The sequence below is a fragment of the Anopheles ziemanni genome, chromosome 3 (assembly GCF_943734765.1).
Source record: "Anopheles ziemanni chromosome 3, idAnoZiCoDA_A2_x.2, whole genome shotgun sequence".
Taxonomy (NCBI): domain Eukaryota; kingdom Metazoa; phylum Arthropoda; class Insecta; order Diptera; family Culicidae; genus Anopheles; species Anopheles ziemanni.
In genome coordinates this window covers 50,017,586-50,129,063 of record NC_080706.1, presented here as the reverse complement: position 1 = coordinate 50,129,063, position 111,478 = coordinate 50,017,586, and the positions used below count along the sequence as shown (strand labels likewise).

The 111,478-nt window shown below is 45.2% G+C and overlaps 8 protein-coding genes across 8 annotated transcripts; 4 read left to right on the top strand and 4 right to left on the bottom strand.

Moving 5' to 3' along the window:
• The first annotated feature begins 790 nt into the window (after positions 1 to 790).
• Positions 791 to 1,830, top strand: LOC131287303 (thioredoxin domain-containing protein 9). Its single transcript, XM_058316337.1, has 2 exons — positions 791 to 1,338; positions 1,409 to 1,830. The coding sequence occupies exons 1-2, from the start codon at positions 802 to 804 to the stop codon at positions 1,517 to 1,519; spliced, it is 648 nt and encodes a 215-aa protein (XP_058172320.1). The 5' UTR covers positions 791 to 801; the 3' UTR covers positions 1,520 to 1,830.
• Positions 1,831 to 5,068: 3,238 nt separating this feature from the next.
• On the top strand, positions 5,069 to 34,572 carry LOC131286019 (oxysterol-binding protein-related protein 8). The gene is made up of 9 exons (XM_058314877.1): positions 5,069 to 5,225; positions 10,298 to 10,405; positions 25,468 to 25,523; positions 30,476 to 30,616; positions 30,740 to 31,199; positions 31,844 to 32,320; positions 32,438 to 32,583; positions 32,674 to 34,022; positions 34,091 to 34,572. Exons 1-9 carry the CDS (start codon positions 5,069 to 5,071, stop codon positions 34,377 to 34,379), a joined length of 3,183 nt encoding a protein of 1,060 aa, XP_058170860.1. The 3' UTR covers positions 34,380 to 34,572.
• A 25,668-nt stretch (positions 34,573 to 60,240) lies between these two features.
• Positions 60,241 to 61,955, bottom strand: LOC131284937 (uncharacterized). The gene is made up of 2 exons (XM_058313796.1): positions 61,628 to 61,955; positions 60,241 to 61,520 (listed from the first exon to the last, which is right to left on the bottom strand). Exons 1-2 carry the CDS (start codon positions 61,953 to 61,955, stop codon positions 60,241 to 60,243), a joined length of 1,608 nt encoding a protein of 535 aa, XP_058169779.1.
• Positions 61,956 to 63,776: 1,821 nt separating this feature from the next.
• On the bottom strand, positions 63,777 to 65,539 carry LOC131287694 (uncharacterized). The gene is made up of 2 exons (XM_058316771.1): positions 65,405 to 65,539; positions 63,777 to 65,279 (listed from the first exon to the last, which is right to left on the bottom strand). Exons 1-2 carry the CDS (start codon positions 65,537 to 65,539, stop codon positions 63,777 to 63,779), a joined length of 1,638 nt encoding a protein of 545 aa, XP_058172754.1.
• Positions 65,540 to 65,896: 357 nt separating this feature from the next.
• Positions 65,897 to 67,582, bottom strand: LOC131289977 (uncharacterized). The gene is made up of 2 exons (XM_058319345.1): positions 67,457 to 67,582; positions 65,897 to 67,387 (listed from the first exon to the last, which is right to left on the bottom strand). Exons 1-2 carry the CDS (start codon positions 67,580 to 67,582, stop codon positions 65,897 to 65,899), a joined length of 1,617 nt encoding a protein of 538 aa, XP_058175328.1.
• A 6,046-nt stretch (positions 67,583 to 73,628) lies between these two features.
• On the bottom strand, positions 73,629 to 82,867 carry LOC131284936 (uncharacterized). Its single transcript, XM_058313795.1, has 2 exons — positions 80,534 to 82,867; positions 73,629 to 73,649 (listed from the first exon to the last, which is right to left on the bottom strand). Exons 1-2 carry the CDS (start codon positions 82,865 to 82,867, stop codon positions 73,629 to 73,631), a joined length of 2,355 nt encoding a protein of 784 aa, XP_058169778.1.
• Positions 82,868 to 89,972: 7,105 nt separating this feature from the next.
• On the top strand, positions 89,973 to 92,137 carry LOC131284935 (uncharacterized). Its single transcript, XM_058313794.1, has 2 exons — positions 89,973 to 91,484; positions 92,081 to 92,137. The coding sequence occupies exons 1-2, from the start codon at positions 89,973 to 89,975 to the stop codon at positions 92,135 to 92,137; spliced, it is 1,569 nt and encodes a 522-aa protein (XP_058169777.1).
• A 505-nt stretch (positions 92,138 to 92,642) lies between these two features.
• On the top strand, positions 92,643 to 94,460 carry LOC131286592 (luciferin 4-monooxygenase-like). Its single transcript, XM_058315570.1, has 3 exons — positions 92,643 to 92,771; positions 92,846 to 93,053; positions 93,166 to 94,460. The coding sequence occupies exons 1-3, from the start codon at positions 92,643 to 92,645 to the stop codon at positions 94,458 to 94,460; spliced, it is 1,632 nt and encodes a 543-aa protein (XP_058171553.1).
• Positions 94,461 to 111,478: the final 17,018 nt, after the last annotated feature.

The window sequence follows — 111,478 nt, the reverse complement described above, 5'->3', positions numbered from 1 at the left end:
ACGAACAGAACACGGAAGAACGAGATGTTACCTCAACGACGCCGGCTATCCAACTGCTGCTGGTAACGGAAGAATTCGGATTCGGCAAACTTGAAGATTCGAAAGGATTGGAATCAGATCGAATTCGTTTGACTGACTAGATTTGAATGAGACTTGATCCGAGTCAATTTGATGGCGATCCCAATCCGTAAGATGAAATTTGTAAAACAAACTTGTTTCGACTAAAATATACTCAAATATTTAATGTTATACAAAAGTGCAACACGGGTTTGATGCTATCGGTTTTGAATCCACGAATAATCCACTGCGTAGTTAAGTTTAAAAAACAATATGTTGCAAAATGTTGTTGCTAACCGATTGTCAAACCGCTGTGTCAAAATACAAGCAATTGCAACGCCTAGTTATTGCAGGTATTCTTAATCATCGTCGTGGTAGGAAAGACCGAAACTAACGGGACGGAAAGAATATTGAATTATTTCTTTGAAAGACTAAAAATTGTAAGTATCAACGTGTATGGCAAGGTATTTTTACGTTGTTGCTTGTAATCCTCGTGTTTTCTGGGGATATGCACTGGTGCTTTGGTTGTATTTCTCGTGAATGAAGATCAGATGCCTTCGTGACGAATGCAGGGGGTCCATGCAGTGACCGATCGACCGACACCGGTCTTCGCAGTGATGTTTGGAGTGTTTTCTTTGCGCGGGGGCGGTTGAACAATTGCCAAAAGACGTTTGCCTGTATGGCATCCAGTAACTAACCGGCAGTCGTTGGTTTCATTAAATTGCAGTGAGAAAAGAGGCCAACATGGAGCATCTGATACAGAACCAAGTTATTTCGGCCGCGATGCAGCTGGAGAAGCATTTGGACAACGAGCTAGACCGCCTGGAGAACCTCAACACCGACGATTTGGAAAAGCTACGTGAACAGCGCATTCAGCAGCTCAAAAAACAGGCCCAACAGAAACAGGAGTGGAAGAACATTGGGCACGGCGAGTACACCGAGCTGGCGGACGAGAAGGAGTTCTTTGCGATATCGAAAAAATCGGCCAACATTGTGTGCCACTTTTATCGCGACTCCACACCACGCTGCCGCATCGTTGACATGCATCTGAAGATTCTTGCCACCAAGCACCTCGAGGCCCGTTTCTGCAAGGTGAATGCCGAGCGGTGTCCGTTCCTAACAGAGCGCCTCCGTATCAAGGTGATACCAAGCATTGCGTTGATAAAGGACAGCAAAACCAAGGATTACATCGTGGGTTTCACCGATCTTGGGAACTGTGATGATTTTAGCACCGAAATGCTGGAATGGCGCATCGCACAGTCCGGAGCCATCGAATATAATGTAAGTACTTTAGCTAGTTATACCTTGGTTTGTTGATAATTATACATTGTTTGATTTTTAATCCCAACAGGGCGATCTTCTCTCTCCTCCGGATACGAAAAAGCAAAAGAAACCGTCAAATCAGAAAACAATCCGAGGTGGCTACGATTCGGATGATTCCGACATTGATTTTGATGACTAGAAAACCTTCCCTCTGTGACCTGAAGCCTGCCGTTAGATGGCCGTCCGAAACGGCAAAAGACATAGCGCAATCGTGTAGCGATAGAGTTCCCGCATCGTCCAACGTTAGATGTCTCTAAGGAAAACAAATCATCCCGTTAATTCCCGGCGTTCCAAACGGAGTAACGCCCGTATCGTCTTTAACTATTGCTACTGATAATATTATTACATATTTTAGGATAAAACGGCTTATCGAAAGACCCAACCCCCTTGCCGCTCTTATCGGCTAAACCTTCTGCGTATCGAATTTCCCTGCATTATCCGAGGACTTAAAAACCCATTGTGTAAACTGCAGAATGTGTCTTTTACGTTTTTCGTTTGAAATTAACAAAATTGCACAGTATTTTACTCATCATCCGTACGGCACATATTTATACCCTTCTGTGTTTCAGGTTTTACACAACTAACATACATAGCCTTATCGTAACGGAATCATTTAAGGCGACTAATTTAAGCATTTCGCTATGGCTTGTGGCTGAAAAGTCGGTAGAAAATGTAATAAAAACTGTCGATAGTTTTTTTCTCTCTACCTTTCTCTTCGCACAAGAGAAAACTAAGAAATCAAAAGTGGAACAAACTGTTTCGAATCAGCACAGAATGATAGCAAGGATACAATTCTTTTGCTTACCCCAATGTAACGATGTACTCATTATAAGTTTAATAAATCCCTCGAGAACAGATGTTCTTAGTAGAAACATACGATTTACATAAAGTTCGATTGTTTCATTTTGGTATGCTAAAATGAGGCAACGCACCTCTCAACCGAAGAACATGTTTCTCGCAGTTTATTCAAGGCAAGACTTTTATTACCAGAAAATCCAAAACAACATTAAAGCTTACTTGATGTAAAACCTAGTTTGCTTCATCATTTCGCCATATTTATGTTAGCCTTTTGATATTTCCAAGTGTTGAATGAAGGCTATTCCATTCCAGAGAACCCAAACCTCCAGCAAGCAAATACAATCCGGTCAAACCTGCGCCAGCGTAAAATATTGCAATATTTGGATCTTTGAGTCGTTGATTCACCTAGAAACATGCCAGTGCATTTTATTTCACCAAGTGGTGCATTTTACTCTACTTTCCCGTACCTTGACCATTTTTTACAATGTTATTGTTTTTTTTTAAACTGCGTTGTAATATTTTTGTCCATTTGACCATCTTCAATCCCTCTATAAGCTCTGCTGTATCAATAAGTATTGATTTTTAAAAAATAGTTTTAACAATCCAATCGTACACCAATCAAATGAGCTCAACAGAACAATGCGCGTTCGCTACAAACTTGAAGAAGGTAGTGTAAACGCAAGCCGCTTGTTGTCAAATATTATCCCACCCCACAGTCCACCACCCATTGTACTTTTCTCCTCCTGTTGTCCGATTGTTGGTCGTTGTTTCGTCAACGAAGGCAGTTTGCGTAGACTTTGCCGCGGTGACGGAAGACTGGCACCGAATTTACACTCAAAATTAGCGTCCACATGATACTCCGGCACGGTAAAGGTACGTTTTCTGCTCGCTTTTCGGTGGACAGTTCAGGGTAATTGGTATCATCATACGTTTCATTCATTAGCAATTGGTAATTTCCGTCACTTGCGCGACTGTTACGAGGGAGTTCGGTGATGCAAAACACGGACAACCGGACGGAACTAGTAAAAGAAATCCCATCTCGGGGGGTAGTGTATCGTATTGCAGCCTTCGTGAATGGATAAAGTATCAAGTTTGTTGATTCGTTCCTATTCAGGGTATACCGCAAAGTGTCTGCGAAATTAAATGATCAGTTTATAGTTTTGTGTGCAAGTGTGTCTAGAGCCCGTACATTGTGCTGGCCGTTTCACAGTATCCGAACGAGAGCAGAGTTAATTTTAAGCGCCTGTGTGGCTACTGGCAGTTCGGATCGTCGGATTCGCGAATAATATCCCGAGCGCCCTGCAATTTCTGAGTTGAGAGAAGGTTCTCACAACATGCCATTTTCCCGAAATGTGAATTTTCACATGCATAATTTTGAAACCAAAGGCAATCTGCCAGCGACAGCAGTACGCTTCGGAGGATCCTCGTGCTAGGAAGTGTTTCCCATCCTGCTACCGAGTGTTTCAAGAACATCTAATTTTTATTAGGTGCGATATTTTTTATTCCCAGTTTTTCTTTCTTTCAAACTCGGTATCTTTCTCAGGCCCAAGGGAACGAAGGCAAAGCCGGGAGAAATGAAGAAGCCAAAAAAACAAACAGTAATCCAATTACGTCCAACCTGCCACGCTTACTACGTTCAACGAGGAGTGTTTGACGTAGACAGTAATTTATAAAAGAAACAAGGGGAAAACTTTGCAACAGAACTGAAACGCAAGACAGTTTTGGAACCAGAGAACGGATGAGCAGTGTGATATCATTCCATTTCCTTGACGTATTACACCATCTCCGTGATAGTTTGCCACCGTCACAATTAGTAATGTGCTTTGTACACTTTTTCGTTTTACTTCCAGCGAAACCGATGTCTCCCAATCTCGCATCAGGTACCGCAATGAAGTAATCTCACCGGAAGCGGTCCGTCGCCCTAGTAGTGTATAGATCTGCACCGCGCTAGTTCGCGATTTTCTCACTCTACCGTAGTATCCTTTCCGTGGCTGGAAATACCGAGAGGCGGAAATTGTACGCGTTTGTTTGATGGTTGCTGCCGACGACGACGACGACGTGGACGACAGCGGAATCGCAAAACCGGAACTCGTACACGTTCGTGATTTGTGCGCTCTCCTTCACGGACGCCGTGGTGTCGCGTGAGCAGTTGCGCGATAAGCGATCGGAAGGCAGCACGGGAAAATAATCATAAATCGGCAACGACGAATCGGCCACGGAGACCAGCGCAACGCAGGTTCCGGTCAGGGATGAAACGGCAGCAGTAAACACAAACGGGTGGCCGCGGGGGTTGCTCGGCGACGCATATGCCACGGCGATTACATCATTTCTCTCTCGCGTGCCAGCGGGGAGTCTGTGTCTCTGTTGTGTCGAAGTAAGCGCAACTTCGGCTTCGCGAGCCCGCGAGACTTGCCAAGAGAATTTAACTCCATTGTGCAAACATTGCCCGACGCCGGCGGAGTGCTCTTGTGTTGTGTTGTCCGTCGTCTAGGACCGGTGTCGCAGTCGCAGCTTCAAGTCCAAGGCAAGATAAATGAAATGATCTAGTCAGCGGTAGATCTGCAAGTGTAAAAGTGTGCGTTTTTATCGCGAATTGTGTACATCTGTGCCCTGTGTGTGCGTTGAAAAATAAAATAGTCGTAATTACTTAACCGGCCTCGGTAGTGCTTCTTGTGTGACACGCGGCACGTCCCGTCGAGCAGCTTTATCTGCTATCAGTGAAGCCAACGCACCTCCTCACGCAGCTACTCCATCTCCCCTGGGGGGAGTCTGCGTTTTGTCTTTTTCTATTACTACCCACGTTGCAGGCAATTTTTGTTCGCTTTAAATTTTAAATACTTCATCAAAGTTCGACCCGGTGCCTCGAAACAAAAAAGGAAAAAAGCGTATAATGAGCGCCAGCAGCAGCCATGGGCCGTCGGCGTCCGTCAGTGCCGTTTCGACGCCAATAAATGCCGGCAACCGGCCGGAGTCGGCCCCAGCGTTTGGCAGCTCCCAGCCAGCCTCCACACCACCCAACTCGTCCTCATCGGGTGGAAAGTTTCTCGGTAAGTTTGACCTTTTCTTTCCCCCTCCCGCGTTCGCGGCTAGTTTTCCCCGTTCGCAGTCAGTGTGGCCGTTGTTCTCTTTTCTTTTCTTCCCCCGGGAAGTTTTATTGTTTCGTTTATTGCTTATCTTTAAACATCCCCCACCCCTTTCCCTCCCACCCCGGTGCTCCAGCGATGCTCTAGCTCCACAAGAAAACTCTTTTGGTTTGCCTCGGAAAGAAAGGGTAATTCTTTTCAGCCCTTTGGAATGTTCTGTGGATTTAAAAGATTTGTTTCTCGGTCGTCTCTCTAAAGCCATCCTACCATACGGGGGCAAAATTCGCATTTTAGTTGACCTTGGTAGTTTATAAACGTAGTTTGTGGCCATTTTCGATGGAAAACACAAGAACCCTTTATCTGCGAATGAAGAGCGTATGAATCGCAAATGGTTTGTTTTACTTGGAGTTAAATGGATCTCTGTTATAAAAGACTAGAATTGTGTCTTGGTCATTATTTGCCTCGAGTGACTAAGAACGAGATGTTGAAGAAACAGTTGGTATAAAACATGAATTATATTCTCCGGAATAATTTAAATTTAAAAATTGTTTCAGTTGAACTACCCTTGTATGGGAGCATCATTGTTATTTGATGTACAGTCAACAGCATGTCAAATGTGGCATAACAAGAAAAATATGGTTTACTGCAGTTTAACTACCTTCTTACAAAACATTTATGAGCATTTCAAGCAGAGCTTTGTCTTGTTTCTAGAAGAAATTTGTAGTGTACATTTTTTTGAATATACATTGATATTTTTAACCCGCATAATCAACCATTTAAGAAGGCAATTGAACTTTATCAAACCACCAAGCAGTAGAAACGTGTTTTTTTTGTTGATTGATGGAAGTGAAGTCAATCGGATTGCTATTTTTGCCCCAATTGGCTTTCCCAGTGCAATTGATTACGAAACGGTTCCGTTTGGTGTTGCGGCTCTTTTCCTTGTACTTCCGTTTCTCGACGGCGTTTTCTTCATCTAATCTATCCCCCCTTCTCATGCTCTGTGCAACAAGTTCCACGGGCTAGTTAATAATAGCCCATACCGACGGTTTTCCAAATTCGGACCACGGATGGATAAAAATAGTTCTTCCATTGAACGGATTTTTTTATTTTCTACTATAGTTTCATGGTGGGTCTTTTAATCGACTCCACTGATTGCCTTGGGAAAGTTCAACTCAGCTTGAAAATGATTCATGAGTTGCAATTGTTCAAACTTGTGCAATCCATCGTAGAAAAGTCTCATCATTCTTGGAAACTTCGAAGTAATTTACCTGGTGTTTCCGAGCTACTGATTTATGAATGACTTGTCCACTGGAATGCCCACGCCGGGGCAATCGGAAGCCAGCAAGTCACCAACCGTGACATGAGATGGCGTGAAACTAGTCCATTTGCTCACGTCCTGCCATAGTGCTGTCGAGAGGGCGCAGGGTGGCTTCCGAATAGTTTTCGCATATTTTAATGACTTCACTGCGCCCCGATCGGCGACTTATGGTTTTGGTCCCGATGCAGTTGAAACTCGGTGCCAAGCTATTTCCACGGACCCCCACGGAGGTGGATCGCGTGCCGAGCGACAATTTAGCACTGCCCACGGTCGTGACACTCGACCGTGTCCTCGCACCCTGGCCATCGCGGCATGTCGTGGCGCCGGCTGGTCCCAGCCTTCTACCCAGGGTTTCCTCTTTTTTCCACCGTTTGTGAGTCAATCCAGTGTTACTTCCGTCCAATAGTTGAACAACAAACAGACACACACGCACACACCAAGTCCATGAGGATGGTGTGTGAAAATCAGTCCACTTCCTTCCATGGACCAGGAACGAAACTTACTTCAGACTTTTGCCGGTTACCGACGGCTAAGTTTGATCGATTTCGATTCGCAAACCGGCGCGAAGTAGTGTCGGGAAAATTGCAAATTGCACGCGACACCGACGATGGTGGCCGGAAAAAAGGGAAAAGAAAACCTTTTTCATCCTTTTTATCGCGTGCTCAAACATTCCGTTCTCGTTCTACCAGAAGTCGAAGTAATAGCGAGCGGTGCAGGGATGTATCGTTAAAAGTTTGGTGAGTTAAACAAACCAAACACGTGATTCTTTTTCATTCCACGTTTGACGGTAGGGAAAAGTTTCTGCTTTGATCGAAAACGGTGTGCGGGGACTTTACAGAAATGTTATTTCGAAACAAGAACCCTCGAAAGTTAAGATTTTAAACCAAGTTTGTGCTACCTTTGCGGGGAATCAAGTCTGGTTCCCCGGGATGGCAGCTAAATATCCACTAACTTGCACCGTTTCGCGACGGAATCGCACACGTGCCCAATCCGCTTTTGCAACCACCCCGCGTTGCGGTCGGGGTGGCGTGCTTTTGTTTCGAAGATTTATTATTCATGAATTCAAATTGTTTTTCGTCGCCAATTGCTTTCGCAGCCTGCCGGTTCCATCGTTGCGTTCCTTGCATGCTGGGAGGGCGCCGGGGGGGTGATCATCCCAAGGGCGTGAAAAATGTCACTCCCAGCCCACGAGGGAACAGGGGCGAAATCTGTCCCTCTCGAGAAAAACAAACCATATACCATAGGAGCAAACGAAACAGGAGTGGGTGCCTCATCTGCGAGGCGAGGAGTTCGTTAGTGGCCTAAAGTGCTGGCACTGTGGATGGTCGCCATTGTTAGACGCTTTTGACAGAACAATCCCTCCGATTGCTGCCGGGCATGGAGCGGGGACGGGGGGTGCCCACTAGAAAGTGAACCACTGGCAACTCCACTGTAGCGCCCGAGCTGCCCTCTGCAACTTTTGCGAAACAATGTGAGGTCCTGCAAGCGATCCTGACACGGCAAAACCTGTGGATGGATGGATGACTGGGTGGTTTACTGGCAACTACCGCACGCTAATTAGAGCCCGCGGTGTTTGCCGAGCTGAACAACCACCGGAGGATGACGATGATGATGATGATGATGGTGATGCCGGGCTGTCGGAACGTTTGCATTGGGTTGGCCCCGAGGGGTGGAGATACGCGGTATCGTTCGGATGCATGAAGTTGTGCCATGCTCTAAGGGCGACCTTTTTCATCCCTCGTACTCAGTGTATCACGCAAACAACATGCCATATTCACAGCGTCAAATAGGTCAGGGATCAAATGGGAGGACTCGTCGAATCGATTTTTGTTCCAGCCAACCGAATGTTTCTCAATATTGGTTGTGGGTTGAATGAAATGAATAATTGAAAAGAAAACAATTTATTAGAAATTTTTTTCCATGACTTGTGTGCTTTACATGAAAATCATTTCATTTCGCATCAATTCTGTACGATTTTTGTTGGTCTATTTTTTGCCACATGAGCGGCCTATTACTGTCTCGCCATTTCAACTTTTGATATCTTTGCATAATAGTTTATAGATTACTTGCCAATTTTTTTTCTTTTGAATAAACCATTGAAGATAGACGTTAAAGTAAAAAGGACGTATGGAAAACAGAAAACCCAAATAAAACACATAACGTTTGCATTAAAAAAATAGACAAATTTTCATCGGTGATAAGAAAAAAGTTGACCAAGCTAATTGAATGAAGGAAACTTTATTGTAAAGTTACATCTTTTAAGTATCTTCAAAAAATATTCCGACGGCCAGTAAGAAGGCCTTACGGTCCTTGGCCGAAACTTTAGCCATAGCCGGCAAAACCAGTCGTGTAAGGATGTTTTCCAGTTGTTGTGAGGCATTCATGACCAAATGCTACACCGGTTGGACTTTAAAGTGTTGGAATAGGCCCTACCTTTAAGTGTTGTAAATGTTTTTTTTCGATTGGTTGTAGTTTAGAGCCATAAGGAGGGTTAGCAGTGTGGAGTATATCTTTTATATTTGACCCGTTCAATTTCTCTGATGCTCTTTGCGCATGATTTACTGTGGCCAGGTATGTCCAAACCACTGAATCGTACTCTTTTTTATGGTTTTCTGATAAAGTTGCATAATTAGAGAATGTACTGGACACTGTACACTGCTCCATACACCGGAAGTCTTGACAGGAAGAACAACGACTTTGTGCAAATCTTTCTCGTTGGTTTTCAGCCACGATATGGCGTTCTATGGGAGTTATGGGTCCCCAAAACATTTTAAATATATGGTAACAAGCTTCAAAAGCAACGTAAAGTGCCAGTTTTTTCCACTTGTCGCTGTCTGGCTTTAAATAATCTTTGGTCACGTGGCCCGCGATAAAGCTGGATGTTTTCACACACAATCAAACGTAGTTGGTTTAATGCTTTGGCCACGGCGGATTCAATTTAAATGATACAGTTGTCAAACTTGTTCTAAATTTAAAAGGAATGCTACTCTTTATTTTGCTTTTAACAGAAAGTTGCTAGCATTTTCCGTTTTGGCTTGAAAATACGTTTAAATTTGTCTTCTTTTTTTTCAAATGCAACGTTAATGAAGCGCATCTGTACAAACAGTGCTTTTTGTAAGGGTAACAACTCTTCTACAAACGAATTATCAATTTGTAAACATTTGCTGTGGAGACCATATTTGGCAAATGATGAAAATATGCAGCGGGGACAAGTTTGTAAAGAATTTGTAAAAAATGATGAAGAAAAATTGCACTAACGGCATAGTCTGAATATAGCTTCTTGATATTTAGTTTTCAATTAATCTTGTGTTGAAATCATTCAGCGATGTTCTTGGTTGGAAAATATAAATTGTGTTAAGTACATTAGATTGTATCGTTTTTGGACATTCACCAAAATGAACTAAATTTATTAGTACATCGATTTTATTTTCCTATTAGTGAACGCGTCACTGTACTTATTTTTCTCATCTCACCACCTTCATTTACCACCTGACCATCTGTACATGTATATATATTTTGCCATAACCACTGTTCTATATTGTTTCCTCATGTCTTTTACTTTCTTTTCATTCCGTGTATCTGCACGCGCTCCACCATCCGGCAACCGAACCAAACAAAAAAAAAAACCCCGACCTTCCCTGTGCCACAATCTCCCTTTTCCCTCCTCGTTGCTGCTCCGAACCCCATTTTCCGTCACCCAACCCCCCGCCCACCACAGACGTCAAAGCCGAGGAGAAGAAAAGCCGCCGTACATCGCTGCAGATGCTTCTGCCCAAGCTTCCTTCGAGCGACAGTGCCGGCCCCAGTCCCGGGCCGTCGTCTCCAGGTGATATGAACATTTTAACCCTAAAAGCCTCACAGCCTCCTCCCTCGACCCCTCTCGCTTCGATGCCGATGCGTGGCGTCTAGTTGCTCTTGATGTTGTCGTGTTACTTGTGTACTCCAATGAACTAAATAGGTGTACCTTTCCTTTCCGTTCGTACTTTCCTTTCCTCTGTGTGTCGATGTGCAGCTCGTTCTGTGATAATGTTTGCTAACATATTTATATTCGTTTTACATTGCATTGCAGCGTGCTAACAATTATTTGTAGTAGTTTTTACCTTTTTATTAATTTTGGTACCAAATTAGCTGGTCCACATTTACTGATAAACACACCCAAATGTACCATGATTACGTGTAACTTAATATGTCGTTTAACAAGAGAATTTCAGATATTTTATTTCAAATACACATTTGATAACTCAATCGACGAGGTGAAAAAAACAAAACCCCAACATACGTTTTATCATTAAAGTTTATTTCCCAGTAGCACTTTTCCACCCAGGGAAATCCGTTGACCTTTCGAACGGATTATTGGAGATATAGTTTTTTACGAACGAGGAGTGTGTTTATGATGGTGGTAAAAATATTTACGAACCCTATACACTTTACCGGTCCCGGAATGGCCACGCGTTCGGATTGTCCAGGGAGTGGATTGTCCGGATTGTGTTTTCCTTTTTAATGAAAATGCTCACCCCCGGGACATTAAAGGGGGAATACGGGGTAAGTCTGATGTCATCATGGCTGGCCCATTTTATGTCTTCACTGGCGCACTGGCGTTTGGTGTTGCGAAACAATGGGAAAAAGCGGGCGGAAAGTGTGTAATCTTTCTCTGCTGACTGTTGAGGCACATGTATTTATGTGGCTTGATTTTTCTTTCCCTTTTGTAGGAGGACTTCACGCGGACGTATGCATGTTACTGTCAACAACTCGAAGTGGTTGTACCGTATGCCTTTTGGGATTTTACCACAAGCACATTCCGTGCGAAGTGTCGTAGTGTACGCTGGCTATAAACAACCTTAAAAATCCAATTCCCCCTTGGGAAGAGACCTCTCACCCCCACACGACAGGAACCGGTCGTGCAATCGGTTTCAATCGCTCGAAACTATCAATTACGACACGTGCGCCGACTTCAGCCTCTGAACACCGAAGGCTACGCTCAGTTAAACTTTTCCGGTTTCCTACGGCAATTTCTTCACCAGCACCTTCGACTGTTGGCAATAGAGGTGTTTTGCCGGTTGCGAGTAACGTTCCCTTCCGGTAGCTCACGGGGTAGCTTTCGTCCCTTCCCGTTGCGAGACGAAACATTTCCTTCACGGTACGGTGAAAGTGTAAATTGTTCCCTCTCCTTGCCGCGACGGGAATGGGATGGGAAAAACAGGAAAAAACGCACACTTTAAGGAGCTAACGAGCGCGAACACGAGCGATTATGCTAAACGGATGCCTCGGACCTGGCTGCTGCTGCTCCGTCCCCCCATCGCGCTGCCCCCCGATCGATGATTATCGCATTTCATGGTTGCCCCCGCAAGGCGCAAAACAACACTGGCGCTTTGGAGGTGGGTGGCTTAATTAGGTGCTGCGAGGTCCTTAAACCGTTCATCCAGCTGTGGAAGTGAACAATTTAGCAGTTTTAATTTTCATTTCTTCTTCGCACCAAGACCATAAAATCATCCTCTGATTTTATGCTTTCCACCAGCCTTCACGACTCTTTGCCAACGAACGAATTTTGTTGCCAACCTGATCCTGGCACACACACACACATGTGGGGGTGTTTCCGTCATAAATAAAAGGGAAAATAAACATCACAACTAAACATATTGATCAAACACCATGCCGGGGACTGGCGGTGCGTTTTTGGCACCAGTTCCAAAACCATTGTCGTCCGTCGTTGCAAACGAGCAGTTTTAAACCACGTTCAATTTATCACCCGCCACCGTTCGTTGGACATTTGTCGTGAGTCTAGGTTGTTGGTTAAATTGAATAAAAAAAGCAAAAATACTACAAATATACATCACCGGCACAACAAAAAAGATACAAAGTGTATTTACAATGCGCGGCTCCCCATTACTCCCGCAGTACAAAAGTGGTCGTAAATATTTTCCGAAATGCTCCAAATCGCTCCCAACCCGCCCGAAGGAGGAGTGACGGCAATTGGGTAGGCTGGCGTTCTTTATCGTCTTAAACGTATGCCACTTGCCGAGGGGGGGAAAGCGGTAAAAAAGGTGACAGACTTTGCGTCATGTTGCCCGGCTTGTGCCGAAACAGGGTTTACTGTGGAGAGAAGAAAATAATAATAATCGTAATAATGCAGCAGCGAACGGGCAAAAGATGGAGAAAAGGAGCGTCTTAGTGACAACGACACCCATTTCGATCTCAACCAAGGTTACGTAAGCAGCTCGGGGGGAGCGCATAAGGAATCGCAGCACGTCAACATGAAAAAAAACAAATCCGGCATTATTTTTGTCGCAACGAAAGTAACGGGGAGGAACTCCGTGTGGCGTTTGCGGTAGGAAATAAAGGAAAGGCAGGGCAAAAAATAAAAAAAAGGCTTTTACCACCGGAGGTGGTATTAGAGGGAGGCTTTAGTTTTCCTTGCCAAAAGCAGCCACGGTGCCGCACATGTGTCGCCATTTACCCAGCATGAAGTACTCCGTTCGCCATTGCCACCCCAAGGACGAAGTGATGCTAGTATGTGGTGGGGGGGACCCCATGGGCGACGGTTTTTAGTCACCACGGGCAATTGCCTAGAAGCCTCGAAGTCGGTCGGACCACAAACTAACCGCTCCGTCACGTTATTTAATACTGTCCGCCTCACCGCCTGTGCTCGTCCCATTTCATTGCGATGTGAAATGTTTTCCATTTCATTTGTCCACTGGGAAGGAAAATATGGACCACTGTGTGTGCGCCGGCTTGGTTTGTGGTTTTCTTTTTGTTCGAGCGTGGAAAATGCGCCAAGGGAGGCTACAAAATTGAGACGTTTTTCATCGCTGGACACACGGTGCTCGAATTTTTTGGGGCCCGGTTTTCGGCTTTGGTCGGTATACGCAATGCGCAATGTGCTGGTGAATGTGGGTCCCCGGGTGTGGTGGACATTCCGTGGGCACTTGCGATGGCCCTATTTAAACCGTGTGTTTTTTTTCTCTTCCTTCATTCCGGCATTGTTAGCTACAGGTCCGCGGGGAAATCAGATAAAATAATATTTAACGCTGCCATGTCTCTTCGTTCGTTGCTGTTATTTTTTCGCTCGTCCGAAAAATCTCGGTTGCGTTTGTGCATGCAGTCGGTTTTTATGTTTGCCACTCTGCTTATGTTTTCCTTTTGAGCTTTGTTTGGTTTGCAAAGAGGTTCTTGCAAGTTTCACTAAAATGACGGTACTCTAACTACTATCGCTAGCAGCTTCTACTGTGGTGGAATCCAGATTTAAATCAAAAGCACACTAAACACATGTTGTTTTTTTTTACAAATGGACAAACTTTTCATCTTAGTTTTGCAAAATATTCATTTTAAGCAATTAATCGTTCGGTAATACTTGATGTAACGATTAAATAACCATTTTGTTATGCAAAAATGTAAGCAAGTCCAAAATAACGTCAATTGCATTAATATACTCGATTACTTTAATAATTTTCTTCAATCATTAGAATGCAAAAAAAAATTAAATTGTATTGAATGCAAAAAACTTCAGCATTCTGTTCACAAATAATTCGTTTTTCGTGTAAATGGGCATTGGAATATGTTCGTAACTCTCCCTAAGTTAACTATCCCTAGTTTTTATTTCCTCTGGAAATGGGACAAATCCGATTAAAATAAATAGCGCATTGAAGAAAAGTTTTTCTTTAAAGTTTTCAACTGCCGGACTTTTTTTTAAAGAGTACTCGTTCTAAACAGATAACTACGGTAATTGTCTTTAATTTGTGACCTTTTTTAAACATTAGACTTATCGAACTGAATTCAAATAAATCGGTTTCCATGCCATATCTAGGAAAATGTTCGTAACTCTCCCTAAGTTAACTATCTCTAGTTTTTTCCTCTGAGGCAAATCAAATTAAAATGAATATCGCATTGAAGAAAAGTTTTTCTTTAAAGTTTTTAACAGTTGGACTTTGTTTTAAAGAATTCTCATCCTAAACAGCTCAGTACGGTAAATTTCTTTAGTTTGTGACTAAGCATTAGACGTATCGAACTAAATTCAAATAAATCGGTTTCCATGCTCTATCTAGTTTGCCAAATACAATGAGCCTCGTGGCCTGCAAAACCAATTTGCTTCGGGGCAAGATAAGCGACTTATCGTACGGATTGCGAGCGACTGATAACGTTAAGTGGACGACTTCAGTAGACGTCATCTGGAGAAAGCCCATAATCGCCCGGTTCGCATCGAGTCAGCGTTTATTTTAATCACTCTCGCCGTCGTCGCCCGGTTCGCGTTCATCAAAGCGATCGTCCGAGTGGTAGATTGTTTGGCGCCACCCTGCGACGACGCCAATCACCGGCGTCTGCTGGCCTTCGACATTCGCTCGATTCGACTCGAACGGCCGAGGAGGGTGCCTTGGGTGCTAAATTGATTTATGGAAGGGCTGTCTTCTGTACACTCAAACCCTGTGTTTCTTCTCCTTTTCGCGCCCTCCAGTGGTGCGATAATGTCATTAAGGTGTCCAATCAAGCTACTGATAAGGTTTGTGGACGGCTACCCTACGGTCCCCTCCTCGCCCGTTTCTAACCTAAATTTTCGGTTAACCCAGTGAGTCATTTATTTACCACTTTTTTTCCACGCGTTTGGCTTTCTTCCACGAGCCTCGAAACACATCGCTCCAAACAGATATGATCAACACCATCATTGTTCGTTCACGATTCGGGCGCATTAGCTTTTCGGCAATAAAAATCAGCGTCAACTTATCACAATCCATCACAAGCCGACAGGGAAGGTGATAGGCGGGTCGGAGGGGGCAAAAAAGTACAACATCGTATCGCGAACATCATCGGATCACCTAATACCGGGAAATGTTGTTGCGCTGTGAATCCGTTACGCTTTCACACCACTTCAAGATAGCGGGTCACTATTGGATTAACGTTTATTGTGGTTGTGAAAATCGCAGCTTTTCTTCTGAGAAGGTTTCCTTCGAGGGGTTTCTCAACGGCACGAAAAGTCAGTTTTCCACGAATTTAAAAACATCCCTTTTACACAGCCTGCCAAGATGATGCGGTACATTGTTCAATCTGTTCAGTCAAGAATGTGCACAATTTTCGCCTTCCCATGTCTCGAAGAATCCCCCTCTTTTGGTTTGATGGTTTGAATAGGACGAGATTAAAATCAACCCGAATAGTTTGTTGAATAGTTGCGCCTGAGATTTTGCGCAGAAGCAAACACTTTGACCGGCTTTTTTCTGGATAGAAAGGATCTAGACCATGGAGAGTCGGGTTTGCGGATGACGCAAATGCGTCCTACCGAGCGGAAGTTATTATGAATTCTCAAGACGTGACTAAAGTGGCGGATGATGATTCAGATTTCCCCCTTCCAGGCGGATAAACAGTGGGCTTGGTGCAATTGAAATCATCAACAAGAAAACTTTTGCCAAAGTGCATCGCTTTGGGAAGCGATTCTTCCGACCGCGTTGAAAACTGCCGTTGTGCCGTTCTCCGTGTCGGACAGAGGAAAAGTTTCTCGTCGTGCGCCAAGACAAACAAAAACAGTTGCCTTCTGCAAACGAAAGTTTACGTTTTCCATCACCGCACGCCTCCCCCCCCCCCCCCCCCTCCTGCTTGCTCCACCCAAGCGCACTGTAGAATAGTCATAGAAAACCGCTCCGGAGGCGATTCAAATCACGAATGCAAATAAAAACATGTCTTCGTCGTGGCGACTGCAGGTGAATCAGGTGCATACGCTTGCCCCCTCCGCCGTAGGTCCGGTGTGTCCGGAGGCCAACCTGGTTAGCATATCTGAACGTGGATTGTGCTCGAAGCCACATTGCATTGGGAATTGGATTTTCGTTCTGTCCCTTGCTTTGACCAGTGTCGCGGCTCTAACGAGCAAACCCAATAGAGGGCTGCTTTTGCCTTTCTGCGCGTATACAAATGGTCAGCTGTGGTCCTTGAGACACCAATTCAAACACACAAACACACACAAACAGACCATTGCAGGCAGACACAACAGAATGTGGAGCAATCGTGTTGCGATTGAATAATTTACATGTGTTCAAATATTTAAAAAAAGTACCCCCGGCCGCGCGCCGTGTGAGGCTTGTTAACGGAGGAAATCCGCCAGGACGTCCGCTTGGAAGTGTCCCACGTGGTCGGACTTGATTGAATCCAGTGCGAACCGAGCCGGACGGGTGTTGGACCGGTGCCCATTAGGGAAATTAGTTTCCCACTCCGCCTGACATCGGCGCGTTGTCCCCCCGAAAAGGCACGGGGGCTTTATTTTTCCACATGAAATGTTTCGTAAGTGGTTTGTGTTGGGAAAAGAGAAACATTTTGTACACAATCAGAGCTCCGTTTCTTATAATATGTAGAAAGTTTTATTTTTTGATTCAATTAAGAAAATGTAAAACTTTTTAAAAAGGTATACAACAAGAACGGAAAAGTTTTAAATTAGGAAACTATAATTAAGTTGTCAAATGTATCTCTTCCATACCTTGGACACAAGCAAGAGCACATGCACAATAAGACAGTTTTCTTTCGAAGTCTCTCAAGCACTTTTATGTAGCCTTCAAACGGCAAACTCGTTACGATAGTTGCAGCCGCTTTCAAAGACCCAAGATGATTCAAGTCCAACTTGGCACTTTGAGGCGAGTGTGTGAGTCCGCTTATCCACGGCTTAGCATCGATCGACATCTATTCATCCGTACTTTCCGGCTGGTTTTCGCTGGTTTACCACTTCTACGGCCGGTCTACGTCAGCTCGAGTGTCCCGAGGCTGGGATGCACAGCACTGAATCATTTTCTTAGCTCGTCACCTGAAGCGTTATGAAAGGTTTGTGAAAGGATGAGTTGCGGTGACTGTTATTTATAAATAGCGCAAGGTGCAAAGAAAGCCGCAAACCCATCCTCACCGTTCGTGGCATTGCAGTTGCAGTGTTCTTTTTGCCGTAGGATACTCAAGTAATCTGTGGGTTTCTTCTAAGACCGTTGAGCGTTTTGTGTGAAGATAATCATCTCGGCACACGGCGGAATCTGCCGACATGGATTCTAAGCATTAGCAGATTCTGACGTCACTTGATGAAAGGAGCGATTTGAAACTAGGACAAGACATGCGTCTATGTACTTCTCGAAAGGAGTTCTTTCTACCTTCTTTTGGAAAGTGTCAACATTTTATCTGACTCTAAAAATAAATTGTAAACTCCATGTTATCCAGACGACTACCTTAGTCCCCGCTGGCGTGCCCGATAAGAGCTATATCGTACGTGTCAATGTGCCCGATATATTAAGACCTTCATATATGAATCAGCTGAGCCAAGGGCAGGGTTCACCGGTTGCCAGACGTCGTCGTCTTATCTTCAACTTATTATTCTCTTCGATTTCTCCCGTCGAGAACACGGTTGTCAAAATGAATTAGCAACTTTCGTGATTTTATTTGCAAGGCAAACGCATCAGCCTGGGATTTGAGTGTGGCGGTGATAACGTTTCTTCATAAGCTAGGAGTCTTATCGATTGATTTCTTGGAGATTATATCGATTATGTATTAATGTTTGTGGTTTCTTTCGGTGTGGTAGTGGTCATTAGTAGAGTATGAGAGACTGCACAAAAAGATGTGGGAGTAGAAGTCTGAACTGAGTATCTCGTAGGCCAAATGTAGGAAACTCCATCTCGAGGGTTCAATGCGTCTAATATTTTATATGTCCTACGCACAAACTTTTGAACCCTTAAGTTTCCCCTTAATTTTGTTCTATATACAGCTAGCTGGCTCGGGTAAAGATGTTTTGAACGACAAAAAACTGTTGAAAATATTTGGCTTTTAACAACACTACAACTATAGGTGCCATGCACTGTAAAAATCAAAGAATTGAAAAACTCGGTCGGATAACTTACAGCTTCGTGGGAGTTGGAAACTGGATCGATGAAAATATATTATATCAAATCAATCTCAAGTTTCGTATCTTAAAGTTTAACTCTTCAACATTTGCATGTTTTTGCTTCATTGTTTGCATTCATTAACTGTACGTCAAAAATACCAAAACTTAACAAAATTTGTAATTTTTACCGACAATTTATTTTTCTTGTTACTGAAAAACCGATCTGTTCGAAATCAACTTTTGCTCTTTGAAAAGACAAGCTGCTGTGACTGTTTATACTTACGAGTTGAGATTATACTTCATATGTCAGTCCCGAATGTAAACAAACAAACCAATATATGGCGATAGAAAATCGTAATTTATTAAAAAACTATGTTATTGTTGGACATGAGATTTAGTAAAAAACCTATTCTCATGCCTATGAAACATAAGTGCAAAGTTTGATTAAAAATGATTCAGACTTTTAGAAGGAGTTTAATCACCAACACCGTGACACAAGAGTTTTATATCTTGTTCCAATTTTTAGAATTTTGTATATATAGATAAATGTTCTTCGCTTTATATCGAGGACTCATATAAATAGTCATTCAATATCTCAAATCAGATAAAGATTACCCGATGCGCCTAATATCGTCTCCGTTGTATAGACTTTGTTTTAAAAGAGTCTATCGACTCATGGTCCAAGCCATCAATGTACAGTGAGGAGAGGAGTTTTTATAGCCCTTAGGAAAGCAACTAAAAAGCAATGCAGCACAAGAGAATCATTGATTGGATAAAGGATGGTACATCGTTCCTAATTCCGAGGTTGTTGTGTATCAATGTTTCCGGCCTCTTGCACGTTGCATCGGAAGCAGGTCGGTGCTTTCAAGCACTTCATATTGCACCGTTTTACCCAATGACAGCTGCAACGCGAGGCTCGCACGTCGTTTATCGCGAATCGCGGGAAATCACTGGCACACATCAGCTGCCTCTGCCTTATGCCACTGCGGTGGCTTTGGTTGGTAGGTCATCGTGAGAGGGCCAGCTCGGATGGGATATGCCTCCCTACCTCCTGGTGATGGTGTTCGATAGCGAAATCGTTCTTGGCATGATACTTCCAGATGTGTACGAGGCCCAGTTTTGTTTCGTCCCTTGCGTTTCATTTGCTACCGTTTTACCTTCCCTTCCTTCCTTGTTGCCGCCTGCTTAGGTCTAATCCATCGGTACTACAATTGGCGCTGCTTGAGTTCAACCCGTACTGCCTACGGTACGTTGATATTTTTTCCCAGTTTGATTTTTTCGCATTTCTCCTCGTACTCCTTCGCCGTGTTAGACGGCTTTTCACGTCGCACGTTTAGTGAAACCGGCACTGGCACCGCACGCCCTCCTTAGCCCGCTAGCATGTCTGTCCATCACCCTGTGGCCACCACGTAGCATCACCTTTTGCAGCAGCTGTTGCCAATTCCCATTGCCAGCGGTAGTTCACGGTGCAATTTACACCTACTCTGTCATTAGCAACCGGTGTTGCACTGCGATGCGTAGTTCTGTGACGATAATGACGACCTTGTGCGATAAGATCTGGGTGTAAGGGTAGGTACAGTGTCACCTTTCGAGGTGAGTGGGAGGATGGCAACGGCATCCGATTCCCACCCACATCGGTTCGAATAGGCCACAGATGGCGATAGAACAAAGTAATACCCTTGAACTCCGGGCATCCGTCGATGTAAACGGGGCGATTGCTTGCACCGTACGTGGTTATCATTTTCCACCCCGCACGCTCACGGGGGAAACCGTCGTGGAAAGTGCAGCAGCAAGATTGCTTTACAACGTGGCCACCGCAGAAACGCTGATCATGACCGTGACTGTGACCGGCTTATTACATTTGGTGTTTTTTTTCGTTCCATGAGGCGACACGTACGTCACACACACATTCATCGGCCCCCACGCCCTCACCCTTCGGTGGGGTGAGTGTTGGGAGAGTCAGTTTAAAAAACCGAATTTATAAACAGCCGGCCCATTTTCCACGCATTCGACGTTTCCTCGACCGTGGCGACGTTTTATCCGCTCTCTTCGACGACATGACCATGGACTACGATGACGCTGATGATGATGATGATGATGATAAATAATCATAATGATGATACGAGCGGACGGAGTGGGAGTTTTGTTTACACGTTTATTAATACACTTCATGTGCGCAATTTACGCCCACCAGTGCGGCCCTCCGTAGGTTGAGAAGTTTGTAGAAGAAAGCGCGATCGTCGTGGAACGATCACATCGGTCGAACACAGTTGGATCACTTTCGTGATGAGAAAATTTATTTCACATTTATTTTCCCTTCCTTCTGCACGAAATCGCATCCATTTTTGTTGTTTCGTTTTTGTGGCATGATAATATAACCCTGTTATCATACTTTCATTAAAAGAATGCCCTTTGTTTTCTTCAATGTACACTAATTGAAATCGAAGTGCCTTTCAGCAGCCAATTTTAATCGATCGGAATATATTGATTTATGAACGAATGAATAAATAAACGAATAAATTGTTGATTGCATTTCATTTGTTTCGCAATTGGACGATCGATTTGTGGTCAGTAGCTGATGAACTGCATTCTAATAGAGCTGTGTAATTCAGATTCAGATTCATGAATTAAAATGATAGTTTGCGTTTTAGAGATGCATGGATCTTTTAATGAGAGATTCATGAATCTCACAGATCCATCAACTGAAGAAAAGTGGTGAGCAAAAAATGGGTAGAAGGACCCTTTTTTTTTTTGGTCGCCTATGAAAGAATCATGGAGATACGTCAAACATCCATGAACGATTCATGAAGGGTCATTAAGGGTTGGAAAGATTCGTAAACGTTTGAAGATAAGAATCTCAATAGATTCATGAATCCATCTGAATCAATCTCCGGTGAAAGATTCATATGAATGAGTCTCACCAAAAGATTCATAAGGCACAACACTACATGCTAATTCTTGTAGACCGCGTCCACACGGCATCGTAGCGTAGCGATTTTGACACTCCGTCGTAGTGTCAACTATTTTTTATGGCCGTGGCTAAGGCCTCTCGACCAACATTTACACTACGACGGAGTGTCAAAATCGCTACGCTACTATGCCGTATGGACGCGGGGTAAGAAAATGAATAATATGCAGCCCGAAGCAGAGTAGACTCCTTACTCGTATTTTACTTGAAAATTTTTGTTAGCTAAATGATACATCGGGTTGTCAAAAATTCAATATTTTTGCCATGTAATTGAAAGCATCTGTTACTTATAAAGGATCTACTACGGTATAGATCTTTAAAAGCGAAGATGAAAATATACTAATTTATGAACATTTATTCATATTTTAACACGTTGATTGTCAAGGCTATCATTTTTGATAGCTAGCTGTCATTAGTTCTAAATAGTTTTTGACTCATATATAATTGAAAATGTAATATAAAAATAATTGTAATATTTAATATCAATACTTTGGAAAGCCTTAACAATCCGTCGGTTTAATAAATGTTATAAACAAATTTTATTAAAAAAGATTGTACTATAAAAGTGTGCTAAAAACGCTTGGCAGTCAACGAGTTAAACAGCAACAACTGCGAATCAAATAATTGGTGGTAACCGAACCGTTTTGTTACAGTTGTCTACTCTTTTGTTAAAATCGGTGTGTTCTTAGCTGGTGGCCGAGTTAACATCATTCGGCACTAAGAGACAAAGCGTGTTGCGGTGGGCTGTAAATGTTGCTGTTTGCCTCATTTCATTGCATTTAACTCGAATCAATTGAGGAATTATCGGATGGTAGGAAGTGATCGACAAAGTTTAGTAGCTTGTTTACCTTTTAGCCTATATTTAGGCGCGCTCCTTATAATTTGCCTATCGACTGAAGTTTTTAGTAGCACGCCGGCCTTCGGGCTAGGGGCAACATCTTGTAAATCGCTTCATGTAGAAATAAATTCACGTCCCTTTCTCTTCCGCCGCATCGCAACTCCACCCCTTTGCTTCGCTGTGTGTGTTTGTGTGCTGCTGGCGGGTGGTGTTTTGGAGGCTTGAAGGGGTAAAAAAGAACTTGGTAACCGCCCCGCGACCCCTCACCACGCGGGTGTATAATTTACTCCACTTACGCGTTGCCTCCGACCACGATCACGGGGTGCACTGCAATATTCATGACCGCCGGGTGCCACTTTAGGCACCAAGAAAGTTGGACGAAGCCGCTGGTGTGGCGGTCATATGGTAATTAACCGTCGATTAGTGGTGCGGCCAAAACTGTCGCATTCCCTGCCGCCGGAGGCCCTTATGGCAATGGGTGTTGGGCTCCACGATGTGTTGGGTTTCGAAACGGAATCCGCCGGTTTGTTGTAAGACGGGCGCCGTGTGTTTTTTTTTATCGTGTTTGCGTTGGCGCACTTCAACATTGCGTTGCAGCGTCGAGGTTGGCTGGCGCTTTCGATTTCATCGCTTTCATCGGGGGAAGGGTTGTGTGGCTCACTCTGTCCCAGCCATATCGAAACGCATCGATATCGCACCACCAATAGCCGCGCTTCCGCTCGGCGGGCCAATCGTCGGTGTTGTCGTCGTCGTCGTGCACGTCGTCGTTGTGGTCGGGTCTAGGCGTCGGTGTGTGGTGGTAGTGTGTGCGCCATATCGTGCGCCGTTCTTGCGTGCACCATCCGCTCCTTTCCGGCCGCCTTCACGTGAGTGGCCGAACTGACCGGCGGTCCGCGGACGGCTTTCTAACGGACCGTTGTTCTAGTCCACTGGCGACCGTTCGAGGGGTAGTTCAGGAATCCGCGCTCGCTCGCCTTTCGGGTGTGCCAAAGTGGGTGCATATTTGTTTGGGTGCTTTTCCGGTTCGGAGCCCTTGAATTTCGGGTGCAACGGGATCCACCGGCGTTCGTCGTGCACCGTGATCATGTGTCAAAGTGTGTTTCCCTCTCACCGGCCCCCTCCGGAGAAAGTGTGCATCGGATCATGCACTTGATGATGAAAAAGTGGTGTTCGAGTGACGGTCAACCACCCGAGAGCGGTTCCGGTGGTTGGCTCAACGTTGGAGAAAATTTTTTAATACTTTTTAATAACTTATCTTTCTCAAGTGGTTTCATGTCGGACAAAAATGTCTGCGTTGTGTGCCGGGTTGGGGCAATATAGAAGAAGAAAAAAAAATTAATAAAATAACACCCGTGCGTCATCTGCGCCACCATGTGTGTTTGTGGCATGAGAGAGTGTAGTTTAGTGTTTATTTTTTTTGTTCCCGGCCTCTCCGAAACGTTTGTCATCGAATGGCGATGGGGGCAGATGGGCTCGCCATGGTTAATTTTAAAACTTGCGATCGTTGACGAAACCACCCTCCCAGCGACTCCCCCAACCATGGGGTGGTTGTTTTGTTTTGTTGCTCGGCACGCCAGGAGGAATGTTAACGCTCGGCTCGCCGTGAAACGAATGTGACACAAAGTGTTGACGCCACCCCTGGGGGTAGCGGCTTTATATTGCGCGTTCCGCCAGCGGGGGGAGGATCGTACAAGATCCGTCGAATCGAGTCAGTGTGACAAGGGCCTCTGCCCATTAGACAGTGTGTTTGGGAGGCAAACTTTGGCAGAATTCGTTTGGAGGGAAAAACAGCAACACAGTCGTTGCCTTGTGGTTCTGTGTAGGAGGTTTATCTTTCGGTAGATGCTGTGCGTGGTGTCGAACGCCTACCCGCTCGTACGTCCGGGAGTTTTACTAATTGATCATAACCGAGAAAAAGGGGGACGAAATGCAAAGAAAGAGAGAGAAAGGGAGACGACAGACGCGAAAGAACCGGAAACCAGCTGCGTAGGTTTGAAATGACGGTTGATAGTGGATGCTGTACGTTGAACTGGCGTTGATCGTAGGTCACGATCATGCGGGCACAACAACGCAAAAGGCCAGAACCGAAGACCAAACACAGGTCCGTGTGTGTGTGCGTGCGCCGGCTTACGCGGTGAACAACAAATTAACCATCGGATGAAAATACGCCGGGTGTTACGTGATTTAAATTGGCCGAAATTCTGGTTCCGTGAAATTCTTATCTCTCGCTAACCAAAATATATGCTACTTGTTCACTCTCCCTCTCTTTCTCTCTCCCTTGGTGTTTACGTTGAAGCATTATGGAAAAATCCCACGAAGGTTGCAATAACGATAACGACGGTATACCGAATCAGAAGTGATAAGTTGTGGCGTTGGACTAGAACGTAGACTCCGCTTTGGAATTGTGATGAATGTTTGTTTAGAATTGTAGAAGAAAATAAAAAAAAATAGCTGTATGCGTTTGTGTGTACGTGTGTGATAATGGATGGATGATTAGAGTTGGCTTATGATTTGATCTCTCACTCTTTTTCCCTTTTGAAACCTCGTAGAGCTAGTGCCTTCTAATAAGTGTAGTTCCTGCTAACAACCTGTGTTTGCAAACGTTAGATGCCGTAGCAATGATACTAGATTGTTTGTTTTGTTGAACTTTTGTGATTGCTCAATGCGAGTGGTGGAATACAAGCAACATCAAACCGGATCCTCCAGTTTGCGCGGCTGTGGATAAATTTGAATGTTTCTATGTTAATTGCTGTAGGCCAACACTTGGTTGGTTGGTTATAATTGTTCCGCCCGGCAAGAGAACGTGACGCGGGAAGACAGCGCTAAAAACCCCGCGATGTCAGATAACGGCCTCTGATCCTAGTGGTCCGCGGGATGAACGTAATGAGAGATTTTTGCCGCCGATGCCGTCGTTTTAATGTCTAGTCGTGTGTGTGTACTTGTGTGCTTGTGTGTACGGGCGCCACCCGTGTAGCATGTTTGTAGAGAGATGAAAGCCACCAAACCACTACCGCTTCCTATATATATATATTTATCGCTGACAACAACACGACAGCTCAGAGTTGCGCACCGAGGTTGGCAAAAGTGGCCAAAGTGGCACAACGCCGAATAGAAAGCAAAAACGTGTCTTAGAGAAGGAGGGAGGAAAACAATAATTGTAGATACCAAACACGTCAACCGTGTGGCGTACGACGCGCCACCACCCCGAACTCAACCCAACCACGAAGCAGACTGTATGAATTATGAAATTCTTTCTAGGAATCTCGGGATGGAACGACAACAGCCCAAAGATCGAGTCCGGCTTCCCCGACAAGGTGAGTAGAACTAATTTATTGGCGGAAAGAAAGGATAACAGGGGTTTTGGGGTTTTGGATCGTTCGTTCATGCGACGAGAAAATGTAGATGGCGTCCGATCAGAGATTTAGACCACATCCGTTCCAACTGCATCGGGGCACGAATTCCTAAATCTGAATGCACGATCATTACCGTCGCAACCGGGCCTAATATGGAGGTGTCTTTTTGCAACGACTTACCCAGAGGAATAATTAATTATGGTGGGACCCATCATCCTCGTGAAGCTATCACAATGTTTGGTGGACGGAAACACAATCACGTCCTGAAATTCGCTTAGTTTATAGCCTGCAACACGCCACCGCGCTAGCGAACCGATCCGCTGGTTGTGCATTTGATTGACATGGGAGAATGTGAATAAAACAGTAGAAAATCGTTTGTGAAGGGCAAAGTGAACGATCCACCACGTGTATGGTATATTCTGTTTTATTGCGTTTTAATTGACGTAGATTCTATGGGCACGAAAAGTTGGCAGATGGTTCGGGTTTTACAAAATGTGCATGCACGTCGGAATGCACACAGTATTCATGTCCACCAGATGCAAAACAGAAACAAATATTTCAGTGGATAGTTTACTGCTTTGTTCAAGTATGACCACAGGACATTTTGCATACTAAATAATAAATGGTCTAAGTTGACGTCGCAATGTACACCGTTGCTTTTTTACCCGCTTGAGAATTGTGTTTTTCCACAAAAAGAATGAGCAGGTTTCGTTTCAATTATACAAAATAATAATAAACAAATTCTTGTGATTTCGTTTCGTTATTCATCGTGTTCGTGTTTCATGTTATTTAGTTTTATTTGTCTGTTTTATAGAGTTTTTTGCATCTATTTGATTTCTGGGAAAACGCCTGGACTTTCCTGTGCATCTATCAGTTACGTCAGGGATCGGCAAATCCGTCCAAAAAACCTATCTAAATTTTTATCGGATTTGTGTACGGTGTCAGGTTTGTTTTCTTCCCAAAAATGAATATTAAAATTGTTGAACTAAGGTGTTGCTGATATATGTTGAAAAAATAAACAAAATTAGTTAGAACAGTTTAACGATAAAATTTCAAATATTTTATCTTTTATCACTTTTTTATGTAACTTTATTACTAAGAAAGTTGATACTTCATTCAAAAAGATACTAATTTGACAATATTAAATCATCGTTTGTGGTATCCGGCACGCGTTTTCGGTTTCCTTTTAATCATCTGGCCCTTTTAAGGAAATGTATGCCGACCCCTGAGTTACGTCATTGTGACGGGTTTATGGCATCAGCTAAATTTTCAAATTCAACTAAAAGTATACACTTGATGGATTCTACGAAATATTATTAATTCATCATTTTGTTAATATGAAAAATTCATTTTCCGTAGCAACGCTTCAGGAACTTTCTGTATTTGTGGAAATACATTTTTTTTTCCATTTATATTTACCGAACCAAAAACCTCAATTCCAGCCATATATTTGTTGTCTAACCATTCTTTGAGTTTTGGTCGATAATGCACCGGCTGTTGGCATCCTAAATAAAGCTCCTTTATGGGAAAATAGTTGTAGTCTTCGTTAAAAACTTTCTATTTATTAGTAGCAAAAAACCCCGTACGCCGTGGGTGACCCAAAGGCCTGGCCATTTCGTTTACTTACCATATGAAATGGGAAATTTTATTGCTGCATAATAAAAACACAACAGTGATAGTTGGTCCCAGCTGGTCCTTCCCCCCCCCCGCTAATAATGAAGCGATCGTAATTAGCGCGCTTGTTTTGTTAGGTGAAGATTTTCGCGTGCCGAAGAACGAAAAACCAACGTTGCGCGTCGAAAGATTAGTGCCTGAAAATATGCAATGCTTCGTGTAATGAAAGCTCCTTTTGCTGCCGGTCCACCTTCGCGTGCCGTGGGTTCTTTCTTAGACCCCCCAAAACCTCAAGAACGTACAGTGTTTTTCGCCGTTGCTCCCTCCAGCGGTGCCTGTGTTCGATTGTGTTCTGTCGCGTGCGGAACGGAAAAGTGGACACCGGGGAAACAGGAAACAATATCATTTTTGCGCAAGACCATTAAAGGCAGCATAAACGGAGGAGAAGTCTTTTGTATAATCGTTGTCGTTGCCCTAATTTATGGACCGCCGGCACGCACCTGCCACGCGAACTGCTGGCCGCGTATAGAAGAAAACCTTCCTTATGAACCCCCTTCAATGATGATGACGATGACGATGATGATGAGTTGCGTTTGCGACGAGCCTTTTGCGGTGGTGGCCGGAACGATTGCTGCTGCACTGATTTGATAGCCACCTAGACGCGGCCCCTTCTCGAGTTTCCCACCGTTGCTTTGGAGGTTTTCTTGCAGAAAACAGATATTACGTAATCCTCGTTACCATCAGGACATCGTTTAAAGTCTTTTCAACTCGGGTGGCAGCTTGAAAGCGTACCCGGATAAATGGAACGACACCAGCGGGCTTCCACTGCCATCCACTGCTTGTGGTATCGAGGCATAGCTGGAAGGCTCTGTGTCTCGGTCTTTGCGGATGGTAAGGTTATGAAATTCATACGCGCCTCGGCAGCGAAACACTGAGTAGTGTAATGAAATTAAAGTATCATCAACTACCAGCAGCAGCGTGTACGACCTACAGACGCGTGGTGGATGTGGTTGGGGGCGCGCTATCATGGTTATCCAGGGCGTGCTTTGATACTAGGCATACCGGGAGAGTCCATTTGACAGCAAGGGTGGCTGGAAGATTTGTTCACACCTTTGAACAATGAACCCATTGTTGCTTACATTTTTAAAATAGTACTTGTATCTAAAGTATATGCCATAAAAAATACGAAAACTAATACGAAATACCTTGGATTCAAATCTTTTGTTTTATAAAAAATTATAAAAACAATTAAATAATTTTTGTTAAGGAATCGTTTTTTAAGCCTTTAATGATTACATTACTCAGTAGGTTTACCATTTTTCTCGATTAGCTTCTCCAAACGGGGATGGAATCGACAGCATACCTTCTCAATGTATGAGTCAGTTTTCGAGATCCATCCCTTGCCAATTGAAGCTGTCAGGGATCCAACAATGGGGCTAAACGTTCTCAGGCCTTAACCTGAACATAACCCTATATTGCTTAATCGTAAGGGTCAAACCCGGGCAGTTGGGAGGTCAAGTGTAATTGCCCAAAGTTCCATGTTTTTCGTCAGCCACGCTTGAGTCCTTTTCGAGGTGCGTCACGGTGCTTATTTGTACTATTATAAAATGACTAGTGGCAGTAAATTAGTCGCTATCTCCTTTGTGAACATTTTTCTCAACTTTATTACTCGAGAACCACTGTTTTGGTGACATCGTTTCAGAGTTTACTACCAGATGATTACACACACACATGAGAATGGTAAAAATAATGTTTCAAGCTACTTAAAAATAAGCATTGAAAACTTTCGCATTTTTTATGGAACATTCTTTGAATTTGGAGGACGACGTATGTGAATTTAAATTTCTTGCAGCCATTCGTAAATAGTTCCTAATCTCAACTACCTTTTAAATTTTACATTTGTTTTCCTGCTCCTGTTGTTCTGAGACAGAGGAAATTATCCTTCTTTAAGAACAACACGTTCTACCAGTTAGGTCCTATATCAGAATATTCATCCAGGATTTGCCTCAAATTTGCTCTCGTTTAGGTTGAAATCCTTTTGAAAAGAATCTTTGCGAGAATCCCATTTCCCTCCAAATAGTCCCCGTGGGGGCAACGCGTACGTGGTGGTTGGTCCCTCTAGTGTGTAAGCCATCGTTAGAGCGCACAGGATAATCAATAAATTCTTACTCGGCTCTTGCGCTTCTGGTCTGTGTGCTTGTACGGACGAAGAAGAACCTTCAGAATCCATTCGTGAGTTCCCAGGGTAATGGGGGGGAGGGGGGGGGGGGGGGGGTTTGGGAGGCTTTCGTCGAGGTCGGGATGTTGTGTAATTGGAAGTAATGGCCCCCGCGTGTTCGATGTTACACCATCGCTCGGTCGGCACCGTTTAACTCCTCTGCCGAAGGCGGACACCGTGTGAGGTTAAGGCAGACACACGCCGGTGGAACGGTGGCCGCATTGTTTGAATAACACATACGGCCCGGCCATAGGATGAAGGGTGGTGCTAGGTTTGCTTGCTTAAGCAGTTGCTGCCCCGCTCACTTCGAAGCCTTCCGGCACTCTGGACACCTTCGCACCGGGTTCGGGTTTTTGTTGTCCTTTGCGAAGTGCGAAAAAGGGTCTCACCTTACCGTCGTTGCTTTGAGCGGAGAAGAAAATGGCATTTTCTTTGGCAAATAAGATAAAGAAATGGCACGGAGGGTCGTCCTTTCCGTTTTACTCTTGCTCTTGCTGCAAGCCTTTGTGGACGGTCTCGAATCGAATGTGTCCCTCGGGTGGCGTTACCTCTCCATTGACTGACTGACGTAACCCCCGGGTGTGCGGTGTGTGTGTGTGTGTTTACCTTGAACCGGCGTTACCGGCGTTTTCTTGGCGTTCGATAAAATAATGAAACGTTACGGCCGGACGTACGTACCGAGAACCTTCCGAAGGCCGACGATTAAGCCATTCAAATAGTGTTTCTGTCTGGCGTCGAACTGCTTGAGCCCGGTTTACGGTCCTGATGTCAAACAATCGGTCGGCCGGTCGGGTCAATTTGGGTGTGTGGGACGTTGTTCGTATGTTGTGTACCATTCGCCCAACCCCCGGCATTCGTCGCGAGACAGAATAATTATAGTCGTCAATAAAGTAGGTTGTTTCGTGTTGGTCACGAGGAAACACATTCCTTTGATGGTACAAAATGTGAGGGAAATAAAAGGAGCTGCCTTGTGGGCAACATAGACGAAGCCTTTGCCTTCGCGGAAAAGGACATTAATCATAAAATCCAGCCCATTATTTATCGGTGTACTTTCTCTCTTTGGTTTCTTTTTTTCCTCCAGAACGACTCGGCCAAACTGAACCGAAAGGAGTCGTACAAAGCGCAGCGCAAAAACTATCGCCGTGAGAAGAAGCGGGTGGCGTCGGAGCTGCTGAACTCGTTGCAGGACCCGGCAGTGATCGTCCTTGCCGACTGGCTCAAGGTAAGTGCAATGCTTGAGAGTTCACGGTCACCGGTGTTGTTCCACTGGCCGTTGAACTTCTGTGGGAGCGAGAAAGGGCTCCGGATTGATTGATATTCTACTCTAATATCTTGTGTTTTTCAGATTCGGGGGACGCTAAAGTCCTGGACGAAGCTCTGGTGCGTGCTGAAGCCGGGTCTGCTGTTCATCTACAAGAGCCCGAAAACCAAGAGCAGCCACTGGGTCGGCACCGTTCTGCTAACTTCCTGCCAGGTGATCGAGCGGCCGAGCAAAAAGGATGGGTTCTGCTTCAAGCTGTTCCATCCGCTGGACCAATCGATCTGGGCGCCCCGCGGCCCGGACAAGGAAACGATGGGGGCGGTCGTGCAGCCGCTCCCGACGTCCTATCTGATTTTCCGCGCCCCGAGTCAGGCCGCCGGCAAGTGCTGGATGGACGCGCTGGAACTGTCGTTGCGCTGCTCGGCGCTGCTCGTGCGCTCGGTGCCCAACATCGATACGAATCTGGCCGAGGGTGGTTCCTCGAGCACCACGCACGAGACGCAATGGTCCGAGGCGGACTACGAGAAGCACTTCGACGAACATGGTACGTGGCGCGTGGCGTTTGGGGACCCGCCGGGAGTGGGTTGCTTCGTTGCGACAGCTTGTCAGAGTTTTCCTGTTTCGTTATTTTTTTTACCTCTTTTATCATCTCGTCGCTGGCTTTTCGTCGTGTGCGAAAAATGACTAATGGATGGTTCTTTTTTCTTTCCTTCCTATTTTCCCCGAAACCCCTTCGGAAAACCTTCTACCAACCACACCTTACCACCGAAAACGTTGCGTACATTTTCCACTTCCACTTTGTATGTTGCTGCTCATGCTGTGTTTAAATCAATTGTCTTGTATAATACTGTTCCCATCGCGTGCCATCATCGCTTTGTTGAATTCTGGACATTTACGGTCAACTGTGTTCCGTCCTCTAAATGATTCCCTTCGTTTTTGCTCATCCCCTTTGTGTGTTGTTGTTGTTGTGGTTGTATTTTGCTCGTTGCTCGTATTTGAAACCGTACGTTTTCCCTTGAATGGATTCACTCAAATTTCGGCCCTTACGGTCTTCATCATCCCTCGTTCGTATTCGCATTTGTGGTACGCCATTTGGCATCAACATAAAATCCTCCTTCCCGAAACGCAAAAAAACAATGGCAATCTTGCCTGACATACCCACGACAATCGTGTCGGATTCGTGTGTAGTGCCCCGTTTGAAGGAACACTTGAACTACCTGCTCAAGTATCTGCCCCCGTCGCCACCGGACAAGCGCGGGCTGCGCGTAGAACCGATAGAAAAGTCCCTCCCACGTAGCGCCTGCCCCTCACCGACACCGATCTTTCAGCAGCTCTACCTAGCGGTGGCCCACTGGGAGCGGTATCTGCGCGATTCGCCCGACCTCTTCCGGTCGCGCTCGGTCGACATCGGGCACCATCATGCGATGCTGCGGGTCGACGATGGCGAGGGCGACGACGATGAGGATGCCGTGTTTGCCGATGGCACGCGGCGGAAGGCGGGCGAGCGGCGTCGCAACTCGTACCACGTCGGTGGTGGAACGATGGAACCGTCCGACGGCACGAACCGGATGCAGGTGGTCGGATCGGAGAAGCTGCGGAGGCGCAGCTCACCGGCCGACTTCTCGAAGGATCACGGCATCACTATCCGCATATCTGACGATCAATGTGGGATTTTATTTTTTTCGGGGTTACGATTTACTTTGCTCGATTACAGGACACATGCGAAGGTGATCTTTTTATGTGGTACTTACATTTTTTTTTCGCTCTCGTATCAATTCACAGATTTGGATATCGACAGTCAGCCCGATCAGGGCACAATGGTGTCGGCGGGAGAGTCCGACTCCGAGTCGGATCTTGGCGAGGGTATGGACGTGGAAGAGTTCCCGGAAACGCCGTACGTACACTCACCGGAGGAGGAGTTTGGGGCGGTAGGTGTTATTGCATGTTATTAGATAAGACATTTCAGTTCGATTGAACTTCTTTATTGATTATTTCTTTACCCTCATTTCCTCTTGCAGGCCGGTGAGCAGGTGGAAGAGTTGCCGGAAGAGCATAAGAGTTTGATCTGGTTCCTGGTGAAGCAGGTCCGGCCCGGGATGGACCTGAGCAAGGTGGTCCTGCCAACGTTCATCCTGGAGCCTCGCTCGTTCCTCGATAAGTTGGCCGACTCGTACTACCATGCGGATATCCTGTCGCAGGCCGTACTGGAGGACGATCCGTTCACGCGAATGAAAACCGTCGTCCAGTGGTATCTGTCCGGGTTCTATAAGAAACCGAAGGGGTTGAAAAAGCCGTACAACCCGATACTGGGCGAAACGTTCCGGTGCTACTGGCAGCATGATAATGGCAGCCGGACGTTCTACATTGCCGAGCAGGTAACGCATCATCCGCCCGTGTCCGTGTTCTACGTCACCAATCGGCAGGATGGGTTCTGCATCAGCTGCAGTATCCTGGCGAAGTCGAAGTTCTACGGCAACAGCACGTCGGCGATCCTGGAGGGAGTGGCCACGTTGACGCTGTTGCCGCGTGGTGAAAGCTACACCCTTACCGTGCCGTACGCGCATTGCAAGGGAATTTTGATGGGGACGCTGTCGATGGAGCTGGGCGGGAAGGTGACGATCGAGTGCGAGAACACTGGCTACAAGACGGAGTTGGAGTTCAAACTGAAACCGTTCCTTGGTGGCAACGAGTACACGAATCTGGTTGTTGGCAAGCTGAAGCTTGGCAAGGAAACACTGGCGAATATAAACGGTCACTGGGACGGTGAGATCCGGATAAAGGACTCACGGACGGGTGAAGAGTCGTTGCTGTTCAATCCGACGCCGGACATAAAGGGAAAGCGGTTGAAGCGGTTCACTGTGCCGATGGAGTCGCAAGGTACGAATGAGTCGGAGCGGTTGTGGCAGCACGTCTCGGCCGCCATCCACCGAGACGACCAGGTCGGAGCGACCGAGGAGAAAACGGCCCTCGAGGAAACGCAGCGCATGTCGGCAAAGGAGCGGAAAGCAACCTGTACCGAGTGGGTGCCGCTGCTCTTCCAGCAGGACTTTGTGACCGGCCAGTGGCACTACAAGTTTGCCGATCTACGCCCTTGGGATCCGCGCAACGATCTTCGCCAGTACGAGAGCAACTATCGCATCCAGACGAAGACGCGCCACCAGGCACCGATGGTACGGACGGCGTCGGTGGTTAGCACCGACCCACTCAACATACTGCAGGCGGATTCACGCGGTTCGCTACGCAAGAAGCGTTCCGGTGCGCTCAAGGCACGGAAAATTTCATCCAATACATCCACACCCGATCTGAATGATCCAAACTCGGACTCTAGTCACTCGAACGACCATGACACCGTACTTTCTAGCACAAGGTAACGGCGACCCCTTGCAGGAGGACCCTACAGTAGCTGCTAATCATTCGATCTCTTTTTGCTTTTAGAATCATGCAAACGCTTGACGATATCAACAAAAAGTTGGAGGAACACTCGAAGAAGCTCTGCAAGCTGCAGGTCGACATGGACAAGATACATTGGGCCCCGCCGAGGCAGCGAGTGCCTGACGGACCGCTCGGTTTTCTCTCATCCTCGCTTCGCGTAAAGACGATCGTTTTTGTAGTCATCGGATTACTTCTGCAGCTGCTTACTTGGTATCTGATGAAACGTTCCCTCGTCAGTACGGCAACAGCGACGAAGGATGCCTCCGAAGCCGCTGGCAGCAGCGAGAACTGAGTCAATACCCCCTAATCGGATTTAGAAGCAATCGAACCGGACGCGGACGCTTACAACTAGAATATGCTATTTGATACACACTTTTATACACACTATTAATCGACATCCCCGGTAGAGCTTCATTCTACGCTCTTGCTATACTCCCCGAGCGAGCTTTTCGTGCTATACGTTTGTAGTACTTAGCTAGTACCGAGCAATCACCATGCCGCTCCTTTCAGACTCGTCGTGATGGGAGCGTGTCGGGGATCGGCTTACAGCTTTCCCCCCTTTCTACTCCATACAATCGAATCATCTTTTATCCATAAGATTAACAAAGTCTACATCAGTTTTCGTTTTCAATACTTACCTACTCAAGTGACACTCCTCATTACCGGACGACGAAAAGGGGAGTTTTGTACGTTTTCCTCCAGGGGAGTTGTTAGTAGCAATGTGACGAAGTAAAGCTTTGGGAAAAGCTTTCGGTGAATGCTTAGTTTTCCCCTTTACATCTCATGTATCCTGATTAAAGCGACCCCCGTTCGGTAACATTCCATTACGATTTCGCGGACACCGACAGGCTAGCGAGGACACCGTTTTGTTCAAAAGGATATCAACTCGATAGTGCCCTCTGGTGGCTGGAACAGGAACAGTCGTAGTCTGGCGCAAATATTACACACGGATAACGCTTCGGTCTGCTCTACTCCTCGTGAATCGCTCGCCCGTCTTCACCAGGTAGAAATCTTTTCGAATCTTTTATTTTTCGAATATTTGACATTTTCTCGTGCGATAGTCACGACCAGTAAGGGAAAGGGAAATCGTTGCGGTAAGGGCAAATTAAAAAAAAAAGTCAATAATAATTATAGATATATTATAATAACATTAATAGTGCTAAGATTTCGCTTCGCTTGGTGACGGAGTGAATAGAGCTTAACTCAGTTGAACGCGCGATTACGGTTCGGCAACAAATGGTTTCTCTGAATGTTGTAAAATTGAAATCAGTATAAATGTATTAGTTGTGAGTTGATAATGTTCCGTGTGTGTTTGGTTTCGGGGAGGGTGTTGATTGTCGTCGTCGCATGGGACGCACCTGGTGGCCACCTGTTTTGCCAAAACTTCATCGCAGCCGTCGCGCAATGCGGTTGACAATTCGTTGCGGAGCGTATCCGCACCGCAGAACCTCATCATTAAAATAGCAATATTCACCTCTTCGCCCCGAAAGCCATGCTTTTTCTTCGTCAGCAGCAACAGGTGTCATCCTACTTACATTAGAATACACGCGGTATTTAGGTTAACCATGGGGTTACAGTTGCAATAACAGTGAAGTGGTATTAGTTTCGTGGTACACGGCGACAAAATTGTCCAGGCTATAGGATATTGGCAGGTTAGATAGTAGTGATTTGGTTCAACCATTGCCGGCATAATCATATTGTTATTACGTGGAATAAATTTGAAATGCAGAACTCTCCGCATGATTTAACAGAACCGTCTCTGGCGTTTATTGGATGACGATAAAAATTCTTCTTTTTCCATTCCAGTGTAGGTAAACATACCGTTACATCCATTTGTAAAGCTTCTCAATAATTGCTGATTTGTATTTGACCTGTACGTTAAAGGTTGCCACGACACGTAAGATAAAATTTCCTTGGAAACACGTGCGCAAATGTGCAAAAATGAGTCGAAAAATTATCTTGAATGCGTGCGTTGCGGCTTATCAAACAAATAGGATTAGTTAACTGAAATCATTGATTTTACGGCTTCCATTCGATCATGAATGTAAAGTGAGAAAAGTGTAAGAGGGAGGAATAACGAGAGGGGAGTTTTTACTGTAGTTTCTTCTTTATTTCCACTTGTTCTAGTTCCGAGCGCGACTGTCACTGAGCTTGGTTCGATTACGACTGACTGACCGTTTACCGCAGACCCGCCTTATATTCCCAAACTTAGTTCCGTTGTTCTGGGTCTCTATTCACTCTCACATTCGGCCTTTCCTGACGCCTAACGCAGACCCTTGCTAGGCACTATGCTTCTTCCTCTGAAGATTCTAGCTCCTCTTCATTGACAGCATATGCCCACAGCTTCATATTGTCACTGCTAGTCGTTGTCATATTCGGCCCTTCGCATTCAGCGGCTTTTCTAACTTTAAAACGACCGTTTCGATTCACAGTCACAATTTGATAGGGCCCCAGATATTCGCTTGCCAGTTTCCTACCAGCCACAAACTGCGTTCTTCGTATAGCTACCAAATCCCCGGTCACATAACCCGATTCTGGCTTCCTTTTTTTTATCGAATTCTTTTTTTTGAGCTAGCTGCGCTTCTTCAATAGCCTTTCTTGCATTGTACCGCATTTCCTGTCTATCTCGCTCAAATTCCTCATATATCTCCTGCCGCAATATTTCTCCCAGCTTATCATCAGTTAGATTCTTCATTCGCACGCCAAACATTAACTCAAAAGGTGATTTACCAGTAGTTGCATGCCCGTGTGCGTTAATCGCCCTCTGAACCCTTGGGACCTCCTTAAACCACTTGCAGGGATTCTCGGCAGACAACTTGGATAACATGTTGAGCAACGTACGATTAACTCGCTCCGCTTGTCCGTTACCCCTAGGCACCCCTGTTGTGCAAACGACGTGTTCGATCCCGTTGGTGTTCATATACTCCGCAAACGAATTTGCCGTGAATGCCGCTCCTCGATCCGTCACCACTCGTTCTGGGTTCCCGAACACAGACGACCATTCTTCTATCTTCCGCAGCGTCTCCTCCGCACTCGTAGTTTTAGTCGGGTACAGCCAGACAAATTTGCTGAATCCGTCCACCATCGTTAGTATGTACCGGTATTGCTTCGACGTTGCGTCCATTGGGCCGACGTGGTCGATGTGTAACGTGTGCAGCGGTTTGTCGCCCTTCTCTATAGGATGAAGATACCCTTCCTTCAGACCCAATTTTTTATTGTACAATATGCACTTCACACAATTTCCGATGACTTGTTTCACTTTCATTTCAACCTGAGGAATCCAATACTTCTGTGTCAACGTATGGATTGTTTTCTGACTACCGAAATGTCCGTTGTTATGCACCTCTTGAATAAGCTGCTTTTGCATACTTCGCGGAGCCACTATCAAATCTTGTCCATCCTTCAAATAATATAGTATGCCACCTTTCAAGTGGTATGCTCCATAAGGTTCTTTTCGTAGGATCTCACAAATTGCTTTCACCATTTCATCTTTCTGTTGACTGTTCTTGATGCGCGCCGTAACTTCTGACGTCACTACCATTACACGATATGGGTATCTACTGAGGCAATCCACGTGTCGAAGCCTCGATCCCGGTCGATGTTCCACTTCAAACGTAAAATCCTGCAGGTACATTACCCACGGTAACACTTCGCTAGGTACCTCAGCCTTTTTCAATGTCTGTTTAAACGCATTACAATCAGTCACCAGCTTAAAAGGTACACCCAGAAGATATCTTCTAAACTGCTTTGTTGCCAGGAACACAGCTTTCGCTTCTAGAACATAGCTATGTTTTTCTTTCCTCTGCGGCCGTCGTTTTTTTACTCCAAAACGCTACCGGATGCAGTTTTCCTTCAAAACGTTGGAGTAACACCGCACCATATCCCTCCTTCGACGCGTCGGTATGCAATTCTGTCTCTGCTTCACGGTCGTACAACCGTAACACTGGTTCACTCGCAAGTATCTCCTTCAACTGGTTAAAGGCTAGCAGCTCTTGACTTCCCACCACGAACTCCGTATCCTTACGCAGAAGATTGGTGAGGGGGCGAGCGATATGAGCGTAGTTTTTCACGAATTTTCTGAAAAACCCGGTGAGCCCAAGAAAAGCCTGCACAGCCTTCACATTCTTCGGTACACTGAACTTGGTCACAGCATTGATCTTCTCGGCGCTTGGCGAAATCATGCCAATTTCTACATAGTGGCCAAGGAAATGGACTGAGGACTGCATAAACTTGCATTTTTTCCATTTCACCGCGAGTCCATGTTCTGCAGCCGTCATGAGCACTTGTTCCGTTTTCCACAGACACTCCGCCGCCGTTTTTGCGAAAACGATCAAATCGTCCATGTACACTTCTAACACGCCTTCGTTGATAAGGTTCAAAAACACGTGGTTGACGAAGCGCATGAACACCGCAGGAGAGTTACACAACCCAAACGGTGCTCTATTAAATTCGTAAAACCCCTTTTTCGTCACAAAAGCGGTGTATTTCTTACTCGCCTCGTCGACCGGCACATGGAAAAATCCATTTTCTAAATCCATCACCGAGAACCACTTTGCACTCTGAAGCTTCTCCAGCACCTCGTCGATCCGCGGAATTGGAAATCCGTCTTTGAGTATCATCGAGTTCAGTTTCCTGAAATCGACGCATACACGATTGCTGCCGTCTTTCTTCTTCACCACGACCACCCGGCTGGCGAAATCAGACGTCGAAGCTTGCACAATCCCTTTTGATAGCCATTCGTCCACCTGCTCGTTAACGGCTTTTTCTTCCGGGTACGCAAGTCGCCCCGGTGTATGTCGAAAAGGAACAATGCTTTCGTTTGGGACTATTCTCAATTTCACTGGACCGTTCTCCAATTTTGGTTCGCACCATGCTTCGTTGTATTTACTAACGACACTATCGATTGCCTCCTGGAATTTGGGTGGTACTACTATTTTGTCCGGCTCGCAAATAAACACGTCACCGCTAAACACACATTCTTCCTCCTTGTTCTTACCACTTGGGCGCACTTTTATGCCGTCTTTCGTCACCGTCGCTTCCATATCTTTCAAAGCCTCTCTTCCGATGACTGCCTCGTAACACATGCTTCCAGTAGGAACAACATAGAACTGTATTTCCTTGTACTCATTTTGGTCGATCGTCACTGTCGTCACTATTGTTCCCAACGCCGCAGTTCTTGTGCCGCCGAATCCGTTGAGGGTCATTGTTGTCGGAGTAACGCTTGGGAATCGTATGGCCTGTTGCGCTTCTTCGGACAAAAGATTGTATTGGCTGCCCGTATCGAAAAGGGTGTTTAGCTCTTTCGTTCCGATTCTCATGGTGATCGTTCCCCCTTTGTCGCCGCTGACTAAATTGGTGTTCCCGGAAAAACTCGGTCTGTCTTTGCATTCGCGTGCTCGGTGACCTGGTCTGCCGCAGCCAAAACAAACCGGTCCTGCTACTTTGTTAGGGCACTCTTTGGCAAAATGTCCCATTTTCCCGCAGGTACGGCATTTTACGCTGGCCGCTGTTATTTGTTTGGGATTGTTGCCATCCGTAATCTTTGTGATTACTGGTCGCTTCTGACGTTGTTCGCGAATTTGGGCGACCAATTTTTCGTATCCCTTCATTTGACCTTTCAATTCTTTAATTGTTTTCGCAGCGATCAGGCAGGCTTTGTTCAAGGGATCGTCGTCTATCCCTTTCACTATGTACTCGCAAAGGGATTCTTCTTCCACGTGTCCCTTTTTCCCAATTGCACACATCGCGTAAATGTATTCCGTAAATGTTTCTTCTGTCTTCTTCTTCCGGTGTCGTAACGATTCGTGGACACTTGCGCTCGACACTTTTTCCTCGAACTCTTCCACTAGCGCACACTTTAGCTCCTTCCACGACGACACTTCGGGAATGCTTTTTACAAAAGCCTTGGCTGCGCCCTGCAGCACACGTTTAGCGTAAATAAGCTTGTGGAGTTCATGCCACTTGAAAAGTTGACTACTCGTCTCGAACTCAACCACCCATGCACACACATCTTCGGCTCCGGAGAACGTAGGCAAATAATCTTGCACATCCTTAAAGTGAATGGACACACTCTGGACCTCGTGATTCACATTCTCTCGTGACGATACACTGTCCCTTTCTATGGCGTCCGCATAGTCATCCACCCCCGTGATGTCTTGACTTCCACCTTCCCGATGCGCCATTATTCTACCAGCCAATTCCTCCTTCGTGCCGTCTGTGTTGAGTCCCAAGGTCTCACACCTTTTCACCAAGCCGATACGGGTAAATTGTTCCACTAATTCTTCTACACTTGCCATTGCGCAAAATCAAAAGGCACAATCACTATTCGCAAAACTCGAACGTGCAATGTTGAAGCGCAATCCCACTTCTGACACCAAATGTAAAGTGAGAAAAGTGTAAGAGGGAGGAATAACGAGAGGGGAGTTTTTACTGTAGTTTCTTCTTTATTTCCACTTGTTCTAGTTCCGAGCGCGACTGTCACTGAGCTTGGTTCGATTACGACTGACTGACCGTTTACCGCAGACCCGCCTTATATTCCCAAACTTAGTTCCGTTGTTCTGGGTCTCTATTCACTCTCACATGAATACTCAAAATTATTCTATTATTTCCATAACAGCGTGTCGACACGTCATGCAGATGCCGGACCGGGGTATAATCTCACTACAATTGCTTCGGTGAACTGGAAACTAACAATGGACCGACATATTGAGCCACCTGGAACAGTTTGAACAAATCAGAAGTATTTCCAGGTATCAATGAAAGCGGAACAAATGTTTTACAAGCTGATTAAAATGGCTGGCAACGGGGAAAGCCTTGTTACGGAAAATCATTTGGTTAAATAATGTTTAATTTTCTTTTTCCATGAATGGGAAAGCCTTGCTACGGAAAATCATTTGGTTAAATACTGTTTAGTTTCCTTTTTCCACGAATTCCCTAAAGTCAATTGGATAAATTACGTATAAGTAAAATGATGCCAAAACCATTTCTATGACGTTGCATCCCGGTAAAAGAAATGATCTCGCCTAATTATTTTCTTTATGATTACATACATTTTAAATTTATGAGAATCATACAAAAGAGGTAACGTAGAATGCAAATTATAACCTTTGCAATGAACTGTTGCTTGTCCTTCGGAAATTGATTCGAAACGCTGTAGATGATTTTGCATTTGTGAGTTTATTCATAAACTAAAACCGCGTTCGGACAATGCGTTGCAATGTAATAATTAGTGCATGACTAGGCGCCTCCATTGGAGCAAAAACCTGACGGAGGAACCGACAACCGGTCGGTCAATCAAAAACGAGTCAAACAACTTGCGCCGGATCGGGCACGTAAAATGATCCGCGTTCGTACGCATCCCCATTCATGAGCCCCTTTTCCGACTGGTTAATTTTCACCCTTTGGTCGTCAGAACGACGGGACACCGGGATGTCAAGTCGTGGAGCGTTAATTGTGTACATTTATCATCAGGGTCAACGGGGTCCAACGGCACTACGGTTGCCCAAAGGGTCCAGAAGCGGGGATTGATCGAGGCTAGGGCACTTTTTTACATCTCATTAGATAATAATTTTGCACATCATGATGCCGGCAAAGAAAACCGGGGCGAGCGAAGCTTCGGGCCATGCGTAAACGACCCCACCAAAGTGGCACATCACATGGAAGCGCTGGTAATGGGGTTGCAAAATAATGATTGAAAGATGGGAAAAAAGGAATACCCGATGCATTCCATCGCAAAATGGTCCAAAGTGGGTGGTTCGGTTAACGTTGTTGCATGGCTTCGAACCGACCGGCAAGCAGGGATCGCATACAAATGGCATCAATTCGTTATGCTGGCCGTTTGGAATTTGTGGACCTTTCGGGTTTGATGTCCCTTTTTGGAATTGGAATTTAATGTTGTGTTTTTTTCTTTCAGTTTTATTGTACCATTTTTCACTCGCTCAATAAATTGTAAGCTATTTATACGAAGTAAAGGGTGGTTTCTATTAGATTTGAATTGATTTCATTATTTTCGAAAAAAAATTGGCGTTCCCTTTTTTTTGCAATACTTTATCAAATATTTAAAACTAACTCGTTGAGGTGGTTTAATACTTTACCAAACAAAAGGAATGGTAACATGAGAATGTTCTGTAACTGGGTTGATCTGGATGTATGTTCTATTTTAAATGTAATAAATATCAATTCATTGCAAGTCCTTGTGTGGTCAATTTTCCATCTTTTCTAAAGAATCGGACATAGTATAAAATCAACCACCGGAATTTAGCAGTCCAATCTTTAATTCTGTACAATTAATTTGCATGCACGTACGTTTCTGGTGTCGCTTGCAGGAAGTGAAATCTATACGCGCCCCCCGGTTTCCGGAAATTGCTGATAAACAGTCCCATTTTTTATCCCTTATAAATGCAATCAATCATTACAAATGTAGACAACTTAATTTTATCACCGAACCACGAAATCAGCCAATTGATTCGAGTCGGCGAAGTGCAATGGCAGGCACACACTGTAGGGCCGGGTTTTCCCAATCGATAATTGAATAATTTAATGCACCTCAATGCGATTCGCTTTCCGAGTTTCACGATTGATTGGTGCTGTATGTGTGCGTGTGTGATTGTTTGTTTCATTGGCTTTCGGTGTTTTATTCGCAACAGTTTCCCCATTTTTTTCCACCCCTGCCTTCGCTCGGTTCGTATGTTCTGCATGTGCAAATGTGCAGAGGTCGCCGGGGTTAACGTGTAGGGTTGCATTTGATTTATTCGTGGCTGACAGCGGATCGATCGGGTCTCGTCGAACGTGATTTGCTGGTTATTGGGATGAATATATGTTTATATTTTTTGCTGGCTGTCTCCTTCGCTTCACAGGACAGGATCTTGCTCCGGTTGGGCTATTTCACCGTGGGTACTAATTAATGGTTTCAGTCAACTGGTAATATGGTGTCGATTGACAGCCAACCTTTCCCCATTCGGCTGTTTTTCTGCTCATGAGGTGAGGTGAATTTGAAACTATTAATGATTAAGCTGTTTTGTGGCTGCCCTCTGCGGGTCGATCCCAAATGCTACATAAAGGGGTTTTTTTCAATGCTTCGCTCGTGTTTATCCACCGTTCTTGATGAACTCTTGATTGTGTGGAGTCATCGGAAAGAAAGAGCTTTATTATATCTTGCGTTCATAAAGCTTTATTTAATGTGTACATGATGTACAGAAATATTATTTTTTGATTCAATTTTAAAATTAGTTTTGAAAGTTATTTCACTAACTTTCTTTCAGTTGCACTCCCATTAAAATCAATAAGAACGTTTTATTGAAATGAAAAATTCTTCAGCAACGAAAAAGGAAAAATTATTTCCTTCATAGAATTTCACTCGCATTTTTTCCCACAAAATGGATCCAATATGTCGAAATGATGGCGTTGCGGTAGACCACAATTCAGAGAAGATAACAAACCCGACGAGAACGAGATAAAAATAAAAGAACATCACATTCCCATACGGACCGGTAACATACACTTTCCGTGGACGGATTTTTCGCGACCGTTTTCCCCAACCGTGGCTCGCCGAGACGGTAGGTGGGGGGGACCGGGGACATGCACGCCTCCTTTCGACGTCGATGTTAGGATGGATGGAGTTGGATGGATTGGCTTGTCTGACGTTTGGGGTATGTGCCGATGCAAACGATGAATATGGATCGGCATCGAGTTCTCGGGGGAGGGAACCGCGCGCCGCAGAGCACAAGGGGAGCAGCAGATATGAATTTTTACGACATTATTAAAAAGTAATCAGCAAAAATTATCGGAAAGTTTGCCGTTTTCGCGGCAGGAGAATCTGGTGCGATACCGGTACGCCGGTCCGTTGGGGCCTTCGAACTCGGTCCTTTTCGGATCCTACGCCTGGACCAGGACCGGAGGGTGTTTTGGCTGGGGTGAGAGATCACCAGTTCGTAGGTTAATATCTTAATCGAATGGCCATCAATTTATGACCGGTAACATGCCGACAGGAACAAGGAAGATGGTCTTGCTGGATGATGGAGACGTTTTATACTGCGTTAAGATAAAACCGATTTAAGTATCGAATGTGTGGGTGGGTGTTTGAAAGATAAATTGATTTTTGAAACGCTCTCGTTTTTTTTCTGGGCGAAAATGATGACGAGTGAATAAGGTGTTTCCCATCAGGGAGCCCACGCAAAACATGGGTTAGGCAATATTTTATAATTTATGAATATATGAAGTGAAATGGAATCGGTTCCGATAAGACATCGTCAGTTTTGTCAAAAATATTAAACAAAAATTGAAAGTAAGGGTAATCATTCAATGGTTTTCATGTACTTAGTGATATGGTATGGTATAGTATATAAACAAATCATTTAAAGATCTGATGTCCTATATATTTTTTTATTATTATGCATCTACTTCATCATTCCACTCGTCAATCATAATTATGCATTTATGTGACACAGCATTAACGTTTAATCGAGTAAGAGTTTTCACGCTAGCTTAGGCTCAAATTCCAAGAAAAAAATGGTATCCTATTAAACGAGCGCCACGCAATTATATAATTCATGATCCATTAAACACCTCACGGAGTCGGGGCGGCCCGTCAATTAGCTATTCGGGTGGCGCCTTAAGAGCTGGTTTAACATGAACCGTGTTTTTCTCCCCTGTCACTCGGGCCTCTTCTTCCCCTCTGATGGCCACTGCACTCTATAATTATTACACAATGATAATAATCATGTTCTTTCACGAGCCATTAAAGGCACCACGGAGATAGCCAGTTCCGCCAGGATTCGCACTTCATTTGCGTGCCGGATAGTTTACCACACTGGGATACTGGAAAAGTCATCAGAAAATGTGTGTGTGTGTGTGTGCGCTGGTAGCGATGGGCAGCGGTTGGTAGTTTGTTTGCCGAAATGATGTGCTGCAAAACGAGTGTGTTAAAGCGTTAGCCGTTTGAGCAGCATAATATCGCAGCATAACGATGCACGCTGAGGGTCGGGCTGGGGGAACAGAAGGAGCGATCGGACGAGAACCGTTTCTGGTATCCAGTTTCTGCGGCGTAAATTAAGTCGTTATTCCCGCCCGGGCGCTAATATGCTTTTCTGGGCACGTTCCGCCTAATGATGGTGGAATATTTCTTCCCGCAGCTTTTCGGGGGCAGATGGCAGCGTGGTAATCGTGAACCAAAAAAAAAAAAGTATAGAAAAAAGACAAGAAGTGTGAGCGATGAACGAAAAACCGACCGGCATCCCGCAGCGCCGAAACCGGGGATCGTTTTGGAAAAGCGTGGCGAAAAAAAGGGGAAAATAAATAAATAAATAAAAAAGCACCCCATTTATGTTATCTCGAGCAGGGCCGCTCGCGTGTCGACATGTTCGCGGCCATGATCCGGGTTTTCCTTCGATGGGCCGGCATTTGCGACGCAACGCTCGTCACGCGGCGATCAGATTAAGAAAAGCGGCGGCTTGCTGGCGCTGCGAAAACTGCTCGAATTGGCGGCATTTCGGCCTCGTCCCGGGGCCGAAATGTCATTAATCATCGAAACTATTAAATGAGTAATGGGTGCGTTTAAAGCGGTTCGGTTATCGAGCGTTCGGTCCGCCGATGGGTTAGCAGGTGGCAGGTCGGTATGGAGAGGGTGGGGCTGGGGATCAATAAAAAATCCTTCCGCCATGTATTGCGAAATGGGAACGGTCGTTTAATATTCATATCACCGACACCTTCGATGCCGGGTGGTTCGTTTGAGTTTGAAATAAATGGTTAAATCGGACGGCAGGACATCGATGGCGGAGAGCTATTGTCGTAATCTAGGCTCAGTTCAGAAGATGCGATGAGATTCAACTTGATCTTCAAAGCAATAACCTCAAAGATTAGTTATTAACAAACAATTTTTATTGTTCACTAGAAAAATAAACAAATTTTCCATGTACAAGGGAGAAAACCACTCAAGACGGTTTCAAGCTGGTAATTCAGTTTTTATAAAATTCTATCAGATGATTGTAAATTTTGCAAAATGCCATTGTCATATTATGATCGTTGAATGTTTTCAGCACATTTTTTCTTTTATTTTGTGACTGTTAGAAAGATGCGACACTTTCTTCCGACAAATTTGTAACTGTTTGCCGTTGAATAGTAAATTTACTTTAGAACCCAAACTGCTTCTTTTCGCGGCCAACATGTCTCTCTAATGTTCTCGTCGCGGCTTAAACACGATCGATGCCACCGCATCGACATCTTCCCGACATTTCCAATCCTTCCGTCGAACGATGACGGTCGTGTGTCGGTTGTTCTTATCTTCCGACGGAAGCGAGTACGCGAAGCACTGACAGATCGACCTCCATTTATGGCGGCCAAAGGTTGGAAAATCATCCCCGGTCTCGCCCGCGCGCGTGTGTGTGTGTATGTTTGCGTTCATCGTATCGAGTTGAGTTGTGTGTATGTTTTTCTCGTCCTTTTGGCTCCTCGTTAAAATCACATAAAAAATAACGGACGCAGTTCGGCGAATGCTGCAGCTCGCCGTGCCTCGACGGTCGTCTTTTTAGTCGAATTACATCAAACTCCAAGGAGCGTTTGTGTGTGTGTGTGTTAGCCTTTTTATGGCGCGCATCATTTTTGTCATGCTTTGTAATCTCATTAACGGGGATCATGTTGGTATACATGGGTGTTTTTTTTCTGTATTCCTCCCCACCATCCAACCAAGGGTAAGGAGTGTGGAAGCGGGAGCGCCCTTGTTTTGCTATCAGGATTCGCGTGTCCGATCAGGGAAAAACCACATGCCACCCATTTCCTGGTTATTTCGCTGCGGCCGCATTGACCGTAATCCTTGTAACAATCGGATTGCTACGATACGGGCTCAATACTATAGGCCGCGATGATAGGCTGCCCGTGGCCCCAGCTTCCCCTCCACGACCAACCCTCAACCATCATCCGTGCCCATTGTTTGGCTTTTTCACGCGACTTTTATTGTTCCGATTCGATGAATTTCCACCGAATCCCGCCGGTCGCAACCATCGATTTATCAACCGTTCGGAAGCATGATTTACCACGCCATGTAGATTCGAATGATGGTAGAGAGAATTGAATTCAATGGGCCAATTCGAGCATTGCAATCATCCGAGCTGGAAAGAATGAACGTCGCTTTTCTTTGCTATTTTGCGTACGGTGAGTTGGTGTCCTCCACAACTACACCGTAGAAACGTTGGGCGTCGTGCCATAATCTCCATTCATTCTCGATTTTGGGGAAGGTTTTGGAAAATGATACGTAAATTCATCAAAACTCGTGGCATTGAAAGGTTTTGGGGAGGTTTCTGTGAGGCGCTATTGTTTTGAGTTTTCCTGTCATGGGGAAAACATTGGCTTTGGGTTGGAAAAAAGAAAGGCTTGATTCACAAATTCACTAGGGTAACTGTACCAATAGTGGTGCACTTAGTAATGTAAATACCAATTAGGTGTAATTTATGAGTGTTAAGAACACAATATTCTACATATTTGAAACAATTATGATCGAAACATGACTTTTCTTCTGAAAAACATCTATTTTCACCGTAAACCATACAAAATACTCGAAAAAAAACGTATTTTTCTTCGTAGTCGGTTGCTCCTATTATGGTGGTATGGTTCCTATAGTTGTGGTATCGTGTTCCTATAGTGGTGGTAGTACGAAAAACTTGAATATATTTTGACTTTACTTATTTTTGAAGCATATTTCAAACAGAACGGTAAAATACTCCTTGACCAATGCGTTGTCATTGGAAAGACCGCATTGATTTACCGAATTATGTCCAATTTTAATTCATTAACAAATGCTCTGAATATTACAGCTTAAACTGTAGGATATGCTTTATAGCGTATCCTTCGCCCGCTTTCTTTTTTCTTTTCTCTGCTTCTTCTGCTGAGCCTTCTCTCCAGTTCGTTTACCTCATCGTTCTGTTTTTCTTCCTTTGTTTATTTTGTAGAAACAGAATAAAATCACTAAATTTACCTGATTATTTTGGCCAAAAACGGAATAAAAGTAAAATATACTTGTGAAAAAATCTATGGCTACTACAGGAACAACTTGGGTTTTTGTGCCTATAGTGGCACTATAGTAAAAACTATGAAAATATAATAAAATTATGGTAAAATGCACTAAGTTCGTATAAATCAATTATATTGGGGTATGTCAGTAGCGAAATCAGATAGTTTTAATGATTTTGTAGTGATTTATAGCCTTAAGGAAATCATGAAATTCGTTATAGATTCTTAAGGAATGCAGCATGTTGGGACGACCTGTTTAGAAAATATGAATTTTGGAGCTTCTATATTACGGAATGAGATGATTCATCTTTTGAACACTCCGCAGAAGATCAAAGAACATTTCATAGAAGAACAAATAACTCCATTGTATATATATCAGCGTAGTGCTAGGATTTTGTTCCACTACAACCACTATTGGTACTAGCTCCACTATGGGTGCACTTACCCTATTTGATGTGTGGTATTTTCAATCCCACTGGAACACAATCCTGAGTGTAACTGTAAAAAAGTTGTGACGGGTATCAAATAGAATACAGTTATGTTTGTCTATGTTGTTTCATTTATTTCTTGTCCCAGTTTATTAAAAATTATAGATACTTTGGCCGTCTTGGTCTACCAGTTAAATGCCTCAAAGAATTTTTCGCTGTTGAGAAAATTCCGCGAGAAAATAATGTAACTTTCTGTTTTTCATTTCTTCTAATATTTTCACAAAATGTCAATTAAACGTCCTCGCAAACAGATAGAACAAAACGCCTATTTTGTTGATATAAACGACAATGAGTTCAGCAAATGTTGTTCGTTTTTTGATATCTTTTACTCAATTAATGTCCCGGAAAACTATGCCACTGACAATGGTTTGTTGGGCATTTGTTCCTATTGGAATTGTTCCGTCCCGTTTGTGCATACATTTCAATCACCAATAAATGCACAATTTCTCCATTTTCTGCCAATCCTAATTAGAAACTCCGCTGCCATCTGACCCTCTCTCCTTCGGTGCTTGTTTGTGTCGTGGAAAATTATGTTGCCTTTAGCAGCCGCCTCCCGGTACCGTTCAATGCAGAGCATGCGGCCATTGAAGGAGGATGCGCTGCGCGTTACGGAATGATTGGATTTTTCTGTTATTCGTTATTTTTGTGTCGTTTGATTTTTATTTTCGTTCTATTAACATACACACAAAACAGTTCCTTGCTCCGGTGGGATGCCAACACGATCACACGGCGTGGAGGATGGATCCCGGGCGAACTTTCGGGACAAAAATCTATTCAAATGGTTCCCGCTTTCCGGCGGATCGTAGCGCGCTGGGAGCGGCACAAAACAAAACCGATCCGATGTTGTTGGCCGGGCGGAGAATAAAACTTCCTTTTTCCCGGGCATTCATTTTCCACCCATCCGAAAGGTTGACCATGGGGCCGGAGCTATGGCGTATGCCATCAGCCTGCTTCTACCTGGCTGCCCCGTGTGGCCATCGTTTCAATGATTGTCTCTTTGCGCTGACATCCTGCTTTGTGTCAACCGTCGTGTGTGCATGTGTGTGTGTGTGTGTGTGTGCGCTGGGAAAATGGATTCCGGCACAAGTGCAAAACACGAAACAAATGACAGAAAAAAAGGCAGCACCAATGGGAAGCAAATGCTGACAGCAAAGTGACCGACGGAGACCCAAGCCATGCCAGGCTCTGCTAACCGGACTTAATTTGAACAAATTCTAAACCGCACTTTCCCGGGTGCCTCTCACCATCTTTGTTCCTCCTTCCTGTCCCCTTCCGCTAAGCAACTGGCTTGGTGTGGCATGACGAACAAATCCGCTTTCCGACCCGGCACACTCACCCGCAGCTTGTTTTGGGGTTTTGTGTTGTTGCTTCGATTCTGATTGCTCCCTTCGGGAAAGGGTTCGTCTCCTGGCCGTTGCCTGTTCCAGCGTCCGGTGCCATTGAGTGGAATTAAATGTGTGTTGTGTTCGAGGGAGAGGACCGTGGGGAAGCGGGTGCGAGGAAGAGGAAATAGAGCGAAACCATAGTGACGACCAGTTTGGAGCGATAAAGTTTGCTCATCCGAAAGCCATTGGCCGACCGGATGGGATTTTTAGTTATCCTTTCTCGGGTGGGCATTGAGGTGGGTTTTGGGGGTATACTGAAGAGTCGGTGAACGTTTTCAGGTGTTTATTCATCACATATTGCAGTTTAGGGAAATCAGGCTTCAGTGACTCTCCAAGGATCATTCAGCAAAACTAATAATAGAACGCCTGGTTACCTTCATGTGGAAAAGGATGCAAACTAGGTTTACAGTCGATTTGAAATGGAATGATAATAATTGTTCTTGTAGAAGATTAGCTTGCTTTGTTGCTCTGAACATATGTAACGAAAGCAAACAACTCTTAAACACCTGAAATAAATTCCAGACAAACATCCTGCTGGTTCTCTTTATTATTTGAGCGGTTGAATCCACGAAAAACGAACCGTCGGTCACGGTAGGAATTATGATCTATGGAAGGGCAATAATTGAACGATTCACATTTTGGGAATTTCTTAAGTTGCTCTCGTATCAAGTAACTCATATTAATCCGTTTCATTTATTTCAGAATTTCAATCTTCTCCGAACAACATGAATGGTGGAGATTTATTGCGCTTGATTATGTAAACAGAGATAAAAAATGATGTTGTGACTATATCATGTAACCAAGTATTTTCTGGTTTATTTCACTTATATATATGTTTCCCCCCTTTTCGGCCTTATTACTATATTTCTCATTCCTTGTTCCTTATGGAACAACATGTTTTCAATTAAATGTTCAATTTTTAATATAGTACACTTATTTTAGAAAAACAATCCTTGTGAAAACGCTTCTCTTCGAACTGAGATTTTTGATCCCAAAAGGAATTGATTTTGACGAATATTTTCCATCGTAAGTGAGGAGGAATGGTGTCGAAAATTGTGGAAACTGGCAAAGAGGAACAATTTATCGAACTTCTCACGTCATGAATATTTACGAAATTGATGAGGTAATTTATAAAATTCTACCGCACGGCTCTCCTCTCGATGGTAGTGATTTTCGTTCGCTTTCCGATATTTTCCTTTCATGTGCCCTGCCGAAATCGCAGTCTCCTCAATAAACCTCTGGTCTCGGCGAGCCTAGGTAAACGGGATGTGTCAGTGGTTGTTTTTTTTCTTGCCTTGTTTTAGCTAGGAAAGTTTCTCACGTCAACATCCTTCAACGCGCGGCCTGCATGTTTTCCCGGCACGCATTTTCTCTCCTCAAGAGGGTGAAAAATGGAAAATGATCCCCGACGCGTTGGAACGATTTTTTCGAAGACGTGCTAAACGGTTCCCCCATGCCAAAATGGGGCCCTCTTCAGCGGGCGCATCGGAAAATGTGCCATCAATTCATCGCCCGCTCTTTCTTGCTATCTCCGTTCAGTCACTTCACATTTGATCACATTCATGGAGCGCAGGAAAACGGCGCGACGACAATGGCAACACGTTCGTCTTCAATCATGACCCTAAGTCTTGGCTCGGGTTTGCGACTTGCCACCCCATCGGAGGTGATGAAAATGTATGCCTCTCCGGCACACCCACTACGGTGCTATGACCATCCCGGCGTGACAAATGGACACTCGAGGTTGGACGGTGAATGAACGGGTACATGGAAAGTTGTCGCCGACGTTGACCGCGGCCGATCGACTGCCGAAAGCCTTTTGCGAGATGATGAAAAATTCTCCTCGGTTGTCGAGCTTGGACTGCTTGAGTTGCCAAACGCGAACGATTGAGCGTTTTCAAAGCCACCAAAATTTACTGCCAAATTGGGTAATTGCCGCTGACGGTGGGAGTTGCGGAAAAGTTGTCCACGGTTTGATGGACATTTCAATTTATTGATCGGTTTGGAAAAAATGTGTTTCTCTAGATTGTGAGTGTCCGAATTTTTCAATGTTTTTTGAGAAGGCCATTTTACATCTCCCCATTCTGCCATTCTAGAGTAAAAAGTTCTTTTCAAACGAAGCGATAATTGTAATATTTTATTCTGCAATTTGACAAACTTCCAACATGGTTAATAAAATGGAAAATACTTAAGTTTACTTATAAATGTGAACGACTTGAAGCCATTCTAAAGCATAATTCCTCAAAACCAGTTTGCATTCCAGTTTTCCTCCAAGTAAAACTGAAAAATTTCACAATTAGAAGAGAACGATAAACAGTCAGATAAGAGGAAGCAAAATCTTGTCTAATAGTTTCTGTGCAAGCTTTCATGATCCTTCCTTCACATGCTGCAAATGTGTAAAACAATGTTCCCATTTAACTGGCTCTTAGCAGCGACACACGGATTGTTTATGGAACACTTAATCTTTCCTATTATCACGTTAAGCTGCGTTTGACGTTTTGCACTCGCTTTGCAACATTTTCCACTCCAAAAACCGCTCCCTAAATTTCCCCTTTCACAATACATCGCCTTACTCCCATGCGAACGGGGGGTTGAAGTGTGCCATCCAGAAGTCATTCCATTTGGTTTCCCCACGGTGGCGTACAATTGTCGGGACTAATCTCTGCGACTCGCGTCACGAAAGATGCTGCACGTTTGTTTGTGTTTTCTCTCCGTTCGTTCGCTTGTTCGCTCGCAACTCCATGTGTTTGCTATGAAGTTGGGAAAAGGATTTCGCGTGATGTCCCTTATTTTCCTCCGCTTCTACAGTTTGGGTGGATTTTAAATGTGGCCTCTCTTCACACCCCTCCCCCCCGTCCGCCTGAGTGTCACCATTCCGTTTTGTTTTCATGCACGTTATGGCCAACGAAATGGTACCCAAGTGGGACACTCTGGATTGTCCGCAGTCGGGTGGAATCCTCGATAATTATTTTAATCTCGTGGACAAATGCAACTTAACATTGTCAAAGTATTATTTATTCATAATACCATTATGACTTTCCCTGTCCACGACCTTGTGTGCTTATGGGTGCCATTTTTCGGACCTTTTTTCGTTTCACTTTTCGGTCGTCGGTTTGGTGCTTGTGCTGACGTGCTTCCGGTTCGGGCAAGTTCGCAAACCGGAGGAGATTATTACGGAGTCACGACGACATACGAAGAACAGGGTTTGGGACAGTTGGAATGGGATTCAGTGGTCAGCAAGTCGTGGTTATAAATTCACTAGCTTTCGGGCAAAACTTGCAGGGTAACCATAAGCAGGAGGCGGAAGGCCGTGGAACATCCGGTTAAAGAAACTGGAGGACCTCATCATTTGTTTCCATAGCAGCATAACGGAATGGAAGTCTTCATCGTTTTCTATTTTCATTTGTTTGTTTGTTTGTTTGTTCGTTCTATCGTTCATTTCTTTTTCCGTTCAGCATCTTTCGTTCAGCTCAGACACTTTCGTGTAGATCGCGCGCAAAGCAAAGTAGTTCCACTGGTGAGGAAATCAGACAGTTGGAAAACAATGAACAGCCCTGGGAGGGAAGGGAATCGCATCCCGGAAGGACGTTGCGGGCTGCAGGCGAACACGATGGATGTCTGGCTGCGATGTGGCCACATCTTGTTGATCTCGTTTGATTTCAAACAGCGTCGGCAAACAGCTCATTCCGGATTTAACACACGAGCCTCAAGCGTTAGTTTCCGCCGGCGGAACCACTACCGACTTCTTGAGGCATCAACAAATGGCCAACGAAGCTTTCCTCTCGCTGGCTCCTGGCGAATTAAGGCGATTGCGAAACGGGTGCAAACACACACCGAACGCTCGATTCATCCGGAGTGATGAGAGGAAAATTAAGTGTTTTGTCTATTAATTGCACCGACACGGCGTCGAACGTCGGGAGCTTCTCGCTTCTGGAAGCCTCCGAAAGACGTGATTGTTCGTTGCTTGCTCCGGTCGAACGTTCGGTTCTCGCCCTTTTCTTTGCTTTCGTCGAGCAGATACGCTTGGTGGCCACTTTTTCTGACGGTGGTCGCAAGGAAAAGGAACTCAAGGAAGATAGAGAATAAAAAAATAACCCACCACTATCGGGATGAAAGATTGAGTCCCGGAGACTCACGCCGCACCGATGAACATGACCACCATGGTCGGTCATGTTGTGGATGTGCTCTGTGTGCTCTGTTGTCGGAAAGATTGAAGGCAAGCCAATGACGTTACCCCCGGAAACGATCACTGGAGCACGGTTAAGCCTTGGTATAATGCTGCTTTCTGCTGTTGCCACCTCGTTTCACGGCTATGGTTGACGTGTTGGGTTGCCTTTTAGTGGCAGGTTTTTCGATTTTGTTCCTTTTGCTTTGCCGGGATCTGCGAACACGCGGTGCTGAGTGAATTAAGTTGAATTAAACGTTGAACCAGTAAGCGTGTTGCAATTTCATAAATCGTTACAAACAATATCATGCTTTTAATTTATGAATCTATTCAGTCTTTTCCATCCCAATTCTATTGCTTTAGTTATGATGTATATTTTCATACGTTCTTGCTACTTAAAAATATAATAAATGAAGACAATATTTAGTAGACATCTCTTATGCGTATCTCTGGTGATAAAAAACTATAAAATGCATTAAAAACATTAGAAACAACGAGTCAGAAGTTTCTTTTGTCTCAAATTCTTTATTTGTGCTATCACAACTTTGTTAGAAACTATTTATACCATTTTAATTTAGTTTAAAAATAAAACTTTTCCTTAGCCTTCCCATATATGTCCGCCCCGGGAAACGCCATGCATCACTTATCAGGCATAGTTTACACAGTTTTCGCTTGACATAAGGAAGCGATTAAAAAGTTTCAATCCGCAGCGCAACACGTTGCCCCGTGTGGACTGGTTCTCTTTGGCGCTGAAGAAGGGGAACTTTCGAGGACAAACCTGACACTGTTGGTACACGGGCCGGAGTTTCATCACCGGGAAAACTATCCCACTATCGTTGCGGCCCTGTCCTAAGCCTCTCGCCGAAGAGAAATTTAAGCCATTCTGAACGCTGTCGACACAGTTCGGGGGCTTGAAGCAACACAGTGATCTGATTGTGGCCACCGCTACCCGGGGTCGACAACGCGGGCAGGTTGGCATGGCAAGGCAGCGCACCGTCGTAGGCAAATTGATTTAAGCCACCAAAAATGTGTCAACCATGCGGTGGCGGTGATTTTATAACCCGACCGAGAGCGACAGTTCCTGCGAATCTTGGCGGAGGATTTTTATGATTCCCTCTACGCGAGATGATTGATGGGTTTGTCACCGTGGCGCAGTAGTGTTAGTGGTTAGTGGGAAAATTTCTCCCATCAGAGCCGCACGTCAATTGTGAGCGCATATCTTCCATCATGCGACACAATAATGTCTGGTATACGCTCTGAATTTCCGTCTATTCGTATGACACCGTGTCAAAAGATGACCTTGAAAAGTCCGGGATGGAAGCGTTCCGCTGGAATCCGCTAGAGATTTTGCGATTCTGAGAATCATAACTGAAAGATCGAGTTAAATTTCGTTGATTCTCTGAGCGATCGTCACTCGGTCATAAGAATAATTTTACACCGAATGCTAACAAATTTCACCTGTTGTTTACTTTCAACCATCTTTGTTGCGCTGCACTTCTAGAGTAGTTTATGTTCTATACATGTGTTAGAAGATAATACTACAGGAAAACAAGTGATGTTAACGAGAACTACCAACGAATTCTATTGTATCGACTGATTGTGAAGTTTTCAATACCAAGTAGGGGTGTTAAGGACAATGACATTTAACAATACGGTAAACTTGCAATATTTTTTGGAACACTCACTCTTCAAAAAATAGATATATTGAGCAACTAATTATGTATGATGCATGTAGATTCCTTGGTTACGACTTGTTATTGATAAGACTGTTCAACAAAAGAATATAATGCTGTTTAGCTAAAAAAGTCAGTAACAGTCTAATGTTGCAATGCACAGATTCATTCCGTACTAACAAGAAAAAAAATAATATAAGAAAAGAAGTAGAGGTAGAAAATAAAACTATGGTCTACCAGGGTTAAGAAATAGCCACCAAATTGAAGGCAGTGTATTTACAGACCCGATCCCAGGATAAACCATAACACTCCGTTAAACCAAACCGGGATTATGCAGCCTTTGTTTTCCACCGAACCCTTGTCGGACTGTCGTTGAGGAACACTAGCATTCTCAACCAACAAAGCTAACAATTCAAACGCAAATCAACGGAAAACTTTGTTTGCTGTGCCATCGGTTCACTTTCCATTCCAACCGACGATCGTCGCTGTAGAATTCTACCCCGGAACCAGTTGGTGGACGCAAAACTTCCGGTAACCGACAACACCAGCAGACGGAACCGGCCGGGAACCAAGTGCAGCTTGGTTTGGGGTTGGTCCGGACCGCCTTCCCACACTGACCCAAAACGTTATTGACAGCGAAGATGCATAAGGACGTTGTACTTGTGGGGAGGGTTGGAATGTTGTCGATTCTGAGGTACCTCTTCTGCTAGTACTGAGTGTGTCCCAGTGTGTGTTTGAGGACCGAGAGTTTCTGGTGAACCAAACCGGATTAGAATGTGGCAACTCGGGTTGGTGGAGGGTTGGCATAAAATGACAAAACAATTCCGTACTCATATGTCCGAGGGTTCCAGCTTTTCCTATTTTTTGTTTGTTAGGCAGGGTTCTGAACTGTAGAGACAAAAGGCACGGAAGACAGTTAGTTCCATAACGGGCAATGGCGACCCGAATGGAATGTAGGGAAGAATAGTTTCTTCACCTGAATTTGGAAACAGCACGTTCCAACCGATGGTCAAAAACAAACAGGGTAAAAATTCGCAGTATTTCCGAGCCTCTGCGGTTTGTCAGTAGCAGCCAGTGCGTCTTCTCGTTCCCTGTTGTGCATCGGCGAAGTATATCTGGAGTTTGTAGAAGAGAGTCACATTACCGGAAGGATACCCGGAGGGCAAGAGGGAGGGCACAATTCGTTTCGACGGCGATGCAGTGTGAAAAATGTCAACGGACTAAAGGTGAGGTTAGGTGTAGCAGTTGATCAACGGTGGAACTGAGAGGAAACTCGGTTCCTTGCAGGCAAAAAAAATGCAAGGAAAGAACTGCTACGGAACGGTAAACATGTATGCCTTCCGGTTGGAAGATCAAAAGAAACGTTGACGTCTGGCATTTCCAAATCCTGGGCGTGACACGAGTGGGCAAGACCTACAACCAGGGGTTGGGCTTTGCCAGTATCCACCAGTTGTTCCTTGCTGCCATCATCCACAGTTGTTCCCTTTGTAGGAATAAATTCGTCTAGGTCAGGTACGGCCACCGACTTTGGCCCGACAAAACGTGGTACGTCACTTGCACGTGCCGCATAACGCGCCACAGACGACCGACGAGGGGAGGAAGTGTCAGAACGGTTGTACTAAAACTGCAAAACACCGACGAACTCGTCGTGGCTGCACATGCGCAGCGATTGTTGGCGCCAAGAAGCTTCTTGCGGGAAAGCTCTGCCCGAAAGGAAAACCAGCTGATCGCGAACCGGCGGAAATGGGAGGGCGAGCCACCTCTCGGTTCGGCTTGCCGATGTTCGGAAAAGCTTCCCTGGCTTCGGGCCATGGAATAGCAGGATGCTCTCGGTACACGTATGCCATTTCGTTCACACATTTGCCGCAATGGAATCACCGCACGCCAGCTATTCGCCGAAGGCTTTTCCTGCCTCACTTTTTAGGTTCTCCGCTGGAGTTCTAACGTGTGGTGGAAGTTCTAGCAACGAAGCAGTGGTATTGGTGACTGGTCCCCGCAGCAGTGGTCGTAGTAGAAGAAACTATAGTACCACAACTACCAGCACCAGGTTGGTCCTCGTAGTACCTCGTACTCGTCAGCGTTCCTCGGGTGGTTTGCTACAAATGTTTTGAATATTTATGAGCAGGATTATAGATGTTTTACCAAGCCTCCACGCAACCTCGTTCCGTCGCAGGCATGCCTTCGACCGAGACGTTCGATACTTGCTCGGTTGACCGCCGGTTCCCCGATTTCGATTTGCTCCTCAAACACCAGCACCAGGTGACGCTCGGGGAACGGTGTTGCGTGTGCCCTCCAAGTCGTGTGCGTTCGCTCGTCCGTCAATCTCGGGACGTGTTTCGTCACGTCCAGGGAATGCCTAACACCTGCCGTGGCGGTGCTCACCTTTTCCCCGTGGACTTGGATGGAGTGTTCGGAAAATACTGCACACTTTCCATCGCGTCACTTGACCTTTGGCCCTGCGGGAAATGGACATCCAGGGGACATTGTACAACGGCCAACATTATTGCCAGAACGCCGATCCCTTGCCAACCCTTCGCGGTGTATAAATACTATCATCGTCCTTGTTGCGGTACACTTTGAAGATAAGACAATTTTCCGCTCCACTTTAACGTCGGAACGGATTTTGTACGTGGGATCCGAAGTTATGTATTCCCCCACTCCAACGCCATTAGCCTACATCCCGCCGGTGCATTTTTGGACACATCTGGTACGCAAGAATGAACCCACTCTGTTCACCCCTTCGAACACTTGATGCAAAGACCTCTACGGGGGAGGTTTTTGAATCGGGAGGAGAGGTAAATAAATCCCTCTCCTTTCTTATGTTTTTTCTTCTTTTGGCGTCGTCGATGGTGTGCATCAAACTCCGATCGGTCGATGGATCGATCGATCGAAACCTAATCAGACTAATTGAATGATTATCTGTACACACACATAGGACACAGAACAAGGACGACCAAAGTTTCGCCGGTGCTGCAGACAACAATTCTCTCCCTAGGTCCCAACCCCAGCTCTATCTTTCCGTCTACGTTCGTTGGCATCGGTTTTGCGTTTGGAGGAGATATTCCCAGCCGGTCCTAGCGCCACCATCCCTCTGATGAAAGTGGGTATGAACACTCCACAAGAAATTCCTCATGCTCACAGCACACCTTCGGCACACGGAAAAATGGCGAATGTTGCTGATGCTGCTGCCACTGTCGTTATGGGGCGTGCATAGTAGCGTACCGGTGTACCATGCTCCCTTTGGCCTCAGCTCCCCCATTAGTGCAGTGTGCAGTGTGCCCTCTTTTGATCGCACCTTGGTACGGCGATGCTGCAATTGGGTCAATATTGCTTCGATTCATTTCATCATTGGATCACCATTTACCTGCCGTTTTTACGTACGTGCCACGTAAGCCAGGGTTGGCTAGCATGGACAGCAGTTCAGGACGAAAAAGAATTGCCTTCCCTTGCATGCTTTAGTTTATGTAAATAGTGTATGTTTGTACTACTGTGTCCAAAAAGTAAGGTGACATTGGATGTTAAATTTTGCGCGCCAAAAATAGCCCCTTGTTTTTATTTTTCGTATGTCACTATGCATGTTTTTGACAGCTGTGCCAAGTTTCAAGTCAAAATATCAACCCGGCTAAGAGCAGCATTTTTTTTAATTTGGTGCTACCTGTGTAATCCTCGTTGGGTAAAGATGTCTAGCACGAGCAACTTTGTTGAGCAGCGCTCGTGTATCAAATTCTGTTTGAGAAACGACATTACCGCTGCAGAGACGTTGAGAATGTTGGTAAAAGCATTCGGTGACAAAACAATGTCAAAAAAACAAGTGTACAAGTGGTACAGTGCATTTAAGGCTTTCTCAAACAGAATTTGATACACGAGCGCTGCTCAACAAAGTTGCTCGTGCTAGACATCTTTACCCAACGAGGATTACACAGGTAGCACCAAATTAAAAAAATTGCTGCTCTTAGCCGGGTTGATATTTTGACTTGAAACTTGGCACAGCTGTCAAAAACATGCATAGTGACATACGAAAAATAAAAACAAGGGGCTATTTTTGGCGCGCAAAATTTAACATCCAATGTCACCTTACTTTTTGGACACAGTAGTATACCATGCAATAATCTGTTAGGAAGTGGATTAGTATTCCGGTTCTCTCAAACGTGTCTACATGAGTCTACAAAATTTATTGGAATGAACGGATATAGGTGTTTTCTTTATGTTTTATTAAGGAAAAATATCTTACTGCTATTAAAGGTCCTACACCGAATGTACTTTAAGTGTTTTAATTAATTTAAGCAAGTTTGTTTTAAAGTTATAAATTATCGTTGATTCTGTTCAACAAAGTGATTTTAATTTCTTCTTTTCAATATTTTCGTATTTTACCACATCCTTTCTAGTTTATAAGCTATTTAACATTTTAAAGCGGTATTAATAACAAAGTTTGATTTCTTCAAAACATCTATAACTTTGATTGAGTTTTCACCAGCTCACGTAATGTACGCCTTAGAATTTTACCGCTACTCGTCTTGGGTATTTCACTGATGAATTGGACTCCACCCCGGAGTCGCTTCGCGTTCGAAACCTTTGCCTGAACAAACGTGATCAACTCCTGTTCACTCACGTTCGACTCGTCTGCCTGCACTACGAACGCCATCGGCAGCTCACCGGTGCGTTCGTTGGGGATTCCAATGACGGCTGCGTCCTTTACGGCTGGGTGAGAGAGTAGTAGCGCCTCTAGCTCGGCCGGTGGTACCTGGAATCCGTTGTATTTGATCAGCTCCTTGAGGCGATCGACGATGAAAAAGTCCTGATCGGCGTCGTAGTAGCCGATGTCGCCGGTGTGTAGCCAACCGTCCGCGTCGATCGCTCCTTCCTGGCCGATGTAACCCTTCATGATGAGCGATCCCTTGAAGCAGAGTTCGCCTTGTTGGTTCGGTCCGAGGGCTCGACCCGTGTCCGGATCGATCACTTTGGCCAGCTGCCCGGACCTCACTTTACCGATGCTACCCGGCTTGAGAGCCTCACCGTCGTAGAATGTAATGGCCTGTGTTGTTTCGCTCATACCGTATCCTTGCCGAATTCGCAGTCCAGGAACTTGGAGTCGCGCACAGATTAGTTCCTCCACCTCCTTGCTCAGTGGGGCCGCACCACATGCGATCGTTTGCACAGAGGACAGATCGTACTCGTCTACTATGGGGTCTTTCGCCAAGAACACCGCTATCGGGGGCACAATGTGAAGGAAGTTCGGGCGATGCTCCTGGATGCAGCGTAAGTACGCACGGGGCTCGAACTTGGGCAGGAAGACCGTCTTAAGGTTTGACCTGAGGTAGTTCAGCATAGCCATACCACCAGCAACATGGTACCAGGGCAAGACTTCCACGATACTTCGAAGTTCCAGACCCGACACGATCGCCGCTCGGAGATTCGCCATGCTAGCCATGATATTCTCATGCGTGATAAGAACACCCTTCGGGAGTCCGGTAGTTCCGGAGGACATAACAATTGCGGCCACTTCGGACGTGACATCGCACGGTTCGGGATGGAATGGTTGCTCCTTGAACTGCTTACTTGATCGCCTCAAACAATCCGCGTAGGTGTTGCTCCGTTCGGCCTTATCGTAGCAAATGATGTTAATAGGTTGTCTAGCGGATCGACATGCTTGGAACAGGGTTGCTCTGGCCTTACCCGACACAAACACCATCTTCGGTCGAGTAGTATTGAGGGCGTGCGCAAGTTCACCTGTTATCAAAACCAAACAGACGCACCATAAACAGCACACCAAATTGCTATCTTATCCTCTCAACAAGCGGACGAACACTGTTGGGGGTAAATTTCATGAAACTTACGCGAGGTGTAGGTCGGGTTGAAGAGGGCAGCTGGGGCACCGATCAGGAACAGGGCAATCATCGTGATCACGTACTCGATACGGTTTTCGGACACTATCGCCACCACATCGCCCCGCTGAATGTTGTGCTCGCGCAGATATGATGCCAGTTCGAGCGAACGCTCCAGAATGTACGCATTGGAGAACTCGACCCCGGTGACACCGTTAACCATCGTGATGGTATCCGGAAACTCCCGTAGGAACTTTAGGCACAGTTCACCGAGCGAACGGGTACCCATGCCGGGATTCTCTGGAGCCGGCGGTCCGCGGATTATGTGCGTCTCGTCCATCGTCGATTAGACCGTTCTGGGTTTGCTGTTGTCTGGTGCTGTCGGGTGGCTGGTACGCGACCTACTGATAGGCAGCGATGCTTTGGATGACTCGAGAAGCTGACCATCTCATCCGGATGCGTTGTTTTTGATGATAAGGATGTTGATAAAGCTGTCTCGTAAGTTGATCATGGGACCAACCGTAAATACGACAAACACAAGTGGCGTAAACGAGGGTTTAAGCTGTACAATGCTCTTGTCGTCTCTGGTTGCTTGTTGAGTAAATAATATTTGTTAAGAAATTTGTCATCAAAAGGATAAGAACAGCCATGTAAATAAAGTCAGAAGCTAGAGTTCAAGGCACTTTATTTAAAAGTGGAATTTCATCTATCACTAAACTGGACAGTAAAATTAGACTGTAGATTAGAATATTTTTAGAAATTCATGTTACTACGAAACATTTAGTAAAAAAGTCATAAAGCTACGTTACTTTTCTTTAATTCTATTGCAGATTGATCATATTTTAATTAAAGTCAAATAAACATTTTTTTAACTTTCAAATGAATAAATTCAGGATGCCATGGATTAAATTTACTATGGCATGCCAGATGATAAAACCGTGGTCGAAAAAGTGAAACCTTTACACTCGCACTGCCTCAGTCGAGTGCATTACGGGCAATAAAATAAAAACACTATCCCTACCGGGAACTAATTTAGATGAGAGGTTCCCGTAAGACTCCGAGTCGCAGAGAGTCTTCCCTGGCGGGCAGAAGATGATTATTTATCTCTAAGGGTGGACCAACCGGCGGAAAGGAATGGCTGCTTGACATGGTCACAAATTATCGGCCGGCTTGATCGTTGGGTTTTAACTGCAGTTTCCACAAGCCGTAAGCCCTAGAGTGGAGTTTAGAGTGTTCGCAGATTTGGCATTTAATTTCGATCCATTTCTCATGGCCACTGCAAGCGAGAGTAAAGGAGAACATCGGGACGAAGGAACTGTAACAGTTAATTAGTGAAATTGATTCCACTGGTACAACGACATCGTGGTTCTGTGGAGAGAAGAACAGTTTAAAATAACATTCCGTGGCAAAATGCTATACGATGGATAGCCACAAACCATGCTAAAGTTATTTTTTATTTTTATTTCTGAACACATTTTACTGTTCGGTAGCCGTGGATAAAGAGAAAAAAGGAGCTTCGTCTAACATCCCACGAGGGCACGTGACGGATCTGTCCTTTCCGCTGAGTGCCTTTGGCGCAAAGAAGGATTACATCACGATTCTTTGAATTCATTATCCTTTAAAATTAAAATTCTTTCCCACCAGCATTAGGTCTGCCATTGGCATCGGTTTCTAGCCCAAAAGGATGTGGGCGTGCATCGGAAAGAAACCGTTCACACAAACGCAAAGACTTCTTTCAACGCATTCAATTCTGACCCACGCGGAACGAAACACCAATTTATACCGTTTATTTAATGGGTTGGTTGAAATTAATTTTTACCCCTTTTATTGACCATTCTAGACATTCATGGTTAGGTTTAGAGTGGAAAAGACGAGTTCGATATCGAGCTCGGGCAAACAATGATCAAACTGTCTTTAAATGAATCTTAATCAGCACACACAATTTGAATCAAATGATAGCGGTCGATGAGACGACAAAAACGGGTAGGTCACAGTTTTAGAGCTTTAAGGTAAGTATGTAGAGAAAAAGACAGCAAAATTTGTCCATTTGAAGAAGGAATTATCTTATCTAAGATGCTGTGGTTTGATACGAACAGATTCATTTTTCTTCTGCAGGGACAATCTTGTGTGTCACCATTTTGAAAGTCTCTTCTATATTCACTCAAAGCTTAGCCTTCTGATGAACCAACGCTCGCAGTTGACGACGCAAGATCTTGCCACTGCCAGTTTTAGGGATTTCATCTAGAAAGAAAACACCTCCTCGGAGACGTTTCTGGGGTGACAACTTCGGTGCCACAAATTCGACCAGTTCCGTCTCACTGGCCTTTGCGTTCGGTTGGAGCACGACGAATGCAGCCGGCAGTTCTCCGGCCGCCTCATCCGGAATACCGACGACCGCAGCATCACGTACCTTCGGGTGGCTGAGAAGTGCGTCCTCCAGCTCGGCCGGTGGTACCTGGTAGCCGTTGTACTTGATCAGATCCTTGAGTCGATCGACGATGAAGAAATCTCCCTCGGTATCGTAGTACCCGATGTCACCGGTGTGCAGCCAACCGTCCTTGTCGATTGTTTCCCGTGTGGCCAGCTCGTTGTCGAGGTAGCCCTTCATGATAAGGGGCCCTTTGACGCAGATTTCCCCAGCCCGACCGGGTCCGAGCGGTTGGCCCGTCTCCATGTCGACCACTTTGGCGCGAGTCGTTTTGTGCACCTTCCCGACCGAGCCAACCTTGTCGTTCGTGCGCGAAATTACGCCCAGGGATGTCTCGCTCATACCATACCCGGTTCGCACGGTGGCCACGTTCGGGAGACGGGTACGAACGAGCTCCTCGATCTCGCGACTCAATGGGGCCGCTCCGCAGAGAACGGCATACAGCGAGCTGAGATCGTACTCGTCCACCAGGGGGCTTTTGGCGAGGAACACCATCAGTGGTGGCACGAGACTGACCATCGTGATGCGGTGATCCTGAAGCGTGCGCAGGAAGAGATGGGGCTCGAAGCGGGGCAACACCACCATGGGAACGGCGTTGAGGCAGCTGTTCAGCGACAGCATGAATCCAAACACATGGTAGAAGGGCAGAAGACCAAGTACACGGATCGGCACAGGAAGTTCGGTGTAGCGGGGATCCTCCGCCTGGTACGCCATCACCGCCATAACATTGTGATGCGTCAACTGAACCGCTTTTGGGAGTCCGGTCGTACCGGAGGACATTACCATCAGCGCGACTTGTCGCTGCAGTGGCACCGGTTGGGGCGTGAACGCGGTCAGACTGTGGATGGGACTGCTGTCGAAAAGGTCCTTAAACAGGGCAACACGCCCAGGTGGCCTTCCTCTACCCAGCGAAACCAGTAGCTTTATGAACGGCGACTGACCACGCAGCGCCATGATCGTTGCAAGCGGTTTTGGTGATGCAAAAATGGCGACCGGTTTGGTAAGCTGGAGTGCATGCGCGAACTCCGACATCGTGTAGCCATGATTGATGGGTAGCACCGTTCCACCAAGCATGACCGTTGCGAAGGTAATGACCGGAAAGTGCAGACTGTTTTCGCTGCTGATACCGACGACGCTGTTCCGCTTGATGCCCATGCGATGGAACCGGTTGGCCAGTTTGAGCGAGCGCTCGAGGATCTGATGGTACGTAAGCGACTCCCCGGTGACTCCATCAACCTAAAAGAGTAGGGAAAGAATGAACATCTATATCCACTTCGTTTCAGTTTACCAAGTTAGTAGTAACAAATTAATAGAGTCCACAGTTTACCATAGAGTTATTGATAAGGCGAACAAGGACTTACCAGCGCCACTTTATCTCCATTACGGTACAACCGTTTGACGACAAGCTCTCCGAACGATCGACATCCATCTTCGATGCTGTTCCGAAGATCGCCACCGTACAACACAAACTGCTCGGATGCTGCAGTCCCATCCATGGTTGTAGTAAGGAATGAAGATGACCCGTTGTAAACGCTCTTTCCGAGCACCATCATTCGTTATCAGACCTCAGCCGGCATAGAAAAGAAAACTACCACCACCATCATGACCACGACGTTACGCGTATCACCGTAAGCTTATCGTCCAGCGTGGAGGGAAAGCAAAACAATCAAATATTTGCGTGGGGGACAAGCGCCGGGAGGTAGGAGTTTTTATTTATTGACTATACGCTACATCAAGATTATATGGGCTACCTCGTTCCCGCAAGTCATATGGGGTGTTGTTCTTTTATCGGAGTGACCTGCAGAAACCGGGTACGCTATCACTTCACTTGGGACTCGCGATAAGTGGAGCGCTTAGAGCTTCGCCTTCGTGAGCAGAGCCTGCAGCTCACGGCGTAGAATCTTGCCACTGGCCGTCTTGGGGATCTCGTGCACGAACCGTACGCCACCGTGCAGTTGCTTCTGCTTGGACAATCGGCTGGCGACGTACTCCCGTACTTCCGCTTCGCTCACATTGGCACCAGGTTGAAGCACGACGAACGCCAACGGAAGCTGACCGGCGGCCGCATCCGGCAGTCCTATCACGGCGCAGTCCCTGATCGATGGGTGCGTCAGCAGGACTGCCTCCACCTCGGCCGGTGGCACCTGGAAGCCTTTGTACTTGATCAGGTCCTTGATGCGGTCGACGATGAAGAAGTTCTCGTCCTCGTCAAAGTACCCGGTGTCGCCGGTATGCAGCCAGCCATCCCGGTCGAACATTTCACGCGTTTCCTTGGCGTTGTTCAGGTAGCCTTTCATCACCAGCGGACCCTTGACGCAGATCTCACCGACCTGGTTGGGGCCGAGCGTGCGTCCCGTTCCCACATCCACCACCTTCACCCAGCTTAGCTTGTTCACCTTGCCGACGCTTCCGTGTACGTCCGAGGCGCGGGTCATCACACCCAGCGAAGTCTCACTCAGTCCGTACCCGACCAGAATCATCTGCAGCTTCGGCAGACGCTTCATAACCGCCAGCTCGAGCTCCTTGCTTAGTGGAGCCGCTCCGCAACCGAGGAACACCAGCGAGCTGAGATCGTATTTGTCTACCAGGGGGCTCTTAGCTAGAAAGACCATCAGCGGTGGTGCTAGGGAGGCGATCGTCACCCGGTACTTCTCGATTGACGATAGGAAGAGGGTCGGTTCGAACTTTGGCAGTGACACTAGCTGGCGTTTGTTGAGTAGCGAGTGCAGCAGCACCATGTAGCCGTACACGTGGAAGTACGGCAGCAGTCCGAGACAAATCTGCTCGAATGGGAAGATACTAGCATTCTCGCGCATGTACGCCAGCACACACATCACGTTGTAGTGCGTCAATTGGACCGCTTTAGGGAGTCCCGTTGTACCGGAGGACAGTATCATTAGCCCGACCTGATCGTTTACCTGAACCGGTTGCGGTGTGAAGGTGATGAACTGAGCCCGGTTACGGTCGAACAGCTCGCGGAACAAAGTCACCTTTGGGTGAGGTCGTTTGTCACCAAAGAGTACGGTCAGTTTCACCGATCGAACCGTGCGCAGGAGCGGTTGCAGGGTGGTCATTGCAAACGGGGACGCAAAGATTGCTCGTGGTTGCGTATGCTTCAGGACGTGTGCCAGTTCGGAGGCGGTGTAGCCCGGATTGAGCAGGATCGGGATCGCCCGAAGGTACGTCGCGGCAAACGTGACGATCGGTAGCTCGATGCGGTTCTCGCACATCACCGCCACCACCGTGTCCTTCTTGATACCCACCCGGTGGAACCGGTTCGCCAACCGCACCGAGCGCTCCAGCACATCGGCGTACGTGAACTTCTCATCCGTCACCGCATCAATCTAGTGAATGGGCGAAGGTCAATTAACCTGTGGCGCATCGCTTAAAGCGTCCACTGCTCCGGTACTTACGAAAGCTACTTCGTCTCCATTCTCCTTCAGCCGCTTGATGATCAGCTCGCCCAGCGAACGACATCCCGCCTCGATCGGCTCTTCCAGTGGTCCGCCGTAGAAAACGTATTTCTCGTCCGTGCTCATGATGTGGTTACACTTGATTGCGCGACTGCTCGTGAGACACTGCTCGTTGGTGCGTTCAGCGTTCGCGTGTTGGACGTCCCCATGCGCACATCAAGCTATGCTGTTAGTTAAACGCAAGATAACACGCATGGTTCGCGTCAAATTGTGTGCGTGCGATCGAGGACCGACGACCAACGCTTGTTGTTGATGGTTGTGAGTATTTTCAACATCTGGTCATTGTACCAACGAACCGCGAGCTCGGGAGATGAGGTGTGATCATCACTTGAGCAGCATGCAGCAATGGTAGTTTGACAGACCAAAATGTAATCTTTCTGTCATTTTAAACACTAAATACCAACTCGAGCGACGCTTCCACGGCACCCAATCGATTTGATGTTGTATCGTCAGTTGTCGTTTCTTCACGAAGTATCGTAGTCCAAATTAAATGTTATGTGTTTTTTATTTCTTGATAGTATGATTGATAAAAAACTACAGAGATTTATTATTCTTGATTTTTTTATTTTTCGTTGCAGATCGTTGAGAGTTGCAGGTTTGCGAGAGCGAAAGTGGTCTCAAATTGCCATCAAAATGAGTTAGTTAAGAATAAATAAAAGCCATGCTAAAATGTCATTCATTCGCTAATGTAGGATATTAATTTAGTTAATTATTTGTTTTATCTGCCGTTCAGATCAGAATCGTGTGCACATCGTGTGAGCAATTACTTTTATCATTAGATGTTCCAAGGTTTATTTGCGTTAGAATCCTGAGAGTATCTAGGTTGGGTGTTCCCCACCAATTATATCTCCCTTCTGAATCATCCATTAACTGATGAAAGTCAGTGTTGCAGTTTAATATAGCTGAGAGAACCATCAGTGTATTTTACTTTGTTGATAGCTATGGACATTCAGCTAAAGCTGCTCCTGTTAACGGCATTGGTTGTCAAAGGACAATCATTAGACATTCAAAGGGCAAACGAGACCACAAAATATGTGAGAAATGTAACCTTAGCAGTAAAAGAGGGTTACCGTGGTACAGTAGTTTGTTGGATTCTGCAGTTCAGCATGTCCTCGACCTCATCAATGATGCAGAATTCACTTGCTCAAGACTTGTTTCTGGGTGAAGAAATGGTTCTATTGCAAGCAGATCTTTCGACAGAATATGAACCAACGTATTTGACGCCAACCGTGGTGGTGATCGTGATGGAACACTTGGACGAAACAGTATCTCCTAGCAACATGCAGATGTGGATACACGCGATACCGTACCATTCGATAGTATTTATATTATTCAAAGCGAATGACTTGTCGCTGGTTCCGCTGGTAGCAAAAACACTCTTTCCACATGGTATACTTAATGTAATCATGATAGCATACAACGTAGACGCAGTTTACACTTTCGATTATAACCCGGTTAGACCTACTTTACACGCTGGATTTCCAACGGTGGAAAAAGTGCTGTACGACCGACTCTTCACGCTAGGACCAACGGAAGTGGATGCTGTGTACGTCGAAAACGTTTACACGTTTGAGTCCGGAAACGTTTCTGGGGAGGATATAATGCTTTTTAAGTTGTTCTTTGAATGGCTTGGAATTCTGTGTAACGTGATCAAATTGGATTGTAGCTCATCAGAGCCTCTTGTAAAATGTTTGCCTAGAGCTAGGTCAATCATACTTATGCCTCGGTTGTTTTGCGCAAACCATTCCTCCAGAATGGTCGATGGAATAGAAATGTTAAAATTAGCCATTCTTGCCCCACGCGGAGCCCCCATATCGATCAGCTCGATGGTTCTTAAGCCATTCTCACCAGGAGTGTGGATAGCTCTCTTGGCACTATGTCTATTATCATGTCTAGGGCATCATGCTGTTCCAAATCTGTTGCAAAACAATCTGTTCTTTCTAGCGATGTTCGGTTTTGAGAAACGGAACCTACGCTTCACGGGACGATGTGAAAAACTGTTCGCTGTCGCCATGATCATCCTGTTGTTTCAGCTGAAATGTGCTTATGAAACGATAGTCATTTCCTATGTCATCGAGCGACCGACGGAACCCGATCCTCGCACCATACGTGATCTAAAAGAGCTGGACATTCCATTGTTTATAATTAATCAAACATACAATTTAGAAGAGTTTGATCTTCCCTTGGATGGCGTTAAGTTAGAATTTGGTGTTTTCAGTGAATTGTACAGGTTAGCAATTTTAAGTTTCCGTTACGAATTGGAACTGTTGGCCGTCGATATTGCGAATTTTGATCCAACGAATGGAAAACAACGGCTTGACTTCTTGGAGCAGACTTTTCCCGAAAGGTTAGCAGTCTTTGAATTCGAAATGAAATCTATCTACCAACATCATTTTGCAAAATTTCGGAGAACAGTGTTCGAGGCGGGACTACAACAAAGGTGGAGACAGATGGTAATCGTTGCTTTCCAAAGAATGCGACATATGAAGACCGAAGCCATAGATATTTATGAAAAAAACCTTGTAAAAATGGAAAATCTTTGGGCGCTCGTATGGTTTACCGCCATGCAATGGTTTGCAGCTTTTCTTGTTTTCATTTGCGAGTTGTTAACATTTCATATATTAAAGAGAAATCGATAGGTGTTTTTAGTGTTCCGTTTTTGATTCGAATTTGAAATAAATGTTAGTGGTTATAGCTTAAGAATTTCATTGAACGTGGAACGCCAATGATGGGGATGATTTCATGGCCTTATCACACTGGTCACCAATGGTGGCTTTTGAAAGTCGCTGGAGTTTCAAACTGGTGTATTGAGCAAGCTCATTTCACCAACGGCCCCCTCGTTTGACAGTGCAGTGGCTTTCCCAACGCCACCATTGGTGACCAGTATGATAAGACTATAATTCTTTGATCCATAAGTTGCGTTTAAGCTTGATTGTACGCGCACGCCTTAACGGCTAATTAATGTTCTATCTAATAAATATTGCTTAATGCTTGACTGTGATTGATTGCTTCTGTTCATTTTTTCCGATATGCCGGTTTCTTCAATACAGTAGTAATAAATGAGTAATTTATTTTCATTGCTTGCTGGTATGAATTCAGCAAACAATTTCTTAAATACAGCTGTGGCGACCATCGGAGCCATCTAGATGTCAACGACAGCATCGCTGGAACTAGCAGCGAGGAACGGTACCACGAAGGACGAACGAGTCCTGGACTCGTGTTCGTTGGTATATAAACCCGATTCCAGCTACGATCGCTCTCTTTCGCTGCAGAGAGGTGAAAGAAGCCACACGGGCCCAAAGCCTCTATAAGTCCTACCTACTACTACTTTCGCTGCAGATTATAGAGGCGAAAGAAGCCACACGTCCCAAAGCCTCTATAAGCCATACTTCCTACTACTACTTTTGTATTGTATTGTATTGTATTGTATTTATTGGCTTACTGGTGTCTGCCTCAAGCTTCACACTCTATAAAGTCTTAAATCTAACAAATTCTTAGCGGGGGCATACAGTTTAACAGAACAGTGATGGAAATGGCGATGTTGCAAAAATGGAAAGGGAATAGAACGGATACAGTTTATGAGGAAGGAGAATGGCGAAGGTTGGCACGGAAGGTGGAGAGGGAGGTGTTGAAGTCGAACAGATCAGCAGACTCATTAAATTCCCGCACTGCACGGAGAAACGGATCATTGGCGCCGAACTGGGTTCGACGCCTAGCCAGGGAGAGGATAGGACGAGGTCTAAGTGGGCGTGATGGGATGTAAAAATTTAGGGAAGATAAAAGGAAGGGAACGTCCAACGATTGGGATAGCAGGCCGGCTACAAAGAGAGCTTGAGAGGCCCGCCACCTCAGCTCCAATGGTTCAAGATTCAGAACCTGACAACGGACAGCATAGGGGGGCAACGGGGTGCTTGGACCAAACACTCTACGAACCGCAAAGCGCGTGAAAGCTCGCTGGACGCTTTCAAACCTTGCAATGACAGAAGGAGAGGACGGGATCCAAATGACACTAGCGAACTCCAGATGGGACCTGACCAAGCTACAATAGAGGGTTCTGAGACACATGGGATCTGTGAAATCAGATGCCATGCGTCGGATGAGTCCAAGAGTTTGATAAGCCTTACCTATCACTTTGTCATGATGCAAAGTGAAAGAAAGCCGATCGTCAATCCAGACACCAAGATCTTTGATGACGGACACTCTGGATAATAGCTCATTACCAAGCTTGTACTCATACTGCAGCGGGCGGCCAGATCGGCAAAAGGAGATCGAAGCACACTTGGGGAGGGACAGGGATAATCCATTTGCGGAACACCAGATGGAAAACTGGTCAATAAGGAATTGAAAAGCAAGACAATCAGCTACAGAGGATATAGGACTGAACAGTTTTAGATCGTCAGCAAACATAAGGAATGAATTGGGAGGAAGTACGTGGCTAACATCATTTACAAACAAGAGGAATAGCAAAGGGCTAAGGACACTACCCTGAGGCACACCAGAGCCCCTAGAAAACTGATCGGATAAGGCAGATTCCAACTTGACGTGATATACCCTATCTGATACAAACGACTCGAACCAGGCCAACATCGGGTTGCCAAATCCCAGTCTCTCCAGCTTGACCAACAACAGATCGTGGGGGAGCCTGTCGAAGGCAGCTTTAAAATCCGTCTGGATGGCGTCGAATTGGAGACCAGCATCGATAGATACAGAGGCCCGAGTGACGAAACACATAAGGTTAGTGACGACAGAACGGCAGAAAGCCATGTTGGTTGAACGAGATGACTCTGCTGGTATGGGAGAGGATATGGGAATGGATAGAAGTTTCAAGGATCTTGGCACAGGTGCAAATTTTGGATATACCGCGGTAATTAGAGACCGAATTACGCGCTCCTTTTTTTAGGATTGGTACCAGCCAGCAAGACTTCCACAAGGATGGGAAGCAGGAGGAGGAAAGGGAAAGGTTAAACAATTTACAGAGATGAGGGACAAGGATATCGCTACAAGATTTGTATATGATGGCAGGAATACCATCAGGACCAAGGGAGCATCCTCCCTTAATTTTGCGAATAGCCCGGAGTATCGAGGCCTCGTCAAGCACCACACTATTAATGTCCAAGACACCCACAGGCGCGTTAGGCAAACCATCAGCTCGAGGAGTCGAGGTTGCAGTGGAATTCGCAAAGGTATCCGAAAAATGAATTTTGAAAAGGTCGCAGATTTCGGTGGGTGAAGAGGCGCTAACATTGCCCAAAGTCATTGTAGACGGGATGGACGAGGATTTCCGACGGGAATTTATACATCGCCAAAAAGATGCGGGGTTATGGGATAGTTGGTGTTGGACTCTGGCTATATAAGAACCATAGCGAGCATGGTTATGTATGCGGAATGCAGTTGAGGCGTATTTGTACACCTGTTTCCTATGCGGCGTGTTGGAACTACTCCATGCGCGTTGCGCCCGCCGTCTGTCACGCTTCAACACATACCACGTACGGTCCGACCACGGTGGCTTGGGAGGGGGTTTCAAGCGGGGACAGCACATTGGGAAAGCGGAGGTGATGATGTGGTTCAAGGAGTGTAGAGCAACATCGACAGAGGTGGCCTCATGGAACAGGCTCCAATCAGCATTTGAGAGATAAGAACGAAGTCTTGGAACATTAATCTTACTAAAGTTAAAGTTAAACTGCCTAACAGGACTATAACTAGGACGAGAATGGGAAGATCGACTTGCATTACTTGCTACATTAATCTTAAGAGTTAGGGTTAATTCGAGGGCTGGATGATAAGGGTCAATAGGGAGCAGTGGACCTACGCTTTTCTGGATTGCTGGGTATAGTTCGGCCAACCCTTCGTTGGCGATCACCAGATCGAGTTGACGGTCTAGGCTGTTGCGGACACAACTAAGCTGGAATAGACCGTTCGATGCCAGATGCCGATGTTTTGCTGCAGATATTAGGCGAAAGAAGCCACACGGCCCGAAGCCTCTATAAACAATACTTACTACTACTACTTTCACTGCAGACAAGAGGCGAAAGAAGCCACACGGCTCAAAGGCTATATAAGCCAAAAATACTACTTTCGCTGCAGACAGGATGAAAAAGAACTCTTGTGTCCTTTAAAACAGTATTTGGTGTACCTGTAAAATGATTACGTAAAAAATTTGGTTGAAATTGACGCGAGTTGCAGGTTCGCGCGGTCGGTCATGAGCACATACATCCATCAAGTCATGTGCACATACATTAATTACTTGTTTTATTAGATGTTCCAAGGTGTATCTAGGTTGAGCGTTACCTCCAATTATATCTCCCTTCTGTATCCATTAACTGATGAAATTCAGTGTTGCAATGAAATAAAGCTGGAAGAACCATCAGTGTATTTTACTTCGTTGGTAGCCATGGACATTCAGCTAAAGCTGCTCCTGTTTACGGCATTGGTTGCCAAAGTACAATCATTAGACATTCAAAGGGCAAACGAGACCACAAAATATGTGAGAAATGTAACCTTAGCAGTAAAAGAGGGTTACCGTGGTACAGTAGTTTGTTGGATTCTGCAGTTCAGCATGTCCTCGACCTCATCATTGATGCAGAATTCACTTGCTCAAGACTTGTTTCTGGGTGAAGAAATGGTTCTATTGCAAGCAGATCTTTCGACAGAATATGAACCAACGTATTTGACGCCAACCGTGGTGGTGATCGTGATGGAACACTTGGACAAAACAGTATCTCCTAGCAACATGCAGATGTGGATACACGCGATACCGTACCATTCGATAGTATTTATATTATTCAAAGCGAATGACTTGTCGCTGGTTCCGCTGGTAGCAAAAACACTCTTTCCACATGGTATACTTAATGTAATCATGATAGCGTACAACGTAGACGCAGTTTACACTTTCGATTATAACCCGGTTAGACCTACTTTACACGCTGGATTTCCAACGATGGAAAAAGTGCTGTACGACCGACTCTTCACGCTAGGACCAACGGAAGTGGATGCTGTGTACGTCGAAAACGTTTACACGTTTGAGTCCGGAAACGTTTCCGGGGAGGATATAATGCTTTTTAAGTTGTTCTTTGAATGGCTTGGAATTCGGTGTAACGTGATCAAATTGAATTGCAGTTCATTAGAGCCTCTTGTAAAATGTGTGCCTAGAGGTAGGTCAATCATACTTATGCCCCGGTTGTTTTGCGCAAACCATTCCTCCAGAATGGTCGATGGAATAGAAATGTTAAAATTAGCCATTCTTGCCCCACGCGGAGCCCCCATATCGATCAGCTCGATGGTTCTTAAGCCATTCTCACCAGGAGTATGGATTATTCTCTTGGCACTATGTCTATTATCATGTCTAGGGCATCATGCTGTTCCAAATATGTTGCAAAACAATCTGTTTTTTCTAGCGATGTTCGGTTTTGAGAAACGGAACCTACGCTTCACGGGACGATGTGAAAAACTGTTCGCTGTCGCCATGATCATCCTGTTGTTTCAGCTGAAATGTGCTTATGAAACGATAGTCATTTCCTATGTCATCGAGCGACCGACGGAACCCGATCCTCGCACCATACGTGATCTAAAAGAGCTGGACATTCCATTGTTTATAATTAATCAAACATACAATTTAGAAGAGTTTGATCTACCCTTGGATGGTGTTAAATTAGAATTTGGTGTTTTCAGTGAACTGAACAGGTCAGCAATTTTAAGCTTCCGTTACGAATTGGAACTGTTGGCCGTCGATATTGCGAATTTTGATCCAACGAATGGAAAACAACGGCTTGACTTCTTGGAACAGACTTTTCCCGAAAGATTAGCAGTCTTTGAATTCGAAATGAAGTCTATCTACCAACACCATTTTGCAAAATTTCGAAGAACAGTGTTCGAGGCGGGACTACAACAAAGGTGGAGACAGATGGTAATTGTATTTCTGCAAAAAATTCGACGTTTGAAAATTGAAGACATAGATATTTATGAAAAAAACATTGTGAAAATGGAAAACCTTTTGCCGCTCGTATGGTTTACCGCCCTGCAATGGTTTGCAGCTTTTCTTGTTTTCATTTGCGAGTTGTTAACATTTCATATATTAAAGAGAAATCGATAGATGTTTGTAGTGTTCCGTTTGTTTGATTCGAATTTGAAATAAATGTTAGTGGTTATAGCACAAGAATATTAATTGATCAAAACATTTACGTGGAACTGCAATGACGATTACATGTGTTTGATGCATAAGTTTATGCTTGATTGTACGCTTGCGCCTTATCGGCGAATGAATGTTCTATCCAATAAATATTGCTTAATGCTTGATTGTGATTCATCGTTTCGGTTCAAATTTTCCGATATTCCGGTGTATCCAATATTTACTTATTTACAAATGTGGCGCTACAACCGCTGAGCGATCTTGGCCTGACGAAGCTTCAACCGAATCCGCTTACGGTCGTTCGCCACACTGGTCTTATTCCGTATCTCGGCTTTATTGGCGGTTTCGTCTACGCCATCTTTCCACCTCAATTTAGGCCTACCACGCCTCGTCTGTCCTTGGGGATAGCCTAAAAGAACTTTACGGACTGGGTCGTCCGGCTATTCGCATGACATGACCAGCCAACCGGAGCCGGGCGAGTCTAATTTGCTATACGACAGTGCAGTCTCCGTACAGTTGATAGAGTTCGTCATTCTATCGGGTCCTACATAGTCCCTGCTCACACAGGGGGCCAAAAATCCTCTTGAGCATCTTCCCCTTGATCACGGCTAGGAGGGTTTCGTCTGGTGCTATGTATGCCCAGTATAGTCTCAGGTTCAACTGTCTTGACGGATATCGTGAGTGGAAGAGTTCACTCAGACTGTTACAAGAGCGGGTTGCTGCCAGCACCCTAGTGCTAATTTCATCTTCAATGTTGTTGTCGGTGCTGACCTTTGACCCAAGATAGGTGAAAGTTTTGGTCGACTTCAAAAGTGCAGTCACCAACTTGTACGTCATCCCCGCGTAGGCTTTCGGCAATTGTTGGCAGGACCGCTGATGGTACCACCATCATGTTGGGTTTTTTTTCGTTAATCTGCAGCCCGAGGTTATTCGCTGCTTGCTCTATCCTTTGGTATGCTCTGCAACATAGGAGAGTCTTTAATTTAGAAAATTTTATTGTTGCGTTGATAGTTTTGAATTTTGACTTCTTTTCGACTTTTTCTTTTTTTTATCTTTTTCTATCTACCCCACCAGAGGACTAGAATTTCCAGCATACAAATCTAAAATGTAATAATGTATCATTAAGGATTATCTAGATTTCAATATCGGAGTACATGAAACGTTTGTGAATCATATGAATTGCTTTAGGACACGATCCTGCTTCAATTAGCTTGATTACTCTCGGTGTCGGTTGACCATGAGTGCAGTAATTAAAATATCCATATTAAAGTAACTTCAAATGAAAAATTTTCATGCAACTTGATCGTTAGTTCTGGTTTCTCCGCGTTCGGTGGAAGATTGACGACGGAGGTGCATATCAAACTGTTTCTGCTAGCGGCATTGGTTACCAAAGGACAATCATTAGATGTCGTGAAAACCAAACAAGTCACCGAATATGTAAGAAATATAACCTTAGCAGTAAAAGAAGGTTACCGTGGCACAGTAGTTTGTTGGATTCTGCAGTTCAGCATGTCCTCGACCTCATCATTGATGCAGAATTTTCTAGTTCAAGACTTGTTTCTGGGTGAAGAAATGGTGCTATTGCAAGCAGATCTTTCGACAGAATATGAACCAATGTATTTGACGCCAACCTTGGTGGTAATTGTGATGCACCATTTGGACGAAACAATATCTGCTAGAATGTTGCAGGCGTGGTTATTCGCGATACCATACCATTCGATAGTACTTATATTATTCAAAGCGAATGACTTGTCGCTGGTTCCGCTGGTAGCAAAAACACTCTTTCCACATGGTATACTTAATGTAATCATGATAGCGTATGTTCGGTGTGCGGCCGAACGAACTTACACACAGATTTGCACCGACCTTCCTCGTGGCGTGAGGAAGGATCCAGGGAGTGACTTCAGCGGATGGAAGCCATCACTGCCTGGATGGAAAGAGCTCGGAAGTAACCTCCGCGGATTAAGGTTACTCGCTCTGGAAATAAAAGCAAAGTCGATGGGCAGGCCAACAGACTAGTACTCTTCCTTTCCAACTTATGGAGACTTAGACGGCAAAAAGGTGTCCAAAGAGAACTACCGTGGGTCGGATTCAGTTTCGGATCTAATTGCCTTGATAAATAATGCCTACGCTTCTTTATTCCAAGTTCTCCATCTATTTCTTCAAATTCGTGGCCTCAAGGCATCCCACGATCGGATGCTATTATAGCGATATCTAAATCCTAGCTACTGCTTTTAATCCTAGTTCTACACCATGCTGTACTAGCGATGAACAGTGCTTATCGCTGTAATCTTGCTACGTCTTTCTTATCGTTTCACGTTGTACAGTTCTATTCTGTACTCTGTTCTAAAGGTTTGGTTCTAAACTATATTGCCTACATTCAGGCGTTCCGTAGCTTCCGATCTAGACGGAACATACACCCCCCGTTGAGGCTACTCAATATTTCAGGGTTACTCTTACTCTTCTATGGGCAATAAAGAAATTTTTGTTATGGGTCGCCGATATGTTGCTCCGTCTACGAATACATCAATCGCTCGTACAAGGCCATCTTCACCAGGATATACTGCTTCCACTCTGCCCATCTTCCAATGGAGCGGAGGCTGTTGTCGATCATGGATGAGGACGATCATTCCTTCGCGAACATTCGGCAGGCTGCGTAGATTTTTCTTCCTAGGTTGCAGTGTATTCAGGTAGTCTCGTTTTGCGCCTCGGAAATTTGTTGCGTTATCCGAGTGAATCTGCTGCATCATTCCTCGTCGACTGATAACCCGCTTGAGAGATGCAATGAACGCATTTGTGCTTAAATCAGACACTGCTTCTAGATGAACTGCCTTTGTTGCCATACACACATAGACTGCTATGTATGCCTTGATCATTGCTGAACGACGAACACCTTGCTTGATGAAAATTGGACCGGCGTAGTCCACTCCGGTAACTGCAAACGGTGGTGATGGCGTCACTCTGGCGGCTGGCAGGTTACCCATCAACTGGCTTACGGGGGCTGGGTTGGTCTTGAAGCAGGTGATGCATTTTCGGGTGATAGACCGAATCGTGGAGCGTGCGTTCAAGAGCCAATATCGTTGACGTAGGGCGTTCATCAAGCCGGTTTGTCCCACATGAAGTAACTCTACATGCATTTGTCGAACCATAAGACGACTAACTGGATCCTTGTTTGGTAGAATGATAGGATGGCGGCTTTCGAAGGGTAGAAGAGACTGATCCAGACGGCCTCCCACACGGAGCAAACCTTCAGAGTAGATTGGACGAAGGTTTGCAAACTTCTTCGAGGGTTCGTTTTTCACTGCTCGCTGGATTTCGTCGTCAAGATGGATGAGTTGGGTGACACGGATGATCGCTTCAGTAGAACGGCGCAACTCGGGAATCGTTAAATACTGGCTGGTATGTCGTTGAGTTGACGGTCTTCTACAATTTTCCACAAACCGGAGAACGTATCCCATGATTCTTTGAACCGTTCGAAAACAACTAAACCGTTCAAAAAATGAAAATGGTTCAATAGTCACGGTTGGGTTGGCCATCACTCCTTTTAATTCGGGAAGTTCATCCTCAGGAACAGGATCTGCTGGATTAACCATATAGCTCGCCTCATGAAGGTAATCGGGTCCACTCCACCAGAGGTTGTTGGTTTCCAAGGCTTCTAGTAGCATGCCTCTCGAAACGATGTCAGCTGGGTTGTGATGAGACCTTATATATTCCCATCGACACTCTTCCGTGTGTTTCTGGATTACCGCAATTCGGTTTCGGACGAATAGCTGCAGCTGGTTCAATGGTTTTCTAATCCAAGCCAGAACAATTGTGCTGTCACACCACAACACAATTTCTTGGAACTTCAAATTCAGGGCTGGCAAAACCTTTTGTACTAACCGGGTGAGGAGAAGAGCGGCGCACAACTCTTTGCGTGGGATGGAAACGTCGTGCTGTGGAGCCAGTTTGGATTTGCTAGTGAGCAAACATAGCTTCGCTGAACCATCAGGAAACAGGCTTCGTAGGTATATACAAGCCCCGTAGGCCACATTTGAGGCGTCGGAAAATCCGTGCAGCTCGTACGACGTTGCTCCCTCAAATGTGACGCACCTTTGAGTCTGGATGCGATGCAGGTGTTGCAAGGATGGTTGGAGTTCTTGCCACTGTTTCATCGATCCTTCGTCGATGGGGTCGTTCCAGTCAGTTTTCAGCTTCCAAAGACGTTGAATGAGTAGCTTAGCCAACACGATGACCGGAGACACTAACCCCAGAGGGTCGAAGAATTTGGCTACTTCTGAATAAATTATGAGCTTCGTAACCCTTTGGTCAGCTGTTGCGACTGGCTTCGGCTGGTGAGCGATATATAGATGATCTGCTTTTGGGTCCCAGAGTAACCCAAGCACCTTTATCGCCTGGTTCACTCCTCGTTCGGCCATTGGGATGGCTTTTTCTTGCTCTTCTACTGGAATATGCTCAAGAAACTCCAGCGAGTTTGAGCACCATTTGCGGATGGGAAACCCTCCTTGGTTGAGAAGCCGCTTAAGTTGGTGTTGGGCTTCTATAGCTTCCTCAACCGAGTCCGCACCTGAGAGAACGTCGTCCATGTATGTCTCTTTCTTTATTATGCGGGATGCAATCGGAAAGGCATCCCCGTCCTCCTCGACCAATTGGAGCAAACATTTGGTGGCAAGAAATGGTGCTGATGCTGTACCGTAGGTAACTGTACACAACTCGAAGACTCGTAGTGGCTCGGAAGGGTGTGGTCTCCAAAAAATCCGCAGGAAACGTTGATCTTCTTTAGCGTGGAGAATCTGACGATACATTTTGGCGATGTCTCCCGAAAAGGCTACTTTGTACATTCGAAATCTCAGAACAATGGAGTAGAGATCGTTCTGTACAACTGGTCCTACATGCAGCACGTCGTTGAGCGATAACTCGGCTGGAGATGCCTTTGCACTGGCGTCAAACACGACTCGGCATTTCGTGCTCGAACTAGATGGCCGCAAAACCGCATGGTGTGGCAGATAGTAGGATAGCTGGTTGGGTACATCATCGGATTCACGGATTTGTCGGCAGTGCCCTAGAGTTTCGTACTCTCGGATGAACTCCACATACTGTTGTTGTAGCTCTGGGTTGCGAAGCAGTCGTTTCTCCAACATCATAAACCGTTTGAGGGCTACCGTACGACCATTGTTCAACAGGGTTTGTTGTTTGTTAAACGGTAGTCGCACAATGAACCTTCCAGATTCGTCCCTTTGATATGTAGTTAGAAAATGGTTCTCGCACTCAAGTTCTTCGATGGATCGTTCCGGGACGTCTGGAACCTCTTCAATCTGCCAAAACTGCTGGATCATTTTTTCGATGTCGACCAAAGCGTGGTGGGAATATATGGCTGGGATGGTAATCTGCTGCTCTACTATGGCTCCGGACACAATCCAACCAAACTGGCTATCTTGCAGACGAGGTAGATTATCGGCAAGATCGAGTTGGCTTGGCTTGAGTATATCGAAGAACAACTCAGCCCCGATCAGTAAATTAACCTTGTCTGGCGTGTAGAACGTTGGATCAGCAAAGGTTATTCCCTCCGGAATGTCCCAGTTGTCGATGTTGATGTTGCAGGATGGGATCGTGCCAGTTATTTTTGGAGTTACCAAGCATTCCAAGCTTGTTTGGTAACTGTTCACTCGGGATTGTATGGTAACGGTCAACTTGTCGCGAGCGAGCGTGCGCAACGCGTTGATTCCCACGATCGGAACGTTTGCCGGTCTCTTTGGCAGTCCTAGACGGTTGGCCATTTCTTCAGCAATGAAATTGACCTGAGAACCGCTGTCTAGGAGGACGCGGCAGCGATGTGGCTGGTTCTTGGCGTCCAGTACGTTGACCACGGCCGTCAACAGAAGGACATTCTTACTGGGTTTGATGGTTTGCGATGCACATGCTGTCGAAAGTTGTTCCCGTACCGTTGGTCCGCCATACTCTGCCGCTGTCGATGGAGGATGCACACTTGGTATCGGAAGTTGAGGTTCTACTTCTGCTGCCATGGAAATAGTTGGTTGGCTGGTGGGTGCTACGTCGTCGTGCAGAAGCGTATGGTGGCGACGCTGGCACTTGTAGCACTTCCTCTTGGAGGGACATTCCCGTAACTGATGTCCCTTCCGTAGGCAGTTGAAGCATAGTCCTGCTTTTTGTGCGGTGTTACTTCTTTCCCGTGGTGTCCCTTTCAGCAGTTCTGGGCAATTTATATTTGGATGGTCCTTACCACAGATTTCGCACTGAATGACCGCTGCTGTATAGCTCTTCTGGGCTGGATGTCTAGGGGGAAGCGGATGGTTGCTCTTTAGTTTGGCCACAGGAGCTGATGATGACGCTGCTGCGCAATTTTCCAAAATCTGGCATCGGGATTTTAGAAATGCCATCGTCTGCTCGTAACGGGGCAGCTCACCTTTCCGCTGCGTCCCTTCCCAGGCTTTTCGGGTTGATTTGTCTAAAGCCGAAACCAACAGATGGACCACCATTGGTTCCGACACTCCTTCCAGGTTTTGTTTTAGGAATCTGAGACTTTCCACATGCCGGGAAGTCTCTTGGACCAGAGCTCTTAGCTCGTGGAAGTTTTCTGACGTCATCCTTTTGAGGTTCAGCAATCCGTGGATGTGGCTGTCCACTATGGCTCGATGATTGCCGAAGCGCTCCGTCAGAATCTCCCAGGCTTGCTTGTAATTGCCAGCGTTGAGAATGCTGACATCGATTGCACCTGCAGCCTCGCCGACCAATGCCTTTTCAAGGTGATACAGCTTCATAGTGTCACTGTCGCCGGCATTGGCCATCAGGTCCTCGAAGATGGCCTTAAACTTGGGCCATGCAGCGTAAGTGCCGTCGAAAGTCGGGATCGGTGCCTTGAGCGGTTGCTGCTGGATGACAACTTGAGCCGCGGCAGGCTTGTTGTTCGTTGTCTTCGATTCCGCGGCTAGCAGCAACTCCTCGATTCTATTGGACGCCTCGTAGAATACTTCCTCGAACTCGTCGTATACGCCGTCCTGCTCTGCCATTGCGCTGTCTGGAATTAGGCCTACGATGGTGGTGTGTATGGCGCTAAATTCGGTGTAGACGGTCGCGACATTTTTGGCGAGCACCTTCAGCTGAGAAACGGTTAGGTCTTTCGTTTCCTTCAGCGTCTGCTCGACTCTCAGTATTTTGGCGTTGATCTGAGCTCGTTGACGGACTGCCGTCTTCAGCGCCTTTTCCATCTTCTCGCTGTCCTGGGGTTCACTTGTTGAAGTACTCGCTGTCGGCTCACTCGGCGTCTTCGCTGGGGAATCCACTTGCTTCGATGGGGTGTGCCTAACTCGTGGCATCGGGTTGTCTTTTCACTTTTCACTAGCACAATGGATCCGGTTCGACTGGACCATATGTTCGGTGTGCGGCCGAACGAACTTACACACAGATTTGCACCGACCTTCCTCGTGGCGTGAGGAAGGATCCAGGGAGTGACTTCAGCGGATGGAAGCCACCACTGCCTGGATGGAAAGAGCTCGGAAGTAACCTCCGCGGATTAAGGTTACTCGCTCTGGAAATAAAAGCAAAGTCGATGGGCAGGCCAACAGACTAGTACTCTTCCTTTCCAACTTATGGAGACTTAGACGGCAAAAAGGTGTCCAAAGAGAACTACCGTGGGTCGGATTCAGTTTCGGATCTAATTGCCTTGATAAATAATGCCTACGCTTCTTTATTCCAAGTTCTCCATCTATTTCTTCAAATTCGTGGCCTCAAGGCATCCCACGATCGGATGCTATCCCAAGGAGAGAAAAAATGGCGTTTCGACCCGAACCCATGAAAGTTCCATACAAAAAAACCCCTCCACAACGGGAGAGTTACCCCGCAACCACTCTTCCACTGTTTGTCATACCCCTCACTTCCTGATGACAATCCAAATGCTGTCTGCTCTATCGTTCCGTCCTTTTCTCTCGCGTTATGTTCCCAACAGCATAGACTTGTGCGTGTGAGCAACAGCCCGTTGAGGAATTGTTTACATTTTGAAACAAACGGTCGTGCAGTGTGTTGTAAATACTTGGTGTATATTTTATTCCATAAATCCTTTGAAAATGTGGCGGCAACCCGAATTAAAACGTTTGCGAAATAGTGGCGTTTTCTATCGGCGATCCGATAATCGTGAAAACATGTTCGCATCGTAGCAATCTGCAGCAAATATCGAAGCTGTACATGTAGCTGCTGTACCTGTGGAAGCAATTTCTGCCAGTTGAAAATCGAGATGGAGTTTATGTGGATGAAATGGGGCTTTCAACACTACTTGATATCGTAGATAATAATTTGGAGCGCAAGCGCAAGAACATTATTAGGAACCAACCGTAAGCCATCGATCGAGATAATGGAAATAAGCGGCGGCCCGTATTGGAATCATGGAATAGAAACATTTTTATCTGTCCAACTATGGTAAGTTTGTTTCAAACTGTGCAGTTATAATTGTGAGTGTAAATAGCTAATTTTTATTTCTTGTTTTTTAGCAATGCAACACTTATTCATGCCAACATATATCAATGGATGGATTACCATTGCATAGACGTGGCAGCATGGAGTTTTGGCCAATATTATGTAATATCCAAGAGATGCTGAAAGTACCAGTGATGACGAGAACTATTTTCTGTGGTAGGAGGAAGCCGACGAACGTTGAGGCATCTTTACGTCTCATTGTCACGGAGATGAACAACCTCGTGGAATATGGAGTAAACATCAACGGGAAACATGTGTCGATACATCTAAGGGCCATTATTGCAGACACTCTAGCAAGAGCATCACAACGAACTGATGGAGGATTCAGGCAAGGCGCCTATCCAGGACACCAAAGAACGATGACACCTCTTTAAGATTTAATTTTTTTTTTTACATAGTCCAGGATGTCGTGGTAGTGAATCGTTTGCATCTTATCGATCTTAGCATCATGAAGCGACTGCTGGTGGGCTGGCGAAACGAAACAGTGGTAAAGTAATAATGCAAGCCTTGCAGACTACAAAACTCATGCAACTAATGAAAGAAGAGTTGTTCTCTGATTCACTTACCAGAAATCGATGGCTGAGATGCTGTATGATATGTAATCGTTTTGAAGGTTGCCGTTGAAAGCTCCTGTTAAAAATAAATGATACACAGTATATGTCTTATAAATGGTACAAATAAAAAGTTTTATCTTTGTAACATGATTTCAATAATTACCGTTATTTGTCGATGCTGGTGGAATTAGAAAAGGTACACTGTGACGATGGAATGTCCTGAGCCGGTTTTCAGTTGTTTCGGTTGGTTTCTCATGGATTGTCCCGGTGGATGTCGTAGCATGAATACTTTCACTCATAACACTTTATTGGCGAGTGCTTTCTGAGCAAAATATGCTACAGTCACTGTCAATTAAGTGTTAAAACCTAAAAAACAGCACAATGGAAAAATCAAGCACATTATTAAAATGCACAAACTTCATCAAATTTTTCAACTACCAACCTCTAGTTTCATGATTTCATACTGCCTACTTTATTCCGCGAGTGAAATTTTGAGAAAATGTATCCATCATTACGTAAAATAAAACTGACAATCAACAAGACACTTTCCAACATCGCCGATGGATCAACCGGTCTGCGCATCGTATGGTATGTATAACGATAAGTGTTCAATCCTCACTAACCAAACAATATAAATTTCTCTTCAACAGCTACCTCCAATGTATTCACGACCACTGTTAACCATGACCGCGACAGTAAAAAAAGAAAGAATATCGAATCAAGTGTGCATTACAGGAAGAGGCTGAGGGGAGAGTGAAGAGGGAAAGATAGAGGAATGAGGAGGGAAAAACAGACCTAGAGAGGATATTATTTTTGAACCTAGACGGATATTTTTTTCGAACCCACCATTTTGAATTTGAACCCACCATAAAATTTGAATCTGACAGCTCGTCAACATCGCCGTCAAATCGGGTCGAAATTTACTGCGCATCGTGCCCTGGACCGACCCGTTTTCGACGCGAAAACGGGTCGGACCAGGGGCCGGAAATATTTCAAAAATCCCCTTGGGATTATAGCGATATCTAAATCCTAGCTACTGCTTTTAATCCTAGTTCTACACCATGCTGTACTAGCGATGAACAGTGCTTATCGCTGTAATCTTGCTACGTCTTTCTTATCGTTTCACGTTGTACAGTTCTATTCTGTACTCTGTTCTAAAGGTTTGGTTCTAAACTATATTGCCTACATTCAGGCGTTCCGTAGCTTCCGATCTAGACGGAACAGCGTACAACGTAGACGCAGTTTACACTTTCGATTATAACCCGGTTCGACCTACTTTACACGCTGGATTTCCAACGATGGAAAAGTGCTGTACGACCGACTCTTCACACTAGGACCAACGGAAGTGGATGCTGTGTACGTCGAAAACGTTTACACGTTTGAGTCCGGAAACGTTTTCGGGGAGGATATAATGCTTTTTAAGTTGTTCTTTGAATGGCTTGGAATTCGGTGTAACGTGATCAAATTGAATTGCAGTTCATTAGAGCCCCTGATAAAATGTGTGCCTAGAGCTAGGTCAATCATACTTATGCCCCGGTTGTTATCCACAAACCATTCCTCCAGAATGGTCGATGGTATAGAAATGTCAAAATTAGCCATTCTAGCCCCACGTGGGGCCCCCATATCGATCAGCTCGATGGTTCTTAAGCCATTCTCACCAGGAGTGTGGATTGTTCTCTTGGCACTATGTCTATTATCATATCTAGGGCATCATGCTGTTCCAAATCTGTTGCAAAACAATCTGCTTTTTCTAGCGTTGTTCGGTTTTGAGAAACGGAACCTACGCTTCACGGGACGATGTGAAAAACTGTTCGCTGTCTCCATGATCATCCTTTTGTTTCAGCTGAAATGTGCTTATGAAACGATAGTCATTTCCTATGTCATCGAGCGACCGACGGAACCAGACCCTCGCACCATACGTGATCTAAAGGAGCGGAAGATTCCATTGTTGATAAATACTCTAGCATTCGATATTGAAGAGCTTGATCTACCCTTGGAAGGCGTTAAGTTAGAATTTGGTGTTTTTAGTGAATTGAACCGGTCAGCAATTTTAAGTTTCCGTTACGAATTGGAATTATTAGCCTTCGATGTTGTGAATATAGACCTCTCGAATGGAAAACAGCGGTTTGACTTCTTGGAGCAGACTTTTTCCGAAACGTTAGCAGTCTTTGAATTCGAAATGAAATCTATCTACCAACACCATTTTGCAAAATTTCGAAGAACAGTGTTCGAGGCGGGACTACAACAAAGGTGGAGACAGATGGTAATTGTTTTTTTGCAAAGAATTCGACGTTTGAAAATCGAAGCCATAGATATTTATGAAAAGAACATTGTAAAAATGGAAAACCTTTTGCCGCTCGTATGGTTTACCGCCATGCAATGGTTTGCAGCTATTCTTGTTTTCATTTGCGAGTTGTTAACGTTTTATTTGTTAAAAAGAAATCGATAGATGTTTGCAGTGTTCCGTTTGTTTGATTCAAATTTGAAATAAACGTATGTGGTTATAGCTTAAGAATATTCATTCAAAACAATTATCGTGGAACGCCAATGATGGGGATGATTTCATGGACTTATCACACTGGGCACCAATGGCTTGGCAAAGTCACTTGACTGTCAAACTGATGTATTGAGCAAGCTCATTTCACCAACGGCCCCCTCGTTTGACGGTACAGTGGCTTTACCAATCCCACTATTGGTGACCAGTGTGATAAGGCTATCATGTATTTGATGCATAAGTTTAAGCTTGGTTGTACGTTCATGCGTTATCGGCGAATAAATGTTCTATGTAGTAAATATTGCTTAATTCTTGATTGAATTCATCGTTTCTGTTCAAATTTTCCGATATTCCGGTGTATCCAATACTTACTTATTTACATATGTGGCGCTACAACCGCTGAGCGATCTTGGCCTGACGAAGCTTCAACCGAATCCGCTTACGGTCGTTCGCCACACTGGTCTTATTCCGTATCTCGGCTTTATTGGCGGTTTCGTCTACGCCATCCTTTCACCTCAATTTAGGCCTACCACGCCTCCTTTGTCCTTGGGGATAGCCTAAAAGGACTTTACGGGCTGGGTGGTCCGGTGTCATTTGCATGACATGACCAACTCACCGGAGCCGGGCGAGTCTAATTCGATGTACGGCAGTGAAGTCTCCGTACAGCCAGTAGAGCTCTTCATTCTATCGGCTCCTCCATTGTCTCGCCTCATATCCGGGCCAAAACTCGGGTAACAGGGTTTCGTCAGATTTTGACAGTGTTCATGTCTCGGAGGCAAATGTGAGCACAATGTATGTCCGGTATAGTCCCAGTGTCAACTGTCTTGACAGGAAGAGTTTTCTCAGACCGGTTGACTGCCAGCACCCTATCGCGATTTCATCTTCAATGTTGTTGTCGGTGCTGAACTTTGACCCAAGATAGGTGAAATTTTGAACGACATCAAAAGTGCGGTCATCAACTTGTACGTCATCCCCGCGTAGGCAGGACCGCTGATGGTGCAACCATCATCTTGTTTTCTTCCTTGTTAATCTGCAGCCCGAGGTTATTCGCCGCGCGCTCTATCCTTTGGTATGCTTCTGCTACATAGGAGAGTCTTCTACCAATAATATCAATATCATCAGCTTTTTTCGGGATCTGGATTGTCTGATAGAAGATGGTCTCAGAAGTTTCCACCTCCGAGTCTCGGATGGCCCTCTCTAGCGCTAGGTTGAAGAGTATTCAAGCAGGCCCATCCCCTTGGCGCAGTCCCTTGGTGGTAGTAAAGGAAGTTGAGTTTTTTTCCATCCACCCTCACCTGACAACTGACGTTGATCATGGTTATTCTTACAAGTCTGACTAATTTAGCCGGGTTTCCAAATGAGCTCATGACTTGGTAAAGTTTTACCCTGGCTATGCTATCATATACGGCTTTTAAGTCAATGAAGAGATGGAAAGTATTTTCTTGGTACTCTGCCATCTTCTCCAGGACTTGAAGCATGATGAATGGGTGAAGTCGTTATTGAAGAACGAGGAACAATATTTTGTAGGCGGTAATCAACACCGTAATACCCCTGCAGTATCTCCCTTTTTGTTTATGGGGTAAATTATACCTAGCATCCAGTCACATGGCATCGATTCGTTATTTCATATCTCAGTAATCATCGAATCCCAATCGAGACCGGACCCTCCCCTTTACGAGAGGACTGACTATCCACGTACAACAGGGAAACAAGTCTCGTAAGCCCTTAACGGGCAGGCATGACCAAGAAGGACGTTACGCCAAGAAGAAGAAGAATCATTCGATGAATTTTGTTCTCTAGATTTGCTGTTATTCCATACTTGCCATGTAACTTGTTGTTCTTGAGGCGACGGATAGCCTTTCGTGTTTCTTCAATGCTAGGTGGCTGACGCATGACTTCATCTGCTGGTCGAGTCTCACCCTGTTCGTTTAACTGATCATTTGGTAATTCATTGAAGTACTGAGCTCACCACGAGAGAACCTCTGGCTGGTTGCTGATCAGATCTCTATCTCCTTGCAGGGACAGCAGTTCACCTTCGGAGTAAAGGGGCTACCTTTACTACTAAAAGAAGGTACTACTACCATTTTCATTACTGTTCGCGTGTAGACTGTGGGTTCCCCTACCGACTTTTGCATTGATGTCCCCCAGGATGATTTTAAGGTCATACCTGGTAACTTTCATAGAGTTTCCTGACGCGGCCGTAGAACAGGTCCTTCTCCTCTTCTTCTTTGTCTTCGGTAGAGGCATGAACGTTGATAAACTTTCGTTTATAGCCTTGAAATGAATTACTGCCCGTGTCGAGTAAAAAATTTCCACTTGTGTCAATTTTTTTTACTAGTCAGTGGTTCATATCGCTTCTTGTATATATCAGCGAAGTATTGTCGGTTAAACTGGTTGAAAAGTACAGAAGGTAAACATATTTTATAAAAAAATAACAAGGTCGAAGATAAATATAGAAGCAAATTTTATTGTTCCGTTGACGGGTTTGAACTTTGACTTTCCTTTTCTATCTACCGCACCAGAGGCCTAGAATTTCCAGCATACAAATCCAAAATGTAATAATGTATCATCAAGGTTTTACCAGATTTAATAATCCTAGAACATGAAACGTTTGTGAATCATATGAATTGCTTTTGGTAACGATCCAACGTCAATTAGCTTGATTACTCCGGCGTCGGTTGACAGTTACATGAGCGCAGTAATTAAAATATCCATATAAATGTAACTTCAAATGAAGAATTTTCATTCAACTTGATCGTTAGTTCTGGTTTTTTCGCGTTCGGTGGAAGGTTGACGATGGAGGTGTATATCAAACTGTTTCTGCTAGCGGCATTGGTTACCAAAGGACAATCATTAGATGTCGTGAAAACCAAACAAGTCACCGAATATGTAAGAAATATAACCTTAGCAGTAAATGAAGGTTACCGTGGCACAGTAGTTTGTTGGATTCTGCAGTTCAGCTTGTCCTCGACCTCATCATTAGTGCAGAATTCACTTGCTCAAGACTTGTTTCTGGGTGAAGAAATGGTGCTACTGCAAGCAGATCTTTCGACAGAATATGAACCAACGTATTTGACGCCAACGGTGGTTGTGATTGTGATGGAACATTTGGACGAAATAGTAACTTATAGAATATTGGAGGCGTGGTTACTCGCGATACCATACCATTCGATAGTACTTATATTATTCAAAGCGAATGACTTGTCGCAGGTTCCGCTGGTAGCAAAAACACTCTTTTCACATGGTATACTTAATGTGATCATGATAGCGTACAACGTAGACGCAGTTTACACTTTCGATTATAACCCGGTTAGACCTACTTTACACGCTGGTTTTCCAACGGTGGAAAAAGTGCTGTACGACCGACTCTTCACGCTAGGACCAACGGAAGTGGATGCTGTGTACGTCGAAAACGTTTACACGTTTGAGTCCGGAAACGTTTCCGGGGAGGATATAATGCTTTTTAAGTTGTTCTTTGAATGGCTTGGAATTCGGTGTAACGTGATCAAATTGATTTGCAGTTTATCAGAGCCTCTTGTAAACTGTTTGCCTAGAGTTAGGTCAATCATACTTATGCCCCGGTTGTTTTACGCAAACCATTCTACCAGAATGGTCGATGGAATAGAAATGGTAAAATTAGCCATTCTTGCCCCACGCGGAGCCCCCATATCGATCAGCTCGATGGTTCTTAAGCCATTCTCACCAGGAGTGTGGATAGCTCTCTTGGCACTATGTCTATTATCATGTCTAGGGCATCATGCTGTTCCAAATCTGTTGCAAAACAATCTGTTCTCTCTTGCGTTGTTCGGTTTTGAGAAACGGAACCTACGCTTCACAGGACGATGTGAAAAACTGTTCGCTGTCGCCATGATCATCCTGTTGTTTCAGTTGAAATGTGCCTACGAAACGTTTGTTATTTCCTATGGCATCGAGCGACCGACGGAACCTGATCCTCGCACCATACGTGATCTAAAGGAGCGGAACATTCCATTGTTTATAAATAATCTAACATTCGATTTAGAAGCGTTTAATCTACCCTTGGATGGTGTTCAGTTAAAATTTGGTATTGTCGGGGAGCTGAACCGGTTATCAATTTTAAGCTTCCGTTACGAATTGGAACTGTTGGCCGTCGATATTGCGAATTTTGATCCAACGAATGGAAAACAACGGCTTGACTTCTTGGAGCAGACTTTTCCCGAAAGGTTAGCAGTCTTTGAATTCGAAATGAAATCTATCTACCAACATCATTTTGCAAAATTTCGGAGAACAGTGTTCGAGGCGGGACTACAACAAAGGTGGAGACAGATGGTAATCGTTGCTTTTCAAAGAATGCGACGTTTGAAGACCGAAGCCATAGATATTTTTGACAAAACCATCGTGAAAATGGAAAACCTCTGGCCATTCGCATGGTTTACCGCCATGCAATGGTTTGCATCTATTCTGGTTTTCATTTGCGAGTTGTTAACGTTTCGTGTGCTAAAGAGAAATCGATAGATGTTTTTAGCATTCCATTTATTTGATACAAGTTTGAAATAAATGTTTGTGATGATAGCTTAAGAATATTCATTGATCGTCAATTAACGTGGAACGCCAATGAGGGGGATGATTTCATGTGTTTGATGCATAAGTTTATGCTTGATTGTACGCTTGCGCCTTATCGGCGAATGAATGTTCTATCCAATAAATATTGCTTAATGCTTGACTGTGATTCATTGTTTCTGTTCCATTTATCCGATATTCTGGTTTTTCCTATATGATAGCAACAAATTGTAAAAAAGTTTCATTGATTGAAGGTATGAATTCAGCGTACAATTTCTTTAATGTGGCTTAAGTCGGAAGCTCAGAGTTTCATAGATGTTGAAAGATTTGCATTAACGTTGCTTGAGATTACATTTTTTTTACAGGGTTGGTTGTTTATTTCGCTTACAATACGAGATGGGGTATCACAGATTTCTGCTTGAGATTACATTTGTATCGGTCAAGCGCGAGTTGATACTCGTTTCCAAAATCGAGTGACAGTATAACTACTCGGCTAATAGTGGTATTAAAGGAACCTTAACGATTTAAGCTAGGTTGAAGAGCACTGACGTGAAGGGTTTGCCAACGGCTCGCCCCAGAACGCACACCACGCAACATCTAGTTTAGGGCGCAAACATGGCGATGTATGCTCGTTTTAATCATTGCATTCACGAACACACCGACGATCGCAGCGTCCACCTGGAAGGGGAGTTGAGAGGCGTCTTTAAACACGTCGTGCAAAAGCGTCGACCGTCTAGTCACGCATCGTTCGCGCAAGACATCGCAAGACGGTAGCGCCGCTTATCGCGCTCGTTGGTCCAAAACCGGTTTGGTCAGTTGTTTTGTTGTGCTTTCGGCCCATAGCCAGCGACATAGCCGGTCAAAGTACAGACCTCGTTCGAGTGGCGGCCTTTTCCTAGCTAGCATCAGTGTTGTCCCAAAAGCAGAATGCACACGAAGGCGGATGACCAGTACGTGCTATATGGAGGTCCGGACCCGATTGACCTGGACCGTTTCGGCTCGCTGGGCGAGGTCATCGTGGAAGAGCTAAGGCTGCGACCGGCGAACATTGGACTGGTACCCGGCATGCTTGTTATCTGATTTGCGACATTTCTCTATCGTTTCCACGGTTTTTCGCAACACTTTTCCAGATCGAACCCGTTACCGAGGAGGAGCTCAGCTATGGGCAGATCCTAGAGCATTCAGTCCGGTTGGCGCGCGGATTGGCCAAACTAGGCGTGGGGCAGACGGACAACGTGGCCATCTTCAGCCAGAACAGCCTCGAGTACTGCATCGCGATGTTTGGAAGTATTTTCGTCGGATCACCGTTGGCACTGCTCAATCCGGCCTATGTCGAGGGTAAGTGTTAATGTCAAGGGGTGCTAATCAGCCATTGCTGATGTGTGTGTGTGTGTGTGTGATTATCAGAAGAGTTCGTTCGATAAGGGCTAGCTGTACTTTCACGTTTTAGGGGAACTGAAGCACGCGATAGCGCTTGCAAAGCCAAAAGTCATCTTCATATCGCCGGACGTACTGGAGAAGCTGATGGGAGCGTTGCGGGCGATGCGGCTATCGGTGAAGGTGGTGCTTTGTGGCGAGCATCCGGCGGCCCGAACCTACCCGGAGGTGATCCCATATGCTACTCTACTAGCCAGTCCGCTCGAGGTTGAAGCCAGCTATCGTCCGGATCCGGTCGACAAGGCAAACCACGTGGCACTAATAGTCCTATCTTCAGGCACGACCGGACTACCCAAGGGTGTAGAGTTGACACATCAGAGCATCATCGCGACGATCGGACACTCCAAGGAGTCGGCCAAGATGCTGGATCTGCCAGACCAACTGGTAGCTCTCGCCGTGACTCCCCTGTTCCACGTGGTTGCCGGTGTCGGTCTGCTCAACATGGTCACCAATAACTGTCGGTGTGTGGTGATGCCCCGGTTCGATCCGGTCCTGTTCCTTCGCTGCATCGAGCACTACCGGGTGAACCTGATGACGCTCGTACCGCCACTGATGGTCTTCCTGGCGAAGCACCCGATGGTGGATGACTATGACACCAGCTCGCTTATGACACTGTTCTGCGGTGCGGCTCCCCTGAGTCGCGAAATCGAGGATCAGGTCCGGGAGCGGCTCGGTGTGGCCTTCATCCGGCAGGGGTACGGTATGAGCGAGACGACGCTCGGTGTGCTGATGCAGGATGGGTTCGAGAACAAGGCGGGAAGTGTCGGTAGGGTGCGCATGGGTCAGTGGGTGAAGGTGATCGATCCGGAGACGGGACGGGCACTCGGACCGAATCAGCGCGGTGAGCTGTGCCTCAAGGGATCGCTCATCATGAAGGGCTACGTTGGTCGGGAGCGTGCGATCGATGAGGACGGTTGGCTGCACACTGGTGACATCGCGTACTACGACGACGATCAGGAGTTCTTCATCGTTGACCGCATCAAAGAGCTGATCAAGTACAAGGGATTCCAGGTGCCGCCGGCCGAGCTGGAAGCGATTTTGCTTGAGCATCCACGCATCAGCGATGCGGCCGTCATCGGAGTGCCGGACGAGCGTGCCGGAGAGCTGCCGCTCGCGTTCGTGGTGAAGGAACACGGCGAACAGCTCACCGAGCGGGAGGTTATCGACTTTGTAGCCAGCAAGGTGTCCGAACAGAAGCGCCTGTACGGAGGCGTGCGGTTCGTGAGCGAAATACCAAAGACTGCCAGTGGGAAGATACTGCGACGGGAACTACGGGACTTGGTCAAAAACACCAAAGCTAAGCTGTAAATGAACGCTCAAGGAGTTGAATTGTAGGCGAAGATAACGGTTCTAGTCGGTTTAAGATGGTGGCTCTTCATTAAGGTGGAAGGAATAAAATGGATCAGAATGACGAGACTTAAATTAATGCTACGAATTTCTAGTAGTCATCGGGTACAGTTTTTCTCAGACGTGTTTGCGGTTTTGATTTTCTAAAAAGAATATAAGTTGGTGGAAAAAAGTATTGAAAGTGTTCTTTCCTTTCAACGTGTTTTCATCCATATTCGACAAGGCAGCGAAAATAAGTAGAAGTTTTCATAATATTTGTTTCTCGATTGATTTACTACCGTCAACAAATTGATCTATACAAATCGATTTGTTTTAAAATAGTTGACTAGGTTAATTATAACTAATTTGTGCTTCGCAAAAATCGCCTTTCGAAAAGTGGTTTTGGGGAGCAAACAAAGCGCTTGAAATTACAAAAACCCCGATTAAGGAAAGACGTAAAATTTAATCCATCCACACCAAACTTCAAAAGATCTATCCTAAACAGTATCAAAAGAATACTAGGATCAAAGAAAAGAACATATATTTTGTTTGAATAGTTCATGAAGGTAAAAGTCATTTGAAAATACGTAGAAGAGCAAGCGAAACAGGGGAAAAGAAATTTTGTCGAAAAAGCATTACTAATGGGATCCCAAGTTCGTGGGCAGAATGAACTAAGACAAAACATTGTTGAAAAGTTGTACCGAGCGCGAACGAGCTTTTGGTTTGTTTATCACGAGCTAAACGCGTTAGCTACTGTCTGTCTCTTTGAAAATGAACTGGACACGTTATTAATTGATTCCAGTTGCAACCGAGACGTTTCCTTTTTAATTATCCTGCGTCCTCGACCCCTCCTCCCCCAACCCTCTCGCCATCTCCGAAAAAATGTACCAAAACGCTTCGCTGCAAATGGATGAAATTTATTTTTGCGTGAATAAAAAGAGTCGTGCAAAAATTCCCCTAAAACCGAGCAGGAGATAGCGAAGTGGGGATGGCATGCGAATGAAGAAAACAAGTATCTGTCAGCGTGTGTCACTTCATTTGTCTCGCGCTCGCCTCTCGGTATCTATTTGTGTCACCATTTTTGCGAGGTATGCTCAAAATATGCTGCTCCACCCGGACCGGAGGGTGTGCTTCTTCGGGAGCCAGTTCTTGTTGGCTGTTCCGAGGACGCCAAAGGCAAAGGTAGGCCAAAAAAGTAAAACTAAATAAAACATGCAAACGGGGAAAACAAAAACCTTAAGTGGCAGGCCCGGAGATGGAAGCAATTAATATTTCTTCAACACTTTAATCTAACTCCGTCGGAGCGGAACGACTTTCCCGCAGGGAGGCGTGCCTACCGGGCCCCGAACTGGTCAGCAAACCGGCAACAACCGGTGGAAAGGCTAAATTTCCACGCACCAGCTGGCCCCGGCACTGGCTGAACGGTCCGGTACTTTGGGAAACGAGTTTCCCTGAAATGCGAAATAAACTTGCATTTGCGCACCGGAAACGCACCGAAAGCTGCAAACTTTCCAGCCCGGAGGATGGAAAACCCCCGTCCCCCACCCCTTCTCCGGTGTCGTGAACGTAGCAAAACTTCCACTTTCCGCCGCGAGCTGCACGAAAGCGTTGTGCGCGCATTGACAAGCGACCGGGGAACCATCTGGGGGTTTACGGGATGGAAATGGTTTGGAAATTTGTTTAGTGGCGAGTTATGCGAATGAATTTATTAATTACCAGCCTGGGCACGGGATGTTTTCACCGGCACACGGACGGTTTGACGCTTAATCTGGGGCGCGTATCTGATTTACAATTTCACCGACTGGTCGTCGGGAAACTCGTCGTACTTGGATGCTGGACGCGGTTGCTAAGTTGGCGATAGGAAATTGTCGACTTCTCGAAAGTAGCTGTAATCAAGCTGAAGCCATCAGCGGCGAGGATTGTAGGGAAAGGATTGGAAAGAACATTTCCGCAAACCCGCGCCGGAAGCCGGTGTAATGTGTGTGTGTGTGTGTTTGCTTGCGGTTGTCATAGAGAAGGAAACCGAAACATTCGTACTTGGGTTTTGTGACGAAAGTAGTGAAATTTTCGTCGCACGATCGTTATCTCGCGCCGCGGTTGCGGGCAGATTTTGCTCCGGGAGTCCGGTTTATCGCGTGAATTTGATTCAGCACGGCGGCTGCTGCTCGCCAGCAAAGCCTGGGAAAGCCCCGGTTTTCCCCCGAACCAGGGATGATATCTTTCTCACGTTGGTGCCTCCACCGGAGCCGCTCTGGTCCATTAGAGCGCTGGCGGAAACATCTGGTGAAATGACTTTTTAATTAAATGCCACCGGATTTGAGGAAGTTTTTTTTAATCCCACCCACTCATCCCTTCCCCCCCTTCAAGCTCCTCGCTTCCCACCGTGGCCAACAGTAATCAACACATCGGGAGTAAATGTTTCACCGCGTCGCTAGGTGAAAATAAATGACGTTGCCGGCGAGGGAAAAGGGGAAGAGAAAAAGATGTTAGGTAAAAATGTCATGTACCACGATTAATGACGTTTATTGCGGAAACCGCTCGGGTGCAGTTTCAAGCGAAGATTGTGCAACATGATTCACTTAGGAAGGCAGTTCTTTGCCGCGCCATGGATGGGATTTCTTCGCCGTTGAATTATATCTGGGACAGGAGCCATGAGTACTCTTCCTGATTGAAATGGTGCTGGAACAGGTTAATTTAGGAAGAGAATTGGATCCGTTCGAGTTCGAAAGAGTTGCACTTGTTTCACTCCAAAATCACCAGAGTGGAAGATATTTAGATTCAAAAGTTGAACCCCCAACAGCCGCCATTAAGCGTCGGAAGATCGCACCACATAAGAGTAAAACATTTATAGATCTACAAACAAATGATCTCCGTTACATTTGTTGCTTGGTATGCGGGAGGTACGCTTCGTCAAGATTGGATCCACCAATTGGCTAGAGCCAACCAGCACGGGTTAGCACCACTCGAAATTCGCGCGTAAAACGCAAATCGTTCGAAAAGAAAAGCTTTTAAATTTTATCGCTTCGATTTGGTTGGCGCTGGCGAGGAAACTTCGCGCTCGCCCGCCTGAAAGATGTCCGCGGTTCGGTAAACGCGTCTTTGGGAGTGAAGTTTGTGCAACCGCAGTTTTTAAATCGTTACGAACTACGAACGGAAGCGTGCGGACTGCGGGGCTCGTGCAAGTCGTGAACGCATGCGGGGCGCATTAGAACATAGCAAAAATCATAAAAATGATAATAAAATAAAAGCAATAACACCGAAGTGGCTCGTGGCTGCCATTCGACCCCGAACGTTGGAGGGCCGAAGGACACCGGGAGCGGTCGGTGGGCACGAGACGAACGGGTTGATTCTGTCGTTGCGACAGATCCGCGCTGGTCCATTTTATGCTTCAGCCGTGCCGTCTTACCGTACCCTGATTCTGGTGGCAGTTTTGGCGTTCCTTTTCTCGAATGTCGCTCCACTGCTCGAAATTCCATTCAGCGGAATGGACGCTATTCGCTAGCAGCAACAGAAGAGAACACAACAAAGTAGTAATCGTCATTGGTTTGGTGGATGGAAATGAAATTTTGAAAATCATTTCAAACTAGAACCATCACAGGGACTGACAGAGCCCTTCCCACCATCGTAGGAGGGCAGGAGTTTGGTGGAGGCTGCAAAATAAATATCTGCCCATCTACAAGCAATACACCATCAAATAGCCATTCGCTTAGTGCGGCCCCGAAGGTTATGGCCGGAGACATCTTGGGCGGCAGTGACAAGTTAAGCTGCGGAGACGAGCTGTGGATGTTTTTAAAGGCGACATTAAACGCATTCCAGCGGATGCTTATCCGTTGTTCTCATTTTGGTTGTTCCGCTGGGAGCAGGAAAGGAGTTGGAGTGGTTTTCATCACCCGTCGAAAGCAATAGCTAAACAAACAATCGCAAACAAATAAAAACAGTTTTGTACCAGAACTATTGACTGTGTGGAAGGAGTTCTTCATTCAAATTCTAGAAAAACTTATTCCAGTTTATTTTCTACTGTGTGGATAGGCAAGTTGGGCTTGGAATGCAATTAAAATAGTTCAGAGGACTCATCGGCATCGTTTGAAAAGCATTTATTTGAAATGCCGTAATAACTGGATGATTGTTTCAGAGAAAATTTTCATCATGAAATCAATCTGAAAGCTTCATTGTACAACCCACATAGAATGTGGTGGCTAAAAGGACGATTTTATCTCGAAAGACCTAATAAACGTGATGGCGGGAGGTGCTGAAAAAGCATCTCATCAACAACGGTTAATGTTCCAAATTTGTTGAACATTACAACAGCTATAAGTTGAACATGGTAATCGCCCTTTTACAATCGCTAGCATATTCACTCAAAAGGGGGACCTGACCGAAAGGAAAAACTTATTTTCCCGGCTATAACACATGGTGTAACATGGGAAACGGCGTTACAACTCGTTCGCTAACCTCACTTACCTTCGTTTTCTGCCATGCTTGGGTCAGTTTGGAGGAGTGTGCTAACCATCAGCTGTTCCCTTTGGAATCGGATTTCCGGAAATCCTTGAATCCGGTTCAGGTTACGCTGTTTATCGGGATGTGTGAAAACCGTAAGCCTGTTCAAGGTGGTGAAAGACCTGAAGTAGGTGTAACAAGCAGACCGCTCTTGCGATCTCTCGAGTGGGCTTGGTATTTGTGCAAAAGTTTTCTGCATGTATTTAGTACTTTACTTGTTTGTTTGCATACCTGAGAGTTTTGAGTGAAATAATAATGAAGTGTGAATAGTTGTGTTTATGTTATCGTATAATTACTTGCATACATTTTTTACATTTTGATAAACGTGGAAACGTGTTTACATGTGAACGAAATTTTAATCCGATTTTCATCTCGCTCTCATTATTTTACAATCCAATTGGCGAAAAAATCGAAAAAAGCCTCCAGCTTAACCAGTGCTTCCGTTTGTTATTGGACTTTGGGGAATTGGGGCTTCAATTCTCAGAACGATTTATTCAAGAGGATTCGATTTTTGGTTCCTCAACGTAATTTATTCCCTGGCATGAATTGAGATTAATTTTGCGATGAAGTTTTTGTTCTTGTATCATCTCGTTCATGGAATGCGCTCAGTAATATGTTTATTTGTTCTGCTAGTAGCCTGCTATCGATTCCATAGATGATGATATGTGATTTACATAACGCGTTGCCGAACGCAAGCTTTTAAATCTGTATCTCTTTTTCTTGTATCCATTTGAATAAATTCACCCACTTAACGGTTAAGAACTGCTGCGCCTCCACAAACCTGCATCGATCCCGGTTGAAAGCGAATAAAACAACGTATGAAAGTAAATAGATATAAGTTTTCAATAAAATGTATTGATTGTATTTTTGGAAAATCGCTCCAAATCGGCCTTCGACTCACCGGTAGAGGAAATGATGGGAAAAAATGTTACCGCTGCGCTTGCCACAGTATGGCGCACGCTTTGCCTTACGGCTCTGGTTCCTCAAAGGGGCCGTAACTCGGTCGAGCGTGGCGGTTCCGTTCCTTGGATGCCATGGTTCACGTCGCAGGAGTCGGCTTTCGAAATCAAATACCAACCGATTTACTTCATCTTCCATCCCGGTTCTATATTCGTTTTCGGCTGCGGCGATTCGAGTGTGTTTGTTTGTGTTGATCATTTTTTCCTCCGTTTCTCTATCGGCTGCGAGTAAATTGCAGTGTTTTCGCAGCGAACCACCCGAATCATGCTGAATCGAGCGGCGGAATCAGGAAACCGGAAGTTGCTACCGTTTGATAGGGAAGCCCTCGCCCCGGATTCATCCCTTTTCGTTCACCTTGTGCCTCGGCCGGCGGTTGGTTGTTTGTGTTTGGGCTACATTTTTACACAGATTTTATTTTATTTATACAGCAGTTATTTTATGCTCCGTTTCGGGCCGGGAACGACGGGAGCGTGGCATCCGGATCCCTTTCCGCCCCGCTCGGCAAGCAATCGACTTCACGTATGTGCATCGCAATCCTGCGCAATGCATCGCTGGTTCTTCGAGATCCTGCCGGGGCACAATTCACCCGGGGATGTTTGTTTCCGCGCCGTTTCCACGGCGGAAAAGGTTGCACCGGTACTCGATTTTATTTCTTTCGGAGCGAAACATTTTATTCACCTTTCAGCTTTCCGCTTGCATCTCGCATTCCGCGCAAGGTTACGGTTTATAGCGTTATAAAGATCCGTATCGGTTGTGCCGGAGAGACAACGTGCGATGGGCATCTCCATTTCGAGAGATATGGCAACTGCTAGAAGTCTTACACGTTGGCACTGTGGAACGACGAAAGCGGGAGACTGTGTGTATGGAAAAATGGAATGAAAAATATCATTTCGGTAGCAGAAATTAGTCCCCAGATGGTCGCTCCGGATGCGTCTCTGTTTTTCTCCGGATGCGTCTCTGCTTTGCTTTTGGAAAGTGGAATAAAAATATTTCTTCCCTCACGGTGGAATGTATGATGAACGTCTTTTTGAAGTCAGCACTCTTTTATGGTAGGAAGGTAAGATAGAAGGATTGTATGAGATTTTTCTCAGATATCTTAAACGATAGGAACTTTTGTAGATCAGCCAAAGAGTGGTAGAATGTAGGTAGATTTTATGAGTTTTTGTTGCAATTTTGAGAGAATCATTTTGGGTTAATTTAAACTTTTAGTTTTTCGTTAAAAGTTCGTTTTTGTAACATTTTAACCCAGGGGTTGGCAACGTCCGGCCTGCGGGCCATATCTAAACCCGCCAACTGATATTATCCGGGCCCGTAAGCAAATTTTAATACTTCGTACCAAAAACATGTCTCAATGTTTTTTTTCACGTTTGTTTTCTTCTCAAAATTATAGATTAAAATTGTAGAACGAGCTGAAAACAAAATAAAAATTCATCAAAAATGAGTACGAAAATGTTTAAAATGTTTATCGAAAAAATTTGTAATATTTTATCCTTCACCCCTTTTTTGTAACTGTAATATTTAACAAGCTATACGTACTATTTTACAATTAATACTCCATTCTAAAGAGTACTACGTTGAAAACTTTAAATCATCGTTTACGGTATCCGGCCCGCGCTTTCGGTTTCTTTTTAATCATCTGGCCCTTTTTGGAAATGTATGCCTACCCCTAGTTCGACCCAAGAAGGTCGCTTATGTAACAAAAATATAATTTTAATTGCATGTCAAATAAAAACAAGTAAAGTTTTCAATGTATCAAAAATCAAACGTTGAATAGAAAGAATGCCACTGACCATTTATGAAATAATAAAAGGGAAAAAAGAATCGACTTATTGATGATTGAAATCGAATGATGGCTAGAAGAAGCATGGGGGAAGCAATTTTTTCACGGACTGTTTTAATTGGGTGATAATTCATTATCCAAAACCTTGCTGATCATTCGTCTTCAATTATTGGACGCATGAAAGCTGCTCAAAGATAGCTTCTCAAATTTTTATTTCATTTTCATCCGTTAACACCGACCAACACCAAATAAGCCACCGATTGCTTAGCAAATTAGCGATGCGTCCGACGGATAAGTGGCCGGGCTGTGCCACTTATCCGATTTCCGGTCGATCGCTGCCGAATCCTGGCGGCGTGTCGACCGAAAGTGATTCCGCGAATGCTTCCGTGCGATCAACCGTGCGCGTTCAATATTATTCATCACACTTTTACCACCCACTTTGGCGCCACCGCGCGCGATAGTGGGCCGGGGAAAAAATAATTGGATTATGGAAATTTTTGGAAAACTCGGGGTGGAGGCTTGGGGCCTGCGGTTCGAGATCGATCGTGCGCGTGCCTTTTTCGATAAGTGTATTGCACCTCTGTGGGATTTCCGGGAGGTTTAGGGAGGGGTGAATGGGCGGCAGTTGGTTGTTTGTTTTCACAACGTGGGGGAAATTTTCGACAGCACAAGGACGCGATGATGGGTGTGAAGCGTTCGGAAGCATTGAATTTGCCTCCACTGATCGTTGTGGTGGTGGTGGCGATTGCTTTCACTGTGGCACCGTTACTGTTGCGGGGGAGGGGTTTGGCAAATTTGACCGCGGCCGAGGGGAATGAAGTGACCATTTATCATCGCAGGCAGTTTGTGCACTCGTGTACTATCGACACGAACCAAGGGATCCGCTTTTTCTGTCCGTTTTAAAAAGGCTGCTGCGTTGCCTGAAAGGATTCTGGATTGTTCACGATATCAGAACACAACCGCAGCAGTAGCGTGTTGCTGGTGGAAAACTCGGAAACTGGATGCATTCTACCTCGGCACTCGGTATTGGTGACCGCTTCGATGGTGAAGGTTTTTTCCGTTTCGTTTTTTGTTTGTTTGTTGTCTATTTGGGATTCATCCGTTGCTTACCGCTGGGCCGGGGTTTGGTTGGAACAACAACCGTTCCTTTCCGCGCCACTGATTCAGCCATTTTGAAGAATGAATCCATCGTTCCAGTGACTGTTTTGTCCGATATTGAACGGTGGAGAAGAGAGTTTTACAATTTGGTGACGCGCTGTTGTGGGTTTTGGATGGAATTGTTGTTTAGATTACTTTAGATAAAATTTAACTGAACGGAAATAATTCGGATGAGTGTGACGATTCCGGATTAGATCCTCAAGGGAATCCCTTGATGTGTAAATCATGTTTTTAGTTGACGATAACTCGGCTATGGGTTTCCATTTTGTCCTCCACGAATCAGCAGCGTTGTTCAGTGTGGCGAAGGACATTATTCACGGACACCGATGGACACCGTTGTGTCACCACCGTCAAGTGTAATTTATGTATTGCCCCGCCAGAATATGATGCTCGATAAACATCGCACACTAACACCACGGTGGGATTCCGCTTGAGAATAACCGAATTCGCGGCCGGATGTGTGCACACCGTGGAGCGAAAGGGTGTGAAAATAAAGTTTTTTTTTTTTGTAAAATAAAGCGCACATACACGAACACACATATAGTTTATACTCCACTGAAAGTGTGTATAAAATTCAATATTGGTGCAGATTGATGTCGTTCGATCAGTTCGCGTCATTAATCAAAATAATTTCAATTCATCTTCGGACATCCCATCACCGACGCGCGGGGCAAAACGCACGGCGATGGTGAGGTAGGTCGTGCAAGAGGTGAACTTAGTCAACATGAATTGTCCCCGTATCGCGCCGGACGCACTCGGAGGCGTGAAAGTTCCGTTGGGAATACTCTTAAAGCATTATAAATGAGGATCATTTGTAAAGATCAACACATTTTACCGGTTTGTAAAGTCGAAACCTTGGAAGCGATTGGTGATAAATCCATTGGTAGGGTACCACTTTCCAGCTGCGGGAAAGTTATGGCATTGCCAGCCAATAAGTAATCTATTATTTATATGGTGTTTAGGAATAAATTTTATATTTTATCATTAAGACGATTGAAACGCAACGAAATTGAGTTTCGAGCTGTAAGTTAAAATGACTTAAATTTAAATCAAAGTGAACTTCTCTCAAATAATCAATACAGTGGACGCTTAAAACTCACTTCATGGTAAAACATCATGAAGCGCAAAGGTTTTAAGGTGTTAACGACGTATTGGAAGACTCTTCAGCATCCTTTAGAAGAATGACAACGTTTTATTATGCAGCATACATTGCGTCTATTGCTCCTATAATTACTCTTACCATTGGTGCCACCAAATGTTGCCTTGGGCTGGTCGGCCATAGAGGGACGAAGTTATGACCTCTTGTGCAATCCAAAGGTGCCATTAGAGATGACACACCTCAAGGACCTACCGGCACTCCGACTGAAACGAGTTCGTGAGAGGTTGAAGCAGCTGTTTGCCAGACATAAAATCGTCATCCTCAAACATCATCATGCTCAGCATCAACGGCCAACTCGACGTCGCATAACGACTGCAATCGGCAACAACGACCGTTGGTCTGGGATGTGTTAATCGAAGCGCCGGTTGGCCGAGTCGAGACGTGAACAATTGAAGTGGCAGCCGGGCAGCATCGAAGCGGTGTTTAGGTGTTCAACGCTGGCTCGAAATGTTTCCCTTCGGAGGAAGATGTACCCCGGTTCCACGGGCCTGACGAAGGACTGGGGGAGGGTCCAGAGAATGGTTTAATTGTCGAATAATTTGCCGCTACCGGTTTCACCGGAGCGTTCGGTTTGATTACACGGATAAATGGCACACACAATTGTGACAGTTTATTGCCGGAAAATTGAGTCTTACCTTCAACCGGGCGGTCGGGCGAGAACATTGCGTAAGGTTCGGCGCATCCGGTTCGGGGTGGTAAGAAGGCACACAATTGTATCCGGTCACCAGTTGGGCCGGTAGGGTCGCGTTCTCTGGCTCACTTCCGGCCAGTGACAGTTGGGTCTGTCGGAATCAGCCTGCCGCGCGGGAAATTCCAACGGGTTGGCCGTGCTGCTGCTTCCGAGCCAGGGTCACGGTTGTGCCAGCGTTCTCTTGACCAATTTTCACCTGATAAATATCTATTTCCCAGCCCCAGTAAGGTGACTGTTGCAGCATAATCCGCGTGTCGAACAGAGCGAAACGGTGACGTACATTCCACAACGGCAATGGTTGGATAAAAATCGAGCAAAAACAATGCGAATTGCGGAGGCAAAAGGGTTGGCTGGGGCGGAAAACTCGCGAGCACGGTGAAAAGCACAATTATCACACCCGTTATCGTCACCATCGCATCCGACGCGGCGAGGTGTGCATTCTGTATGAATAATATTTCTCGCCTGAATTGAACCTGAAGTGCCGGTTGGCGCATGAATGTTGCAGGAAGCCGCGTTGTGCCGGGCTTGGGAGTGTGAAAACTCGTTTTTTTTGCGTGGCATTTTCCAACCAGTTCTGCTTCACTTTTATTTCAACACTTTTCGCGTTTGTTCAATGGTGCATTTAAGGCATTTTGGATGAATTTAGAATGAGCAGCTGGCGAGCTGAACATCGTTTCGTACGTGTAGTTGTGCTCGTGCTTCGTGGGAAAATATTATTAGCTTCCGATTATTATGAGGTGAGCCTCAGTTTTCCACACATCACATGTTGTTGCAGGAAAATGACCTAAAAAGGTACCATGCGAATGTAGGTCGCCATCGTACAGCTTAAGTTCTTGATTAATAAGTTGTTTAATTTTAATGCTATAATTATCGTTTAGAAGATAGTTGCATAACCTGGTTAGGGGCTGCCTGGTTTCGCTCGGTGTTGAAGAAAAACAAATTTTCCTTTAACGACATTCAGATGGATGCACAGATGGCATTGAACGAGAAACATTTCAACAGATCCGTCCCAATTTCACTGCGTTATGCAACACTGAGCAGTGGGTACTTGTGTAACCCAAGCCCAACCGATAATACTACCAAACTGCGACGTTCCCATTTTGCCAGGGCGATACAAATGCTTCATCAATCGTCCGGATCTCACACCGAGGGTCGCGCCCAGATCGTGGCCGGATCGTGAAACTACGATAAATGGAATCCGTTGCCCTGACAGGTTCATCCCACTGGAGAGGTGGAGCTTTTCTTCGATTTCGTTACGCCGTTTTACCGTTTAGGGGGTTTTCCTCGATGATAGTTTTGTATTGAGGTGCAGCGGAGACAAGAAAGCTGAAGAAATGGGTTGTGCTCGGATGAGGAAGTGGAGGAAAACCAGCTACATGATCACATTTCGTTATGAATGATACTTTCAAGTTCGATTTCGTATCCATTCATTCGTTGGTAACGCGTTGTTACAAGAAAAATATCCAGTTTTGTAAAATTTTATGTGTTTAGAAAGTAATTTTTCTAGTGAAAAATCAATGATTTTATATTTTGTTTGCATTACGTAACTATGTTTTAGTTTAAAGAACAGGAAGAAAATAACAAGTACAAACTCTTTACTATGTTGAAAGAAGAACTAACATAACCGGATAAATTTAAACTTATGATATCTTCATCGCACGATGCTTATGGAAGCAGTACAATCTTCCCATCATCAACGATAAATGGACCGGCAAGGAAGCAAGAAAGAAATCTAAAATATTCTCCTTTAACCCAAAATGCACCGAAGATGAAAGTGGTGCACTGAATCTTAAACCATTGCCAAGGATTGCCAGCTTGAAAAAATGAGAAATAGGAAAGAGATCCAAGAAAAATGGAAGTAAACCGAAAGCGAAATAAATCTATGATATATTTATGGACGTTTCAATCGACGTACAATGTATCGGAACGGAGGCGGCAAGGGCAGGGTCGAGATGATCGGCGAGCTTGTTGGAAAACCTGTCACAAGCAGAGCACTTTGCCGGACGCAACGGGGTGGATGTGCGAGGCGATGATTGCGGCCATCGGTTTACCGTGGTGGTGCGCCGGAAAATGGCAGGAACGCATTGCACGGGGAATTCAATTTATATCCCGTATCGGTAGTTTTTATCTTAATCCACCGAGCGGACGCTTTTGACTGGTGTTTGTGGGAATTTCCCACAGTAGTTTATCAACCAAACAACCAAAGGGGAGGGGGGGGGGGGGGGGGTGTTGGGGTGGGTGGGATGGTGCTCGAAGGCGACAGTGAAAAGAGAAAGTGTAGGACTAGGATGATCCTTCCTCCCGGGGTTCCGCTCCGGGCAACTCGGGGACGCTTCTGGTGCCGCCGCTAACCTGCGAACTTTGTTGAAATGGAATCGATGAAAACTCATACACCTCCATCCTTTTTCAAGATTCACGAGAGTCACTCGGAAGGTTTTTCTTCGCAGGAATCGAAGGGAAGAGTAAATAAACTGAACGCAACCACCGAGAGGACTGCGAGATAGAAGGTGGAAAAGCTACGAGAGTTCGGTTGAATGTGAAATTCATAATTTATTCATATTTCTTAAGCATTACAAGCGTCTCGCGAGTTTTGACCGAGCGTCGGGAGGTAGCGAATAGCGTAGAGGGAACGATTGGGCTGTCTTTGTACCTTCTTTTAAGGCGTTCTTTTTCCAAAAAGTTTTAAATGTTGTGTTTCTTGCCTTCGGGGCGGGTTAACTTACTTTGGAAAGATAAATGTGATAAAACAACCACGAAATTGATGAGGGTGTTTATGATGAAGCATTTCTGCACCTTGGCCGACCATCGGCTTTTGCGAGAATTTGTTGATGAAGTATCAAACAATCGCGAGGAAATTTTTTTTCGGAAAAAAAGCAAAGGAAAATGATAGCGAACGCTGAACTCGGAGATATTCTTACTAAAAGTGAACTAAAAGAAAGAAAGCACACATTGAACGAATTTCACATTGCGGAAATATAAAGTTTTCATTCTTACTATACCTTACATACCTTTTTGATTTGCATAATCCTTGATACTTTATCAAAGCAAAAAGAAAAAGTAATTTTATTTTATTTTATTTGTGGACGCGAAAATCCTTCCCAGTTGTTATTAAAAATGAACTTGTAACAAATATGTAGGCATTTTACCGGTTTGATTAAGGCGTACACATAATTTATAAAAAGTATTCAAGTGGGAGTTTAGAAGCAAAACACATTCCTAATCGTTTCAGTTTGCTACGCCACTAGGGTTGCCAAAGGTTACTCGTGAAATCATTAGACCTTCTGAGAGGTTAATGGCACGCTTTACCCCCAAACTAAGTGCTGTAAGACGATACTTTCACACTATTCACGTGGGCCCTATTAAGCACTCTCCCGTTTAATGGTGTTTCGTCAATCCTTGTAGTTGTGAGACGCGTGCGTCGATAAAGGCGAGCGGTATTTAATTACCGCTCCATCGGCAAACGGTTCCGGAAAACCGATTCGGACAAAACGATGTGTTTCGCGTGACCCAGTTTCCGTTGGATGAAACTTGTCTGGTGGAGCGATTAACCGAGAACAATCACTTTGACACGATTTAGTTATCGAATTATGTCGATTATACTTCGAAGCGGAGCAGCTGCGACGGACGAGTTCGTCTTGTGAGCGAACGCTCGGGACAGGATTGACACAAGAGCTACCGCTTCGCCATCCGCACGATACTTTAATCTCCGTTCGCACGTCTGGCGCCGAGTGCCACTTCCTCGGCACAAGTGTGGCATTAATTGGCAAACGGCTATTCGAAGTCCGTGTAATGGGCCATTTTCCACGGCGAGAAAATAATACCTACAAGCAGCTGGGTGGGGGGATGTAATTAAAATGCATTTTCCACTACAACTAATGCATGGCCAGAGCGATGGCCTCATAACAGTAATGCACAATTTGATTACAAATCGCCCCGCTCAAGGGGCTGACACGCAGGTCCCAGGCAGGGAGGAAAATCAATTCCGACTAGAAGACTTCCCCACTGCAGTTCTGCGAATAGACTTTCCACCATGTCACAGAACCGTTCGACCACCGTGCACCTTCGGTGGCAACTGCTCCATCCCGCTCCCGGTGGTGACTGTGATCGAAATCGTTCGAAAACGCTGGCGTATCATAAAATGTATAATTGATAGACTTTCAGCAAATTTGCGGTGTACGGCATGGGAGTTTGGAGTTTCCGACCGGATACTAATCGTGTCCGTGCTGCGGCAACGAACCTGGCTCTGGCACCGCTTCGACCAGGTGCTGTTTTTTGGAAGTGGAACGGAAAATCGGACGATAGCAAACGGATTGGTGGAGGTTTGAGAAACTTTCTGAATAATCATTAGCCCAATATTTAGCTAAGCAAATTGCCGAGGTCAATCTCGCGCAACTAGCTGATTCATTGCACACAATTAAACGGTGTATGTGCTGGTAAAAGTGAGTGAACGAACGTGTAATTTGTATGAAAATAAAAGTACAGTGAGTTATTCTGGTCTTGTTTGCGATTTACTTCGTTACATTTCATTCTGTTGTTATCTGCGAAAAAGAGTGAATTTACTTGATTTAATAATAAAATATGGATGCCAACTACAATTGACTTCGCTTTACATAAAACATCTTGGAAATTGGGTTTAAATAAGTGTGTATTAATATAATAATACAGTTAGAGTTGTGTAAATCAGATTCAGATTCATGAATCTGAATGAATCTTTGCGTTTTAGGGAATCATGAATCTTTCGTCGAGAGAGACAACAACTGAATGGATATAGGGACCTTATTGTTTTTTGTCATATGATCCACGCCAATGAAAGAGTCGTGGAGATTGGTGACAGATCCATGAAAGATTCATGAAGATTCATTAAGATTTCGAAAGATTAATTAAGCTGTGAAGATTCGAATACGCAAAAATTCATGAATCCATCTGAATGAATCTTACATGAAAGATTCATATGAATGAATCTTGGGTTAAAAGATTCATTAAGCACAACACTAAGTACAGTACATTTCATTAGTTTGAAGTTGTGTTTAAACAAAAAATATTAACAAAGCGCTGATTTTCTATGCAGTTGCTTCATTAAATCAATGTTCCCTTCTAAGGAAAACTTCATTCAGACCAAAACATCGAAAGCACAAAACTGTGTCACACCTAGCTCCGTGTTTCTGCCCAGCCATTCCCACCAACGGCAAACTTTTTCCCTTTTGTCCCACGCCATTTGGCGTGTCGTTGGCACAACTCAATTAACCGAAAGAGTTGGCCGCCGACATCTGTTGAAGTGTTTCCAATTGAAATCACGATGAACAGGGCGCTGATAAAAAGGAGGTCCTTGCCGTCGTCGTGTCATCCGATCTGGCCGCTGCTGCAACTGCTTACAAGTTCGGCTGGGCTGAGTTCGAGCAAAACGCATCGGATGCTCCCTCGGATCGAATCTCTTTGCGAAAAAGTTGCAACTTGCAACGCACGGTGTGAGATAAGTTTCCCCGTCCCGGTGAGTAGATTGTTTTTAATTGAATAATCTCCGATCCGGTTCATCGAGTAGGAGTTGGGTCTGACTTGAAAAGAAATTAAGAAGCGAAGGAGGTAGGGGTTATCGAATGGAAGAAGTTAGTCTTTTTCGCTTTGGTTTTCTTGGATGTGATACACAAGGTACACAGGTTTTGATTCGTTTTTGTCTTCGTTCATTCACTTTTCCAAGGACCACTCGTTTAAGTGTTGAGCTAAAATGCCAAATAAAAAAGAACTTCCAGAGATATCTTTCAAACGTTAGCTGCCAATAAAGGTAGTTATTTCATCATCCATGGAACCTTTCCAGTCCTTGATATATGTTAGGATTTCTTTTGCGTTTTAAAACAGATTATTCCAAGGATTCTACCACAATCCCGAAGTAAAAAGTTCGAGAATTCAATTTTCGTTCGGTTCTAGCCCCAAGCGAGTAATAAATCAAAACTCCGGATTCGGAAGATCTCACGCACCGCCACATACGCCCCCCAAAAACGCCCAGCCAATCGGGCGTTCACACGTTCAAATCATATTTCCCGGCGGTTTCCCCACACGTTAAGCGCTCATAAAGACTCGCTTCGGAGGGCTGCGGCGACGATCGACGATCTTTGCGTGCGGTGTCCGGCTGGGTGGGTCGTTTTCCTTCCCCATTTCCTGCCGAAAACAAACCTCATCGTTACCCTTTTCATCTCCTATCTTTCACCTTTCCCTTGGTAAGATTTCGGATCAAATGATAAAAAGGAGGGAAAAATGCTACCTTCCGGCGAATGGGCTTTGGCGTTGTTTTTCGCATTGACTTTTCAATGTGTTTTCCGTGGGCTGGTTAACAGCGATATGATAGTAACGATTTATCCTTTATTCTTTTCGTTTTTGTTTTACTTACCGGGGTTTCCCGGCACTTGTCCGAGCATTCGGTTCCCCGTTCGAGTCGGTTCAATAAAACGTGCATCAAAATTTTATGGATTTCGGTATGATTTATGGGCTCAATAAAAGCACACAAAAACAGTGGCCAACGTTCACGAGTTAACCAGCATCGGTGGAAAATCCGGGTCAAACCCAGTTGAAGGTGGCAAAACGGAAGCGTCAAACAAGATGATCGGGAAGCTTTAAAAAAAAGGAACAAAAGGGTTGCTTCTGCGGTGATGTTTCAAAAGTGTTGATTGACCACCGCACCCCGCTAGGAACATTTCCGCAGGTCTCGTTTCTTTACGGGGCAAGGTGATGATCGGAAAAGTACGCAAGAAATGAACTGTCAC

Coding starts and splice junctions, on each gene's coding strand:
- LOC131287694 (XM_058316771.1), bottom strand. CDS start 65,539: ATGGATGGGACTGCAGCATCCGAGCAGTTTGTGTTGTACGGTGGCGAT. Junction 65,280..65,404: donor ATGGAGATAAAGTGGCGCTG/GTAAGTCCTTGT, acceptor CTACTCTTTTAG/GTTGATGGAGTCACCGGGGA.
- LOC131284937 (XM_058313796.1), bottom strand. CDS start 61,955: ATGGACGAGACGCACATAATCCGCGGACCGCCGGCTCCAGAGAATCCC. Junction 61,521..61,627: donor CAACCCGACCTACACCTCGC/GTAAGTTTCATG, acceptor TTTTGATAACAG/GTGAACTTGCGCACGCCCTC.
- LOC131284935 (XM_058313794.1), top strand. CDS start 89,973: ATGGAGGTGTATATCAAACTGTTTCTGCTAGCGGCATTGGTTACCAAA. Junction 91,485..92,080: donor AACAAAGGTGGAGACAGATG/GTAATCGTTGCT, acceptor TTTTTTTTACAG/GGTTGGTTGTTTATTTCGCT.
- LOC131286019 (XM_058314877.1), top strand. CDS start 5,069: ATGAGCGCCAGCAGCAGCCATGGGCCGTCGGCGTCCGTCAGTGCCGTT. Junction 30,617..30,739: donor TCCTTGCCGACTGGCTCAAG/GTAAGTGCAATG, acceptor TGTGTTTTTCAG/ATTCGGGGGACGCTAAAGTC. Junction 31,200..31,843: donor GAAGCACTTCGACGAACATG/GTACGTGGCGCG, acceptor ATTCGTGTGTAG/TGCCCCGTTTGAAGGAACAC.
- LOC131286592 (XM_058315570.1), top strand. CDS start 92,643: ATGCACACGAAGGCGGATGACCAGTACGTGCTATATGGAGGTCCGGAC. Junction 92,772..92,845: donor GACCGGCGAACATTGGACTG/GTACCCGGCATG, acceptor ACACTTTTCCAG/ATCGAACCCGTTACCGAGGA. Junction 93,054..93,165: donor CAATCCGGCCTATGTCGAGG/GTAAGTGTTAAT, acceptor TTCACGTTTTAG/GGGAACTGAAGCACGCGATA.
- LOC131289977 (XM_058319345.1), bottom strand. CDS start 67,582: ATGAGCACGGACGAGAAATACGTTTTCTACGGCGGACCACTGGAAGAG. Junction 67,388..67,456: donor ATGGAGACGAAGTAGCTTTC/GTAAGTACCGGA, acceptor CCCATTCACTAG/ATTGATGCGGTGACGGATGA.
- LOC131287303 (XM_058316337.1), top strand. CDS start 802: ATGGAGCATCTGATACAGAACCAAGTTATTTCGGCCGCGATGCAGCTG. Junction 1,339..1,408: donor CCGGAGCCATCGAATATAAT/GTAAGTACTTTA, acceptor TAATCCCAACAG/GGCGATCTTCTCTCTCCTCC.
- LOC131284936 (XM_058313795.1), bottom strand. CDS start 82,867: ATGGAAAAGGCGCTGAAGACGGCAGTCCGTCAACGAGCTCAGATCAAC. Junction 73,650..80,533: donor CGCTCAACGACGTGCTGCAT/GTAGGACCAGTT, acceptor ATCATTTTACAG/GTACACCAAATACTGTTTTA.